The sequence below is a fragment of the Tetrao urogallus genome, assembly GCF_951394365.1.
Source record: "Tetrao urogallus genome assembly, chromosome: Z".
Taxonomy (NCBI): Eukaryota; Metazoa; Chordata; class Aves; order Galliformes; family Phasianidae; genus Tetrao; species Tetrao urogallus.
This window is the reverse complement of record NC_136816.1, coordinates 34,656,880-34,801,058: the sequence shown is the minus strand read 5'-3', so window position 1 is coordinate 34,801,058 and position 144,179 is coordinate 34,656,880. Positions and strand designations below refer to the sequence as shown.

Below are 144,179 nucleotides of genomic sequence, written 5' to 3'. Positions count from 1 at the left end.
GCACCACATGAAACAAAGCTGTGTAGAAATCTGGGGCTGTTCTTCAGCGCCACCCTAATAATTACTCACAAACACATCTTGATTCAAAATACTGCAATTCAAAGTTAAACATTTCAAAGAGACAAATCTATACTGAAGCTTGGTTCTAATAAAACTGACAGTCATGTAACACTTCTGGATAGGAAAATATTCTACAGTCATTTTAATATTAGCTGCAAATGAAATAAAAACTACTCTTGAAAATACATACTCAAGGCAATACATGAGGAAGTGACAGAATAAGCATAACTTGTCTGTATTAACTCTTGAAGCTCAGCATCCTGCACCAATGGACAGAAGAAATCTTGTATTCCAATTGCTTCAATTAGCATTCTAATTTAACACTGCCAAAACACTAGCACTCAGTGTTTCTGAGAGCAGACTTAAAAACACTCTCTCATTTTCACAGGCTCACAGCATGGTTGAAGTTGGAAAGAACCCCCGGAGATCATTTTGTCCAACCTCCCTGCTCAAGCTTGGCTACCTACATATGGCTGCCTACAAACATGTTCTTCTGAATATGATGACTTTTGAATATTTCCAAGAACAGAAACTCCACAACTCTCAAGGAAAGCATATTCCAGTGTCTGAGAACATCCACAGCAAGATGAGTTATTTTTATGCTTAAATATAATTTCTCTCTGTTTCAGTCTTTGTTCATTGTATCCTGTCCTGTCACTAACATATACAGCCTGGCTCTGTTTTCCTTACAGGCTCCCTTCAGGTATTTGGGCACCTTAACAACAAGATCCACCCCCTAAGCACTCTCTAGGGGTCCCAGCTCATTCAGCCTTTCCTCCTAATGGGAAACACTCCAGTCCCTTAATCATAGTAGGGGTCTTTTGTTAGTCTCTCTCCAAATTATTTGTCTTCTCTAAAGGAGGGCCCAGACCTGGAAACAAATTCAAGCTGCGGGCTTCCCATCCCAGTGTTGAGTAGAGAGAAAGGGTAACGCTGAAGCTGCTGGCAATGTTCCTCCTCAGGCAGACAAAGATACCATTATTCATCCTTGCAGAAAAGGCACATGGCTGGTTCATGTCTAGCTTGTGTAGATCTATCAGGACTCCCAGGTGCTCTGTTGCTGAGATGCTCTCCAACTTAGTGGCCCTCAGCATACACTGGCGCATGAGGTTGTCTCTCCCCAGGTACAGGACACTGCAGTTCCCTTTGCTGAGCTTTGCCTCTACCCATTTCTCTGCCCTATCAGGCCACTTCTCTCAGTTCTGACTCAGAGAACTTGTTGAAGGTACACTCTGCCCCATTATCCAGACCATGAATGAAGATGCTGAACAGGATGGGATCCACTACTGAACTCTGCAGTACAAAGCTAACTAATGGCCTTCAACTAGACTTTATACTATTCTGGTCATCACTCTAGGCACCACCTTTCAGCCATTCTTCAGTCTAACTCATGGTCTGCTCATCCATCTCATACTTCATCAGCTTATCTATGAGGATTTTATGTGAGCCTGCGTCAAAAACCGTACTGAAGTTCAGGCAGACAGTATCCACTGTTCTTCCCTCGTCTATCCGGCCAATCATTTCAGCATGAAAGGTTATCAGATTGGTCAAGCACACCTTTGCATTCAGTTCCGGTGCCCCCAACACAAGGGATACATTGAGCTAAGGGCCATGAAGATGACCAGAGGGCTGAAGCACCTCCCCTACAGCTGAGTGAGTTGGGGCTCTTCAGCCTGGGGAAGGGAATGGACCTTATAGAGGCCTTCCAGTATCTGAAGTGGGCCTACAGGAAAGTTGAGACGGGACTTTTTATATTGGCAGGTTGCAACAGGATGAGGAGAAATGACTTTAAACAGGAAGAGGGTAGATTTAGACTAGATATTAGGAATAAATGTTTTACTGTGAGGGTGGTGAGACACTGGAAGAGGTTGCTCAGTGAGGCTGTGGCTGCATCCCTCTTAAGGTATTCAAGGCCAGGCTGGAGAAGCTTTGAGCAACCTGGTCTAGAAGGAGGTGTCCATACACATAGGCTACATAGGAATTAGATAGGCTTAAAGTCCCTTTCAACCCAAACCATTTTATCGTTCTGTGACTTTTTCCTCTTGCTGAAAATCCATGCTGACTTGTCCCAATGATTTTCCCGCCTTCCTGAATTCAAGCTTCATTTGTTTTCAGTATTCCACAATCTGATGAGGTGTTTAAATACAGAAACGGAACATCACCTCCCTACTTTTTCAGGGTACTACTGATACCCTCCCATATCTCCGCTGGTTTTACACAGTTTATAGACAAATTCCTCATTAGTATAGCGTCTAAAGTCATAGCATCTCAAGCATCTCCCTATTTTAGTTCTATAAAAGCAGCAATAAGTGCCATTTTTCCCCAACATTACTTTAGCTAAGTTGGAGCTACAGCCAAAGCCACCATAAAACCATTCTGTGCACAAAATATGCCAAGGGATAACATATCATACCATGTAAATCTTGCCTTTTTATAATCTAACTTAAATGCTTTTCCGATATCTGTAACTCCATTTTATTTAATTTCTAATCATATTTTCAAGACGTGTTTGAAATCACTTGTTTACTGTGTACTGCAAATTACATGCACAAATAGATAGTAAATGATGACATATATGGATATATGAAATAGTATGCATATTTTTAAGTCAGCCTAGAGCTTTAATGATTTGGTAACCTAATAAGCTTACTGCTGAACAGGTACAATCCTTTTTTTTGTTGTTGTTATTACCCAAACATTATTTCACATGTTTTAAATTCTTCAAATGTTCTACATATGTATATCAAAGGGGAAAAAAAAAATAGAAGAAAAAATTCCAACTCCTAAGGTGACATTCAACTTATACAGATCAAGTCTGACTAAATAAATTTTTAATACTGTAACCAGCCATACAAAAAAATGCTGTCAGGAAGAGATAGTTGAGACTTATTGTTTTACTGAATAACTACTTGATTACTTTTAAATTTACACCAGCAACAAATGTAACAAGTAATATAGCTGTGTATTACTGCTTTCTTCAGAAGTTTGAAGCAGTTGAATTAACAAGGTAGTGTAACAGCAACGTGAGTATATTGGAAAACTATCATGTCACAGATCATCATTCTTTTCGATGTGTGGAAGAACATTTTTGAGAGAATCGTCACTTCATTTGAGAAACTAATCTTTTCCTGAAAAATTCAAAATATAGTAAGTGTGTATTACCTTGTCACTTTACAGCTTGACTCAATCAGCTCACTTTCAATATCCAGCAGACCAGAAGGCAGATTGTATTCCAAAGGTGAAGCCATTCTTTTTAAACGCAGTAAGCCAACACAGAACTTGGCTCCCATTTCCTCCAGTTCTCTTGTCCCTATTTGCAACCCCTAATTTAAAAATAAGATTTAAAAATAGGTACCTGATGATGGACGCACACATACAGCAAAATTACTATTTACAATACGTTTAAGAACTGCAGTATGAACACTTAGCAAGAAACAGATAGAACAAAGGATAACAAATTGAATCTCCTAAGGGAGAACAGCCATTTCTGGACACCTCCATATTTCTTCAGAGCCTCCTGCTTAACATTTCTAGCACATCAATATTCATAGAACTCTACCCAGCACTAAGAGGAGAGATCAGAGATCATGTCCAAGTTTAAAAGTCTACATTATTTATAAAACCTGGGACAGAATTTTAAAAAAAAGTTTTCGAATACTACGACGTTAAATACAACATTCTTCAGAAAATCTCCAGAAAGTGGAATTCATGTATTATTCTCCAATATTACATAAGTGACAAAGTCTCCCATCATATTACATACATTTAATTTGGTGAGCAGTGCATTATGTAAGAAGAGTACCTCTAACATCAACTGCTTTATGAAAAAAGAATGATACTACAGAGTGGCCCTCAACAATTACAGAATTAGTCAGTACTGAACCATATATATGATAACAGATTAAATGTCACAATCTCACTCAGTCTTCCCTCTGCATCTTCTTTATCTCAGGAGAATTTTAAGAGTTTAGTTTTTATCTTCTAATCCTCTCCAGGAAAAGGGTAGTTAAAAAGATGCTTTGACAAAATAAGCACAAAAGCAGAAGAAACAGGAACCAGTGGCAAGCTAAGCTCTCCAGCATGAGAATGTATGAAAGACAAAGAACGGAGTATATTTTTTTTCCTAAAAGCTAGAACAGGCACACGCACACAAGCTTTGCACATTGCCACACTGACGCTATACCATAAAATGCAAGGTTAAAAAGAATTGTATTACTAATTGGTAGATTCTGAACATTCTTCATGTACTTTTGTTTTGAACAATTGCAAACTTTATAAATGGAAAAGCTGACAACTTTTATTGCAGCTTCTCTTTTTATCAGTAGTTTTCATACACAAAGTGTTTTTTACTAGCAAGAAAACTAAAGCAATACATTGTTCTATAGGTTGTCATCCTCCAGTCAAATGACACAGAAACCTGAAAGCAGTGAACAAGAGTTGGATACTGATTATTATTGTTAATAGTAATACTACTTACCTCTTTTATAAGGCTTTTGTGCTGTAGGTTTCAAAGCACTTTATTAATAAAGGAAGAATTATCCTCATTTTACTGATGGAGAAATGGAGGCAGAGAGGGTTGAAGCGATTTGCACAGTGTCTCACAGCATGTCACTGACCCCGCTGGGAACAGAAATCAGTTCTCCTCACTCCCAATGCAGTACCTTATCCACAGAGGCCAAATTTTTGTTTTTGTTTTGTATTTGTTTGCACATCAGTAACATTCGAAGACCCCAATCATAGCTGGGGCTCCACTACGCTAATCACAGGAAGACACAGTCCCTGCCCCAAAGAGATTAAAATAACATTAAGGACAAGAGGCAACAAGTAGGCAGAAGAGGAAGAAGGGTAACAGTAACCTCACTGTTACACAGATTACTAACGTGCACAAATTGATGTTCAGAAACTTTTCCAATCATTGTCTATCTGTTGCCAAAGAATGTACAGTTAGTTGGCAGGCTCCTTATAGACAGTAGTATAAGAGGAGTGACTCCAAGTCGAAGAAGGACAAGAACACAGTATGAAATAAAGTGCAAAAAGAATTGTTAGAAAGATAAATAGCGTGTGCGTGTTTCATGGCTGCTATTTTCAGCACAATAGAAACAGGATATAACTAAGAGACCCAAAATGGAATAGATGAGAGATACGCATCTGTGAAGCACTTGTAGAGCAATCTGAACTGCAGTAGAAGCCTAAGCCATAACAGTTGAGAAGTATCTTCCTGTAATATGTTTTTAAAAGATCAGAAACAGTCATACTAAGACTTGGAGAAGTCATATGGATAGTAGAACTTTATATTGTTCTTTTCATTCAGTAGAGACTACAAAGATCTGATCATTTTTGTGAATTCAATGTCTAGAGATGCAAGGATCATGGTAAATTAATTTTCTTCTCTGCATTGTAAAATTTCCAACTGGCAAAGCCTTCTCAGTGAAGCTATAAATTAAGTCATGCTACTAAACTTATTACTCGCCAAACATGAAAGGTGTGTTTTTCCTAATTCAATTAATGTTCAGCTTCCATGTTATCTGCATTACTGAAGAAATTTTCCTTCTATCTAGCATCTTAATTATCATCCACATGTCTCTGAGCACTGTCTCATCTCAACTTTTGGCTTCTGCATATTGAATCAGAGATGGACCAGGCAATATTTGTAGCAGTAATCCTCAATGTGTTACAACAACACATTAGCAGTTGAAGCAAGATTGCTTCCAGAAAAAAACTCTATCACAGATGATCCTGAATTCAGGTAAGAACTTCAGCTGAACAGCTTCTTTCCTTTCAAACTGAAAACAGCCTAGCATCATCAAGTAAAATGAAAAATATTAAAAACAATAATAATAAAAATAAAAACTGACATCCATCTTTGGCAGAGACTCATCATTTCTTTCCAAAAGAACATAACTTTTGAGTAATCTTTATGGCTTAATAAAATTCTGTGATAACAGTAAGCCAGAAGAAAAGTTCTTCAGACTTTTACACAATGCACAGTTTGTCAGATAGGAACTCTCACATCCTTCAGGGTGGCAAGAAGGTGGGAAGGGAATTTCTATAGTTTAACTCCTTTTGTGTTTTGGAAAAACACATTATGAAACATGTCAGCCAATTTATACCATGTATTCATTCACAGAAATGTTGGCCTCACTCTCTCCACAGGAAAAAAATCCCAGTCTCTTCATCCCTTTGAAGAAATGTTGCTTTTCCATTCTGTCTAGTAGCTTTGGCTTTTCAGATACATTTCCTCAATAAACCAGAGCAGTATTACAGTAATTAAAAAAAAAATGAAGCTGCTTCCTCTATGTTCAAAGGATGACTGAGATCTCACAAACGGTTTGATTCCAAGTGAACTAAGTGACAGAAGAGCAATTTGATCTCATCAACTTGTTTATCACAAGGGAGGAGGATCTTCCCATTTGAAGAAGTGATTTTTCCATGAAATATATTCATTTTTTCCTCCCTTATAGAAGAAGGGCTTTGCAGCATAAGCATCTTAAAAGTTTGTCCGTAAAGTATCTCAGTTCCTTATGAACTTTCTATTGCAATGCGGCACAGGCAATGAATGTTGATGCTTGTAAGAATATTCCAGAAGTTTCAAAGTAAGTTACTTGGATAGGTTTTTTAAAGCTCCATAATGTCATCACCTGATGAACAACTAAAATTATAAAGGAATATTCTGATAATAACGGGAATGCTTCTATTGTTAATTGCGAAAATTCACTCACTCATTCAGTAGTTACACACCTACTAAAATGCCAAAATATCTGTCTTCCTGATGTCTGGAAAGTATTGGAATATACATTAGTATTCCTTGTTAATCCATTTTTTGTTTTTTTTTCCCCCCTCTCTTGTCCTAGCTTTATGGTTTCTTTTCTTGTCAAGCACATTGTTTTTGACTTCTGGTCTTTTTTTCTTAATTGATAGTTCTTATCTCTATTTTGAAGCAGAGGAAATTGTGACTTTTTCTCTGAAAGTTCAGTTCAAAAACTTTTTTCAATCTGTAGCTAAATTCAACACAGTGGCAGAAACCAAAGACATGATATTAGGGCTCTTTATTTCTCTTTATTTGTTGCTTTTCTAGAAATGTTTTCCTTGTGAAGTTCTCTGCTAATGAGAAACAACCACCAGGCTCACCTATTGTTTCTCAAACATACAGCCCTATTAAGTTGTGTCCTTCAAAAGAATTAAAGACAAATTCCAATTTGAGAAGATAAACAAGTAGGATGAGTATTCCTGAAGACATATCTAGTAGCAGAAGTAAATCAATATGAAATTGTTTTACTTTATAAGCTTTTTTCTACAGCCATACAGAACAACTCTTTATGGAACCTTAATACTCGCTGAAGAACCATGAACTGCCATGGTAAATTCTATAATTGCTACATGTAAAGAAAATTCTTATTTTACTATTGGTATTTATCACCACCCAATCTTAATAATCTATTAGAAAGAAGTTATCTAATTTTTTTTTAATTACATGCATCCATATGTGCTATAAGCAATAATTAAGAGAAAGCTTGTTAAATCAGCAAATAAGCAAGCATACAATAATGTGTTTTTAGTGACAGAGACTGCTATGCAGCCAATTTAATTTCATTTTACATTAGAGTACACAGAGATCTTAGAGGAGTTTTAAAAATCTAAGGTGAACAAGCAAGCAGGCAGGTTACAGAAAAAGACACCAATGCAAATGGTAGAAATTATAAGCAAAAACAGTTTAACTTATATACTTTCTTACCTTATATTTGCCCTGGTCACATCCACATAATGTGCTTTCCATCGTGTAGCTCCTCTGTACTCCTATCTCTCTCCAGACAACAACTCGTGCTGTTGACTCCTTGGACTTTTCCACTACAAAGCTGCAGCTGCCCATACAGAACGCTGGGGCAGTTTGACTCAAGATTTTCGGGAGTACCTGCAGGAGAGTAATTTGAAAGTGATCTTGATTATTTTATTTCATTCGTGAAAGGGAGACAGGGGAAAACATTCAATCGCAAATTGCCATTAGAAAATTTGGCTGTAGTTAGACTTAACAGACAAATAATAATATTGCACCAGCTGGAATTTTAAAAAAATCATACCACAGAATCACAGAATGGCTTGTAGGGGAAGGGAGCTTAAAGATCATCTAGTTGCAACTCTCCTGCCATGGGCAAGGTTGCCACCCACTAGACCAGGCTGCGCAGGGCTCCATCCAATCTGGCCTCCAAGGATGGGGGGCATACACAACTTCTCTGGACAACCTGTTCCTGTGTCTCACCACACTCTGAGTAAACTATTTCCTCTGAATACCTAGTTTAAATCTCTCATCTGTCAGTTTAAAATCATTCTTCCTTCTCCTACCACTATCAAATTGTAAAAAGTTGGTTGCCCTCCTGTTTATAAGCTCTTTTTCTGTACTGGAAGGCTGCAATGCAACCGCTCCAGAGCCTTCTCTTCCCCAAGCTAAATGAGTCCATCTCTCTCAGCATATCTTCGTAAGAGAGATGCTTCTGGACCCTGATCATCTTCGTGGCCTTCTCTCTGATCTGATCCAACAGCTCCACATCTTGCCTGTACTGGGAGAGCCAGGCCTGGTCTCGGTACTCCAGTGCCTCACAAGGGCAGAGCAAAGGAGGACGATCACCTCCCTCAGTCAGCTGGCCACTACTCTTTTGATGCAGCATGGAAGACAATTGGCCTTTTGAGCTTCCAGCACACACTGCTTGCTTATGTTCAATTCTTCATCCACCAGAACATCCATGTCCTTCTCCACAAGGCTGCTCTCAATGATTCTTCTCCGAGTCTATACCTATTTAGGACTGGCCAGACTCATTGCACAGGGCCTTGCTGAGCCCTCATGAGGTTCACATGAACCTTTCTTACTAAGCCTGTGTAAGTCCCTTTGGATGGTTCTTCTGTTGTATCAACTGCACTGCTCAGAATCAGAGAATCAAAATTATATAACGGCTGGGGTTGGAAGGGACCTCAAGGATTCATCAAGCTCCAACCCCATTGCTGCATGCAGGGCCACCAACCTCCATATCTAATACTAGACCAGGCTGCCTGGGCCCCATCCAACTCAGCCTTGAACATCTGCAGGGATGGAGCATCCATAACCTCTCTGGGCACTCTGTTCCAGAACCTTACTACTCTCCTGGTAAAAAACTTAAGGTTGGTCAGATTGGTCTCATCTGCAAATGTGCTGAGAGTACTCTTGACCCCCCAGTGGCTACATAACTGATTAAGATGCTGAAGAGCACAGGGCCCAAGAAGAGCCCTGGAAGACATCACTCTTCACTGGTCTCCCCCTGGACATTGAGCAATTGACCACAACCCTATGGCTGTGACATTCAACCAATTCAGCTGAACAGTCCAACCTTCAGATCTGTACCTTTCCAATTTAGAAATAAGAAGGTGGTATGGGACCATGTCAAAGCCTTTGCATAAGTCCTGGTATACCTGACACCAGGTGCCCTTACTTTGGCTAGTGATGCCATCACTTCAACATAGAAGGCCATCAGATCAGTCAGGCATGATCTGCCCTTGGAGAAACCACACTGGCTGTCTCATATCAACTCTTCATTCTGTGCGTGCTTTAACATAGCTTTCAGGAATACCTGCTCCATGATACGCCCCAGCCACAGACGTGAGGCTCACTGGCCAATAGTTCCCTGGGTCTTTCTTTCTCCCTTTCTCAAAAACAGCAGTGATGTTTCCCTTTCTCCAGTCACCAGGTACTTCTCCTAATAGCCGTAACTTTTCAAATATGATGGAGAGTGGTTTGGCAACCTCACTGGACAGTTCCTTCTGGACCCTCACTGGACCCTGGGATGCAAGCCATCAGGCCCCATAGACATGCAGATGTTCAATCTCATGAGGCACTCTCTGACCTGATGTGATCTTACAGTGAGAGTATTTTGCACATCTGACCCTTACCTAGAGGTTTAGGGACACGAATGACATGAAAAGCTGAGCTGCCAGTGAAGACTGAGGCAAAGAACTCATTGAGCACTTCAGCCTTCTCCAGGCCTGCTGTAGACTTCTTTCCCTTCTCATTTATCAGAGAGGAACACTCTTTTTCGCCTGTCTCTTCTAACAAATGTACCTATAGAAATGCTTTCTGTTATTTTTCATATCCCTTATGAAGTTCAGTTCCACCTTGGTTTTCCTTATCACACCTCTTTATGCCGATATGGAATCCTAGTATTCTTCTCAGGCCACCCTTTTGTATGTACTTTCCCTTCTTTTCCCACAATTTGATCAGCAGCTCCTTGCTCAGTCATGCTATCTTCCTGCCTCCTCTGCTTGACTTCTTCTGCTGGAGGAGGCTCACTCATATGCTCTCAGGAAGTTGACTTTAAAAGCTCCTGTATCTCTAAGGACAGTTTCCCAGGGAATACTATCCACTAATTCCTTAAGCGGCCTGAAGTTTGACACGCCCATAATCCTAAAGATCACTACTTCAACAAGGGCATGTTTGCTATACCCCAGAACACCTCAAATCTTAACCTCTTTAATGATTCTTCTTTAATGAAAGACCTCTTTTAAATAAATTAATTAAACCTCTTTAATGAGTCTTCTGCACTGGTGAGCACCAAGTCCAGTAAGACTGGTTCATATCTCCAATACTTGGATCAGGAAGTTACTTCAACAAACTGCAGGGGTCTCCTGGATTTCATGCTTTATTGCTTTCCCAGAAGATATGTAGGTGGTTGAAATCCCCCATCAAGATGAGATCCTGCAAGCACAATGCTTCTTGCTGGAGCAAGAAGGCTCACACCCAATAGGTTAAAAATGACAATAGATTTGTCATTTCCTAAAGTTTAAATCCTATTGCTAAAATGAAGTATTTGTCACATCCACAAGAAAAGTGGATTCTTCAGGTGACCACCATCTTCTTCTAATTCACCCAGATGATTTTGCTCAAATTAAGCACACTAAATAAGCCATATAGTTCAGAAAGTAGAATTCAGTCTTCATACTGTTTCAACAATCCAATTTGTTGACCTAACAGACACCATTTTATTAACACATAAAATTCATCAATATTAAGTAATGCACTAAACACACTCTTTGCTTTGTGAACTTTGTGAATGTGAAGCAAAGTTCAAGAAAAACGTTCCCAAGACAAATAGAGAAAAATTGAAGAATCACACAGATTGGAATAGACCTTTAAGATCACCAAGTCCAAACATCAACCCGACCTAAGTCCCATTATCCTTAATGACACATTCAATGTCTCTTAAGTAAAAGTGATATCAACTCTACCACTTCCTTTGGCAGCCTGTTCCTATGTTTGACAACCATCTCCATTGAGAAGTTTTTCACTAGTATCCAGTGTAAACCTGCCTTGATGCTTGAGTGCACCAAGGTGCAACTTGAGACCATTTTCTTGGATTCTATCACTTGTCACCTAAGAAAAGACACTGACATCTACATAACTGCAAGCTCCTTTCAGGCAGGCTGCAGAATGATTAGATCTCCCCTCCCTCTTTTTCTTCAGACTGAAAACCACACTGCCCTCAGTCACTCATCATATGTCTTGTTTCTTAGCTCCTTCACAAGTTTTGTTGTTCTCTGAAGAGGTTCCAGCAATTCTATATTCTTCTTGTAGTAAGGAGCTCTAAACTGGACATGCCTTTAACACTTCATTCTTGAAAAAGAACCAGCCTTCCAGGACTCCTTTGCCATTCAGTACTACTCTGAAAGGGATTCTAGCAAACAAGTCTCAAATTAGGCCAAAATCTGTCATCTGGAAATCCAGTGTAGCATTTCTGTGAACCACTTTTTTAGTTGTACACATTTGCAGCTGCCACAAGGCGGCAATGGAGCTATGCAAAAGAAAATTATCATATAATTCCTTGACTCTTATTTTAGGAATTACTAAAAGCTTATACCATTCAAGAGATGCTACTTGTATGAGTTGATTATGTTTACGTGTTGTAACTGTATGCTTTCAACACAAATTTTGCCCCTTTCCTTATACAAAAATAAGGATTTCTGTATTTTACATATTTTCTTAATGCTGTAATATTATTTGCCATACTTAAATTATTCTTTTTTTTTTTTTTTAACTCTCTAATTATAAATACATGAAAGAATATTTTTTCATGCATTTGCTAGATGGTATTGAACAGAAAATGCACATAATGCTAATTAAAAATAAACAAACAAAATAAGTATTTTGCTAACAGTAAACCCTGTACTAGCATAAAAATGATATTTAAAGCTGTCAAAATATTTTGACACATATGGATGGACTAAAAAGAAATAACTCTAAATAAGTCTGATACTGTGAAGTCTGTGTAATCAGACTACAATTAGGAAATTATGTGAAAAGTATATTCCACATTCATGCCAAATGACAAATGTATGAGTGTCAGACTTACTCTGTAACCAGGGTCTTCCACTAGATCACAAGAGGCAGTGTTAACATTTGTGTGCCACATTGTCTCTTTGATGCTGCAGCCATACATGAACACATTCTTTTTACGAGAGTGACCGTGATAATCGCAGTAAACCTGCAATTAATCATACGTCAAAATAAAGACAAGGAACAAAAAATTTAAAAATCTTTATCCTTTTACTGCATTTGTATTTTCACTATTGAACATTTCAAAAAATTAGGAACAAAACTCCTTATATACCTTCATATTGTGAAGAAAAGGTTCCTAAGAAATATTTGACCTTCTAGCAACAAAAACAGATTCAGACTTAAAAGTTTCCAGAAGACTAATTCACTAAGTCAATTTTTAAAGTTTGATACAGCATACAAAATCCTATTAAAGTGCTTATTTAGCAAAACAGCTATATAGACAAAATTTGAAAGATTCTTGAGATTGCTTATGCAGACATACTCACCAGAGGTAAACGCTTTATAGCAGCCAGATATTGCAGTAAGCCTTTAGCATGGTAAATTGTGGGATGCAGATCTGGATTCGGATTTTGCCACTGTCTGTTTAAATCTTCTCCACTTAAAGAGCAACGGTGGCTATTAGGGGGTGGGGGATGAAAAACACAGGTTGTACTATGTTTGTATTACCTTGTTGCTTTTCAGTAAAACTCCCTTCTTACCTCAAGTTTTCCTTATCACTACAGACTTCCTTGTCACTACAGACTTGGTAAGAAACAATTTTCAGTTTTCTGACATTGCAATTAATAAAAAAGTTTGAGGTATTTTTGTTTTTTCCTTTCAAGTTGTGTTACAGAAAATCTAAAAATAAATCACTTCTTATACGAAGTGTATTGTAATCTTGCCTGCACATTGATGAAACCGAAGCCTTGTGATTCTACTAAATGCTAGTTCAAAGTAATTAATTTCAAATACATGGTACCTTTACAGCTCTGGTTCACTGGCTTCTGTCACAAAAATAATCTCAATCTGATAGATAAGACTTGTAACATGAAGTGATTAGGAAGCAAATTGCTACTAAGAGAACAAGAAGAAAACAAAAAAAAAAGCAGCAAACAAAGATCATCTCTGTACTCAGTGAACTTTCACCAATAACTTCTCAGATAGCAGATATTTATATTTCTACAATTATCTAAGGTATATTTGTCTTTACATTATGTCTGATGGGATAGATTCCTCTGCTGACTTTATGTTAGATCTTCAATTACAGTCTGAATTATTTAATTTCAAATGTTCAGTTATATTCATACTTTTTCCTATATAAGGGCAGGTTGTATTCAAATCTATAACCAGCTTGACCATGAGAGACAATTAAACTAATTTCAACTCACTGAAAGATAAATGACTGAGAATACTTTTTAAAATCTCTGAATTCATGAAACAACTGCACCTGCCTCTTAAGCCAAAAAACAGGAAACAAAAAATGAAAAGTGAGGTCTAGCAATCTTGTAATTTTCTTGTAATTAAATATTGCATGGCATAGGGATTAATTTAGATATTTAACTTTTAAATTACAGGTGCAAAGACTAAGTATTACAGGTTAAATATTTGTGAGTAAAAACTTATGCTTACTTCCCATTGATGACACCATCTGGATTGAGCATGGGAATAATTTTGAAAATGTAAGACTCTCGTAAACTTTGGGCACTTGGGTTATTACTCATAAGATATTCCAGTGTTCCTTTCATAACCCAGCTTGCATTTGTTTCTCCAGGATGTACACGAGCAGATAGGAAAATATAAGGACGATTCCCTAAAAGAAGCATGCAGAGAAGTTGCAAAACAAGATAATTAAGCACCCTGCTAACTGAAAACAGACAGTAGCCTGCTTCATTTATTACTATGTGAAATAGATTATTTAGAAGTTCTTTTTCAAAATATTCAAATAAATGGGGAACGCTTGCCAGAATTTTGCTATATGGACTGCTAATTGTTGAATTCTCACAATACGGTTTTAAATTCAATCCAAGACATGAGCATAATTAGCTCAACCTGGTGATTATGGCATGGTAAGTTTGATGTCCTTTTTTTTTTTTCTCCAGCAGAAAATAAAAGTTTGAGGAATGCTGAGCAAGTTCAAAAGTAGCTTAGATCTAACTATAGATTTGGCTCCAAAATGTATTTTCTTTTTGACAAGCAAATATTTTTAACTTTTGGAGAAAAAAAATAACTCAAAATTGACATACTCCTTTCCAAGGAGGGTTGACTGCAAAATGTTACACGCAGAAAACATTTATCAACTGATTCAATACTTGAAAGAAGACACTTATAAATATTCTTATTGGACTACCACAAGAATTTTTAAATATGAAACTAATGTTGGATATTAACCCCCTTTCATTTGGTACATAAATGTTAGGCTTTTTTTTTTTACTTTTTTGTTTTTTACATTTTTACAATTTTTACATCAAATTACTATTTTTACAATGCACAATAGTTAGTACCCTAATTTTTTTTCTACGTATTTTCTACATTATTTTCAGTTGCTGAGAAAGAAAAATCATACTTACTGAATTGACAGATATGTTCATAGTAACTCGATTCTGGCATGGCTGTAATAGTGACTACATGACATGTGTTGCCAGCCAGAGTCTCACAGAGAGCATCTTGTCGAAAATATATCTGTTGAGGGTTGTGCATAGATTCCAACTTCTGAAGATGCATCTTCATCAGAAATATAATGAAAAAGAACATCAAATCTTTTGCAATCATTTATGACAACCTATTCCATGTCCTGTTTAATCCTTTTTTTTTTTTTTTTTAAATCTTTGTAAACAATGTCAAAGTTTCCATTATAACTCCGAACATCAAATACCATTCTCTGCATATCTAACAAACTGAATACCTTTCTTTATGTAGCCTGTTTCTTCAACTGTTTTGAGGAAGAAGGCACAGAGTATAAGCCTTTCATTTTCTTCTAGATTATACTATAAGGGTATATGGAAGGTGAGCACATCTGCTTCATTTAAGTTACCTGATTGAAGATGTTTCCAGGGCAGAAGAAGATAACAAATAAAACTTGACCCAAAAATCAGGAACAAAAGAGATAAACAGGGGAGACAAGATATAACACAAACAATGTCAAAGATCAATTGCCTCCAGGCACTAACTGATCAGCCAGAAAACTACAGCAAAGCTTCAGCATGTGCTGGCTGGACTAGACACTGAGTTTCAGTAGCCAGTGTAGGCAGGGTGATCAGGCGGGCAGACACACACAGGCTAGTAGCTGGAAGGAACTGCAGTGATGATGGGGTGTGTGCATTCATGTGCTAGAAACCATCCAGCTGCACTAGCCTCCAAGCAGCAGGTCTACACAGTGGGCAAGAGGGACCAGAGTATTGCACAGACAGATGGCAGGTTTTGCTTGGTGCAAATGTATGTATGCTTGTGAATCTAGTGAAGGAGGATGTCTGCACTGCTAAAGCAATCTTTACCAGCTGAAGACAAAGAAAGGGAGTTGAGTGTCCACACTTGGGATTTAAGTAAGTTTTGGTAGAATGTTACATGCGAGTTACATGTTACATGCCAGTCTGTTCCACGCTCGTGGGTGGGTGGCTGTCTGTTTGTCTCTTTCAGAATTACACACTCAGCTTTGATATTACTGATTGAAAGTACAATCAGGTTATCTGCAGCCAAATCCATCAATCTGGGCTGGGTTCTGTATAGTTTTCTGGTCAATTACAATTTATTATTCTCAGGAAAACCTTTGAAAGTAATATAATTTTTTAATTTTTTTTTCCCAGCTACTGTTCCTTAGAATAACCCCCACTCCTTGCCAGTCTAAATACTAATATTTTATGAACATCCTCAATTTTAATCTCTCAGCATTTTGAACTTTACAGAAAGAAGTAAAAATTCACTAATGAATGCTCATATACCAGATTGTCCAAAAATAGAGATATTTATGTAATACATCACAATCTTCTCACCTTCAATGTTGAGTACGTATAGGGATAATGGTAAGCAAAGTAGCAGACATCATCTTTATGTTGAAAAGTCACTGTAAATGTAATTGTGTAATAAGATTTTCCTTTCTGACCCCCAGCAGCAATTGAACTTCTTGAAAAATGATTCCTAAGAGTACAATTAAGATAATAAACACACAAGAATACTATTCATTATCACTGATTATTTTTAACACACACACACACACAGAGGAATAAAATTTTAAGGGATTTTATTTCTCTTCTTTGTTTATCCAGGTTAAATCTACTACTTCCCACAATCTGGAAAGAAACTTCACGATAGCAGGAATACACATATACCATATTAGAAAGATATGAATACACAAACAAACAAAAAGAAGCAAGCACCTGTTAACCAAGAAAGGTTGCAAAATTAAATGCTGTATTTTCTCGTCCTATGTTTTTTAAGATTGTTCTAGAATGACTGCACCATGTAAAACAAAAGACAAAACACAAATATCACTTAGTCAATACTACTGGATATCACCATTAATGTTTGAGCGTGTATGTGTGCATTTCATAAACAGGTTCTCTAGAATAGTAGGCAATATCTGATGAAAGATGAATTACTTAAGCATTAGCTGTGTGCTAAAAAAAAAAAAAAAAAAACAAGATTCTATATATTTTGTTCACTTCTGTTATGCTCCGTAGTAACTGAGAAATAAAAATGTATTCAAAACCAAACTGCTAAAATATAATCATCTAAAGTCAGAAGCAATCATTTTTCTTCAAAATTTCTAGCTATACTAATCTTAAAAGTAGAAGTGTTGTTGTATGTTTGATGGGCATACTTACTTATAGTAACAAATATCTGCCCCAACACGAGTCCAAGAGGGTCGAGAATTTAGTGCCTCCTGAACAGAATACATAAGTGGCTGCATACCTTAAAGGAAAAATGCATCTCATTTTAATGCTTTACCTTCAACAAGATCTTATCAGAAACAGAGCACATCAGTATTTTTACATAAGTCTACAAACTAGCTATGCTCATTTATTAACAGACTATATTCATACAAATATTTAGATGCCTTTCCTTCTCAAGTGTGACTCTCTCTTCCTATCAATTGGACAACTCTGAGATGGTCTTCATCTACTTTCACTTCTTAAAATATACATCTTTTCAGGTGGTTTTAATACATTAGCTGTCATTCTCTACCTGTGCTGGTCAACAGGCCTCAGTGGTGTCATTCCCACAAGAATTTTACGACACACTGTAGCTGCAGCCACCAGAATTGTTTTGTTTTGGCTTCACTCACAACAAAAACTTATTTTAGAAATAATGGCTGGTGTTTTCAGACACCCTTTTTTTCTTTTTAATGGATATTTGTCAAAACATTCTCTAGTAGTGCTGTTTAAAAAATATGATCTGTAAAAAAACATGAATGTACCGATTCCCAGGAAGACTGAGGGGAGAGGAAGAATGGACCAGATGAGCTGGCTAGTCCAGATACTTTTCTACATGCTTCTTCTCAAAGAATGGGAAATATATCTTACCGTAGTTAAACTGACTGTTTGACTTCTCACAGTTGATGATGTTAAAACGGTAACCGATGCCTGTTTTCATTCCACTGACTTCAAAGTAAAACCACTGATGATAATGATTGCTATTTATATCTGAGTTCAGAATTAGATCATACTCGTTTCTAAAGATTAACAAAAAGAAATAAACCTTTTTTTAAAAAAAAAAAAAGCAAACAGAAAATGGAAGGTCCTGCACATAAAAAGAATAGCTGAAATATCTTACTTTCTAATCTGAATGACTTTGCGCAGGTTTCCAGACTCAAATTTGGAATTAAACTTCAAAACATCCACTTCTTCAGGTACTGAACAACTAAGGGTAAAAAAAAAAAAAAAAAAAAAAAGGCCAAAATAAATAAAACAGATTTGACTAAAACAAACTCGTAAAGTTGATTTTCAATCCATACTTGATAATTAAAAAGTTATTTTGAGTCTTTCCATAAAAACTGTTTTTCCATAAGTACTGTTTTCAGCAGGGTAAAAACTTACCTGGAATTGTCGAGGTCATACACAACTCTGTCTATAATATCATTTTGATGAATTAGTCTTTCAATGTCTTGACATATTTTTGTCCTAAAGTAAAAGGAGATTCTCATTCAAATTGTTGCATGCTGTTTCCAATTACAAAAGAGACATTACCTCAAAGAAAACTGAAAGAAATTAACATGAAGACAGTGAGACAGATTTCATAAGAGACCTGAGCCTCAATCCTGTTTATGTGCACAAGCTGTAGTGTTCTTAATTTTAAACACCTGCATTCACAGCTGACTGATTTTATGTATGCAAGACAACTGAGTTTTCATGCACACAACCCACTGAATTGTACTTCATGAAAAAAAAACGCACCACTTCATAATTTATAGTAGAAGCAGGAATTACTCAAATATTATTTATGTTAATGCTTTAATCTAGGACAGCACTTCATAATATTAGTAACTTACTTGAGTCCTATCATAACTAAAATTTAGTTTTACATAGTATGTCGTGCAGTGAGCGTGTTAATGCACTAGCTTTTCACCTCTGGAGATCTATGTTCATTTATCGACTAGGTAACAAATAAGAATGAATTTGGTGATGTCAATCAAATGTCAGGTGTATGTTTATCCAGATCATAAAACCATTGCACAACTGGCAGTATCTAGGTCCTGGTTTGGAAAAGTAAGAATGTTTTGCAGTTCAAGAATGAAATATAGTAGCAGAGCTGTGTGGGAAAGCTTGCACAGCACCTGCAATAAGAAGAAAAGGAGGCAGATTAACAATGAAGAATACAGAAACAGAGATGTAAAGTATGTTCAGGTTGGAAATTCTCCATTTAATTAAACTAAATATTGTTGAGGTAAGTTAAAAAGAACGATAAGTGGAGAACACTCACACTTCACTAAATTAAGAGTAACTGGAAAAGTAAGCAAGACACAAGTCCAATATACTGTCATAATAACAAAAATGCTGACTCACCAAGATCTATCACAGCAGGTTCAATTCAAGGCAGAATACAGTTTTCTGATCTTACACAAATCATTAGCTCTCAATATGCTTCAGTTTTAAAGAGTAAATAATGATTCTTACTATCAAAAGAGTTTTGCCAGAAAGAAATCCATTTATGAATAACAGACATTCAAATATCAGAAAAAAGGAAAAAATAGTATTTAAGATACATACAAAAATTCATAGGCACCAAGAAGTCAAAAGAAAAACTATTTTAAAATAGTTAAACGAAAAATTTTCTTAATATGTAGATCTTCATCTTGAGTCAGAAATCTCCTATCTTGTTCCCAGACAACTTAATCTAGCTTAAAGATAAGCAGTTAGAGATTTTTTCCTACATGAAATAGTACTTTCTATAGCAGTTTATATTATGTCATTAGAGTTTCAAGTTTCTCAGTCATTTCACCAGAAAGTTCGATTTTACAACATGCTTAAAAATCAGATAAATCATTTTAATTATATAGCCTAGTTTTATGGCTTATGGCCTCATAAATATGTAAAGTGATGATAAATCAATAAATGTAAATATGATAAATCTCACATAAATGGTTCAATTTACAGGTAAAAGCTGAAAGCTTTCAACCTAATAATGAAGCAAGTGGGAAGATCTGCTATCACATTTTGCAAAAATGCTCCTGTGACTTTATAGTAATGTACTCCTATGCATATGAGCCAGCTCTTCATACCATCTCTGCAAATTGTTCTTACTAGTCACATTCATCATAGTTGTGTTGACATGTTTATTCTGTCTTTCTGCAGATCTAACAAAAACTGTATCCTCAGCACTAAATTTTGCTCCATTGCAGACATTAAAAAAAAAAAAACATTTGAAAGTATTAATAGAATAATTTTCCCACTGCAGTTTGCTTAAAAAAAAAAAGTTTTTTGCCACAGGAAAGAGGAGAACTAAAGTATCCTTCAACTTTTAAATGGCCTATATTTGCTAAGACCTGAAGGGAAAACTCAGGTGTCTCTGTTCAAAAATACTAACCCTGAACACATCAACTGGTTAGTGTATAGTTATTTCAGTGCTTCCTCCAGCTCCTCCAGAAGGATGACAAAGAGAAGGAATTGCATTCACATACATTAGACTCCATACTTAACTTACAGACAACACAGAAAAACCTTCAAGAAAAAGAGGTAATACTGTCAATGCACCTTCATGTCTTGGTTTATTTTTAAAATACACACAATTCCTTGCTAAGTATGATATTATGTAGTTAAACACAAGCTAGAAAGCATGACATCTCTAGCGTTCACCTTCTGTTTTGAAATATTAAAATGTGGAATTTGAGTTTGGATTTTGTTGTTGTTGTTTTTTTTTTTTTTTTTTTAATTGTTTTTAAATACAGACTACAAGATCTGGATGAGAGGGTGAAAGGGGCACAGATAGGAAGATTACAAAGTAAACAGTATTTAGAAATTGTAACTACTGAATTAGAATTGTATATTAAAGATTCTGTTGTTGTTGACTTTGCACTGACTAATGTCTACTTAGCTTTCTTTTTTTTTCCCCCCACTGAAAGTAGTTTTAGATACAAAAGTGAAAATTGTACACATGCCTGTTAATCTTAGCCTAAAGATTATTTTTTCAAGGAAGACAATGACAACAAAAGAAGTACAGTAACTTACCTTTGCACTCCATAAGGCCTTTCCAAGATAGGCTCCTTAAAGGGGGGTGGAATATGGCCAAAATAATCGGGATAGGCCACTTCTGAATATTCAGGAATAGATTTTGTGGTTTTCACCATTTCTATATAAAGATCGCAGTCATGAACAGGAGATATATCAGAAACCTCAAGCTCCACTTGTTCCCCTGATGAACTAGATTTGGTATCCTCCTCCTCTGATTCCACTCCTGTGCAGCAGAATTTCCCAAGATGGACAGATGATCCTTCAAAAAGGCTATTTCCACAGGGTGAAACATGTTCACAAATTTTACTACAAGCAAGTGGGGTGAGGCTAGTTTTGTTTTCTTTTTTTATAACACACTCTGTAGCATAGTACTGATCATTTTCTGCAGTGTTTTGCAGACTGATCCTGTCCAAGCCTTTCACAATTTCTTGGCTCAGACTCTCGCATGATGGAAGCAGATTCCTTCGAACATTTTGCCGAAGTAAGCTACTGTCTTTGATACTATCTTTCTTTGGTAGTTCCAGAAAAGCTGGCCTTCTATTATATTCCTCTGTCAGTAATGGATTGCTCTCCTTCAAAGAAATTCCTATCACTGATGGATCTGTTTCAGCTGAGAACTCCTCTCCTGCTGTAGGAACCACAATAGGTCCACCCAGATTTGCATCAGGTACAAAAGGCTTTGGTTCCTTGGATACTAAATCACATTCCTTAAAATACAAATTTTAAAAATATGTTAAAAAAAATAGACAAGCAATTTATCAGAAAAAAAAAAGGTCAAGTGAATACCATTCACCAGATATTACAACTAGCTAACGCCAATAGGTGCACAGTACACTTCATCAAAAATATCTCATATCCTTCCTTCTTATTTTACTATCTGCTGTGTGCAATAATCAGACATTGTTTAAACATTTATATCAACCCGCTATCCCTTTCTCAGTCAGAATAAAGTAACACAGAACATTAAGCAAAATAATTCACTATATAGCCCCCCATGCAAAGTTCTAGAACTATAAATTGTCTCTCCCTTTCTCAACTAGAGTAGCTATCCACTAAAACAAACAAACAAACAAAAACAAATCAAAATGCATTCCAGTTCCTCACAGTAAAAAGTGCACTGAGAATCATGTACTTTACCTGAAAGTTTTCAGTAAGTTCTGGGAAAAATTGCTCATACATTTTCAGTTCTTCTAAGGGTCGTCCCAGTTCCTGTCTAGGTTTCAGTTTATTAATATCAGTTTCAATATCATCATTCTGAAAAATAAAGAGAACAAATTAATCTTGCTTCTAGGATTAATGAACGTCTAAAATATTAGTGTAATATTAGTAATATTACTAAAATTAGTAAAAAAAAGTGTTACTCAGGTTTTTCTTCTTTCATGGCCATGCTTTAAGAGTGGGATATCACTATTTTAAAATTAGTTGAGTTGTGCGTTTCATCATAAGACTTTAAAAGCAGCTTCATTTTAGTGGTAGGTCTAAACCTCTATTTTAGTAGAAACATCATACACAGAACAACCTTCTTGCTTTCACCCAAATGCATTATGCACAGATTACACTTTACATGAGATCTACACATAACCTGACAAAACCTGCAAAATGTGGAGATTTCATCCGACTTGCAGTGACAAATGTATAAATGGAGGAAAATACTCCCTGCAACATCTCATGAGTGCCGTGAATAGAAGTTCTCATTGCAGCCCATAGACAGATAATTCAACCAACTCCCAAATATACGTAACATAAAAATGTAGAATAAGACTGCTCTGAATAAGCATCCGTTCACATCCTTATTGGAACGGGGAGAAGAAAAAGCCCTTCCAAAAGCATAAAGCAGTGTGAGATTAAATCTCTATCTCTACAGCTGGCTGAACTTTAAAGTTACCTTACTGAAGCACTGACTTAGCCAATCTCATTCCAGAATAAGGGAAAAACTTAGAGCATGTCTTACAAATTGCACTGTGTAGGTAATTGTGAAGTGAGGGCTAGGAGATATTCAAGTAGAGAGCACAATGCTGCAGAAAGACTTGCAGTGTCTTGCACCTGCAAACAATGCTGCAGGGTTCACAGACACTTTTTGCAGTGTTCTGCTCCACTGTACTCAAGTCACATTAAGTGCGGAGGAAATATGGTTAAGAAAAAATCTTGAGGCAAATTGAGCAACAAAGGCTGGCACTCTCAAGGAGATTCTAAGTTTCAGCACATATTTTAATTTCAGAAATTGCCCCGAAAACCTTCCTCAACATTATTACAGTATGTAAATCTATGGCTGTATAAACAATTTAAAAAAATTTAAAAGTAATAATAACAACAAAATGCAATGCCTCCTTTATGCCCATTAGTTTTGTCTCATACCAACCTTAAAATTTTGGTCCTTGTCATCTTCAGTTTCAATTTCTGATTCTGTTTCAGTATCATCGTTGTCATCACTTTCATCTACCACATCATCCACTACAATATGAAAAGTTTTTGTAAGGCAGATTACACATTTAAACCAATAGATACACTTGAAAAAAAGGTGGTTTTTTTCCTTTCTAGTTACCAGTTGATTTTAAAAAGTCATCAGGTCCCATAAAGCCTTGCAAATATTAATAATTATCACCAGATTTATAAAACAAAACAAAAAAGAACCAACACCAACAAAATGTTTGTATGATAATTCTGCAGACTCCATTTAGGACATTTCATTCCAGTTTAAGTCAGAACAAAAATCTTTGGCTTAAAGCAAAACCAAAGCTTCCATCCCCAAAAACATAAAATAGAACATGACCTTACGAATTATTTTACAGTGCAGATGTATGGCATGACTTGAGCTCAGCACAAAACAAGACTCTGAAACCTTTTCCCAGTACTTATGAGCATGTCCAAAAAAATCTGAGGTTCTTAGCACCTTTCAGTCATGCCAGTTGGTACTAACCAGTGAAGTGTGGTACAAAGCGCTTCGTACACAATTTTTGACAAGCCCAGAAGAATCTAATATTAACTAAAGAGAAGTCAAAAACTTATCACTAGAAACCAGCAAGGAAAATACTGAAGGTGAGTGGTCACTGCACCTGTGTAACAAAGGCTGGGAATGAAACCTTACTCCCTAAAAATACAGCAAGACGTTACTTTCTAGGCATGTGAAATTACTGATCAACTTCTAACTTAGTTAGAAACTAAAATAACTTCTGTGGATTTTACAACAGTTCTAGATCTCTTGCTACTCTGAAAGCAAAACTCTAAACACTTGTAGCCTGAGTCATTCCTATACAAACCCTGAATAAATATTCATCTTCTTCCATGCTGTTATCACACTTTATTTTAGAAAATACTGTCAATAAGAAAACACTAAAAAAGCTAACTTCACCTTTTTATTTTGGAGCAACTTCCCCACAGCAACTTCATTATTTGCTTACTCCAATACTAAGCTGTTTTCCTGTATCTGAAAATGCACTAAACATTAACTATCCAAAAATAACAAGAGGTAAGCACAATAGGGTGAACGTATTTCTTTCAAGGCACCATGCAAACATTTTACAGATGAGTGATGCCTAGAAGACTGCAGCAGTCCAAGAAAGCAGTTCTACTTTTCTCATCATGTAAAAGAAGGGAGAAACACAATGATTTAAAATCAATACTTTGATTTAAAATCAAATACATGTTAATCTAAATTCTGTACATTCACTTTATCAGAATAAATAAGTTAGTAATACTGTATTACATTTCACATTGAAGAATATATATGATAAGTTAAAAAGAGAGTCTAGGTAAGTTCAGAGATGAATACACACAGTTGATGTTTGACACTTCAGAGCTTGATGAACATTTTAGATTTTGATCACACTTTATTTCCTATTTTTATGTATCTCCAGAAACATAACCACATATGCATAGACAAAACTGTCATCAGTTAAAGGTTAACATTAGAAATTGTTGCTCCACACTAAGAGCCAGAGAATCTTTGTTAGCAGAGAAGAATCTCACCAGAGCCTAGGTTTTAGCAGAGAAAAATCACAAATAAATTCAGTTGATTACACTTTGTAAACAGGAGTGTTAGACATTTTCAACGGAAAAACATTACAAAATTACCATACCATCAGGAGGCAAACTGTACATTTGAGCCACAGGACCACTGGAAGGAATAACTGGGAGTTGGAAGTGAAAAGCACTTTTAATAGTTGGTAAAGGAAGACGATTTTTAGGAAAACATTTTCTCATTATTAGGCTGGACGTGTTGACAAGTGGATCAAGAGTTCTTACTGCAAGGCACTCCTATTAAAAGAAAAATAATGAAGAAATGAGCATCTCACAAACCGGTAGTAAATTTCATTAGTTTTTAAAATCCACTCCTAACAGCTAAAATATTTTGCTAGAAATTAACTTAAAAATATCTATGTGCCTCTTTTCAAGGAGAATTTCTGTCAACCCAGATTCATCTTTTCAAAACGCAGACTTAAAAATGAAGACTCCTTTTTATAATAAATAAAATCAAGACTCCTCCCAGAAATAATCGTGTCTGAGTAACAGTAAATATAAATTTCATCCTGTATCTTTGACTTCTACTATAGGTAAAGAAAACTACCATTGCCTTCACAATCAGGAGTGAACATGAATATCAGAAAAAAACCCAATAAATTCAAAGTCAGAATATGTTTCTAATTCCTAAGAGACAAAAAGAACAAGAACAGCAAAGACAGAAAAGAGAAACTTACTTGTGAAGTGTTATAAAGAATTTTCATCCCATTTGCATCAATGAATGCTTTTCTTCCCAATTTGATGTTTGTTACACTCTTAATGCACTGTAAAACTCCTTTACGTATCAGCATATATCTGTGTCGACTATCATGACGGTGCCAATCAACGTAAATTGTTAAAAGCATGTGTACGTATCCTCTATCTACTGCTCTCCTGGCATTTGTTTCTTTATTAAAAAAAAAGAGGAAAGTAAATTAAAAACTCAGCAATTACTACAATATTGTTACATATTCAGCAATACTTTCCTATCTATTTTTAAGTGATTTTTTACACAAGGTACTGAACTACTTCATCGAAGGCATTACTTCAGCCACACTTGGCAGTGCATTATATCAGAGTAATAATCAAAATTCTAGCAAGTTTGTTTCCATATTTTCAAGACATTTCTTAGAAGCCTTATTTCCTCTGTGATTGTCAGTATTGCCAAACTTTTAACTAACTCATTCTAAGCCACAAATACATCAGCCACGGAAGAGAACTTTTTGTTTAACTACTTTTTATAGTCAGGAAGTATACATATCAAAGTGTATAACAGAATATATAATGTGCAAAACATTATTAATAAAGAAGTGATTAGGAAAATTTCCATATGTATTTCTACATTGTTAAAATGAATCCAGTATCCAGAATCTAGTATCTAGTTATTCTTGCTCCAAGATAGAAATAAAGTTGATGATTTTCAGACTGCTTTTTTTTTTTTAATTAAAATCCAAATTAGAATGTGAGTTTGGAAAAAAGTAATAGAAAAACTTTAACTAGAACATACAATATAATTAAGTATCATTTTAAAGAGCAAGCACAGGAAATACTACTCCAATGAAAACCAACTAAATGATCAACTCCAATACCCTATACTTCCTTCTTCAGAATAATATTGCAAGTAATTTCTACAGCTTATCAGAAGAACAATGTGGATTACACAGAAAGGTAATTGTAAGGCAACGTCAGATAGCAAATTTTAAAAAAACGTTTATCCAAACATAGTGTAAGCACAGCAGGTAAAACAAACTTCCCTGCTGTTTGTAATCCGTGTGGTACTGCAGCAATAATCACTCACAAAAACACCTGAACCCCAAATACGACACATGAATTGGGTAATCAGTTTGCCAGCTGCACTCTACACACCAGAAGTTCATAAATATTTCCTTTCCTGAATTTCCCCAAGAGGAACCCCCATATTAGTAAACACACAAATCTGTAACACCTAAGCATCACTCTGATCAAATTCAAGAGAATTCAGTACTGCATAATAAGCAGCACAGTCTTTTCCTCTTGTATGTCTGAAATAGTCTTCTGAAAATATAAGCCTGCTTCAGCTCTTACCAAACTCTACTAGAACAACTAAGAATGCTGTATCTTTTATGCAATAATGTTTTTAATCCCTTGTCAGTTATAACCTGGTACAAAATCAACAGCGATGGCATTTGTCAGTTATCCACTGCCATCAGCCAACACAGCCAGTGTCTGAGAACAGGTCACTGTTTTGTTACCCCTGGTAGCACTTCATGGACATCACCAACAGGCTTATCTTTAACATCCTGTTTATCAGAAAGGTACACAAAGAAACTCTATTTTTCCCTGGCATCCAATAGATATTTTCAAATATTTGTATGAAGAAGATCATATGAGACAAGCTATAGATCTCTTGTCTTAAGAGCTGAGGTGAATGAACACAAAAGGCTATTTCTCCATCTTGCATCCAGACCAATTCTGTAGAAGTTGTGCAACATTTCTGCTGCAAAACTGTAGAAACAGTAGCTAATATATATACACACCAAAGAAAAATTGTACCAGAGACTGGAGATAAAACTCTAACTTTATTTTTGAACATCATATCCATTACTTTGTTTTGGCCATAGACTTAGTACTAATTCTACTATTTTTTCTATATAAGCACACATCTATACGTTTATACACATACGTATATCCCAACTAGACAAACAGTTTCTTGTAGTCAAAAACTTACTTGATTTTAGCAATGCAGCAAGTGTGTCTAAAGCAACCCTGTCAACATAACAAGAACAGTCAAACAACAAACAGCTGGTGAACTTCATCTACAACATTGCAAAGCTATATTAAAAAAAAAAAAAAAGTACAGCTAACAGATTTCTTTAGCATCTACCTAAATGTTTTCCTGGTTGCATTATACCACAGACTTGGCCTTACAATTTTCATTTTATTAAAATATCTTTTTTATATCTGAAATCTGATGGTGAAATTTTAAAAAAATCAACACTATATAAGCGCTCATTCTGCAAGAAACAGTATTAAGTGGCAACGCAATCTTTATGAGCTATATTTAAATGGATATCTCTAACATCTATGTTTTTATATTAGCAGTAGAGTAAGTATTTTGTAAAATAAAAGACACTGCTTTAGAAAACCATCAGACAAAATGGGCAGTTTATGAATATAGGGGCCTACTGCTCATCAATCTGTACTACAGTAAAAGATCACACAAGGTTTTTTTGCACATTAACATCTTGTCTCAACTAACTCAAGATGTACAACTAGAAAACTTACTTATTTTTACCCTCTTTGTAAGGATAGACTTCACACATCTGAACTCAGGCTATAAACAAGGATATCAAGATTACTCACATCATGGAATAGTAAGTTCATGTGTTTAATTTTAGCTGGGGCTTAAAGGGGCAGTGCTTGTTTTTTAAAACATACTCCACTGACCACAAGTATTATCTGTTTTAGATAACATAACACAGTTAGAATATGAACAACAATAAGTTATTATTTTGTTAAGCAGAGAAAAAATTAGTTTTCCCACAGGTATGCATTTAGAACCTTTCCTAGTATGTAATGAAAAGGCTATTTTCAGTAAGATACACTTACTTGTTTTTATCCTAACCTCTCCATACCCACATTCCCTTGCGCACACCCAAAAAGAAAAAAAAAAAAAAAAAAAAAAAAAAACACCACAAAACCAAAAAACCCACCCACAAAAGAGGATAAGTTTAGAATAAAATACCTAAAATACCTAATGCCACCATTTCAAAGTACTCAAAGAATTTTATTTGTTTTTACATCCTATTTATCCTGGCAGATGATGGTGCTTATTAATTGCTTTAATGTAGTACACAAAATCCTGTTACACTAATGCAACCCTAACATCACAAAGAAGATTTGGGAGCCAATTCAACAGACAAAAATTGATGGGATTGTCCTGATCAGTTTGTTCTTATATCAGGATAGCAGGTAGCACATGTACAGCTTGCTTGCAGGAATACTGGAGGTAAAAAATAACATTTGTACTCTTTTACATGGATGGTAACCAGACAATAAAATATTCTGTGTTACTCTATTGGATAAAACAGTCAGCTTTGTAGCTCTCCTTCCCAAATTTTTTCAAATCAAAAATGTAAGTTGCAGCTGATATCTCTAATATTCCTGCTCATTAAAGAATTTGAAACATGTAAAGTTTGTTTCAAATACTATACAAAGAAACATTACTTACTTCATAAGGCTAGTGTTCTTTTTACTAAAAGGTCCAATGATCTTAAACATCAGTTCAACCACTCCGTTCTTTCCTAAGGACACTGCATTTACAGCTGGAAGAGTTAAAAAACAACAACAACAACAACAACAACATTTTAATACAACACAACACGAAAGGCAAAAGAAAATCAATATAGTCAAACTAACATCCAGGCAATTACATTCCGAAATACAGAATGCTCATCACAACTCGACACTACCATTCACACAATCACTGTACAGACCCAATCCTTATAAAACTTTCAAAATAAAAAAACAAAATAAACAAAATATATTACTGCTATACAGATAAAATCAAACATTATTCCTAGTGCATGCTTCTGATTCCTTTGTTACTAAGATAAATCATTGAAATGATTTTTTCTTTGTGGAAAAAAATATTTCCACATTTTATTGAGACACCACGGTATCTAAAATTTTGAGACTACTAGGATCTGTGATCTGATAATTTCTTTTAGCACCAGGTTAAACATGTTTACCCACCAGTATCTGAAAGTCAAGCATTTGCTGTAAAAGACAAAAATGCCAACCAGCATTGCCCCACTTAATCTTTCCTGAACTAAATGTTCTGCATGCAGATTTTCAGAAAATGAAAAATAATAATAATAGAGTGAGAAAGGCACTAATTAAGAGAATAGTACTGAGATTGTTGTTCAAGGAACGCACACTGCATAGCCTATACAAGCACAGGAATTAAATTGCCAAATAAGCTCAGTAAGACACAGTCCTAGCAAAATAAGATGACCGCAACTAAGCAGAGAGAAAACATAATAAATGCTGCATTTGTGAAATTCAGTACTTGAAGCAACTTGCAAAGTCATCATCATTAGCAGCACTACTACAATACTGTCAAGTTAATTAAAATTAGCACTCCATTCTAGCAGCAAGCAAAAAGAAACCTTATGTAATGCTACCCAGCAAACTGAAATAAACTACTACTTTTCCCTCTTGTAAAGAGTGAGAAATACAGAAAGATAGATATGATCTTAGCAGAATCTGAAACAGAGACTCCCGTGTTCAGGCTAAAGTAAGTTTTTACCTAAGCTACATGATTAGTTCTATTAACTTTTCCCATTTAAAAGTATTTCACCTCATTACCTTACAGCTCAAAGGAAACAAAGCTTCCACACAAAGTATTGGGTCTTTACAAATTCTACATGCTAATCTTGTGAGTGCATCAAGTCAACTCTCTCTGAGGAATGTGATTATGTTTTCACCTTCAGACATGCATTTAAAAGGCTAAACGGCCATTTCAGCGAAACAGAAAAATTTTCAGCACATTTGAGGAGGGGCAGAGTAAGAACCACCCTATTTTCACCACTTCCTACTATCCACACAGACAATCTATTAGGCTTTTACGGAATAGTATTAGTTCAACTGAAGGACAGATACACAGAAAATAAGGGAAAGCTTAAATAGAAGTAAATTCCTAATTTAACTTAGCAGCCATGAGTTAAAGTAAAAATACAGTGAAAAGCAAAAACTCATGACACGTATAGAAGTGTTTTTGCATGTACAATGTGAGCATTCCTGGTTCAGATAATAAAGTGTCAGCATTTATGCCATCAAGTTGCATATAATTCATTACATGAGTTAAACTCACTGTACACTGAACAAAAAAACAAAGATATGCAAGAAGAATACATATGCTTCATAGATTTGACTAGACCTTGAAGCAAGCTGAGAATATAAAAATCAAATTCTTGGGTAACATAGTGACTAACAATTTAACAAGTATTCAGATGCTATATTTTAACCATGTCTGTGTAAAAAAAAAAAAAAAAAAAAAAAAAAAGGAATCACAAGGGAAAGAGTGATCTGCAGTACTTACAGTTAGTTGAATAAACTCTTAATACTTGAAGACATGGCAATATTAGCCTATGGTTCTGCAAATTCTGCTTCACTAAATTCAATGTTATGTTCAGGGCACCATTAATTCTCACTTTCATGCCAATCTTTTTGTCTGACATAAAATAAAAAAAAATCAGATCAATCAAATCAGTTTTGAAATTATCATTAAAATATGAAAGTTAAACGAACTGTCAATTCTTTCAAGAGACAACTTAACTCTGCATGTCTATTTTTATAAATTTTTCCTCCCCTCTAATCTAGTCCTCCTTTTTTTCTCCTCAACCACCTCTGAGTACAGGATGCTTTGACAGTAAAAAAGGGGAAAAAAATTATTATGTTTCCACTACAAAACTGCAAAGTTACTTAAATGTGTTCATTATTACCTTTTGGACCAACTTTTGCAAGAAGGGTATGAAGAAGCACCATTAATTCTTCGTTTGGTGGAGATTCTTTGCTTGCATTCAAAAGCAGCTGCAACAAGATCTGTGTCCCTCCTTTGGTGACCAAGATACTTGCTCTCCGACCACCACCTGGTAATCAAAACTCATTTGAGGCTGTCACAGCCAAAGAATAGTTAAATATCTAAACTATAATTATCAGAAAGAAAGACTTGCAATAGCAATGCCTGTAGCAATATTTTCTTCAAAGGTGACTGCATAAGTGTAAAAGCATGCTTATCTTGGACTTATAGCAATAGAAATTACTTATGGATGAAAGAGTATTTGAAAAGTCACTTCATTCTTTATGTTTTTTTGATTGTCCCAAAGCACAGAATGCATATAGTCTTAGCAAACTTCAGGGGGAAATAAATAAACTAATAAACAATTCTGCAGAAGAATGTGAGAGTATAATCACTGTTTGTTAATAAACACTTACCAACTGAGACTAATTCAATGAGGATATTCAATATATTTAGAATAGTTTGAGGATCTCTTGTATTCTGCAACAGAAATTAGACATATTTCTTTGCTTGATTTAGAAATCTAGTATTGTCTTAGATATCTGAAGCTCAAAAAAATTTCTCACAAAAAAAATCAAACAGAACATCAAATGTTACTGCCCTTATAACCATCCTACCTTATTTTAACCATAAAACCCACTAATATCTATTTCTTAATATGACACATTAACAGAAATATTTGAGAAAAAACGGGGAGAGAAATAATGAAGTATTAAGTACAATGCTTCAAGACCCTACCTAATCATTATAATTCTTTGAAAAAATCAAGTATTAGAGATAAAGAAGAATAACTACATATTTAATAATACCAAACCTAATTACAATACGAAAACCTGAAACGTCCAAGTAAACAAAGAGATTAAAAGGTTTTACCTCTAGGGTTGACAGGATAACTTCTATTGCACTGGAACCCTTAGAAGTCATCTCCTTCTTGGTTTTTTCTGTCAGTGAGAAAGAGGCAGTTTTTGTTTCAGTGTGTTAGCTACTGGAGTGATTCGTATTATATTATTAGACATTGTTGTCTTCAGATAGAACATAAAATTTAAGACATTCTGAAAAGTGAAGATAGCCTGAAAAGGACCAGCAATAAACAATATTTGAAAGACAGAGTAAGAAGCAGAGCAAAAGCAGCTGCAACTCAATACGAGTTCAATTCAGAGAATCATTTATGATGGGTGCTCTGAAAGTAATGCCTCCTATCCATTATGCCCACGACATCACAAGTGGATGCTGATGGTATGGCAGTGGAGCAGAACCTTCCCACCAATATTCTGTTACATTTTGTTGCTGTGTGACAGATGGAAGCAGAGGGGCAGTCTGACAAAATGGTGCCTGACACAGAAGTGTGTATGAAGCAAAGGTGTGTCACTGAATTCCTCCACGTGGAAAAAATAACGCTGACTGATACTTGCTGAGTATGGAGACCAAACAGTGGATGTGAGTACAGTGGGTGGTGTGTTCCAGCAGTAGTGACAGCAGAACATCTCCACCAATAGCACATTTTTGTGAGTGTGGCATGCAGGCTCTTGCTCATCAATGGTAAAAATGCTGAAAAATAGTATTTTGTAGCTGAGAATTTCCTCTTCACACAGTATTATTGTGCTCTTTATATCTGTTGTCATTTCCATGGAAGTAAATAGGATGCAACTTCAGTATATTAGTCTACTGTGGTAACACGTCACCTCCCAGCAATATTAAAACTAAAAATGAATCATTTTAAAAGTAAATAACTTATTCTTCATATGAAGATATTCTTCCAAGTATCAGTTTTGATCCTCTCACTATAAGAAAGATACTGAGACCCTGGAGCACGCCCACAGAAGAGCAACAAAGCTGTGAAGGATCTGGAGACCAAGTCTTGTGGGGAACAGCTGAGGAAACTGGCATTGTTCAGTCTAGAGATGAAGATGCACAGAGGAAACCTTACTGCCCTCTACAATTACGTCCTTCAATGAAAGGAGGAGGAGAGGATATGGGGGTCCATCATAACCAGTAGCAGAACTAAAGGTAATGACTTTAAGTTACAGCAGGAGAAGTTCGGGTTGGATATTCGGAAAAATTTCTTCCCAGAAGGAGTGGTGAGGTGTTGAAACAGACTGCTCAGAGATATTGTGGAGTCACCATTTCTGGAGATGTCAAGGAAACATGTAGATGTGGCACTTAGTAACATGATTAGTAGGTACACTGGTGATATGTAGACAGCTTAACCAGATGATCTCTAATTCTAAAAAAAGATAATCTCTTTTTCCAACTTTAATGATTCTGTGATTTATTAAAAGAAGAACACTTTCTTTTATATCAGTTTACTTGGAGCAGCTAAATATTTTACCATGTATCACATACATAAGTATCACATTAAGTGTCCTTACACTTAAACTTATTACTTAAATAACTGCGCTTATATATATTGTACTTTATGTACAATATAAATTACAAATAATATGCTGTACTGACAATACAAATTGTATTCAGTGTAGCCAGTACTATACCAGATAACATTAAGCATGGTCTTAGAAAAATCCATTACAGAAACAGATAGATAATAAAGCTCAGCAAGTAGAAGCAAAAATTAAAAGTCCAGCAAGTAAGAAACAGAAGGAGGAAGGCTCAAAGGGAAAACTATTAGAAAGAAAAAACTCAATTGTTTACCCTGACTCTGGACCAAATGAAGGATCTTTGCAGTAACATATCTGGCATTATCTGCTTCTCCCAATACAGAGTCCAAATTGATCTTCTCCAGCTGTGACAGCAAAGACATAGTCCGAGAACTGGTAGAAACACTAAAAGAAAGATTTTTTATCTTCATTTATATATTAACAGTAAGCATGTTATCAAATACTAGATCAGAAAATAAATAAAAACCAAATACCCACAACAACAACAGAAAAACCCAAACACTAAAAGCAGAAGTCCCAGAAGTCCCATGTGAAGAGTACACAGCACATCTACTTTCCTCCTGTAGTTTATACTGATTGGAAAACAGGTGTACTTCTTCACACAAGGGCTGCTCCAAAAGTGTCCTAACTGTTATACTGCTCCATGACCTACAAGTAGGTGCTGGTGGTACGGCAACAGCCTTTGAACATTCCCACCAATATAATGTTACACTTTGCTGCCATGCAACCAATGGCAACAGAGAGGCAGTCTGAAACAGAAGTGTGTATGAAGCAAAGGTGGGTAATACACATAGAAAAAACATGGTTCAAAACCCATTGATGCTCATCAGTGTTTACTGAACATCTGTGGAGACCAACTAGTGGGTGTGAGCATAATGAAGAGGTGAGTGGAGTGCATTAGCAGTGACAGAAGCAAAATAGACAGCTCCTGGCAGTTTCTATGACTAGTTTTCTTACAGGCTGGTCTTTCTGAAATGAAAAAAAAGATTATCATTCATAAGTAAGCCAGCGTTCATTAGCTAAAGACTTCCATTTTAAGTTTAAAAAAAAAATACAAAAAAAAAGCTTCAGGAAGTCCCCAGATGTATGATCAGAGTGTGGGTTTGTTTCGAACACAAGGAGTGTTTTGGCCTGTTTTGACATAGAATGTTTAATAACACTACTTGCCTTGCAAATGTACTTCACATCAATTATTTATAAAGACAGGTAGATTACACAGAAAGAAAGAATGTAAACATTTATAGTGCCAAAATAAAGTTTGTCTAGAAAACATTTTATCTCCTCTTCAGTTTCAGGCTATAACAATTATTTAGAATAGTTTTCAGATTCATATTTCTATAAGAAAGTGATTTTTAGACAAACTTTTAACATTTGAATTATAGTCATACTATTAAATAGAGGAGATTACTTTGAAGGAGAAACAAAAGTAACTCTACACATTTGTATAATTAAAATTCTGCAATAGTCAACAATAGATCATGTTACACACACACACACAGTCCTGACTGCTTGCAGTGGAAGTATATAAGATTGACTTTATAAATACAGTCAGTAGTATCTCTTATAATAATGTGGAATTATTACTTCTTCATTTGTATTTTCTATGTGTAAAAAGGCTTCATAAGCTATCACTGTTAAAAAAAAATAGTTCACATACAGACAAAAATGTTAAAATCAAGGTTTTTTTTTTAAAAAAAAAAAAAAAAAAAAAAAAAAGACAGCTAACAGCAAAGGTCATGCATCTGTGAAAGCAAACCAGTAATAGCTGCTGAAGAAAATGTTTCCAAAACTATTACTTTCCCACACTGACATCTAAATAAGCAGCACAATTTAAAAAACCCTTCAGATTATAGATGATACTTATAATCTTTTAACATCAGTAGTAAGGAGCAGCAAAACTAATTACAAAGCTTAAATCAACATCATTTGGTAGACTTCAATTTAAGAGTATTTTTTGATCTAAAATAAATGTCTTCCTCAAATATCACATAATGTGTATGATTAAAGCATAATCACTTCCAGTTCTTTCTCACCACCCAATATCAGGTTGAATAGTAGCAATAAAGCAACAATTATATGCCTAAGCTTTGTTCTGCTTCTTTTTACTCCTCTGTTTATTCACTGAACTCAAAACACTTCAAAATTAACCCAAATCCTGTCAATCTAATATACAGAGAGACTTTGAAAGGACATTAACTTCACCAGCTCCAAAATGAAACAAGAAAGCACCCAGCTAACTCACAAAGAAGCTATGGCTGGTGGGCAGGGGAGGGAGGGTGTGTAAGTAACTGCTGCTTTGTTATACCATTAGTCTAACAATGAAACACCTCCAGTTGCCAAGTAGGAAACTACTATGGATAGCAACAAAATGAAAGAAGAAACAGAAGTTGTTCAAAATATAAAATTAATTTAAAGAAATAACCACTTCAAAGCAAATCTGATTTTTTACTTCTATTCTAGCCAAGAATCAGCACTGGTACATGGAAGTAATATACCACTTAGAGACAGTTAATACCTAACATAATACCTTTAAACTTAGCAAAAGCTTTGAGGGGGCTAAGAAGGGTATATAATCCTCACTGTAGGCTACTATAACAATTTAATTCCAACAATTCAGAGGTATAATCTTCTCCTGGAGCTAGAACTTCTAGTAAGAGCAACCAGTGCTAACAGTTAGGTTGAAAATTGTTTTAGGCTATTCATTTTGCAAGAAGTCCTTGAGCAGAAATATAGCCAAATAGATTATACATCTTCATAACACCCAGTTAAGCATTCTTGAAAATGATAGCAGTACTAGAGTCTGCACTCAAATATGAATCAAATTCCTCTTCTAAGACTGAGTTTTTCCTCCTTAAAGTAGGAATTAGACTTCTATTAAATTCTACACTAATATACCTAGTGGTACATAATACTGTAATAGCTTTCAACGCCTGTACTGTAAATTGGAAGGGTTGTAGGACACAACTTATGATAGCCAGCCTGACCGACTACTCCTGTACACAGCATCACTGTGAGAACAAAATGCAGTCCTAATCTACTGTGGAAGCCTTTCAGGTACCTGAAATGTAAATACATATATCTTGTCAAATAAGCAACCCGGTATCTCTCTAGATAGATAGATAGATAGATAGATAGATAGATAGATAGATATAGAAGAGAGTTCTTCAAAATAAAGGAATTCAGTGTTCTTAATCCAACAGCTAGGTAAAACAAAGAAGTAATCAGAGTGGCACAATAGTAACTGTGTACTGTCGAACTAGATTTCACTTTAAGCTGCTGACATTCCAGAATCTCACAAGAACATCCTTAACATTGCAGCCAGCCTTTTGTAAGAGACTAGTTTTCCCACAGTGTAAAGAACCATTCTGTTTAAAAGAGACTTTTTCTTTTTACCTCACCCATTGTAAAACTTTCTTGTAAGAACACTCCATAGTCACTGAGGCTTACATAGCTTCCACTATTTGCAGTCATAAAGTCATAGCTACAGAACACCAGAATAAGCTTTGTGAGGTCACTGACACTATTCTCAAGAATATAAGCAAAATAGTTTGCTCTTCCTGATAGATATACAATCAACCTGTCCTTAACGGCCTGCAAAAACAGTGACAGAATAACAAAGACAACTGTACTGTAATGCTTTGCAAACTTTAAAGTTTTGATCACTGCAGTTGAACCTTAATATTTCTGTCCTTCCTCACTACAAATACGAATACCTACTGTTCTTTATCTGTCCCAATAATATTCCTCTCGAAATATAGTATCTTGCACAAATATTTCCATCAAATAGTTAAAAACCATTTTCTGCATTTCACAAAAGTACCTTGAAGTCATTTGGTCTCCTGCAATGTTTTGCAGATCTTTTGAGATACAAGTTGTCTGCAATTTTAAGAAGTACTCCTCTCTTTCACTTCATTAGCTGAACCTCATAGTATTTTCATTCAGTTATGACCAGTAGAAAAAAAAAAGCATATCCAGAAAAACTCTGCACCTTTTTTTTTTGTGATAGTGAATGACTGCTACCACTTCAGTCACAGCTGTATTCTAGGATACTTAAATGGAGAAGCAGCCTTATCTTCTTGATGGCAGTATCATACACAGAGATGTCTAAAACTTCATTAAAATAATATGTACATACTATTTAATGCCTCTGCCTCTGTCCTGCTCATAGGAACTATTCCCCACATGAAACACGAGATAAATTCTCAAGACATCTCAAAACACATTTGCCTGTTGAAAGCATCACCTGTTTTGTTAACTCTTCCAGAAACCTATGCAAAGACCAGAAGCGACTGATCTACAGTTTCTTCTCCCTCACTTTCACAGACACAAGAACTACATTTGCTATTTCCATCCTTCTGCACGTAGCCTAAAACCTATGAGCTGTTAAGCCAACAAATAACTTCTGGGAAAGATCTAGGCAACCTTTCTTTAAGCATCTTGAAATGAAGCTTAGCAGACGTTTTTGATTGTATGTACTGCAAGTGGTCTGTACAATGGAAGCAGTTACCCATACAGCAAAGAGTGGACTGCAGAGGCCAATACATGAAAAACAACTTCCTCAACAAGAAAACACCTTTTCTAAGTAAGTCCTTTCATTGCAGTGACGTTCATTCCAGCCCCACCAACCTCCATAATGTTTAAGCATTCCTACTGTGATTATGAAAAAGTACTAGATGCACAACTCGCCATTACCCACTGTGTAGCACTTTTACCAAACTATGTGCAAACACCTAAGTGTCTGCTCAAGATGAGAAAGATAACTAACATCTGTCACAGCTGTAATCAAACATCAGTTATCTCAGAATAGTTTTAGGCTACTCATCTTTAAGAAGTCCTCCAAAATAACAGTCAAATGGAGGAAGTCAGTTTCCTGACTGTATTTACTTTCTCTGAAATCACTGTTTGCTGCTAGCCAATACATTTACATATCAGGAAATGTTTTCTTTCTCTACAGCAAAGCCTTGTGCATTCCAGCATGCTATGTGCAGTAAATCCAGTGTGCCTGCAAAAAGTTGATTTAAAGTAAGGTAGAATTCTCCCTCCCCTCCTCCTCCCCAAACCCCCTTCTTTTTTTAATCTAATCAAACCATTTCCAAAACTGACTTTCCTTTCAACCATCCCCAGTTACCACTGTCTTCAGAAAGATGATATTCTAGATTGGTTCACTGTTATCTCTGGAAACAATCAATCACTTTTGTGTGTGTATGACTTAAGGAAAAATTATTTTCAGTTACAGGGAATGAAAGAAAAATAATAATAAAAAAAAACTTAAGTGGCCATTCTGCAAAAATATAATTTTCTTTAAATACTTTATGTACTACAGTCAGTAATGTTTCCAATAATATCCATGGCTAAGAGATTGACTCTGCATATGATAATGTCTAAGAAACTGATACATCCTAAGCAATAAACATGTTTCTTTACTGTTTTTTTGGTTACAACTTTTGCACAAACAAGAATAATCAGTCTTTAACATCAAGATGATGTTACTACAAGAAACAAAACATAAGACTAATCCAAATGTTTTCACTTAAATTTTTATATAACCCTCTTACAAATTTTAAATCCACCCCAAGATATAAGATTTATCCAGAGCACAGCAAGTACTTCTCACAAATTCGTTCACTCATTTAGAAAAGAACTGGAATTTCAGAGGACTATGATTGAAGCCAAAATAGCCTATTTTGTTGCACTAAGAATTTTTCTAAAACACCAGATCAGATGGTTTGATGAAACAAAATGGTTCAACCTGTGCTAGCTCAAGAAAAGAATAAAACTGTAAGTCCTTTAGCAGTTTCTTGATGTTGTGTAACTGTGACATGGTCTTCCACAGTTAATCACATAGCTTTTTAAAATGTTAAGATGAGCTATCAGAAAAGTAACAAACTCTTCTGTAACTTCATTTGCTCGTGCTGTTGGATTGTAGAATTGTTGTATAACAACATTTTGTGACTTCCTGTGCAGTATTATAAAGTTATCCTTTAATTCCTTCAGTAAAAATGTTTTGTATGTTTCACCAGTACCTGCATGAAATTATGAAATTAATTGCTATTTCTTTCAATGAAATAAAATGCATATTAACATACATATGGATATATCTGAGAATAACTGCTGGAGCATTTTAAGTGTGAAAAATTATGTGTTAAAAGTGAAGTTACGTTATGCTAATCAATGTAAACTTCCTCAGAAGGAACAGTGCTCTGGGTGTGATCCCACCAGGGCAGAGTCGAGGGAGAGCAGAATATCAACTCACTCTCATAAGGGATAAACAATATTTTATTTAACATAAAGATTGCTTCTTTACAAACCTCAAATGTCTTGATTCTGAGAGGTCACTAAACTCACCTTTTTTCTGATGATGCTTTTACTTTGTTCATATCGGAAATCTTATTCTTCAAATCACCATCTCCAATAACCTGGAAGATATTAAACAATCACAAATTATTGATATCTATTACTATTTATTGTTCATATGTTATTAATATATTGAACGTCTCTGCATTAGGAATGCTAGATTATTCACACTGATCATGTTCTCCACACAGACACGAGCTCTTTCTCTCTTCAATCTATTTAACATCACTTTTAAAATATTGTAATGTAAGTATGAGCTGTAGTTCCACATTATGATTTAGTCCTACCAAGCTCTGAGTTTGATTATAATAAAACAGAAATTAATGTCAACAGATTTAACAGGCCGTATTTTCATTCCCATAACTGTAAATCATCAAACAAAGCTTCTGCTGAAGCTAATACATGCACTTTTAAAAACTTTCTGGATAATGTGGGATATCACAAAGTACTTATTTCTGACAACTATTCTGCACATCTACGGTAACAAGGAATAGCACCACAGCAAGAAGCACAGAGTGTCTCGTGTTCTTATTTAAGCAAGACCTGAATACATTTCTTGGACAGAAACCATACCGTGCTAAGGACTCAATTTTCCTATCCTTTTAAGGACATAGTGTCCTCAGGGTACACTGCTTCCTCAAACAGTGCCTCTGAGCAATTAAGGTTGCAGTCTACAGGACCATTAACTGAACCTCAGTACTTCCATTTGAGGTCTAATATGAATAATAAATACTCCACTGTGACAACAACAACAAACCCAGAAACGTAACATCAAAATCACAATGGTGTACTCAAAAGGGCACAGGTTAGTTTTAAGACAGGTGACAGGATAAAAAGGGGCAAAAAAAAAAAAAAAAAGATATTCAAAGATAGAGGTGGTGAGACGATATTGCACTTATTCTCTTGGGAAATGACAGCAAGAAATATGCACAGCCCGTAGACAAATTTGTAAGACTTTGTTCAGCTATATAATAACCAATTTTTGATTACTGCCAAATTCCAGTGCTTAATTCCAGATGCTAAAAGTCTAAAGCAGGTGAAGTATGAGGGAAGTTTGTTTCAAAGCTTACCTGAACACAGAATCTTCTTAAAACCCAGTAAGCAATTGCTCAGCTTTTCAAATATTCCAGCTTCACTCAAGTGAACAGCTGTCATAGATTAGTTCAAGTGACCTTCAGGTGCACGCTATCTTGGCTTCCTTTAAAGAAAATGAATAGTTAAAGGAGAATAGCTGTGTTCACCACAAAGCAGACAGTATGACAAAAAATACAGTTGGGACTATTCAATCCAGACTGCAGGTCTTACTTCAGGGGTAATATATTAGATTATTGAATTCAAGTAGCCAAGCGCTGTTTAGTTTGCAATGCTGACCTGCTGTCATACGGATGATTAACAGCCTGACAGTGCCAATACTGTCTATATATTATACTGTGCAGAAATACCTTACAAGTGGAGCCAGCAACACAGTTGAACTATGCTGAACAGCAAGGTCTTAATTTCTTGACTCTAAATTCAACATAGAATACTGAACTTTAGTTAGTGCTAAGATACAAACAGTCTGGGTCAAGCAGGTAAAAAAAATAAAAATGAACACCTAAACACAAACACACACACACACACACACACAGAGCAAAAAGGATCAGGGACAAAAGAACAAACACACTACATAGCAGCAATTCAGAGGGTTGAGTAAAGTAACTAATTATCTCTCTAACATTCTACTAGATGATGCAAGAAGTCACACACTGATATTAAAACTTTAAATGCTATGCTTAATTTGAAGAAAGGATTCCTAGGAAGGTAAAGACAACAAATAAATGGGACATAGCTAATGCAACTTGTTTGCCAGTGATAGCATAGAAAAGAGTAAACTACCAGCAGTCACTGCACACTAGGAAGAACAACCAAAAGAAAATAAATAAATAAAAGGAGTAAACCAGAAGGGAGTAGAGGGTGATGAGTACTTAAATTTCAAGTTGGATTCTGTGGAATCTCCCACGGTCATTTCATACAGCCTGTGGAACAGTATCAAATGGCAAATTCCTTATAGTAAATTTCTTCAGGCAGCTAAAGTTCAAAATCAGAAGCTGTACTTACGTAACAATGCAATGCTAAGACACATCTAACTTCTTGTAGTCCATTTCATTACTTTCACCTTACCCATTCCCCCCCTAAAAGTAACAACATGCCTGATGTGACATGTATTTGCTTTCCTCTCAAAGTGAATTCTTTGTCATTGAGCCACCAACTCAGCTTCACTAATCTTTCCAGTCCTATGAAAGGTATGGGAGAATCCTAATCAAAAGGGCAGAAGATACACCCAGTACCTCTCATAAGCTTCAGGATGTGCTGAAATGCAAGCACAACACAGAACCTGCATTCCTGCTTGTTAGACAAACCGCCACAAAGCTATTACATAACAGCTTTCCTCATTTTATAAAATTATTTTCTTCTGTTCAGAATAACAGCTAACAGCCACCACTTTATTCACACCTCGCATCCAGGGCTGTTGAAAGGCAGTGCCTTGTAGACTACTGAGACATGTAACACAATCTACTTCAATGCTAAGTTGATTTCTACATTAGATGAACACCAAGATGCTCAGCATCTCCAAGACAGTAATAGCTCTGGTCAGACATTGAGACAGGATTCACAGGAAATATTATTGACATCAGTTAGGTAGCAACTGTGCGGAGAGGGAAAGGACAATTAGTAATTCTGGCACAGTGCTCTTAATATCGTGTATTAATTCCATTCCACTAGTACAAGTGACATGACCTCAGAATTTCTGGGAGAAAACACAGAACAATGATGAAACAGTCACTGAATCCAGGTGTTACTATCCACGTTTATGAAAAACCTCAAACCCACTTCTTGCGTGAATAAAGAAATTTACAGATTTAAGCTTTTCTTTGTTGACTGCCAGGTTTGACAATTCCCTTTTTTCTATGATCTCCCAAGACCACACAGCAAGTGCTCATGTTACTTGTTATCCAAAGCCTTCAAAAGGGACATCAGCTTCTTCCTTGGTCTCACTCAGCCACATCTGTTGAGCAGAAAAAAAATGTTTCTGATACTTTTGTGAATCTAAATGCACCAGTTTTGGGGAAGTGGCACCTAAAATACTATCTGTTTCAAAAGAAAAAAAAAAAGCAAACAAATGAGAACTCTCCTCACTAAAATCAGGTAATTTCCCTTGGTTTGTCTTACATACTTCTTCATTTTCACACAAATATCAGGAATCATAGAATGGTTTGGTTGGAAGAGACCTTTAAGATCATCTAGTTCCAACCCCCTGGTTGGGAGGCAGGGAAACCTCTCTCTAGACCAGGTTGCTCAAAACCCCATCCAGCCTGGCCTTGAATGCTTCCAGGTAGGGAATACCATAGTGCACTAGAAACCACCAAGAAACCACCAAAATCATCAACTTTACCATTCACCTTCACAGAATCACAGAACTGTGGGGACTGGAAAGTACCTCTGAAGATCACAAAGTCCAACCTCCACTATAGCAGATTCTCTAGTAGGCATCCAGATGGGTTTTGGATATCTACAGAGAAGGAGACTCCACAGCCTCTCTGCGCAGCCTGCTCCAGCACTCAGTCACTCTCACAGTGAAGAAGTGAAGTGAACAAGTCCCTCCCTGGAATTTCCTGTTTCTACTCATTGCCCTTTCTACTTTTGCTTGCATCAAGAGCCTGCCCTCATCAATTTTACTCCTGCACTTGAGAAGTTCATAAACAGCGATAAGAACCCCGCTCAGCCTTCTCACCTACAGACTGAACAGTCCCAGGTCTCTCAGCCTTTCCTCATACAGGAGCTGCTCCAGGCCCCTCATCATCTTTGTCACTTTTCACTGGAATTTGTCTAGGAGATCCATGTCTTTTTTGAACTGGGGAGTTGGAGTATTTAGGGCTGAACAGTAGGCCTTGAACCAAAGCAGACCTACAGATGAACCTCACAACCAAATGCTATACCAAACATGCAATGCAATATTTATCTTTTTTTGCTGTTTTAACATTAATATATATATAGATGCCAATCAATAAACATCTCTTGTAACACCAGCAACACTAACCAGAGCGGACTTTTCTTTATTTACAGGCAAGTTTACGAGGGAGTAAAACCTTGTGAACAGTGAGATCAGACAACTGACCTTGTTGAGAAGAATGTGGCTAAAGCCCAAACAGATAGTTACTCCCCTGGTTCATCCTTGAGCAGTGGAATCCAACAGGAAGATAATACAAAATATTCCCGCACTTGAAATTATGCAAGCTTGTTTATCCAGCAATATAAAAACTGGACCCCATTTTAGTGAGTTCAGAGACCTCATCTACAAGTGGACACACTGTATAGGATGTTCTAATTGCTGAAAAAGGCCCTCCAAATCCTCTCTGCAACCAGAGTTCCCTGGCAATTGCAGATTTGGATGATGGCAAAGTATTTGAGCAATTGATGATGTATCTTTCTTAATCACTATAGTTTATCTTGCAGAGTAATAACTAGGTTCATTAGCTTATTCTTTTATATTCTTTTTGTATCCTTTCACCTTGTTTTGTTTTATTCTTGCTGTACTATTTCACTTATTATTTTATTTTTTTAATGTAAGTAAAGATAAACTTATTTAATTTGATGCCTGTGTTCTTTATGCTGATCCCAACCACTGGCAGAAGAGGAGCCCAGAACTGGACCCAGCAGTCCAGACTTGGCCTCACCAGGACAGAGTAGATGGGGAGACCTCAACCTGTTGGCCATGTTCTTTCTATTGCACCTCAGGATACCACTGGCCTTGTTGGCCATAAGGGCACACTGCTGGCTTATGGCCAACATGCTGTCTACCAGGATTGCTAGGTTCCTCTTCGCAGAGTTCCTTTGCAGTAGGTCAACCCCTAACCTGTACTGATGCATACAGTTATTGGTGTATAGGTGCAAGACTGTACACTTGCTCTTGTTGAATCTCCTTACATTCCTCTCTTCCCAGCTTTCCAGCCTGTGCAGGTCTCACCATCAGCCTCCTCCAACCATCAGCAAACATGCTGAGCATGCACGCTACCCTTTCACTCAGGTCACTGATGAAAATGTTGAACAAGATCAGACTCAGCACTGACCCCTGGGGAACACTGCTAGCTACAAGTCTCCAACTAGACTCTGCCAGTCAGTTAGTTCTCATCATCTGCCTAAAAATGAAAGTGGAAATTAAAAATTAAAAAGTAAATCTTAATACTTCATATGCTCGGTCACAAAGGTATTCTTGCATCTTCTTTAAGATTCTGATACTTAAATCAACACGTATCAGGATAAAACTTTCTAAGCACTCTGGAAAGTCATTTTAAAATAAAATTGAAGATATCAAATTAAACCCAAAGCAGTAACATACATGCCTCACCTGTATAAGAACTTACAGTCAAATGCATTAATTATTTTCTTCCCTCTCTTATTTCCCATTAATTGCTAGTGGGCATTTAAAAGCCCATTAGACCAAATTCAAGCCTTACACTAACTTTCTTATAAAGCAAAAATGCATGATCACAGTTGTATAGTCTACACAACAACACTGACAAAAATGTATGCATCTAATATGTGAAAGACACAACAAAGAATACAGAACAAAAGTACTGACAATAAGTCAGTACTGAGCATTTTTACTACCATTTTCTTAACATCATATATGAAAAATTCTCATGTATTTCACCTCACATCTGAAGCTCAAGATGTTTAATTTATGCAATAGCAGTCCTACTTTAATATTTCAGATATCTTCCCCCCATTCTTTGCCACTGAAACTTGAAGTTTTTGATACATATATACCTGCCAGTATACACATGCTAGTGGAGACCAAAGTGAGTAGCACTGGTCAGCTGGAGCAAAACAACTGCCACAAAAACAGAGGTGCTGAGAAGTGGCACATGTAAAACATGCCAGATGAAGCCAATGCCTGAGTCCCGCCGAGGTTGAAAAAGCCCTGAAACTTTTATGCTAGAGTCCTGTTATTAAAACTCTCTTTTAGAGATAATCTGCTTGGCTACTGACGTTGGAAGACATTTTGAGTTTATATAAGCTAAATTCATATACATAATTGAGCAAAATATTTTAACATAGGAATGCTGTTCATGGAAGAATAAATGTAATTAAAAACATTAAAATATCTTATAATTTTCTTAAAGTTAAGAAAAAGAGTCCTTAAAAAAGCCAAATACTTCTGAAATTAATCCTAGTTAATACTATGACTTTCCTGCAAAGTACTCTGAAATTACATTCTCAAGACAGTTCACTAGATCTCTTTATCAAATCAACGGGAAAATCAAAAATGAAAATAAATATGCACAGCCTACTGATATCCTTCAGTTTGCTCTTCTTATAGGATATTTAGATTTCTCCATTTCTTTTTGCCAGAAACTCTTTTTCTTAACAAATTTACTTTACATTTTAAGGCCTGTACTTCATTGAGCCTTCTCAGTATTTCAGAAATGCATTTTATCACAATAGATGAGTTTTAACTATCAGATTACAAATCATATGAGGAGATAAAACCACAATTTCAATATATAAATCTGGATCATTAAGTCTGTAAAATCTTTAGAAACATTTACCTCTACATACATTTCCATGCCTTGGTTTGCATTTAAAAATAGGTGCATCCTATCTTTAAGATAAGCACAAGAAGTGCAGAGCAAACAAAATATTTCTTTGCTATTTACCACATAGTAGAAGCAAGCAGCTGAGCAAAATAATTGTAATTTTTACAATCAAAAAGACAAATCTAATATGTGAAAGACACAACAAAGAATACAAACTTCAGAGGATAAAACAGTATAAAATAACAGAAAATAAAAATAGACGAAAAAACAGACATGAAATAAGAAACAATGTAATGATTTAGAACTTCGTAAATGCAAGGCAGCAAAAAGTTGTGAAGTCAGAGCTCTACTAAAACCTGTTCATGGCTCAGATGATTGACTGTATTCTTCAGTGTGCTTCCAAAGGACAGTCCTATCACTCACATAAGGGCATGTGACCCCCCCCTTCCCTATACTTCCCCCACCCAGCAGAGCTTAAAACAGAAGCAAATAGGCCTTTGATAGGACAGCATTTCACATACCACAAAGTCTGAAGGTGTTTATGGATCAAAATACTCCTTCCTTTCCAAGACCCTGAAAAAATCTGTTTGAACACAACTTCAAAGAAAAATCAGTTACTGCCTTTTTCTTGTACCCACTGTTATAAATATTTATATTAGAAAACAAAGTCAGCTGATTAGTTTACCTACTGCTGCATTATAACAAAGTGCTGACTTTCCAATGTGACTAGATAAACTGCAATATATACTCAGACATTTAGAACAACACACACTAAGCTCCATAAGAGACTGAAGCAGCAAAGCTCTGTGCAGCAGCCTGTCGACTATGTCATGCAGCCTATTACCACCAGCTATAAAAACCAAGTCTGATATATTCTGTCTAAAAAGCTGTAAATATCTAAGTCATCTCCCTTTAAAAAAAAAATCAATGATCAAAACCAACACACAGAGTCACTCAACAGAAAAAAAGCAAATTAAGAAAACTGCACTTAGTTTCTTGCATAGAAAGACACTCCTAGAAAGTTACCAGCACCCGATATCCATACTCCTCAAGACATGAGGAACTTGTCATCGTCATGCTTAGAGTATCACATTCAAAGCTTGCTTGATTTAAGATGATAGAAATATTGCGAAAGTCAGCTGCTTATCACACAGATAACATAACCTCTTCATCAGGCAAAAGGTGAGTGGTACAGGGCCAGGAGGGGAGCTTGGAGCAGTAAAAATAGCCAGGAGGAGAAGGACTATCATTAGTCTATCATTATATTAGACTACAGACTATATATCTAATATATAGATTATATTAGACTATCATTATCATTAGTAGAAACAAAGCACTTCCCTCCACCGAGTCCTGAACAACAAGTGGAAACACCAGCAATTTTCCTGATTTCTTGGCCACGTCTCGACAGCTCACTGCTATACCTCTGAGGTGCCTGCGAACATCAAACTCAGTGTCTGGTTTTCTAGATCACACTGTCAAAGCAGCTCAGGTAGGTCTACAAAGACATCAGGCACCCACACTTGTTATTTCACCAGCTGAGCAATGAGAAACCCCAATGGAGGAGAAAAAAATTAAAAAAGCAAACAATGGCTCCACATTGGAGACTTAAAAACTGAAACATATTTCCAGCTCTTAAAAGATAAAGATGATTCTGCTAATTAGTAACCAGAAATAAAATCATGTCACAATCCATAAAATCTCTCAGCAACCATTCACATTCTCAAAAATCTGATTTGTACACTTGGCCTGTTAACTGTAGGTGAAAGTTATAACAGTAATGCCTCTCCCCTCCAGTACACACAACACTGGACAACACTTCTCTAAAATGATAGGACTTTTTTAAACATTCAGCAAAACTCTCACATGTGTCTCCCAATGTATTAAGCTTTTGGGATAACACCTTCAGAACTCATCTCCAGAGCTATTGCAAAAGAAAGGAAGCACCCTTGTCCACAACTTTCAGCCTCTTTGTGTAGAGCTGTTACAAAACTATCCACATATCATGTTGAACTGTCCCTGTATCTAGGACACACACTGAACAGCTCATAATCTCCTTGATGCTTAGCACTGGATATCAGACATAAAGCTGAGCATAGTGGCAGGGCTTGAAAACAGGCCCAGAGACACGCTGCCATTACAAATCCCTCCTAAGCACTATCAAAAGCAGCTGCCTTGCTCGGCACTCACACACTCATTCCAAACTTCCTCTCTAAGTTCCTTAAGGAGTTTAAATGCTTCAGTTACTGCAGTCATTACTCCAGAGCATAAGTTGAATAGCACTCAGCTCCTTCAAACATTAGCAATCCATATCACGGGGGCAACCTCTTAAGAGCAAGGGGCTCACAGATAGTGGAAATATGAGAAAATTTTCAACTTACACATGTCAAGAGGAAAAGAGCAGATGGCTGCCAGACACCTTCAGCAGAAATACAACCATGCCCAGAACCTGCCTCCCATCATGAGCCATCATAAGACATGCTGCTGACAAGTTGTTGGGCAAGTGCAAGCTGAACATCTTCTCTAGGCTGAAATCCAAACACAGGGTGAAACAGCAAGCTGTTCTACCAGCCCAGAGGGCTTCAAACCTCCCTGAGGCCTCCCTGGTCTAGCTGGAGCCTCTTACACTTAATTTTGGATAGGGGTAAACTAACTGCAACAAAAATCAGCCAAATGCTTCTACAAGACAACAGTGTATTTTTGTTTGTACACAAACCAGACCACCTAGAAGACAAATTTAAGTACCTCAAATCGGACAACTTCAGCACGAGCACTGCCCCCTGTGGTTGGGTGCCGCTTCACACAAACACCCACACTTAGTACTCCTTATTCTGCCATCCTCGCGTTGCTTTTTGGAAGAATAAAAACAAAGCTCAAAAAAAAAAAAAAAAAAAAAAAAAAAAAAAAAAAAAAAGTTCTTAAGCTGACATAAAAATAAACTCACAACAATGAGCTAAGACACTAGAAATGAAGCGTTTTATGTGACAAAATGCCCTTGATGTTACACAGCAAGGTCTCCAGAAAAGGAGACTGCCTTGCTGCTCCATCACAGACCCAAACAGCAATAAGAGAAGCCAGCGCAGAGCGCACTTGCTCACAGCAGATGCTGAGGCGCTGCCTCCTGCTGCACCCTCAGGGCCTGCCGACGGACAGAACAGTGTCTGCGGTGTCACCGTGCGGCAGTGACACGCAGCGCTGCGCTGCCAGCCTCAGCAGCAGGCGGCCCTCCATGCAGCATAGCGCAGCTCGCACGCCGCCGATCTATTGGAGTACTGCTGCTGGGAAACACTCCTAGCTGGTAGCTGACTTCCTCGAAACGGACGCATAGACACACAAAGCCTGCGCTAAGACAAGCCTATCTAAAAGTTTCAGAGTGTTTTTACCTCGCAAGGGTACGCAGAACCTCACCTCTGCCCCACGGCACGATGCCGAGCTTACAGCTGGCGGTGACAGGTTTACTCACATGTCTGAAACAACAGCCGGCACTAAGGAAAAACACCACTTCCCCACCGCAACGCGCTACTCGCTGCTTAGCTTCTCTCCGAAGCGCTCGCAACGACACCTGCAGCATACAGCTATGCCAAATTCCCACGAGCGGTAATGAGAAGCAAAGCAGCGCACGAAGGAAGAAGCAGCCGCGGCCCCGTGCCGTGCCCACGCCGACTCGCGCAACACTGACAGGCCGGGCCCCGCTGCACCAGCGCCCCGGGCAGGCCAGCGGAGCTGCGCGCAGGGAGACGAGCACGGCGCCTACCGCGGGGTCAGGCGGTTTCCGCAGGCGGATGCAGGCAGCGCGCATCGCTGGATTCCAGGCAGGCCCCGCAACCACGTTCCGCCTCCGCCGCGGCCTCGGCCCCGACCCCTCCCCGCAGCGCGCTGCCCCGCCCGGCCCCGCCCTGCCCCCACTGTCCGTCCCGGGACTTCACCTTGGCCGTGGCGGGCCGCGGGCGAGGCGGCAGAGCGTGTCCCTTATCCCGCGGCGCTGAGGCCGGGGCCGCGCCCCGCCGGTCTCATCCGCGCGGCGGCAGGAACCTGCCGGCACACAGCGCGACACGGAGCCGCCCGCCGCGCCCCGGCCCTGCGCAGGCGCCCCGCGCCCCGGCGGGGGGGACCGGTGCCGGCCTGCGTGGAAGGGCTCCCTCCGCCTGTCACGGCGAGATCTTCCCCACCTGCTGTGCTGCTGCCGCGGGCTCTCCCTGCAGGCTCCGGAACACTGCGGTCGCAGCCGGCTGGTGGGAGAGGGAGCGACCGCCTCAGGCGGCTGCACGAACCGGGAGTCGTGTAAGAATCATATGGCTGCAGATCAGTGCGACGAGTCGCGTGAATTAGCCTCGCCCGTGGCGGTCCTGTAGTGTCACACAGTCCTCCGTCACACGAGCCGTCTCTGCCCCGGCCCGCGGGCACTGTCATACCCCATTTTTCGTGGGAGGTAAGAGCTCGCAGATGGAAGTGGAACAGAGATCCCTGCTACCCAGCGTGCTGAGGAAGCACCAAAGAAAACTCCGACTGGGGATTTGTAAAAGCCCAAACCAAAGAAACAGACCGAACCATTAGATTTTATAGCAAATTAATCTCAGGTCTGAGTCACTCGGCTCACTGATGACTTCTAGATGTCAGCAACATAGCTCCTTGATACACTTCCATCCATAACAGCCAACAAAAACATTTCATGAAGTACCTCCATTTCATGGAGAAAGGAAATGTGCAAGAATAATGATGATTTAGAGTACTCACAAAAGAGAAGCAGCCTTTTAGTTAAGGCTGATAAATCAAAATCCATTCCAAATCTCTCATATACTAGTAATCATAGGTAATGGTTTCGTCAAGGGCATAATCCCTAATAGAAATACGCAACGCCTGTTTCCCAATAACATTGTGTAACTACAGAGTTGCCTATCCTGCTTCTCATACAGCACAATGTAGATTCTAAATTGTACATGCTTTTATGCATCTTGCTTTTCAAAATGCATATGCCTTATCCATCTGGCTAAAGTAGCTGCAACCACTGCCTTATAAGCCATGGTTTATTCTAACCCCAAGGACTGGACTAAAGATTTTCAATATTTTTTCACTAACAAACAGCTATGCATTTTGGGTGACAGTTGTCACCTCTTCCTTGGGGCTAAAGAAGAGCAGTTTACAATTACTGCTTGTTAATGTTTTAGTTTTGGTATGGTGTTATGGGATTAGGTAAATTGTGCTTCCCATCCATGCAGCAATCCACATGTGATCTGTGTAGAGAACATATATGTCTTTACCTTGTGAATGTGGAACAAAACTGCTTTAATGACACGTCAATGGAAACTTGATAGTCGGGACTAAGGGGCCACTTCTGCACACTTGTGATAGAGTACAAGTAGATACCAGCCCTCCTATGTGGTTCTGGTGAAATACAGTGTTAATTTCAGCCAGTTTCTGCCCATCTGATCAGGGAAGTTAGCTTCTATTTTGGTGGAGTTAATTTAAGTTTAAGGTGATATAACAGATTCTTAATTTCATCATCATATCACTTAAGCATAAACATTGATTACACATTCTGAATTCCCCTTCCCACCATATTAAAATAAATGGATAGGAGTGGTAACCAGTTATCCTTGACTTTACTTACATGATGTTTATCCAGCAAATACTTAAACATTAATCACACTTCCTAGACCTTGTGAACAATCAGAAAATACACAGGTTTGAATGGAGCTTTGTCCCTCCCCTACCTAACACATTATTCAGTCACCCCTCTTGAGTAAGTAGAACCCAGAGAATCAGAATGCAGTAATTTAACAGCATATTGGCACTAGGCAGGAACAGTCTTAATTGTTCCAAAACAGCAGTCATAGCTGACAGCTGTTAAGGGAGAATACTTTAAAACAGAAAACGATGCAGCTGAAAGTTTTCTGTGAAGTTCTATTCATAGAATGATTTTAGCTCTCTAAAGCAATGTCAGGCATTAGAAGATGTAGAATAAACTCAAGTATGACTCAATCAAAGACAGAAATAGTATCAGGCAGGCACTGGCAAGTAAAAAGCAAATAAGAAGAATATAAATAAAAATCTCTCTCTTTTTTTTTTTATCTGATCAAAGAGGCAGACAAGTTAATTTGTTCAGAAAATAATATTATTAAATACCTCCATGTGTGTCCTGGCACACGACAAAAACAAATCAGCTAAAAACATGAGAATCCTCTGCCAGAGAAAGAACACAAAACATTAAATCAAATTTTCTGATTGTTCTGTAACTCATGTTTTTTCTAGCAGAACATCTGCTTGTGGGAGTTGAAGGTCATTAATGAACTTAGATTTATTATTTTTTTCTTTTGCAGATAAATTGAGTCCACATTTAGGACTTATTTCTAGAGAGGACAAGTTTGCCTTTAGAACAAATGCACAAAACATAGTAACAGACCAATATTGTTCTTAACTGTGTAAGAATTTTCAGCAGTTCTGATGGAATTTAGTTACATGAGACTGCAAGAATTTGTCCTAATTCTGTTTTCAAACACATTCCAGTGAAAAGTGAATGGTTTGAATCCTTTGTAAAGATATACTTGAAAAATCACAGAACACAATTCTAAACATTTATCAGATACTATAAAAACAATATAACAGTTATTTATTTCATTTCACAGAATTTTCAACTTTCCAGATGAAATCTTTACTGTAAACAAATAAGTTTTTACTTAGCCAGAGGAAAACATAAATCTGTGGTGTTTTGCAAATAAGATGATGACAAACAGTATTACTGCCATTAAGCAAAAGCTGGACAAACCCAGGCACTCTCTTTCAAAAATAACAGCTACAGCAATACTGTCTTGCAGTGCAGAACTGGTTCCACGCAAGACTAAGCCTCTAATTTTGCTATTTAAACAAAATTTTGTCCCAAGTACATACTTTTCAATAGAACAATCCAAGCACTTAAAAAAGAAAAAAAGTAACAAATATGTCTCAATCTAAACTCAATGTGGAAAAGCAAGTCCCTAAGAGAGTCTATGTCTAGCAACATAAATTTAAAAAAAAAAGAAAGAAAAAAAAAAAAAGAGTAGCTTGTATGTTTACACAAATCGTAGTGCATTCATTTACTATTTTTGGCAAGCTAATAAAAGCAGTGACTCCAGCAACACTTTCTGAAGGTTATGCAAAGGCAAAAGACGCAAAGAAAGGCTGCCACCCCCAGCTGCACACTTACTACCTCCATTATCTCAACATCTACTAATACATACACAGTACCAAGTCTTACAGAATCAGCATTCGTAACTGAAATAATAGCAGGTCATTTTTTAAGTTAATAGCTATCCCCTATGGAAGCAAGAAGAACAAGGAGGATAAGAAAAAGTTCTTCAAGTTACTCTTAATGATAACAATATGTAAGCACTGTTTGATTCTACCCCCTCTCATCCTCAGTATCCCTATCACCTAGTTACTCCCTCCTTTACTAGTAAATCTTTATCTGTACTAGTTCAGTCTGCCTTGCCTGAATCTATGCCCCTGTATACTGAATAAATCCAGTCAGTTCCAGATGATAAACAGCTACCAGCCCTCCTTAGCTGTGAAAAATAATCACTCCCTTATTTGAGAGTCAACTCTTATCTCTGAATACACACTGGAGAATTTGTTTTTGTCCCTTTATCTCTTAGATATGTAATTCCTCTCTGAACATTAGAATACTCGGTACTTTTGTTCTGTTTTCTTCTGAACATAGCTTCTGTTCTTTTTCACATTTGAGAATATCTTTTGTGCTCTGCTATGTATGTGTTTCAACACACACAAAAGCAATTCAGTTCAACCTCACATCTGTGTCTCATTGAGATATTCTTGCTTTTATAACACTACAAAAGAAATCACCCATCAATATTCTTTGCACAGACTAATTCTGAAAGTATAGATTTGTAGCCTGGTGGATATTTTCATCTCAGTCTTCAGGGGATGGGTGTTTTGGTGTGGTGTGGTGGTTTAACCTTGTAGGCAGCTCAGCACTACACAGTTGTTCCCTTATCTCCAGTCCCACAGCATGACGGGTGAGAGAATCAGAAAAATGTAGAGCTTGTGGGCTGAGATAAAGATGGTTTAGTAGGACAAAGAGTAAGGGAAATGATAATAAATATATGCATATATACAAAAGAAGTGATACACAGCCAGGTTACTGATGCCAGCCAGGCCCCGAGCAGCAGGAGCCCTCCCAGCTAAGTCCCCCAGTTTTATTGTTCAGCATGATGCCATTCAGGTACAGGACATCCCTTTAGTCAGTTTGGGTCAGCTGTTCCAGTTCTGTCCCATCCCAGCTGTTTCTGCACACCCTCTGGCAAGGGCAGCATGAGGAGATGAAAAGTCCTTGACTTAGCCTAACCACAGCTCAATAACAACTAAAGCACCAGAGCAACACTGTTTTTTCTCATAAATCCAAAACACAGCACCATACCAGCCAGAAGACACCAGCTAAAAACAGGACAGTAGGAAAAAATGTCAAAAGCACATGCTTGTACTGAGACTTGTACTAAGTCAGACACTTATGTATCTACTGATAAGCAAATCATAATTATACATACAAGATATTAAAAACAACAACAGAAGAAAACAAAACAAAGAAAAAAGAGAAGTGACTCTCCTGTGTTACAGTCAAACAATTTTCAGGTGTTTTTTTTGTTGTTGTTGTTGTTGTTTGTTTGTTTGTTAGAGGGGGAAGAATTTATGCATATCATTTAGTTCAACTGATTTCTGCACTTAGGGCAGTATTTTACTATCCTTTCATATCCTGTTTGTTAGCATATATATTTTTAGCAATGTGAGTACACTAGAATTTGATAGCTGACAAGTATTACAAATTCGCAAACTGGGGGCAGTTGGTTTTGTTGTTGTTTTTAAACAGCCACTAATCAGGAAGAGCCTGTGGTAAATTCCTTCATATACAAGCATATTAAAGAAAAGTAAGTAAGAAGTAAAATAGACTGCAGCCCAGCTGAAGCTCAACTTCTTTCTATTCATGAAAGTATCTGTATGCTTTCACACATCTCCTTTCCCCCCCCCTCCCTGCATGAATTATTTCCGTTGGCAAGACACAAAGAAATTCCAGGTTCTTGAAAAATTTCAGCTGTTCTTTGAGCAAAGCAAAATGTAAGGAATAACCTTGAATAAAGATGATGAGATACTTTCTTTGGAAAATGCTAACTGAAAATAGCTTTGCAGCAGGTAATCTCTTGCTATGATGGACTTAAGATGATACTTGAAGGGAGAGTACACTGTCAACTCTCAAAAATGATAAACAAATGTATATTTTAAATACACACATGATTCCTAGAGCAAACAAAGGAAACTTATCTATTAAACGTTTCCATTTATTTAGCATGTTTTAGTAGCAACCTCCAGAGTATGAGAATGTGTTACAAATAGAGAAGATTTAGAGGTAAGTTACGTTTGCCTATTTAACTCGATTGACTTCTGGGATATAGTACTTCCAAGGCTGCAGAAGCCCTCTCTGCAAATCAAAATTTCTGTTAGAAGATATTTTTTTTTTTTTTTTAATGCTGAATAGTACAAAACAAGTCTGCTCATATCTCCTTGTCAGTATCCTTAAAAAATTCATGTTTTAATATGAGTTGCTATAGTGTAAAAATAGCCTCTGTATTACAAACTCATACAAAATACAGCAATAATCATAGAATCATAGAATCATAGAATCACTAAGGTTGGAAAAGACCTAGAAGATCACCCAGTCCAACCGTTCACCTATTCCCAATAGCTCCTACTAAACCATGTCCCTCAACGCAACATCCAGTCTTTCCTTGAACACCCCCAGGGTCGGTGATTCCACCACCTCCCTGGGCAGTCCATTCCAGTGCCTGACCACCCTTTCTGAAAAGTAATACTTCCTCATGTCCAGCCTGAATTTCCCCTGGCGTAGCTTGAAACCATTCCCCCTGGTCCTATCACTAATGACACAAGAGAAGAGGCCGACCCCCAGCTCACTACAACCTCCCTTCAGGAAGTTATAGAGAGCAATAAGGTCTCCCCTGAGCCTCCTCTTCTCCAGGCTGAACATTCCCAGCTCCTTCAGCCTCTCCTCATATGGCCTGTGCTCCAGACCCCTCACCAGCTTCGTTGCCCTTCTTTGAACACGCTCCAGGGCCTCAATATCTTTCTTGCAGTGAGGGGCCCAAAACTGGACACAGTACTCGAGGTGCGGCCTGACGAGTGCTGAATATAGGGGAACAATCACCTCTCTGCTCCTGCTTGCAACACTGTTTCTGATGCAAGCCAGGATGCCATTGGCCTTCTTGGCCACCTGGGCACACTGTCGGCTCATGTTCAGCCGAGCATCAATCAATACCCCCAGGTCCATTTCCTCTACGCAGTCCTCCAGCCACACCACCCCAAGCCTGTAGCGTCGCCTGGGGTTGTTGTGGCCGAAGTGCAGGACCCGGCATTTGGCCTTGTTGAAACTCATCCCATTGGCTCCAGCCCAGCTCTCCAGCCTGTCCAGATCCCTCTGTAGGGCGTCGCTACCCCCAGGCAGATCCACGCTTCCAGCCAATTTGGTGTCATCTGCGAATTTACTGAGGGTGCACTCGATGCCCTCATCGAGGTCATCTATAAAGATATTGAAGAGGACAGGCCCCAGCACCGACCCCTGCGGAACACCACTCACGACCGGTCGCCAGCTGGATTTGACTCCATTCACCACCACTCTCTGCGCCCGGCCCTCCAGCCAGCTCCTTACCCAGCCAAGAGTGTACCCATCCAAGCCTCTGACTGCCAGCTTCTGCAGGAGAATGCTGTGGGAGACAGTGTCAAAGGCTTTGCTGAAGTCTAGGTAGACCACATCAACAGCCTTTCCTTCATCCACCAGATGGGTCACTAGATCATAGAAGGAGATCAGGTTGGTCAAACAGGACCTGCCCTTCATGAACCCATGCTGGCTAGGCCTGATCCCCCGGTCACCCTGCACATGCCGCATGATCTCCCTCAAGACGATCTGCTCCATAACCTTCCCTGGCACCGAGGTCAGGCTGACAGGCCTGTAGTTCCCCGGATCCTCCTTACGACCTTTCTTATAAATGGGAGTCACATTGGCAAGCCTCCAGTCATCTGGGACCTCACCAGTCAACAAGGAGCGCTGACAGATGATGGAAAGCGGCTCGGCTATCACCTCCGCCAGTTCCCTCAGCACTCTTGGGTGGATCTCATCTGGCCCCATCGACTTGTGACAGTCCAGCTGGAGCAGTAGGTCTCTGACTGTTTCTTTCAGAATCGCAGGGGGGTTAGTGTGCTCCCCAGCCGAGATTACCAGGTCAGAGAGAGGGGTATCCTGAGGATAACTGGTCTGACTTTTAAAGACAGACGTAAAGAAGGCATTCAGAACCTCCGCCTTTTCCTTATCCTCAGTGGTCACATTCCCAGCCTCGTCCAGCAAAGAGTGGATATTCTCCTTTGTCCTCCTCTTACTGTTAATGTATTTATAAAAGAGTTTCTTATTCCTTTTCACACCAGCAGCTAGGTTAAATTCAAGCTGGGCTTTTGCCTTTCTGATTTCACCTCTACACATCCTAACAACTTCCTTGTATTCATTTTGAGTGGCCTGTCCCTCTTTCCACAGGCGGTAGATTCTCTTTTTCTCCCGGAGCCTCAGGAATAGCTCCCTATTCATCCACGCCGGTCTTCTTCCCCGCCGGCTCATTTTGCAGCTCAGGGGGACTGCCTGCTCCTGCGCCCTTAAGACTTCCTTTTTGAAGAGCAACCAGCTCTCTTGGACCCCTTTGCTTGCTAGGACTGAATGCCAGGGGACTCCCCCTATTAGTCCCCTGAACAATTCAAAGTCCGCCCTCCTGAAGTCCAAGGTAGCAGTATTACTATTCCCCCTCCAGGCTCCACCGTGAATCACGAAGTCTATCATTTCATGATCACTCTGTCCAAGACAGCCTCCAACCTCCACATCTCCCACCAAACCTTCCCTGTTTGTGAACAGCAGGTCTAGTGGGGCAGTTCCTCTCGTGGGCTCTCCGACCAGCTGTATCAGGAAGTTGTCCTCTACGCATTCCAGAAACCTCCTAGACTGCTTCCTCTGTGCTGTGCTGTACTCCCAGCATACGTCAGGGAAGTTAAAGTCCCCCATGAGGACAAGGGCAGGCGACTGTGCAGCTCGTGCCAGCTGCTTATAGAATACCTCGTCTGTTTCTTCATCTTGATTTGGGGGTCTATAACAGACGCCCACCAGGGTGCCTGTCTTGTCAGCCCTTCCTCTGATCTTTACCCATAGGGATTCAACATTATCGTCCCCAGTCATAATCTCAGTAGCGTAAAAGCATTCCCTAACATAGAGAGCTACACCTCCACCCCGCCTTCCTTGCCTATCTTTCCTGAAGAGTTTATAGCCATCCATTGCAGCACTCCAATCGTGGGAGCAATCCCACCACGTTTCCGTTATGGCTACTAGGTCATAGTTTGCCTGCTGCACAATGGCTTCCAACTCTTCTTGTTTGTTGCCCATGCTGCGTGCATTAGTGTAGACGCACCTCAGCTGAGCCCCTCGCCTCTCACCTAATCCCACTACCACTTCCCCAGGCTGCTCTCTAGCAGGCCTGGCTTTATCCCCCTCCCCCTTCCTATCTAGTTTAAAGCCCTCTCTACAAGTCCCGCCAGCTCCTGGGCAAGTATCCGTCTCCCTTTTGGAGACAAGCAATTCCCATCAGTAGACCTCAGGCCAGATGCCGAGTAGACCACCCCATGATCAAAGAATCCAAAATTTTTACGCTTGCACCAGCCTCTCAGCCATGCATTTATAAGATGGCTTTTCCTGGCCATCTCAGCGTTCATCCCTGTCACCAAGGGAATGCTGGCAAACACTGCTTGTATGCCCGCTCCATCAACTAACTTCCCCAGTCTCCTAAAATCATTTTTTATAATCCTCAGGCTTCTAACAGGGATCTCATCACTGCCGGCCTGAACTATCAATAGAGGATAATAATCAGAGGGGCGGATAAGGCTGGGGAGTTTTCTAGAAATATCCCTGACCCGGGCCGCAGGAAGGCAGCATACCTCCCTACGGGTAGGGTCAGGACGACATATTGGACCCTCTGTTCCTCTCAGAAGAGAGTCACCTACAACTACCACTCTCCTTTCTTTCTTGGAGGAGGCAGTCTTTAAACGCGGAGCTGACCGCCTCACCTTAGGCAAGCTTGGCGGCAGTGCCCCCACATTATCATCAGTCACCTCTCCCTCTGGCTTCAGGGTTTCATACCTATTACAGAGAGGGATCAGGGGAACCGAGGTAGGTCGAGAATAATTTCAGAATTAATATCATTTTGGAAAGAAAAAAAGAGCAGGCAGTCAACTGACTACACTCCAAGTCAGTGCACAGTTAGCTGAAGTTTCCTTAAACAAAGCAGCCTATGTACATCTAGTATAGAGTGATGTCTTCTTATTGTATCATAGGAACAAATGTGCTCCATAATTAATGCTTAAGCAAGTTCCTCATAATCCTTACATTTAATCAAGTCCCACTCTGCCAAGAAAAAAGAACACCTGTTCTGGATATAGTTACTACATGCAGGTTGCCTTTCCCTCTCACCCTCCCCCAACTCTATTTTGCTTGATGTTGACTATCTTGTGGATCTTAACATCTAAACAGGAAAATATTTTTGTATTAAACACCAAAGCATTTTAAGTATTAGTAACTAGTAAAGTAAGTGCATGGAAACTAAAAATAAATAAAAAGGTTTTATATCTTTGGATGTCCCATGCAAGTACCACAAAGATCAGTCAGCTCTGCTCTACCAATGAACTTCACTGTACCATACTGTACCATAGGAAAATAACATGCTTTGATTATGCTCATAGAAAGCACCTCAGCTTACTGATTACCGCAGTGAACACAAAGTAATTTTTTAAACTCTTATGGACATTTCACGCAAACAACCAACCTTCTCATCTTTCACTCCTGGTAATTTTCTTGCCAAGAGAAGCAGTTAAAGTCAGTTACAATACATCCACTGGTCTACTGAGAACTGGAATGAGGTCACCACAGACACATCACAAAAGCCAGGTCATAATTCTTACTGTTCAGCCTGTACAGAAACATAGACAAGCATGTGCTAATGGAAGTGTAGATAACAAACTTCAAAAGTAATACTCTTTTGGAAATTAATTTACATTAAGTACTGCAGGTTTTAAAATTAATTTAATATCTATATAATAATCATGTCTGCAACAATAATCTGAGAAGCTCTTTTATCTTGAAGTGTATACATAGAATTCCCCAGAAATTCAGCACTCTTTCTACAGAGTTCTGGCTCAGGCACCATATTCCTTGCTTCAGGAAAGTAGATGTAACTAGTTTTCATTTACAGATGCTTAGCTCCGATCAGGTTCAGCACCAAAGATCTGTTCTTTGCAATCACAGCATCATTGATACAGGGCATCTACCACACAGAGCAGGGCATCCTCTCAGAACATAGGACTGCAGTGTGGAACGATCCCCCAAAACATCTCTGAAGCCACTGAATCCGAAAGGATAGCTCTTTCTGATGCAGCAAGTGCTATCAGCGGTCTGACAGTTGGCACAGATTCTTCTCCTCTTGCCTCGCTCCATGTACAGTTGCTCTGTGCGTGGGGTGTGTTAAATAGGAAGAATGAATTGCAAAGTTAGCTTTTCCATTTTAAATGGAAAATGAAAACTTTTTCATATACACTGGAGCAGAAGCCTCTAGGCTTAAGTAAGCTCTTTTTGTTTATCAGAGCACGGTAAGAGCTGAGTTCTATAACTGTGACGTTTGCTTTAGGCACAGGAAATATTCAGTCTTTGCAATTAAAGATCAAATTCTCAGTAAACGGCTCTGAAGCCGTGGGTCCCCCAGAAACGTCAGCTCGTTTCCCCCAGAGGACGAGATAACTAACACTGCCCGCAAGACGAGTAACGTAACGCCTGATGACAGCAAAACCGCGGAGACAGAACCGATGCCCCGCCGGCAGGGCTCTCGCTCTGCCTTCCTCTTCCCAGCAGGGCCACACGGCCTCACCCACAGCACCCCGGAACGACCACTGCCCGCCTGCGCTCGGCTAGCCCCGGCCCGCCGCCCCTCACCGAGAGCAGGCGGCAACGCCGGCCCAGTGGCCCTTCTCGCGATGCGCCCCCGCCGCCGGTAGCGAGGGCGCGCGCATGCGCCGTGGAAGGGAGAAGGGAGGGGCGCGCGCATGCGTTCCGTCATCCAGGCCGGGATTCGGGGCTGGAGGCGGCGAGCAGGTACGTTGGCTGGGGTAGCGGGAGGCACCGTGCGGGGCCGCGGTCGCACTCCTCGCTCCTCGCCGAGGTGAGGGCGGCACGATCGCCTCCCGCCGCACTCCGCCGCGATGAGCCCTGCCGAGGCACGGGTCCTGCAGCCGGCGGGGGCGGCGAAGGCAGCGCAGGCAGCGCTCGGCGTGCGCGGTGCGGGGAGGCCCGTCCGGCTGCGGGGCCGGGTGCCCCGAGGACTCTGAGAGGTCCGGCGTTAGCGGCCTTAACGCCATCTCAGTCTCTCTTTCGGTGTCTGCAGGTCTCTTCTCGTCCCGACCCGCGCAGCACGGCGGTTTGCGGCCTCCCGCGAGGTACTGAACCGAGGGGGCCGGCGGGGCCCGTCCCGAACGCTGTTGGGAAGCCGTGCGGTCGCCGCCGCTGTTTGTTAGTCGCCGGCACGCGGGAGATCTGCTGTCTTCGGAGGCCTTTGTCGGGAAGCTTCTGCTTCCGTCGGGCGGCGCGGGGCTCCCTGACGGCTGTGCCGACATCCTTCCCACAACAGGGGACAGGTACCGTGTGGGGAGGCGGCGTGCGCGTAGCGCTCTTCGGGGTGCCTCTGCGTGGGAGCACGGCACCAGCTTGGAGCAGTTGGTCACTGCTGTTCCAAGATTACGTTTTAGTCTGCTGTTGCTTAACGCTCTGGCGGTGGTCTTGGTATCGGAAATGCCCACAAATATGTTCCGAGGCATAGCAACGCTTTTTGTGTTGCAGCAGGAGGACATTCGTGTTCCTAGCAGTGTAAAACGCTAGAAGGTAAAACTGTGTTGCCTGCATCCTCTCTAAGGAAGGTTCTTCTCATGTGTCTTATTTTCAGTACAAACTTTGTTATGGCCATGCACTGACAAAGTTCTGGTGTTCTTAGCTTTTGAAGGTTCGTAGCCTGTAAACAAGTAGTAGGGAAACTGAATACCTTTCAAGCTGATTATACGTAATAGTAGCCATTTAAATGAAATTTGGTTAGTCTCCCTGTCTTATTGCGGAATAAAAAATCTTCCTTGAACAACTTTCTGTGATTTCTGCCTAACGTGTAGTGTGTTTGATACAGTTTTAAAGGAGCACTATCATGGTTATGAAAGCTTCGGTAGAAGATGATGATTCGGGATGGGAGCTTGGTATACCTGACAAGATGGAAAAGAGTAATGCAGACTGGGTAGATATAACCCAGGATTTTGAAGAAGCTTGTAGAGGTGAGTTGTAGTGGTCATGTTCTGTGAAAAATTTGAATCCTTGGAGGACTGAGTATAGTTTTTTTGTTTCAGTAAATAGTTTGACCCACATTCAAGCTCCAGAGACTGCAATGATTTTGTGTTTTCCTGTGTTTAACACTCTGCAAGGCTGGAAATATGAGAAGAATCTTGTCTTACTTCTAGGTTGCATAAATATAGATTTTTGTTGTGCTCTTTGTTGCCCTATGTGTTTTTGTATGTTTTCTGTTGTTTGTTTGTTTGTTTTACTAAGAGTTCTTTCTGTGTCCTACTGAGTGGAAAGCTCATTTATCTGTGCGGAATTAATGCTGTTTTCTCTGTAAATTTTGAATCTACAGGATATGATTATATGTTTATTTAATTGGTCAGTATATCATTTTTTGTCTTTGAACTAAGGCTCAACTTCAGAAGGGATGTAGTACATTCGAGTCACATGGAGACAATTGCATTGATTTAAACAAAGCCTTTATTGCTATTAGCTATTAGTTTGCTGCAATGGCAAATTTATATATTTTTTAATTTTATTTATTTTATGATGGTCTTATGAAAAATAAAAGTAAAACTGTAGCTTATTAGACACAATAATTTAGACAATCATTGACATAATTTTCTTATACCACTAAATAGTTCCCTCTTATTAATAATGTATGGTTTGTATGCCAGTCAAGTGCATCTGAAGGATTTGCTAAAAAATAATGAAGACAACCAAGCCTTTCAGTTAACACCTACTCTGGAAAATCAGACATCTGCCTAAAGGAGCCTGGAAAACTTGTCCTGTGTTTCACACTATTCAGATTTTTAAAGTTTGGTGATTCGGGTGCTGGTGTCAGAGAGGAGGATTAGGTATGATTATGAAGAAGGATTTTTAGTCTGATGGTTGTAAAAGTGCTAAATAGAAGCAAGTAAAGGTAGAGTAGAAGGGCCTGGTTTGCTTCTCACACTTTATTCTCTTTTAGACTATACAGTTTTAAAATAATACAGTTATGCTGGAAAAGTTGCATTAAAGTTATGATTGTTATTATTTATTGTGCTGTTCCTTCATAGAACTGAAGTTGGGAGAACTGCTTCATGACAAACTGTAAGTATGCCTTTTGAGTAGTTCTGTTTTTTTAAATATTAATGCTTAATAATGAGCAAGACATGCAGTGTCAGCTAAGTTATTTAAATTTTTACTTTAGTTAAAGTAGTTGAAATACTTGCAGTATTATTAATCCTCATGAGCATGTACGTGATGTGTTTCTATGAAGGCTGATCATTTCTCTTTTTGCCAGTATAGTCATAGAATGCCTTAGGTTGGAAGGGACCTCAAGAATTGTCAAGTTTCATCCCCCCTGCCTCAGTCAGAGTTACCAGCCACTTGATCAAGTACTAAATCAGGTTTCCTAGAGCCTCATCCAACCTGGTTTTGAATACCGCCAGGGACGGACAATCCACAGCCTCTCTGGACAGCCTGTTCCAGCACCTCACCATTCTCTCAGTAAAAAAATTTCCTGATATCTTATCAAAATCTTCCCTCATTTAGTTTTAAACCATTCCCCCTTGACCTGTCACTTGTCCTCATGTAAAAGGTTGATTTCCCTCCTGGTTATATACTCCCTTTAAATATTGGAAGGCCATAATGATGTCTCCCTTCAACTTTCTCTGTTCCAGGCTGAACAAGCTTAGTTCCTCCAGCCTGTCTTCATAGGAGAAGTTCTCCAGCCCCTTGATTATCTTTGTGGCCCTGCTCTGGACCCTCCCCAAAAGCCCCATTTTTCCTATGTTGGGGGTCCTAGACTTGGAGGTCTCATGATGACAGAATAGAAGGGACAGTTGCCTCTCCTGCCTTGCTTGCCACCCCCTCTTCTGATGGAATCTAGGATACCACTGGTCTTATGAGCTGCAAGCACACACTGCCGGCTCATGTTAAGTTTTCTATCAGCCAAGACCTCTTAAGTCCTTCTTATTAGAGCTGCTTTTGTCACAGTTTATATACATACCTGGATTACCTCGACCCAAGTGCAAAACCTTGCACTTTGCTTCCTTGAACCTCATTAGGTTCACAAGGGCCCACCTTTCAAGTTTATCATGGCATTTGGATGGCATCCCTTCCTTTTGGTATATCAACCACACCTCTCAGCTTGGTGTCATCAGCAACTTGCTGAGGATGCACTTAGTCCCATTGTCTGTATCATTGTTCAAGATGTTAAAAGAGTACCAGATCCTAGGTGTATCCCCGGGGACACCACCTATTACTGGCCTCGACCTGGACAGAGAGCTGTTGGCTACAGTCCTTGATTATGACCTTCCAACCAATTCCTTATTCACTGAGTGGTCCACTCTTCAAATCCATATCACTCCAATTTAGAGATGAGTTTGTGGTGGGCCTTGCAGAAGTCCAGTAGATGTTCCTTTTGTCCACTAGTGCCACCACTACATTATAGAAGGCAACCAGATTGGTCAGGCACAGGCCTTCCCTTGGTGAAACCAGGCTTGCTATCTCAGGTCACCCGCTTGTTTATCGTATGCCTTAACATGTCTTCTAGGAGGACCTGTTCCATGGTCTTCCCCATCACAGAGGTGAGGCTCACTGGCCTGTGGTTCCCTGAGTCGTCCTTTCTCCCTTTCTTGCAAATGAGAGTGATGTTTCCTTTTTTCTAGTCGCTGGGGACTTTTCCTGACAGCCATGACTTTTCAGATGTGATAATATTACATTTTCACTTAATAGATGCAATGCTAACGTTAGAAGTTATTGTCAGTAACGCTGAAACTAGTAAACCTGCTGAACTATTTTACATGGACGTTCTTTCATGCAAAAAGACCAGAAAATGTTTGAAGTTTATTAATTTACCTCAGATGCCATTAGCATGCTTAGGTAAGCATGCTATATGCTTTAGAGTAATTCTAAAATGCCATCCCAAAGTGGAAACTGGGAGCTCTACACATGAAGAAGAAAATATACTTCAGCAAAAAGTATGTGCTAGGATCTTGCTGGATTTTTTAAGGAACCAGTTGAGATTAAAATATTTTAAAGTTGTATTGTTTAAAGTGTATTATTAAGATATGTAGGTCTCTTCATTTAAAGAATGAAAAAAGTTCTTGCTGAAGAGCAATAATTCTGAAGACAGAAAGGAACATTCAATTTAATGGCTTAGAATTATGATTAGGGATGTCACCACAGTAGAATCAGAGCACAAGGCATGGTTTTATACATAAATGCCTTTCAAAATTAGAATGCACGATAACCCAACACACAATAAGCCGCCTTCTACACTTGCATAGGATTAGAAATGGGATATTTAGTTAGGAAGTGTTCTTCTGCTCAATAAACTAACAATTTCTTTTAAGCAATTTCTTTTAAGTGTGTCTTTTCTTATATAACTGTTAAACAGTCCTCAGATTCATGAAAACCATGCTCTCTCAAGATCAATCATAGTGTTTATGTAGCTTATTGACAGCAGTCAAGAAACAGTGTACTCAGTTTGTCATCATATGTTCTTCTAGACTGGTTTGTTAAGACTGATATAAAAATAATCAAATTTGGAACACATTTATTTTGGTCTCCTTAGTTTTGGTCTTTTTGAAGCAATGTCTGCCATTGAAATGATGGATCCCAAGATGGATGCTGGTATGATTGGAAACCAAGTTAATAGAAAAGTTCTGAACTTTGAGCAAGCTATTAAGGTTTGTGTTTCCTGTTTTTGCCTTCTCAGTGGCTGTAAAATAACTATATGAGTAGATTGCATTTTTTGTTCTTCATATTACTACTGTGATACTAACTCTTCCTGTGAAAATTACTGTAAAATTATTAAATATTAAGACCTCAAATAAAGACATTTTGGAAATAGTTTTGCAAGTCATCCCGCACATCTTTTGTCTTTTATATGAAAATAACTGAAAGGAAGCCAGCTTCTGTACTCTTTTTGTGATTGTTGGTTCAGTTCATTAACATGAACAGAAGCTGTCAAATTTAACAGTATTCACGGTGATGATTAACTTCTGATGCATGGTCAACATTTGTGAAAGTACGCTGAAAGACTGTTACTTGGGAAGAAGTAATGCACTTGTAGAGGATTATATATGTATTTTTTTAACCATGTGCTTTGAATGGGAGTGGTGTGAAAGGGAGAAAGCTGTGTGAAATTGCATGCATTAAATAAATAAAATTAAAGAAACGGGGTCTCTGCTTTCTTGATACTTCAACGCAGTAAAATTCTGTTCAAGTATCCACAATGTAAAAGTGGCTTTCAGAGAATCAGTCCTGCATAGTATTCCTTGTTCAGTCATTGTGACTTTGCATATTGTTTGTGTTTTTAAGTGTTGCCTGTTAACTGGCTTTAAGCTTTTACTGGATAGTTATAGATCAGAAGTTTTATTTTATTGCTTTCTTTGAAAAGCTCTGCGTTGAAGTTGAACACCATGGTGGAAAGTAAGCTTTTTGAGAATTCTTGAAACATTATGAAGCTGGTCAGTAAAGCATACAAATATTCAGAAGTCTTGACCAATTTGTAATTTCCTTTTCAGTTGTACAGTTAATAAGTTGCTTTTTGACATATTGTATTACATATTCTTAATTTTTGTTTCTTGTTTTTTTGTGTTTTTTTTTTTTTTTTAAGGATGGCACCATTAAGATAAAGGATCTCACTTCACCTGAGTTGATAGGAATAATGGATACTTGCTTTTGTTGTTTGGTAAGGATTTATCTGCTATTAGTGTTTAATGTTCTTGCTTTCAAAATATAATCCCTCAATCCAGATTGAAAAAAGGAAAAGGAGTAGAGCTTCATTTTATACATTTTATTCAGGAAAAAGTCATACTAAGATCACTGTGTGTTTGACATGGTGTAACATAATTCCTCTTCTCCTTCCCACTTCATAGACTGACTTTTTTTTTCTTTTTTTTCCTTTTATTTTAGAGAAGGGAACTGTCATCATTTTAGAAATCTTACCATACTGTATTTCATGATATTTCAAGATAGAAATTGTATTCTGCGTTACTGAAGGTTTCGCTTTAGTTTAAAAATGTGAAAGTAGTAGAGAGAGTGGATTGTGAAAAGAAGCTATGTAGAATATTGCTGAATTGTTTCATAGCTGATTTCATTTTTCATACTGGATTTTGTAAAGGAAACTTCTGTATTCGATCATCTCCCAACTTAATGTCATGCCTAAGCCACAGAGGTCAGAGCTGAACCTTTTATAAGTTTCCCCTGCACCAGAATTTAGCTGAAGGACTGTGGCTAAAGGTTGAAAAATCTTCTCCACCCCTTTCTGCTAGTTAGAAAGTTGTGATGATACAGACGTCCTTAATGACTCACTGAAGCTCAATAAGATGTAAAAAGAGTAGGGGTGTAAAAGCGAGGACTTGGCTGTCATGAGTAAAACATTTAATTTTCATTTTCATAGATAACATGGTTAGAGGGGCATTCTTTGGCGCAGACAGTATTCACTTGCCTTTACATTCATAATCCGGACTTCATAGAAGATCCTGCTATGAAGGCTTTTGCTCTGGGGATCCTAAAAATCTGTGATATTGCTAGAGAAAAAGTCAACAAAGCAGCCGTTTTTGAGGAGGTATGTTTCAGTATATGCTGTCATTAAGTATTCAATATCATTTGTAGGCTCTTTAACACAAGTGAAACACTTCTAGTTAAATTACTGTTTAATTGAAGGGTGCCATAGGAGAAGCAGTTCATGCTCCTGAAAGTGTTACACTGGATTTTTTTATTATGCAATGTTCTTTAAAGGATGTTAATGCTCTTTTCTATATTTTGCTTGAGTATTTGAGTATACCACATAAATATTACGTTCAGGAAACAATGCTAATCTTGTGGCTAACCATTTCAAATCAGATTTACATGTGGTTTTCTTTCTGTTTAAGTTTTGATTTTGTACTTTAGGTAGCCGTGTTTGTCTGTCTGAAATGTCCTTGTATCAATGGAATGAGAATTTCTTTTTCTGTGATGTTGGTCCTTTTGGTGCCCTTGTGTTGGAGAAATCTTTTGTTTTCTCTGAGCTTGGACAAGTCACTTTTTAAAAACTAGCCTTAAAATTGATTAAATAGTACTGTGCATCCATAGTTTTTGAAACTTATTGGTAGGATGATGCTTGGCAAGAGTTAGGAAAGTCATAGTAGTATTAAAGATTTATGCAGAATTTTAGCAGAAATATCACCCATAACGGGATGTAATCCACTGTGTCGAATAAAACCACTTATTTTATACCTGGTGTAGTTAAACAACAGCAACAAAAGCAAGCTTAAAACTGTAACTTTGTGTATTTCACTACTCACGCTTCTCTAATTTTCATATTTTAGGAAGATTTTCAGTCAATGACGTATGGATTTAAAATGGCCAACAGTGTGACAGACCTTAGAGTTACAGGTACAAGCTCTGCTTTCTGTGCGCCTTCCTATTAGTCTCTTTCTGTTTAAGCATGTCATTTATTTTCAACCAGATCTAATAAATTAGTAGGAATGTCTTATGTTTCCTACTAGTCCTAGTCCCAACCCTGATGATTGGGTAAAAATAGGGACTGGTTATTCCTTCTCTTGAAGAAATTACTTGGCTGTTTATTTTGTCCAATGCCTGAAAGAGAAGTGGTTTAGTAACTGGAGTACTGCATCCAGGTCTGGGGCCCCAAATCAGGAAAGATATGGAGTTTTTGGAGAGGGTCCAAAGGAGGCCCATGAAGATGATCAGAGGGCTGGAGCACATTGGCGAAGACAAGCTGGGGGAGCTGGGCTTGTTCTGCTTGAGGAAGGCTTCAGGAAGAAGTCATTATACGGCCTTTCAGTATTTAAAGGGAGATTATGGACAGGAGGTATATCAGCTTTTTACACAGGTAGATGGTAATAGGACAAGGGGGAGTGTATTTAAACTGAGGATGAGAAGGTTTAGATTAGGTAGCAGAGGGAAGTTTTTCCGAGAGCCTGCTGGAGCAGAGAGGCTGTGGATTCCTTATCTCTGGATGTGTTTGAGGCCAGGCTTGATAGTGCCCTGAGCAACCTGATCCAATACTTGATCTAGCTGTCAGTAGCCCTGCCCGTGGCTGGGGATGTGGAACTATATGATCTTTGAGGTCCTTCCAACTTAAGTCAGTCTATGATTCTGTGTGCCAAGCAAATGTATAACCATGGGATCGTCTAGAACTAGGACAGCTACAAGCCACTGGAAGGTACTCTTCATGCATTCTGCTTCTCTACTTTTCTACTTATTGTCATCTAAACAGATTGCTTCTGAGTAAAAAGCTCTGTAGTTCTAAAGCCATGGATGCAAACTTCATCACTTCATGCATACATATGTGCAATAGTCTTTCTATGCACTATTACTTATGTATGCTTCAGCCTTTCCATTAGCCTTCATTTCCTCATAAAACTTTTCTGATTTAAATGATGTAAGTGTACTTAAGAACACTTTTGCTTTTAGTTGAATTTTTTCTTTTCTAGGTATGCTCAAAGATGTAGAAGATGACATGCAAAGACGAGTGAAGGTATTTCTTTTACATTTGCTTTGCTGATTATACTTCAGGTGTGCTTAGCGTAGGTTTTAGAGAGGGAGCTGGATTATGAAGAATAAAATTGTGTCAGTAAATGCTGGTTGTGGGGTTTTGTTCTTTTTTTTTTCCATGTGTGTGTACGTGTGTGTGTTCGGAAAGATTGCTGTCGTGGATTGCATACAATGATGGTTCTTTGCCTTGTAGGTAAAGATGGTGAAGTCATAAGCTTTTTCTGAATTCATTAATAGTGATATAATTAGAAATAAGTGGGATGGTGATACGGAGCGTGACATTGGGCTGTGACACAGAAAGCACTGTTTAATTTCTGGCTTTTATTGCACATACTTTGCGATATTAAGAATCAATCTTCCTTTGTCAAAATGTTTTTAGAATTTCCATAATGAGAGTAAATGCACTGTTTCCAGAGTGTACTGAGGCAGATGTGTTTATTTAAGAAACAAGATTACTTAAGAAACATGCTAATGATATGAAATGATATGAAATGAAAAAGAAACATGATATGCTAAGAAGTTTTGAATTTAGAAATGTTTTTTTAGTGCTGTTTAACTCGGAAGGTGTTCTATAGAGGATAAAGTGCTTTTATCAGTAACTTTCCTTTGCAGTTTTTAATTAATTAGTTCAAATTCCTTAACCTTTTAGAGCACTCGAAGTCGACAAGGAGAAGAAAGAGATCCTGAAGTTGAACTTGAAGTAATTAATTGGTTTACTTTTTAACTTTCTGTTTAAAGGATTAGTACACTGTCACTTAAATGAGCAGTTCAGCTCATGGGGATTGTGTGTCACCATTGTTGCTACACCAGTTGTATATGAACTACTCTTTAAGAATGGTTCTTAGCATAGCCCCATCTGGTACCTTGTCTTTTAAGTGGTGAAAGAGTTCCAGATTGATCCTGGTGGCAGGATAGTGCTGCTGCAGTGCTGTCATTTTTCTGCTTGCCTCTCTAGAAAACATGATTAGCAAAAGTAGAAAGTCTTAACAATCTTGTGCCTTCTCAACTCATTTCCTTCCAACAGCTTTTACTCCTGTTGATAAACTCTCCATTAAGGGACAGTTTAGCAGCAGAAGGTAGAAGCAGTGTAGCTCCTTCCAGAAAGGATAGTAATTAATCTATTTGGTGTGGTTGATATAGAAGGGTGTGGCTGTCCACTTAAGCTGAAACTGAAATGGATTTGCATAGGAGCTATAGCCAGTGGCTATCCTTTAGCCAAAGTATCTTTGTATCTTTTTAAGACTAGAGGGTATAAGTCAATAAATCTACTTATTTTAAAATCTATTTATTTTAAAATCTATATTTAAAATCTATTTTTTTTATAAGTTTCAGGATTTAATGTATATTGCTTAGTAATTTGCAGTGTTTTTTAATTACAGCATCAACAATGTTTGGCTGTATTCAGCAGAGTAAAGTTTACGCGGGTACTACTGACTGTTCTAATAGCCTTTACAAAAAAAGAGGTATGTGCATTAGGATCCTTTCTCTAAGGCAGTACAAGTACTATGTAAATGTGAATTGATGTTCCTGCAGGGTTAAGTAAGCCATGAGGGAAGCTATTGCTCATTTTTCTTTCAGTTACTACAAAAAACACATGAAGGTGCAGTAGCTGATACTAGTATAGCCTTCCAGAAATCACTTGAAGAAATTGTATGAGACTTTGCAGAGTTACCTCATATCAGGCTGTATTTTGTTTATCTCTAGAAAATCATTAGCTTTTCCTTCCATATGGGTGTTGCATTTATATCTAAATTTCTTCAGTCTGAGAAGTGGAAAGTAACAACTTTCCATATAGTTGTTTTTTTAAAAAATACTGGATTTCCTAGCTGTTGAAAGGAAACTGCTTGTTTTAGTTAGAATTGCTTGTCACAAACCTTTCTGTTTGAATGACTTCACAGAAGAGTAGGTAACTGTATATTGCTTATTATTTCAGTTTTCATGAAGGTTTTTGTTTACTGGCATGGAGTTGTGCTCCTCCTAGTTATGCTGTTGGAGTGGTTGCATATTGGATGGTTTAAAAGTCCTTGATTAAGTTAAAATTTAAAGTTGTCAAATGCCAACATTATTGATAAGCACCAGTGGTGAAGAAAAGAAGTAGCTGAGAACAACTGCATTCTGAGCATCTCCATTTGTGGTGCAGAAATCAAATTATGGCATGGAAGTGAAGTGCGAGCAAATTCTGCTTGTATTAATTGCTATGAGTTGTTTACTTCCTAGCTTGCTTTGATTTGATTTTAGATCTGCTTAGCAGCTTATTCACGTAGTAGAACTTCAAGAGGACATTTTGCAGAACTGTGGATAGTGTTCAGCTTCTGTTAGCTCTTCAGGGATTTTTAAACTTTTTTTTCCAAAGGAATTTGATGTTAAGTATAAAACATCTGAAGCTTCCTCAGGGACCATTAGCCTAGTACTTTTAAAACAAAATTCTGTTTTTACAGAAAGTTGTTTTAAATGGTATTCTTTCTGCTCGCATTTTGTTTCATAGAATGTCAGAAAATTCAGCATGTCAACAGGTAATGGATGACTATTTCTAATGAAAATGTAAGATTTTCTAATATTATTTAGTAATTTCATTTTGCTTGAAAGCTTTTGTTCTGTCGATATTGTTAAGAGTTCTGCTTTTTTTTTTTAATGATAGGTGATATTTTTTTCATCTTTGGAATACTTCATTTGGCAGAAAAGTTTTGGTTTTTTCTTCTCCAGATCTGCAAAATCAAGAGTGGAAGACATGCATAGTGTGTTCTAGACTTTCAATTGTAATTATTCTTAAGGCTTACGTTACTTAAAAATAGTTCATAAAATGCAATATTATACATACAGACATGTAAAATATAAAGAAAACTTTTTTTGCACAAAAGTTTGTCTTTCAGAACTGTTATGTTCAAACATGAATTGTGATGTCATGCTTTTTTCTCCAAAACTAAGATGAATTCTGTAGTCAAAATATGTTAGTTTAAAATGTGATTAACTGTCCTGTGCTTTTTAGACAAGCGCAGTTGCAGAAGCTCAGAAATTGATGACTCAGGCAACTGACTTGCTGTCTGCCATCCATAATTCATTACATCATGGTATACAGGCACAGAATGATACCACTAAAGGAGGTAAGTTTTTTTTTTTTTTTTTTTTTCCCGTTCTTAAATATGTACCTTGATAAGGTTCAATATTTAAATATGTTTTAAAAAGTTTGTTTTGAGCTAGTACTCTTTATTATACAAACTATTAGAGCTTTGAGCGCTGCTTCTTCTGAAGTAAGCAATGTCACCTCAAAGCCAGAATTTATGTGAATACTGAATACTGTGCATCGCATTTCAAATCAATGCATATGCCATTTCAGAACAGGAAGCAGCACCTCATTGTCTGTACAGGTAACTGCTGAAGAGTTGAGGGTTTTCTAATAGTAATCATTATCTCAGTTGCATAGCTGGTGTCACCAGAAGTTAATGTCAGCTAAAAAATTCATTTAGACTAACTGAATCATTAATATCATACCTTTAAGCTTAAAGTGAGTTCTGAAAAGTCAGCTTATATGCAGCTTTTCTCTCTCTCCTCTCTTGTTAGATCACCCTATTATGATGGGCTTTGAACCTCTTGTTAATCAGAGGTTACTGCCTCCAACTTTCCCTCGGTATGCAAAAATAATTAAAAGGGAAGAAATGGTCAGTTATTTTTCCAAACTAATAGACCGAATAAAAACTGTATGTGAAGTGGTAAACTTAACTAATTTGCACTGTATATTGGTAAGTATGAATATTTCATATTTATAGCCAAATATAAAATCTTACAATTAGACTTACGAAAAAAATGATTCAGTGCATGCATTGCTGTTACACACTGCAGAAAAAAAGGATCTGTATGAATAAATCTTTTGGTATTTTCTGTGTATTTATCTGGTACTGCTGTGCACAGTTCAATATCTGCTAACACTCCTGGTACTTCATCTTATTTAATTAATGGATGAAGGCCTTTTTTCTTGTCAAACATCTCGTTTTTCCTAACACTTTAGATAGTAATTATGCATCACAGTAGCATTAACAGAGGAAAGTAGTTTCTTTGTAACTTCTTTTCTTTGTCTGAAAATCTGTGTCTGCCATAGCAGAACATTGTCCCTGCTACATTCTTTATCGTACATGGATTCTATAACACAGGAGCACAGATCTTTAAGCAAGTTATTCCTTGAATAGAAATAAAGCTAAGCAATTGTGTATATTCTTTCCTGAATAAGACATGCTGCCCTCAGTTGCTGTCTACATTGGTTATAAGCGATTTAAATGCTTCTCTGACATACACATTTTCTCTGACAAGGGAGCCGCAGATGAGTCTGGCATTGGTCAAAGACCATGCAAAAATGCTTTGTCTTCCTATCTTCCATTACATGAGTTATAGCAGTGTTTGCGTGAAACACCTGCAACTAGTCAGTTCCTGCAGTTTTATTACAAACCTGGTTCAATATTGGTGAGACATAAACAGCTTCACAGTATCCTGGTTTTTTTCTTTAATAGTACTATTTCAGTGTTGTACTGAGAAAAATAAATTTTAAACCTTCTGTTTTGTAAATGATAATTACAGAAGAAATAGATTTTAAGTTCATAAAAGGTTTTTTTATAGTTCTTGTTCCTTTTTCTTACAGTCAATATGAGCTATGCTATCTGCATGTGTGTGTGTGTGTTTTTCTGTGTGTATTTACACAGTTGTGTGTGTGTGTGTGCATACAACATGTGCATAAAAAATACAACCATGTATAAGAGTTGTCATATTAAACTGACTTGTATTTTGTTTTTTCCTTAATACAAATTAGGATTTTTTCTGTGAATTTAGTGAGCAATCACCATGTGTTCTTTCAAGATCTCTGTTACAGGTAATGTCCAGTCTTTGAGCAAAGTAATTAGCTTTCATGACAAATATGGATTCATCCTCTTGCTTTAAATATCTACATTATTTGCACGCCAGTTAGTATAATACAGGTTTTAGAAATTTTCTGTTGCTACTTAAGTATCAGATACATGTTCTGATCTCATTGTTTTAAAACATTTTTAAAATATTGTTTAGATGATGATAGTACCTACTGGTTAAAACACGGTGTTGACCTTTTTCCTGTGCCTTAATATTGGCCCTGTACAGGCATTTTCTGCTATTCTGCATTTGCTAACATTAGTCTGGGACTGATCATATATAAACTATCTCTGCTGCTGCAACAGCAACTGATGATTGGGATACAGTAGAGTTTTGGACTTTGTTTCATTTACCCTAAAAAAATCATTATGTATTCCATAACTCTGAGTAAAATACACTTCCTTATAGGAGGTTTTGATCTGCGTAGGGTGTCCCTGGATGTCAGAACTTCTTTCTCTTTGATCCCAATTAAGTCATGTGTAAAATTGATGGAGATTTACTGGCAAGTAAAACATTCTCATAACATACGTGTGTTCTGACTTTCTACTGCATGGGTGCCTGGCAGCACAGTTTCTCCAGTTGCTGGAGAGCCATGTAGAAAAGGGGCAAAGCACTTATGGGTGAAAGTGGAATGAGCAGCAAATGTGACCAGTGAAAGTAGTAGTATCTGGAGGGCAGAAAAAGTTCTGCATTGGTCCCGTTCTTTTCAGATTTAACTTTATTTGCCTCCAAGGGAACTGTGCAAAGTATTTTCTGTTAATCTTTGGAAACATCTGTGTGATGAATCATACTTGAAGAAAAAGAAATGAAATAATTTTACATGTCCCATCTTATACAACCACTAGAGCTGTATTTCATATGAATTCAATACAAATGAATGATCTCAGTATGCCTCTGTTTTTAAGATTGCCAACTAACCAGACTATCTGAATATTTAAAGCAATTTTGATACATTCAGGTATCTTAAGAGTTCTCTATATATTATTTCTAAAGCATTGCTTTTAACTTAACACATTTCTGAAAGTACATTTTCATTTTCAGACGACTTTTCTGGTAGATAATAAGAAGGTGTTTGGTACTCACCTCATGCAAGACATGGTAAAAGATGCTTTAAGATCTTTTGTGAGTCCTCCAGTACTTTCTCCAAAGTAAGTGTGTCTTGAATTGACTTGCATGTGTGTATGTATGATATGATGAAAAATATTTCTTCTTACAAAGGCAGATTCTTGAAGAATATATGCATTTTGTATTAATCTGTGCTTAATATGTGAAATTATTCGTACTTATGTTTCTTGTTGAATTTTGTGCTGCATAGAGTGGTGACATTTTAAATCCATCTGTGGATATTTCCCTTCTAGATGTTGTCTTTATAACAATCACCAGGCTAAGGACTACATTGATTCCTTTGTGACACATTGTGTTCGGGTAAGTGTTCATTCCAATTACACTGAATACACTCATATATGAGTACTTTCAAGATTAAACTTACATTTGAAAATGAAACCAGTTATTTTAGATAACTGATGGGAAGGCAGAATTGGAAAACTTGACCATCTTAAAATGGCAATGCTTAGAAAGTCAGAAAGCTGTTGTTGCTTTCTTTTTTGTTGTTGCCTGTATTGTATTCCAGATTTTTCAATAACACTTTCATTAACATTTGATTTTACAAGAAATCTTTACCAACTGCCTCTTCACAGGGTAGTTTCATACAGAAAGTGCGTAGTAAAAACTGAATTATTTTTACCTTCTCTCTGGTTAAAAAACAAAAGTGAAAAGATTCCTTGTATTGCAGTGACAGAGCAATGAAAATACCAGAAAGTATTGGAAGACCTATATCTTACTCTTACTCTTTTAAATCTCTTCTTGCAAGCAGTTGCTTGTGATTACGTTCCTCAAAGATGCTCACCTAAATCCTTGTTGACTCGCATACAGAGAAGTGGGCATTTGCATTTTGCTCCAGATTGCTTGCCTGTTAACTTGCAGGCTTCCTAGGGAGTCTGAAGGACCCTACCTTCTAATGATAGATGTGTAAAGTATGCCTAGTACTCCTCCACAAGGTTGTGTTGAAAAATTAAGACTGTGCTTTGTTTCTTTCAGCCGTTCTGTAGTCTCATTCAAATCCATGGACACAATAGAGCTCGTCAGAGAGATAAGCTGGGTCACATTCTGGAGGAGTTTGCCACCCTTCAGGATGAGGTAATGTCCTAGGTAGCAGTCCAGCAAACTTTTCTTTCATGGCATATTCCTGCCAGATTGGAGCATATGGTATTTGTTTATATGTAAAAGAAGCAATTCCTCTGTTCTCATGTCTTAAAAAGAACTTCAAAACAAGGATCTCTAAATTGAGACCAAGAAGCATATAGGATGAATCCAAATACTTCTTGTTGGATCTGTTGAATAAAAAGATACTGAGTTTTTGGGTTTTTGTTTGCTTGCGTATTTTATTTATTTATTTTAGATTAACTTCGTCATGTCAGTAAACTTTGTGGAAACATACTGTTATGTCTGTAATTCAGCAACAGTTGCACTCCTTGTACTCTTCTGTCCATTTTGTAACTGTTAGTCTGCAAGCTTGTAAGCAGAGACAGATGGACAAGGCAGAAGTCCACCGGTTTCTGAAATGCACTGAAGACTGCTTCTTGCTACAGATCCTCAGCATGCCTATAGGAACAACACAATGCTGAATTTACTGCTGGCAGACTGAGAAGGGATATTTAACACCTAAATACCAGTGGTGGCCTTAGATACAGCTATCATAACTTTGTGAAGTTTGGGGTTTGGTACAGTATACTGAAAGCAAGTAATAAAATAAAAAAACTTAATTTTAGAAGTTCCAACTTCAGGATGCTTAGCACCCAGCTATGGGGGATTCCTTGGTAGGCATCTGTGGAGGTCAAAGAAGCTTGTAAGTGCTGGGAATTATTCGATAACAGTCCTTCAGAATTACAACATTCCATCCCCTACAAAAGGAAGGGGAGGAGACAGAACAGGAGGCTGTCCTTCCTAAATAATGAGCTTCTCTGTGTGCTTAAAAGCCAAAAAGAAGCATACAATCTATGGAGAAGTGACCCGCTACGCATTAAGGACTACAGAAGTGTTGCTAGGGCGTGCAAAGTTGCCATCGGGGAAGCTAAGGATCAAGGCTGGAAATTGCCTTAAGTGACAGAAATGAGAAAGGTTTCTTTAGTTACATGAGCAAAGCAGAAGTGCACAGGGAAGACATATTCCCACTGACAAACAGACAGCAAAGCTGGTTGTTAATAATTATGACAAGGTAGAGGTTCTCATTACCTTCTTCACCTGTGACTTTGCCAGCGTAACTGGAGCATAGATTGCAAGGTAGCTGTAACAGTACAAGTCTTAACCTACAATCAGTGGAGGAAAGAAAGTGTCAAAAGCTGCAAGCTACACTGGGAGAAGTTTTGCCTTGATACAAGAAAGCAGTTTTTTTACAGTGATAACAATCATTACTGCAACAACCAGTAATGTGATAAAATTCCTATCTGTAGGTTTTCAAGGTACTTTTGCAAAGGATGCTGTATAGTCTCATGTAGGCCCCATTTTCCATTAAAGTTTAGACCTGATGATCTTTGGAGGTCCTTTCCCAATGAACTGTTTTGTGCTTCTCTGAGACATCTTTGCAAGACACTTCTGAAAATTCAGATTTATTGCTCTGTAAATAGAAAATGGCTTTCTTTTTGTTAAGTTTAAAAAACATGTGAAGTAAGTAGTAGCTATTTAGAATACGTACTCCAGCTTGTTTGGGATTTTTCTCCAGACTGGACAGTAAAAGACTACAGGAAAAGGCAAGTTTTCTGCTGGGAATGTTTCCTTAGATAGTCTGAGGTAATGAAATTAAGCATTTTCTATGACCCTCATGCTAAAGAAAACAATCATTTGGAGTTGAGGGAAATTTTATGTATTCTAGCATCTCTGAAGATGATTTGCTTGAGAGTTTACTGCAGTACTGCAGCAAAAAGTGCTGTTTCGAGACGCTTTTTTTTTTTTTTTTTTAAACTTTCTGATGTGTATAACGGGATGTTTCGTTCAAGACTACTAATAATATTCTAACTGTGAGAGATTTCACATCTTCTATACAATTACATTTTAACACTGAATAGGTCTTACCAATGTTCTAGTTTCTCTGGTAGGCCACAGTGTAAACATACTTGCATTCCAACCTTAGAAATATAGTATTTCATTGCAGCCAAGTTTAAAAAAAAAATAAAATAAAATGAAGTAGTGGTTGCAAATACAGAAGGACAAATAATAGTTTGCTGTATTTTCTGAGTTCCAGTGCTCACATGACTGTTAGTAATTTTAAAATCTGAAATTTTAATATGAAAAGAGATAGTGCTGGTTAACAAGCTTGCCTCCCTGAATTATTGTATTAAACATTTTTTCCATTCAGTATAATTTCCTTATGTGAAAAATGTTTCAGATTTTTACCAATTCTAGACCATTGACACAACAGTATCTGGAAAAATATTTCTGTTTTAAATTTGGAGCATAACTTTGTGCAGCACTTATATTCTGATTTCTTTATTTCTGGGAGAACTTCATTGCACTTGCAGTCTTATATTCTTCCTCTTGTCTATTACTGAATAGTTTACCTTTGTTTTTCTTTTTTGGTAGGCAGAAAAAGTAGATGCGGCACTTCATAGTATGTTGCTGAAGCAGGAACCACAAAGACAGCATTTGGCATGCTTGGGCACCTGGGTCTTATATCATAACCTCCGTATTATGATACAATATCTTCTGAGTGGGTTTGAGTTGGAACTTTACAGCATGCATGAATATTACTATATATATTGGTAAGAGAATGCTTTCTTTACAGGTCTTGGGGGAGGGATCCTATCACGGAGTTTTAAATGCAAACATTTAAAAAATGGATTTAAACTCTTCTTTTGGTCTTACGCTGGTTCAAAATGCTATTTAGTTTCCTGTTCATTAAATTACAAATGGACAAGAAAAATCTAGTGGTCTCTTTTCTAGTTTTACGTATTATTGTACTTCATTTTCACTGAGATAGTAATTGGCTCTCATTTAACTTTCAGAAACAGTGTCTTCTAATGAAAATGGGTGAAAAATACACTGATTAACAGAGAGAACAATGCAGGAGGAAGACAATTTTATATTTTCTGTCTTTGTCCTACCGAGATCATTTTGTTGACCACCTTAGTGTTTTTAAAAAATTTCAGTGTTTTAAGTTGTGGCTGTGGTACTATGTAAAAATAACATCGTATTCTTAAACATATTTGATGAGTTACGTGCCTTTACTGAAAACGATCACCCTGTATGAAGTCAAAGTACTTCTTTTTCCTCCACTGTACTTTATTCGCATGAAATTATTTTTCATAGTAGATGACTTGTTCAAATGAGAAAAGATTTTTAAATGGTTCAGTGTTTCAATACAGCAATAAAAAATTTAATGTTGATCCTATCTACTATGAAGTACTTCTGTGCTCTAGCAGAGGTTTTGAGGGGTTGAGTTGGTTGAGGGTTTTGTTTTTTTTCTAATGAAGTCACCATCAGACTTTTATGTAATCTATCACTATATTTTTTCTGAGCAGTTAGACAGGTTCACATTACTTGAACTTCAGTGCATTTCATTCTGTTTCTGCTTTGCTTTGTTGATGGTTTGATGGTTTTTCCACATTATGTGGGAAAAGTAATACTGCAGATAGGTAGCAGAAGTTTGCGACATGCTTTCAAGTACTACCTTAGCAGTAATACCCAGCTTTCTGTAACCTAGTGTGCATACCTGCCTTATTTTTTAATAAAATCACTTATAGTCTGAACTATCAAATGAACTGTTTTATCTCCACACATTAAGTGATGAAAAAAAGAGGAAACCTGTAAATTACACAGTAATTTTTCTCCTGAGTTATAAATTCTTACAGAGCATTATTTTTTTCTTCATATAATCTGGATCTATAATTTATGTTGTTTTTCTTTAATTCCTTTTGTTCTGAAATAAGATCTATTGGACTGTCTCCTGCTCCAGAGGAAATTTCTCTGAAAGAATTCTTTAAAATTTCTCTTCAAGAATGTCACATGTATATAGTGTGAACTTGGCACTTTTCTGTGATAACACATGAATTTTTAAAGCTTGAAACTTGGTAAAATAGAACACAGAATAATTTGTTGTTTTCAGCTGTGCACATTTTTTAATGGATTTAATTGCCCTAAAGTTTGTTCCTGTAAGTAAGTTCTTTGAGTAAACTAGTTAGCATTCAGTTAGAAAGCATGCATTATGTTTTATGCTGTCGTACTTTACAGGGGGCATACTGTGTTTTCCAGGTACCTATCAGAGTTCCTCTATGCTTGGTTGATGTCAACGCTGAGCCGTGCTGACAGCTCTCAAATGGCAGAAGAGAGAATAATGGAAGAACAACAGAAAGGCCGTAGTAGCAAGAAAACCAAGAAAAAGAAAAAAGGTATCTGAGATGTAAAGTGATTTGGTTTTTTTTTTCTCCTTTTCTTGTGACCGTGTCAAACTGAAATTAAAAATTGAATCAGAACTTATGTCAGTTGGAAGAATGTCCTGAAGTTTATGAAGGCTAAAAGTAAAACATTTTAACTGAAATAATCAATCTCTATGTAGGAGTTTTCCATTTATTATTTAAATAAGTTTTTCAAAAAATATCCAAATCTTATTTGTATTCATAGCTTCACCAGTTGTGTTATACCTTAGATGCTGCGAGATGTAGTTAACAGGTCCAGAGCAATTGTCTTTGAAAAATACTACCTTTCCAAAGGAATTATAGACTGCAGAGGTATGCTTTTTGTGACTAGATTCTGTAGCTAGATTCGAAGACCAAACTTTCAATATATTTCTTTATTTTCTCTTAGCCTTCAGAATGTTTCTTAATTTTTAGATGTTGAGTTATGTTATTTAAATTCAGTGGTAGCAATCTTGTGCAAAATTTTCTTTTAGAAACTTGGTCTTTCTCTGATGCTTCTATGTGAGAGATAATGAGAATTTCTCTTTCACTATAATAGCAGACTGACTCTCTAATCAGAGCAATAAGCATGCCTGCTAAAGAGGCAGCCAGACACACCCTAAGTAGTATTTAATATAGCTTTGCCATACCTAAGTGGCTAATAGATTGTAGTAAATTGGAGTTATCTTAGCATTAACTTTGTGATTGAACACCATGCAGACAATCTACTTCTTTGCTCTCTGTTTCTCTGTACGTATATCCTTGTCTTCTAGTCAAGGGGAACATTTGGATTTGAACAGCCTGAGATTATTTCAGCTGAATTTTCTTTGTTCTGGAAGTTCAGAAAATTTTACACTTTGTAGAAAGGTGCCAAATATAAGGCCAGTTGGCAATAGTTATACAGTGGAAGCTAAAGGGGAAGTTCAAAGAATATTATTTCAGTAAAAAGCATTTCTTCTTAAAAAAGCTTTAATCTTCTGCTGACTGTTGGAATCAGTTTATTGAAGGCACCATAACATTCATGTGATTGTAATTAAGTGTGTCTTATGATATTTTGTGTAATAGGTGCCAAGTGAACAGGAAAAAAGTGTTCCTGTTCTTCATGCTCCAGTTGTCTTTCATTATTTACAATGCAGAAGGTGTAGTCTCTTTCACTGAATAGATCAATCCGAGCCAGCTAGCTTATATCTTTAACTTCAGCACAGTGTGATGCTGAAACCATTAGACTGAAGTCAGTGCAGAACACTACCCTAATGCTCAGAGCACACGGAAAGGAAAACTAATTCCTGGTCTTAAAATGAGTACTGAGTGAGTCCATGAGTAATTCTCACCTTCTTATGAGAGTGAGCAGTGAGATGCAAGAGAACGGTATAGGTTTTGATTTCTGCTATGTAGGTGAGTTATGGCTGTGTTTTAGTGTTCGATTTTGAATTACATTTTTGAATACCAACAGTTGGCACTCAGCATGTTTACACATTTCAGTACTTAGGCTTATCTGTATTTATTAGGAAGAAACAGATGCTGGTGATTATCATCATAAGTGAAATTTCTTCCGTTATTTTCTTGGAAGTACAGTTACATACGTTTGCTAATTGCATGGAAGCTCACAGTACTTCAGGAAGGGTGAGAAAATTTAATTGAAGAAGTGAGAAATGTGTTAGAAACAACTTTCCTGGAATATGTGCAATTCAACAAGCAGTATATTGTAATAAGCCAGTTTAATGAAAATGAGTAATTTACAGAAGCATTTTAGCTTATCATATAATACAACAAAACATGTCATGTTTGGGCAGTGCTCCTGGAAATAATCTGAAGTAAGTTCTCTTGCTTATATGGAATTTAAAAGATCTTTATCTAAAATTTGCAGTTCGCCCTCTGAGCAGAGAGATCACTATGAGCCAAGCGTACCAAAATATGTGTGCTGGGATGTACAAGGTAATTTTTACATTTTTTTACTGATCAGTGGCTTCTTTTCTTTTTTAGTGAGACTTAAGTATACGTTGCATGTCCTCTTTGTTTTTAGTGGCACTGAAAATGAATTTCAAGTTTTTAATGTGATATAGTAAATTCTCTCCTTGTTTTGCCCCTATCCAATCAGTGCAGAATTATAGCTTTCATTTTGCTTGTGCAAAAGACGACACAAAGCTAACACTTCTCACACTTCTCACTGTACTCTATCTTGTCCTTTTTAGACAATGATTGCATTTGACATGGATGGCAAAGTAAGAAAACCAAAGTTTGAATTGGATAGTGAACAAGTGCGGTATGAGCACAGGTTTGCTCCATTCAACAGTGTTATAACACCACCCCCAGTGCACTACCTGCAGTTTAAAGTGAGTGATTTTAAAATGCTTTTGTAAATAATCATTTATTTAGGTAGTGTTGTTATAAAAAGAGCTCTTAATGTCTCAGAGTTTGTATTAAGGCATACCTGGGCATCTTCAGATAGTGAAAGGGGGTTGAGACTAGAGGGTCATAGAATGGCTCTGTGATCTTCAAGGTTACTTCCGACTCAAAACGTTCTATGATTCTGTAAGTCAAAATTGCAGGAAGTTCTAGCTTTAGTTGTATGCAAAGAAAATTGTTTTAAATTGTTACGAAGACACTTAGATGCTTGAAAATTGGTCTGCTCTCACAGTTTGAAATGCTTGTGTTGATTTGCATGAAAATGAAGTCTACTGAAAGCTCGTTGACAGACTTATTGTGGTAGTTTGTCTAGCAGAACATTTTTATTACTGGAATAATTAGGAAAAGGAAACAAGGATAAAACTAGATTTCAATTTTAAATAATGGAAGTGGCAGTTGGAAGTGATATGTGAATGTCTGTCTTGTCCAGTCTTATTCTGAAGTAGCGTTATAGATCAGATAGTGTTATAGATCTGTGTCCAGTCAAGTCCAGAAAAAATTCAGTGATACACATTCCTCTTTGGAAAACATGATCCTGTTACATTTTTTTTTTTGTTCCAGTTAGTCTGTGGATAACCTGATTCTGGGCTGCACTATCTGCACTTTCTTCTCATTTACAGTCTAAATCTCCCAAGCTGCAATTAATGGTCTTTCCCCCTATTAGCCTGGTATTAAAGAGAACCCTTATGGCTTGTATTCAACTTAATGTTCACTGTAACAGTGCGCTTCCTCCAGTTTGTTGACCAGACTGTAGTGATATGTGGGGTTATTCTGCTTCAGATACAGGAACTTTGAAATTTCACATTGAACTTTCAGATACCTGTTGGCCAATCTTTAAGCTTTTACAGGTCTGTCTGGTACTGCAACTGTAATATATAGTATGCCAGCCACACTCCTTAATTTAGCATCATGAATAGCTGTTGTGGAAGTGAAGACATGGCTTCTTCCCTGTCACTGAAGCTTCAAAATTGTATAGAATGAAGAGTTAAGTAGTGTGAGTCTTAAACGTTCTTTCAGTAAATAGTGTTACAACCACTTGGCTTTGTATTTTTTGTTCCTTTTTTTTTCCTCCTATAATTTTATTCCCTGCTGCATAGGATTAACTAATCAAATGAATGGCAAGTTATTGAGAACAGGTATCATTTTATAGCAATGTTTTATAGCAGTGTACAATGACAATTAAACAATGTATTGATGCTTAAGATTTGCCTTTTAAAATAAATGTTTTTCACTTTAACTGCTTTTTCTTAAAATTTATCAATCTCAATCAGGGTAATAAAAATAAAACTTACTGGCAACTGATCTTAATGTGTATTTGTATATTTCTTTTATATGTCAGGAAATGTCTGATTTAAATAAGTACAGCCCCCCTCCTCAATCAGCAGATCTCTACATGGCAGCTAGCAAACACTTCCAGCAAGCTAAAATGATTCTTGAGAATATTCCTAATCCAGACCATGAGGTAAGACTAAAATACTGGAAAAATTAGTAGCTTTAATGATAGAATATGCTTGTTTCAAGCTGAGTTTGCTTGAGATCCAGGGTACCTTACATGCACTCTTCCAAAATTTGAGTAAAGCTGACCAGCCTTTTATTAAGGGCTGGTCAGAGGAGGGTGGTGGCGTTTTACACTGTGTTTTACACAGCAGTTCATTTCATCACATTTGATAGATGGAATCTGGATTGTGCTCACCCTTCCAAGGCTCTCTCTGCTGAGCATCTTAAATGACAGACAGCAACATAGTTCTTGCTTGTATGATACCTGCTGATGTCACTTGAAAAACGTATCAGTTTTACCAGGAAGTTAACATCCACACATTCCTAGCTTACCAGTAGCCTGATAATTTTCCCTGAGAGATGGGAAAAATTAGTTTGGCTGGAAAGTAGATTTCAATCTGGCATTTGTTTCCATTTGTTTTTTCAGTACTAGTTTGTAAACACTTCTCTTCATGTTCAGTGTATAGGGTAGATACCTAGAGTCTGTCTAAACATTTTTTTTTTTTTGGACAGGTGCCTCAGAATTTGTCATATTTTTAACAGTCTTTGTACTTAAGGATGGAAGACAGTGGTCTTATGGTCTGTTGAACAATAAAATGTCCCCTTTATTAAATATCATTAATCCACTTAATGTAATTCTGAGTAAATTCAGAACTCTTTGATCTCTGGTGAAATATATTGTTAAGAGGACTGTAGTATTGTTACAATATGCAAGTGTGTGTATTATCCTTGGAATGTTTTTGAAGTCATATGCTTTCAACTGAAAACTACTTGCTGTTCTCTGAATAGGTCAGTCGAATTCTGAAAGTTGCTAAACCCAATATTGTGGTCATGAAGCTTCTGGCAGGAGGTCACAAAAAAGACTCTAAGGTAAGAAAATACCAGGTTAAATTAATGTGAAATATGTTAGTCTATGCAACAATACCACAGCTGAATTAGCAGATTTAAGCCACAGTTACTCTGACTGTCAAAAGAACTGGGAAGTAACAATTCATTTTCTCTTGGAAACAAGTATGTTATAATTATTTAAGTAAAGAAAACTCTTATCTTTTAAATGTCTTTGAAACAAAATTGGAAGGTATGTGTGGGATAACATGTACAAAATTAGTCTTCAAGAACAGGAAGGAGTAATTGATAGTGTGCCAGCAACTTGTGTGAACACAGCAAGGAGAGTGGCTGGCTTTCAGGATCAGTGGATCAGAGGGGGGAGAGAGGGCCTTCAGACTTTCCTGCTGAAGGGTAGGCACAGAAAAGATGATGCTAAGAAATGCACTTCACAACTTTGTACCTCCTACCACTGGAGAAATTACTGAAAGATCCAGAACCAGGTTGGAGCATTTTTCAGATAGATAGAAAAGAGCTGGGATTATTTTTTCTATCTCCTTCTGCTGCTTGAGTGTAATATTTTAAATGCCTCCCTTCTAGGTTCCTCCAGAATTTGACTTTTCTCCTCATAAGTATTTTCCAGTTGTGAAGCTTGTTTGAAAGACGAGACTTTGTTAGGATACCTGAAGCATAATCAGGTACCAGCAGTAGGATGGAATATCTAGTATTGTACCAGCTGAGTGGGATTTCTGGGATAAAAGTGCTGATTTATGGAATATCTCTAGCCTGCCTTTAAAAGAACTGAATGACAACTGCTGTTTTAAAGTGGTGTTTTCTAATGTTACACAGGTGAAGCTGATTTTAATCAACTGTATTGTTGACAAATGTTGTACCTTCTTTGATTTAAATAAAGATTTAATCATAAATTACTTCTACAAATGAACCCTGACAGAAAATGGTGTTTAAATACTTAACCCTCATTGCTGAATAAAAATAATGCTCTACAGCAGTATGTCTGATAACAGACACAGCTGAGCTGCTGCAGTTAGAAACAGCTTCCATACTTCTGCATGAATGCATTACATTTTGCAAGTAGAACGGCTGAATTCTTTTCTTGCCAAGTCCATTCAATTGAAAAAACCTTTATAGAAATTAAAAGCAGATGAAAAGTAGAAAAGTAGAAAAAAAAGTAGAAAAGGTAGAAAAAGTAGCTTTTCCATTTAGCTCAGTGATTTTGTTTTAGATTTATAAGTTATCATGGAGCAATTTTGCCTCAAATGGGTGAAGTGCCCTTGAAGATACCCACATGAGTTGAGATGAAAACTATTTGCTAAGACAGAAAAGGAAGGAGAAAAAATAATAGTAATGATAATTACATATAAAATGAGATTACTTTGGAAATGAGTCCTGTTGTCTGACTCAATTCTTTCTGGGGGGTCATGTCCCTACAAGACATACTTTCCAAGACCCAGGATAGATGTTTCCAGACAGCCATTGGTTGCTTCCACCACTATAAGCTAACTTCCTTGAGTTTTATCTTAGCCATTGTCCTCCATACCAAAGAGGCTTTATCTGTTTGGCTCCCTTAAGGGCAGGGCATGTCTTGCATTCATGGATAACTGTCTGTGGTCAACTCTACCCCTTGATCCCAAGCCCATCTGCATGTTGCATCTCTTCCTTCATGGCCTGATGTATTCCACATGACATCCTGGTCACCAAATTGGAGGAAAAAATGTATTTGATGGAAGGACCACTTGTTGGGTAAGGAATTAGCTGGATGGTCACGCTCACAGAGTTGTGGTCGGTGGCTCAGAGTCCAAGTGGAGACAGGTAGCAAGTGGTGCTCCTCAGGGATGGGTATTGGGACTGTTGGGGCTGGTGCAGTTTAACATCTTTGTAGGTGACGTGGACAGTGGGACAGAGTGCACCCACAGCAAGTTTGCAGATGACACCAAGCTGAGTGGTGCAGTTGACACACCAGAGGGAAGCTATCCAGAGTGACCTGGGCAGGTGTGAGAGGTGGGCCCATGCCAGCCTCATGAAGTTCAACAAGGCCAAATGCAAGGTCTGGCACCTAGGTCAGGGTAGTCTCAAGGACAGATACAGGTTGGGCTGAGAATGGCTTGAGAGCAGTCTTGAGGAGAAGGATTTGTGGATATCAGTTCATGAAAGATTCGATGAGCCGGTAAAGTGTGCTTACAGCCCAGAAAGCCAACTGTATCCTGAGCTGAATCAAGAGAAGTGTGACCAGCAGATTGAGGGAGGTGACTCTACCTTTCTACTCTGCTGTCGTGAGACCCCCACCTGGAGTACTGCATCCAATTCTGAAGCCCCCAAAACAAGGAGGACATGGAATTGTTGGAGTGGGCCCAGAGAAGGGCCGTGAAGAGGGCTATGTCCTCTGCTATGAGGACAGGCTGAGTGAGAGAACTGGGGCTGTTTGGCCTGGAGGAGAGAAGACTCCAAGGAGACCTTATAGCAGCCTTCCAGAACCTGAAGGGGGCCTATTAGAAAACTAGGAAGGGACTTCTTATAGAGGCATGTAGCATGGCTTTAAACTGGAAGAGGATAGACTTTGACTATAAGTCAGAAGAAATTCCTGAGGGTGGTGAGACACTGGAACAGGTTGCCCAGTGAGTTTGTGGATGCTCCCCCGAAAGCATTCAAGGCCAGGTTGGATGGGACTTTGAGGAATCTGGCCTAGTGGGAGGTGTCCCTGTCTATAGCAGGTTGGAACTAGGTGATCTTAAAAGGTCCCTTCCAACCCAAACCATTCTATGATTCTATGATTATTATTATAGTACTATTGTAGAAATAATTCACCCATACGTTGCCAAACCAGATCTACCTGAGCTGCTTCAAAGGAACGGAAACCCCAGATCATGTAGTTGCAAAGATGTCCAACTGAGGTACTGTAGGCCACTAAAAATTCATCTGCCTTTTGCTGCCTTGTTGTAAGGAATTATAGAAATCCTTCCAGTCTTCAAAATGTTTAACTGCATACCAGTGGCTCAGGGAAAGCTTTCTGAATTTCTCCAAAAGATGCAGCAAATAAGAGAGACACCAGGTAACTTCTACAACATTCACAGAACTCAAAAAACTTGAACGATCATCTTTTCCATTTCCATTAACATTACAAGTATATCAACAATACAGAATAAGGTTACAGACATTAGAGAAGACTGTTTTTATTTTAAAATGCGTACTTAAATGGACCAGACTTTGTTTTTAAAAAACAATGGGGACAAGTGTTAATTTAAGCCCAGAAAAATTAGACAAGCAGCTTCCCCACCCTCATGCATGTAAAAAATTTGGTGATAAACATTTTGTTAATCACAGTTTCAAGTGAATCTTGTTTTGTTCAACTACATCAAGTCCTTTAAAGTTCCATATAGTAGACACAACAGTCCCTTGTCTATTAAAAATTTATGATCCCAGGTACATTCTTGTAGCACTTGAAGCCACTGAGAGTAGGGCATTATTCCGCTATGTCTATGAACATTGCTTTTACACAGGTTTTCAGCCTTCCACTGTAAGAGGTACAGCAATTGTGCTTTGTATAAAGGAGGTCGTGTTTACTGGAAGCCACCTAGCTGGCTACTAAGAAGCCTACTCAGTTTTAGTCACTGTACAGAAATGCTGCCAGCTATTTCCTTACCCTGAGAGTGGTTGGACTCTGCCACAGTGTTCCTAGACAGGTTGATGCCCTGTATCTGTCAGTGTTCAAGAGACATTTGGGTATGCCCTCATGCTTTAACTTTTTGTTAGCCCTAAAGTGGTCAGGCAGTTGGATTATTCTAATTCTAAAAGAATTCTCTGGCAATATATTAATTACATTAAAGAACTGTGGGTTTTATTCAGGATTTTAGCAGTTGCAAGTTAAAGTACTTCGTTCAACTTGAATACAGCATTTCACTGTACATTTCATAGTGTTAAAATGTACAGTTCTGCAATCAGAAATTCCTGATTAACTTAGTCTCAGCTAAACAACAGTTTACAGATTAAGTCCTAAGATCATGCTCACTTTACTCTGAATACATGTAAACATTCTGATGCCAAAGCATACCATGTTTTACAAAAGATAAAGAATCAGCAATACAGAAATATCCCCAAGTTTTCCAACATCTGTCATTTAGAAGAAATGCTCATATATCCTCTACTGCTTAAAAATATTTGCTTTCACTGTTATTACTGACTGCAATAGTCAGCACATAAAATCTGACTTACATGGTGATAATAGGCAGTAACCCGTAACTCAGTAACAGAGGGTAGTTCTTCTCTCAATTCATGTCACACTTGGCAAGTCTGTCAGTGAACCATTTGTGGACTTAGGAGGACCAGGCACCATTTGATGGCTCCTGCTTCTTTTGCTGAATGACAAACAAACAACAAACAAACAAACAAACAAAAAAACCAGCCCTCTATTTGCACATTTAGGCATTTTAAGCTACAGGAGTAGTTAACTAACACATTAAAGAATGATAATCTATAACTTATGATATGAAGTACATTAAGAGGAAGCCATGATAAATGTCCGTATTCTTAAATGAAACTGTTGGTTAGGAAGTCATTTGTGTCTCACTTCTCCCATACTATCAATGTGGCTGTTGGTTCATATTCATGGAGACTGCTCCAAACATGGGGGCTGGTCTTAAAAGCAGACACAAATGCAATCTTCAAAACAGTTGGTTACAAGCAACAAAGGTGACAGTTGAAGTCAAAAGGTGTGTCAGGGGCAGCCATGGGTATTCTAGGCATAACTTACTTTGGCAGTTCAGAGTGAACTAGTTCAACAAGCTGCAGAAAATCCGAAGATTACAGAATACCCACAACACGATAATGGTGTGTGACGCAGCACTTCAGATCAACTACTGTTTCAACTGTGGGTGATAAAATGCACAACCTGGTCCACCTCCTTCAAAAGTCCAGCAGAGAAGACATTTTTTGACAGCTGAATCTGCTGTTCCATAAGGCAGGCATTTCCTTTCTACTCTTCAGTGAAATACACTGTTCCAGCAGAGGGATGGCAGAAGCAGCACACCCCTGCTGAAGACTTGTCACATCACAAGTTCAGGAGTCAGTCTGACTGATGTCTGCATAAGCTAGTGGCACTTCTAATCTTGTGAAGAGACGTCCAGTAAGGCTTTCAGGATACACTCCTGCTAATCTCTTAAGAATATTCTATTACTAGAATCTATTTTTAATGCAAAACTTAGGAATAAAACCAAGACAGCTATTCATTCCTGGTACAGATTATGTAAGCTAGAAGTTTCATTTATGAAATAAAGGAGATTATATAATGCCATGTCATATCTGAGAACTACAATCATCCTCTCTAAGTCCACCCACACTGCAGTAAAATGGTGTCAGAACTGGCATGAGGGCAGACTGCAGCATAGGACATTTTTCATGCTTCCCGTGTTTTGCCAAAGTAAGTTAGCTCCTCACTCTGAAAACTAGGGTGAGGATTTCTCTACTGCACTGGTCAGGAGAAAATTCCATCTTTGCCAGAGGACTCTTTCCAACCTACTACCAATCCATGCATAATGTTATTGTAGCATGACTGCACAAGTCAGTTGACTTCAAAGTTACTACAGTGCTTGTTAGCTGGTTTTTACTTTATAATCAGGAGGAAGAAAAGTCTCATTGCAGAGGTCACACTGCCTTAAAACAAGCCTTGAGATATATAATTTTTTCACCCTGAAACAGTACTAAGACTTCACAACAAACTACTTCATTTGAGCCTTTATCAAAGCCTCAAAAAGATAATCAAACATTCTTAAATCACTGCTCTGGTCATTACTGTGTTTATAGGAAGAGTTGATTAAGATGCATCATGAATTTCCCTTGTTCACAGCCTCTGATGTGTTCCAGTTTGGTCAAGTGGTTCTTCATATTTTTTCTTGAGAACTTTGAACTAAGGAAGAAAGAAAAAGGTACAGAAATCTCTTTAAAATTCAGGAGTGATAGGTCTTCATCCAGAAAATTTTGAAGGGACTGTTAGTGCTGAACAGTAAGGCTGCACATACTCCCCCTCTCCACCATTTACTAAAAAGTAGCTTCAGGAATGCTATGTAACAACACATCATACTAAACAGTAGGAAAACTGGGGAACAAAGAGGAATTACCTATCTGAATCTGCTAAAGTATAAAATTCAAAGTAATCATCACAGTACTTTGCAGCATATAGTGCTTCCAGTAAAATATTCTTTATTTATTTACCAGTTTCAATGCCTGCAAGTGCTGCTTGCTTGTCTGTTTCTGATTCAGCTTCATTCTCATCTAAATTGTAGTCAACATCTTTGTCCTCATTCAATGCTTCACGTGCTTGTTGTTCTGGAAAAACATTACAGTTAATTTGTTTTACACGGCACAAAATAAGTAATGCAAAAAAAATCTACGATATAATTTATTTTGCTGGTGAATGAATTTCTGTTTAGGGAGTGAGTTTTAATGTTTTTATAGAAAAACATTAGAATAGAAAACCTTTGCTGTCAACATTGTATTAAAAGCTAGATAACAATCTTTGGGAATTGGAAGTGTAACAAAGTCCAGCCAGCATGCAAGTGGACAAAAGAAAAGCATTAAGCAGTTTCAGAATACATTAAGTGACAGTCTTAGAAGAGTAAAACTTGAAGATTACACTGAAAACCTGACTATGGTGTTGCTTTTAAATGCATTAACACTTCCTCTGAAAGGTATCTCAGATAGCCCCTCCTTGTTTTGGCTTGTCCAGCAATGAATAAAGCTCTGAAGATGGCATGAAATGAATATATGAATATACTAACTTGGCCTTAAAAGTGGTTTTCTATAAATGGTTTTCTTCACTCTGACACTGTCCTGCCCCACATGGCTCCATCTTGAGCAAATTTCACTACCTTAAAATTTCTTAGTATAGATTGTTCAGAAGAAAATTACTTCTGACTGCAAGAACCCTACCTTTACTTTTTCAGTTAGTCAGAGAAACCATAATGACCAGTTAAGAGAAGAGTCTCTGGTTCTCAAGAAGAAGAAAACACCAAACTTTAACAGCATCTGATGAGAAGAAGGCTTGAAAAATTTTAGCATTATTTTGTACATGTTTAGAACATCAAAAATACTTTTCAGTAATAGGCCTAACTGTCTCAAGCTTTTAAAAGAAGCTTTAAATGAAAAACAGAGAATGCTCACAGAACGTAGAAGTCCACTTCTGCTTCCCTACAACCAAAGGAATCCACCTCATAAGGTATATTATTTTTGCAGAACAATCAAGCATAGAGAATATTGTGCTGTTCCTGCATTCAGAGAACACTGACCTTCCACAGGCTGCACTGCAGGGCTTTCTCTTGCACCAGTTGTTGGATGATTTCACTATCTGCTTTTTCTATACCTCAGTTAAAATGAAACATTTGGCTTGTATAGTCACATCTCCTTGGAGAACTGCCTGCTCTGGTAAATATCTCTTTGGTGCAGTTGGAAAAGTATTACTTTGGCAATGCAGATGAGACAGGTTACTTATCCTTGCCAAATTATCTACTCTACTAATATCATATAATAATGCATTATATAAATGCATTCATTGGATTAGAGAACATAAACAGTACTACTTCTTGTTTGCTGTCCATGCTACTGATTCTACTTTGCATTACTACACAAGGAGGGGTGACACATTTCCCCATTCAGAAGAGCTGGTAGTGAGGTAATTGGGATAATCTGGTGGAAGATGGAAGACAAGCTGGAATGAGTATGGGAAAAGCAAGAAACTGATCCTTCATAGTGCTGCAAGCTTCTACTGCATAAGAAAATTCTACTTTGTTCCATGGAAAAGTTGCTAATGACCACAGTGTTAGGAGCACCTAAGATGGAGTTCCTCAAGTTGCTTGGCTCAGACTCTGGTCAGATTTAGACATCACATCAATACTCAGCATGGTGCAGACAGGGTCACACATGGTAGAACCAAAAAACTGGCACCTTTGCCAATGACTTTCAATCTGCAGTTTTGCTGAGTCACAGTAATGAACTTCAGATATCTGAAGTCTCAAGCAAAGTTTTATTCATCCCAACATAGTTTATAGCTACCCATTTCAAAATGACAATCTACACAATATTCTACCCATCGATGCTTTGTACGCACAGTATGTTGCATCCTTTCCAAACATGTCATATTACTAAGCCCCAGTACTGAAAGGTTTCTGAGAGTGCAGTCCCCAGACACCTTGTGCAGACAATGGAGAGAAGGACAGAACAGCTAGAACAGTGACACACAGGAATCCAGACTGGCAGCTCCTCATTGCACAAATAGAAGCCTCTGTCATTACCCACTGGACTGTGAAGGGCTGCTGAGGATTGATCTTTAGCCTCTCACACCAACACTTACGAAGCCTTGCATTAAGTCTAGCCAACTTCCACCACTATTTCAGAAATTCCGCATCTTTATTCCCTTTCTTGCAGTCTGCAAGGTGTTACTAACCAGCCTGTCCAGGAGGCGAGTCACCCTGCTTAACATCATAATTGAGGAGCTGCTCCCTCTCCACCTCCTCCTCAGCAATCTGTTGTGCAGCTAGCTGTGGTGCCTCTTGCTCAGCTACGTTTTTTCCATCTTCAGCTGGATTCAGTTCTTTCTCTGACTTAGGGGACATCTCCTTACGGCCTGTGTCAGCCATATCCAAACCCTGTGGATGTTTCAGTTCAACAGAGAGCTTCTCCTCTTCTGCTTTGGAGTCCTCTTTTCTGATGGCAGCAAGGCCGTTTGCTCTTTCTGTGAATTATATTGATGATTCCAAATTAAAAAAAAAAAAAAGAAAAAAGAAAAAATATTTCAGTGGCAGCATAAGTTGAAAACCTTGAATAGACATTGCTTCATTTTTCACATTCCATTCTTATTTTTCTTTCAATCACATCAGATTCAAGAAGAAAGATAGAAGACAGTCCAGTCCATATTTTTCAAGTATGAAAGCTGAAGTATAAAACCTGCAAAGTCCAGCATCCACCATCACCAGATTCACTTTGCTACCTACTTAAATGTTTGTATGTGGAGTTAAAAAATAATAATAATGTTAGGCAGGTGAAACAGAGCAGTGCTCTATTAAAACTTCCAGTGTGCTATGTAAGCATCAGATTTCTGAGCATCATGCTTTGTTATTAACAATATAACAGATCAGGTGTTCAAAGGTAGCTCAGGACACAGTGGATACAGGGGCAGACTTTCAAGTAAATGAAGCCTGTTCTCACTTTTAGGTGTGGAGAGAATGCAGAGGTGGGCTGCTGCTTTCAGCAGGCATTACCATATCATATATCTGCACTTCTAGCTTAAAAATGCCAGGATAAAACTCACCCGAATAAATAAACTTAACAGAGTAGTTGCTTGGAATTGCTAGTTCTCTAAAATTACTCCCAAGCCTGTTATTAAAGATAAAACAAAAGAGTAATTTAATAGAAAGTTGGATTTCTCACATGCACAGTACTTTGTGAGACTAGTACACTGGGACATCCATTCAAGTCAATACTTGTGAGAGCTGAATGCCAAAAACAACCATGGCTTACCTAATCTGATCTCTGATTACCCACTTTGCTCACTGAGACACAGCAAGCGCAGGAACGTGTTTGCCTAATGCTAAACTTTCAGGTATTTGATAGGGAGGGGCAGTGGGCTAGATGTACCAAACTTACTAAACAAGTAAATTCAAAACATACTTAAAAACTTTTGCATGCAAAAGCAAAATATTTTCTCAACAGTAAACAAGTGATTACAAGCATTTTTATTTTGCTTTAGAAGCAACACATCAATTTCAAAATAGCTGAACCAGCAGAAATGGTAATAAAAAAACACTTTGACAAATTACTGCAGCTAAAGGACAGTTTATTACAATTCAGTCCACTGCTGACATTTTTTTCCTTCTTGGGTACAAAAATATTTTTAGTGTTCATTTAAGTTGCAAACTTTCTTACTCAAGTTGCTAAGATACCAATGATTTTATCTCACCATTAGGCTGCAGAACATCTGTCCTTTTTACTGTAGGCACTGCTTTTGGCACATCTTCATTGGCTCTCTGCTGTTCCAAATCAGTCTGCTTGAACTCAGGTTGTTTTGGAACTGACAGCTGACCATCAGCCTGTAAAGTGAATGCACACAGACATACATTGCTCTGAACATTCAGTCCTGGATTTGGAAGGTGAAATTTAGTCAGACTTCAGTGGAGGAAAAGAAATCTAAATGCACTCAAATAATTGAACTGAAATTTTTAGTGGTGATGGAAGTACCATTAAATCCTGAGGCAGCAATGCTTCTACATAACAGCACACAACATTACAAGAATCTAACACCCTTCCTTCTGTCTAATTCCAGCTGAGAATACTGTTCTTGGTTAGTGTTTCCTGTTATTCAGCAAGGGTCACAGAATCATAGCACCACACATTTCTCTACTGTACCCCTGCTACCACACCGGGGACAGCAGAGCAATAAAAACAGATGGCATTAACTGCTGCTAGTGCAGGAACAGGTAAACCGAGTTTGGGCATAATCAGCCAATCACTGCTGTCCAGAACTGGAATAAATGTTGAATGTAGGTTTTAGAGAAGGAAAAAAAACCAAAATATCAACAACTAGACAACATTATTAGGAAGACCAAACTTAAGGATGTACTGAATATTGGTACTTGACTGGTCTTGGACTCTGACCTGTCAGATCTGATTAAAGATTAATGGCTAAGATGTCACAGAATCATAGAAACATTATCCACCAACCTGAAGATCTTTCAACTAAACAATTACAATTCTCTATGCGGTCTTACTCATATTAACATTTAATAGCTATCTTAATTCAGTTCACATAAAAACTGAACATGAGATGCCTGGAGCCCATGTTGCCCTATACCAGCATAAATAATAATAATAATAATAAAAAAAAAAAAAACAAAAAACAAAAAAAAAAAAACTACAATGTCTGGTTTTGACAGACAAATGACTACAAAGTGCCCAGCTTGATTAATGCTTAGAGCATGTATCCAGGTTGCAGGAGGACGAGAATCTGGATGTAAGCTGTAGCTGAGCCAGCACCTGCAGCCCAGAAGGCCAACAGTATCTTGGACTGTAACAAAAGAAAAGTGACCAGCAGGGACAGAGAGGGGATTGTCTTCCTCTGCTTCGCCCTTGTGAGGCCTCACTTGCACTACTGTGTTCAGGCCTGGGGCTTCCAGCACACGAAATACGTGGAGCTGTAGGAAAGGGTCCAGAGGAGGGCCAGTAAGATGATCAGAGGGCTGGAGCACCTTTGTACGAAGAAAGGTTGAGGGAACTGGCCTTGTTTAGCTCAAAGAAGAGAAGGCTCCAGGGAGACTTCTCTACAGCCTTCCAGTACTTGAGGGGAGCTTACAAGCAGGAGGGAGCCGACATTTTAAACAGTCCCATAGTGGGAGGACAAGGGATAATGGCTTTAAACTAAAAGAGGGGAGATTAAGCTGAGATGTTAGACAGAAGCTCCATACTCAGAGAGCAGTGAGGCCCTGGCACAGGTTTCCTAGAGAAGCTGTGAAAGCCCCATCCCTAGAGGCATTCAGGGCCAGTTGGACAGGATCCTGGAAAGCTTGATCTGGTGGGGAGCAGCCCTGATCTGGTGAGTGTTTATGGCAGAGGGAATTGGAACTGGGTGATCTTTAAGGCCATTTTGTGATTCTATGATGATTCTTTTCAAAGATGCAGAGAGAAAAGTGTACAGACCTACAGAGAGAGACTTTTTAAATAGCTGGCACTACACAAATCAGTAATGAAAAACTGAAATGAAAAAATGAAAAAAATGAATGAAAAAAAACTTTATGGTGTAGAAAGTCACACCATCCACAAAAATCTTCCTTTTCCAGCTGTTGGTAAACTGTAACTGCTTATTGTCCTAAGCAGGTCAATAAATTACTAGGTTGCCAAATCTGCATGTGATCATTTGGTAAAACGTCTGCAGAAATAAGTGATTGAATAACCAAGAAACTAAAGTTGAAAAGGGTGTGTAGGTCACCAATTACTTGGCTATTTTGAAATTGCTTAAGCTCAGTTAAAGCCAGGGAGAGCTAAAGACCTTGGGTCAACACCTCTGAGTCTAACATCAACAATAAACAATTTAACACCTCAGATTGAGAAGTAATTACTACCACAGAAAATTTAGTAAAGTTATTGCAATAAGGGTATTCAGAAGAAGTCTGTCTTTCTTCAGTCATTAAAACATAAAGGTACTATATTTAAATATTCCTCTTGGTTTTTTTAGACATAACTGTCTCCGCAGTACAAATCTCTAGAGTCTGAAGATGAGACTACTTTCCAGTTTATGCTGGGGCACACATACTTCTGTAAAAATATCAAGCCTGAAATTAATAGCAACAATTCAGCTCTTAATTAGACATGCAATAAGCCTTAAGCTGTATTATCTTACATATTCAACTCAGTAACTTTTAATGATGACATCAAATAAAAGCGTGTGTATGCTACAAGTTGAAGTGGTTGGTCTTCTGTCTGAAAAGATAACTGAAACTTGTTAAAGATAAATTAATAGACACATTTTATATTCCCAACCTAGGAGTATAAGTATACATCAGTACTCAAAAGACAAAACTATAAGCGTAGCTGTGTATTTATTAACTAACCAACAACCTACCTCCTTTCTCCAATTTATTTTAATACTGAACTTTCTATTACATAAGTATGTGCATTTCAGAAACTCAGCACAAAAAAAAGAAATCACACTAGCTGAGCCACTGTGATCTGTAAAAATGGGAATCATTCCAGCTAAAAACATACACAGTGACTCAGTAACTCAGCCTTTGCATATGCAAAAGTTGCAATCGTTGGCAAACAAATAACTGAAAAAATTACAACTTGACATAAGAAATACTGCCATAGACATTAGGGAACGCAAGGTAACTATTTTGCCTGAAGCACTATCAGCAGCTCTTGGAGCTGGGGCCAACCCATCTGTAGATAACAAGAACGACATGTAACCTGTAGCCTTTGAGAAAATGCTGACTTCAGACATGAGACTTGTTGGAGAAGAATGCAAGACTTCCTAGCTTCTGGAATTGGTAAGTAGACCTCATCTGGTATGAGTAATGTTAATGAGAATCTGATGCAAGACAATATCAGAAATTCACTTGCCCATCTCTTTAGTATGCTCTTCCCCATATGAAGTTTATCAATGGTTTGTATTTTCCATCATTCAATCAAGCAAGACACATCTGCTCTATAAAGTCTTCCTGCCTGTGTCCAAACGATGAGCTTGTTATTTTTTTGTTTATCTGACACTTCACAAAAATTACTCAAACAAGAACTATCCCTGTAGAAGAAAGGGAAAAGAAGAATAGCATTCACTGTTTCTAATGCTTCATTCTTCTAGCAGCACTCATATAACAGAAGGCAGGAACTACCAAAACTGTTTCGCCTTTGCAATGAAAGCTGGCCATTCAAATAGTCTCTAATGCAATCACATGTTAAAGTTTCTGTCACAAGGCTTGTGGTCTTGAAGAAAGAGGCACCTTAAATTAAATTATTTTAAGTATAATATATTACTTGCCTCTTTATATGGGGGTTTTGCTGCCTGTTTCCATGGCCATCTGTGGCAAGCTTAACTACTCAAGTCCTATCCCAGATCTAATCCTACTTTACTAAAGAAGTATCAATAATTTACATGCCAAGACAACACAATTGTATGAAATTTATTTTTCTCAGCATTCCTTCCACCCTCCACAGCTTAGGAAGAAAGAGTGGGTGGCCACACAGCCACCGCTGCTGGCACGGGGCCGACCCATGTGGCAAGCCCATGCTATTCCACTATACTGTTTGTGTTACACACAGCAACACTTCCTGCAGCTCCCTGATCCCGAGAAAAAAAACAAAACTCTCACTCCTGCTGTACAAGACTGAAATCTGTATTCCTCTGGAAACTCACGGTACTGTGATAAACAGCTGAACCCCAAAGTCCCAGGTAAAGAGCTGTGGGCTACAGGATTGTTCTTCAGGCTTTCTGCTATTCTGAAGTGATTGATAGTAAATTTATCCTCATCTTTAAACATACAACTTCAACACACAAAGCGATTAAGTCCTTTAACAAAGTCAAAAGGAGCTGTGGGCCAAAGCTCAGCAGCACAAATATTCTTGAAATGGCTTCTCACCACTTTCACTCTCTCATTATCAGCTCTCCAATTCTGCCTGTCTCAGAGGACAGTAATAAGGAGAACAATAAAGACCTCTCCAGGATCTATGCCTTGTTCTCTCCCCAGATTCACTCAATTTCACATAAATCAGAAGCATTCAAACAATGCAAATGAAAGTACTGAAAAGTTTAACGAGACAAAATAATGTTAGCTGGAGATATCAAAAAGGAGGAGGAGAACCTCTTAAGAATCACAGGGAAAAAGACTTATGATAAACTACTCCTATCATACCTGAGTGCTTCTTTTTGAATCTTCTAAGAAGTCCTTATTTTTTTTGACCTGTGGTACATTACGGTCTTTTTTTGATATCTCATTTATCTTTTCTTCACATTGTTCTTTTAATTCCTTCATCTGGTTGATGCACTGTGACCTGGAAAGAACATGAACAAGTGAGAAGTTGCAAACTTCCACCCATGTTCACAACTGTCTCCTAAAATTTCATTTTGTAAAATAATTTTCTTTGTTCCTTTGCTCCTCCCTACTTTATTATCTTCTTAGTTTTATTACCTTACACTCCTCTACTCCCTTCTGAGACCTAGTGACTAGCAAATCAGATGAGGCAGCTGTGTGGGACACAGTGTGATGTAGGGAAAGAAAAGCGTACGCAGAGAACAGAAAGACCTTGAGTAGTCCTGATACCAGCACGCTCACACAGCTTTCTGCTGCCTGTTGAACTGAAAACGTGAGACTCACTCAAAAAATAATTCTGCTGTGATGAAACCTGAGGAAAACGTATGTTTTCTGTACCTCCTATATTAAATTTTGTTCTTAGGCGTTACGCACGCACAATTTTATCACTGTCTTCTACAGCACAACAGCCAAACTGACTAAAAATGTGCAGTTTGTGTACTTGAAAAAAAGCAAATTTCAATTATACAGTAATTCTTTCTTTGATTTTTTTTGCTAGGCAAAGTGTATTTAATATCCAAGGTGCCATACTCTCATCCATACAATTCCAAGTCCAAGGAAGTACCACACGTTTAGCATCCCTTTCTACCATAAATGAACTTTTAAGTGCTATAAAGCAAACCTCATGAAGATTGTGTAGCTCCTCAACTGAGAGCTGCTTTTCCGGATTACCAAGGAGAGACAGCAGAATACGGTGCATCTGCTTTAAAGACTAATGGAAGGCAGATGAGTTGACTGCTTAATCCCTGTTCAGTCCTGTTGGCATCCACGCTGACCCTGGCAAACCCATCCAAGAAGTATGATTTCATCACCATAACTTTATCTCTTCACTCTGCTTGCTGTTCCCTCCTGCAGCTGATCCCTCCAGATCTAATCTTCTTCAGATAAATGAGATGTACTTGAAAATATTTCATGGACAATAAGCCTGAGTTTTCAGATGTCAGATTTACTACAACAATTTTGTATCACTTTTCTACACACATTTATCAATCAATAATTCAAAGATTACTACTCATGTGGAGCACAACTGTACAGCACATACATGCACTTACGAATTCACTTACTCTTGATGACCTTAGCCATCAAGGAAGATACCTTCTTATCTAGCTAGCAAAGAAGATGAACAAATGTCCAAGAGTCCCAATTATGTTATGACTCATCTGTGTCAAAGATGTAGTGTACTTTGAGGGGTAAAATACTTTGGTTGGCATGTAAGTGTAATTCAGCCTAATAAAAGGTTGGTACAAACTTATATCTTCAAATTCCTTTTATGTTAAAAGTCCTTAATTATTAGAATTCTGATTCATCTCTTTTAAAAGAGTAACACCTTAAAAAAAAATAACCGTATAATCAACTGACAATCAGTAAGTATCCCAAATGCAGTAATACAGATCCTTAATTCTTAAGAAGTTGGAATAGAAGGGAAGAAAAAAAAGGGAATTCTGAATTTTCAAGTTTGGCTTGCAAAATACAGGTTCTTTGATTGCCATGTTGAGCTTTTAATCAAAACTCCTACTATATCTAACCAAAATTTGAATGTTGGAAAAAATACATATTACATTTGTATGCCTGATGGAAATCCTAGGAGTATACACAGACGTGTGTTGGTTTTCTATACTTAAGCACAAAAGGGGAGAAGCTGAGGGACAAGAACATTACTAAGCAGAAAGAACCTATGAGAAATTCAAATAGCAGAAACATGTTTAGGGTATACGTGTAGGGTACAGATACTGATAGGTACTTTTGTTCATCAATCTGTGCCTTACAATTCAGTGAAAAATTTCAACCAAAAAAAAAAAAAAAAAAAAAAAAAGGATAAGTATGAAACACACTGCAGAACCATAACTCTAACAGAAGCTTCCTGTTTGGCCTCCAACAACTCCATGAGGCATAGCCTCTCAAAAGTATTTCTATATCTTAGTTTTCAAACTTCTTCATTGCTTAGCCTGTTCATGATCCAGTTTCTCCCACTTCTGAAATGAGAATATAGCTACCCTTCTCCTCCTGCACTGGAAGGAAGATCCAGAAGCGTAGAAGAAGTCTATGGATATTGAGATGCTGTTCATTGCAAGGCGTATGCCCTTCTCCAAGATTAACTCTGAGCAATCTTAGATGTATGCGGTGTCACTTCCACCTTAAAATGGTATATCTATTGATAGTGCTACAGCTGTCACAAGAATTCTTAGGGTTATAACCAAATCACTTACAACTCCGGAAGCACTGTTCAGATAGAACTTACAGGTCATATGAGAATTTTCTCTGAAGGTTCGTCTGGTTTTTCTGAAATCTGTAAACATCCAGCTGCAGCTTTCCATACTCTGTCTGTAACTCTTTCAAGTGTTCTGATCATAATAAAATTAAAATATATATTAAAATGTACACATATATTTAGCTAGATATTACAACACATATATCAGATAGCAAACCTTGCTATAAGCACACTAGCTCTATCCATTTCTCACGTTCATTACATTTTGCATGCAGATGCACTGGCAATTTCTACATTGACAAATGAAAGATGCACAGGATTCAGTAAGACCAAATATTCTCTTGGCTGAATGGAATAACAAAAGCTGCATAATGTAGATTTTGATCTCCTTTTCTTTACAAGGAATATTCTAGCTTGTTTATAAAATCTTTGTCTACTAGGTTTCAGCCCCAGAAGCCATCAGGTATAGGAGAGAGAGAGAGATTTATCAGAACATGGTATGAAATAGCATTCATATCGATTAGCTACCAGAAGATGTGTTTACAATTCTTTCCTGAGTAACACAGAGTTTACTGTTACATTCTTCAGGAATCTATGATTTGGAATTCTCTGCATTTTTTTAATATCTGAAGCATCATTATCATGCTTCATCATTATAAATGCCTCCTGACAGAAAGCTTTCTATGAAGACATCAGAAGAACTGACAATATATTTGCTTGTTTATAGAACTTAAGATTTCTTCCTCAGAATACTGGGGCATACATTGTTAAGAACACTTCTGGAACTCCAACATGAATTGAAATGAATTAGACTACGTTTTTTTGTTTAATACAAGTTTGCTAATTATCTTGATGCTAAAATACATGACCAAAACACCTCAGGGAGGAATGCAAGCATATGTGATAAAAAGTGCAATTAAAAGCATTTTAACAATACATTAATAAGCTAGTTTTATTTTGCATTGTTTTTATATCATTAGCAGATAAGGATCAGGAGTCTATAGCAAGAACTATACAGACAAATCCCTCTGGTACTGAGGCATATGCAGACTGACAGTTCACTGAACCAGAACTGTGTAAATGCAGAACTGAAATTACAGCAGCTCCTGCACATTCCCCACAGCTTGGAGAAAGGCAGCATTTTCAGAAGACACTGGAATAGCTCAAGTCTTAAAAACAGCATATTAAAAAAGAAAAAAAAAGAAAGGAAAAAAAAAGAAAAAGAGCAATTCAGGGAGGTATTATGTTCTACCTTGTAGACTCTGGATCAATCGTTCATTTGTTGTGATGTTATTCATCAGCACTGCCTGTAAGGAGCAAAACAGAAAACAATGTTTTAACTGCAAAGGCCCTGGGTTACCATTACTGTTATAAATAACACCAATCGAACCACTAGTAATAGGATTTTTAACTTGATAAGTGCTGGGTTACAGATGAAAACAAAAACTTCATTCACTGTTCTAGAGACTTCTTATTAAAACCAACGAAGAGTTGTTTTAATTCAGATTTCTGAGTGTACAAAGATATCACTACCTTTAAACAAAAGCAGGAGGAATGTAAAGAGCCCGCTACTAAAACTGCTTGCTGCTTTATCCTGGTTTAATCTCATGGTAATAGTTATAGTCAGATTCATTGTATTTACCCCTTGAAGAAAAACACCTATTTTTTTGGAGACTAACACTAATAAGTACCAGTTGATTAAAAGGGAAGTGTTCAATTAATCCAAGCATACACGGAGCAGAGGGGTAAATTTGTCTTTTGTCAACCTTTTAAAAAGTTCCAATCCAAAGAAGTGGTCGTTCATGTCTTAACAAAGAGGCAGTCTTTTTCAGCTCAACAAAAGAAATATTCCTACAGCATTCCATACAAGCCATCAGTCCATGAACACTGTTGTGAAATATCAAGAGGAAAGGTCTTGATCCTTCATTGAAAAAAAACAAAGAGAAACAACGTGGAAAGCAACACACTTAGGATCAATCAACTCCTCTCCTTCTCAGTTCTCAAAGGACAGGGTAAAAAAGGTTCTGGATCTGTTTTCACTGCTTAATTGCAGAAAGGAGGTTTATGTTTCAATGGAAATGTAAAGTGCTGCTATTGCCTGCTCAGCCTAATGAGACTGCTCCATGATCATCATCATCAAGATTTCCCTTGCTAGGGTTAGTCAACCATGGCTATTACCAGAAACTCAACGGAATAGAAGAACAAGTACTGTAGTTTGCTACAGCCATTCTACATTCACACATATTTACGTTTGTTTGTTTGTTTACTGTTCTTTAGTGAATGCCCCCAGCACTAGAACCATTTATTTCCTTTTGACTGTGAAGCACACAAGTGCTGGGTGTTCAGCACCTTAGGCATGGAAAATTCTCCTTAAAATATAAAGGATAAAAAATTATAGATCTTAATCTTTTGGACCATGTAAACAAAATTGAATGAAACTTCCAATTGGCAGTGCCACATCTATCCCTCTGAATTTGAGGGTAAGAACCCAGGAAGGAATCACAAAAAGTCCAGCCACCTGTTTAACGTGAGCAGGATATTGTGCTCAGTAATTTACAGGGCAATGTTCCAAATGCCAGCTCCCTACCTAACTGTATCAATAGCTTCAGGCTTTTAATTCTTCCTCCTGCCAGGCAAACATTAACTAATCTTTGCCTCATATCTGGGAATTAGGCGGGTATTATTTTATCATATTTTTCAAACTGCAAGGAAGCAGTCAGCAAACACACACTGAAATTCAGACCTAAGAGGAAATTTACATTTTAAATCCCATTCAGCAACAACAATACCTATAATCCCTGACAGTGATTATTCAGTTTTGGTGAATTCAGTATCTCACCATATCAAAACAATCTGTGAGAGCACGGGAGTAACTCTGTAAATAGAGCCAGATTGTTGTGCTTGCAATACACCTTGCACAGAAATCCTTGTCACTAAGAGGCAGGAACAGTCAGCCTCCTGATTGGGGTCACTGTTACGGACAGCAGATCTTAAGAAACCAAACCAAAAGCCACACAGCTATCAGCAGTGATAAAAAAAGACCTTGCTCCACCTGGACAGAAAATATTTTAATGAAAACTGCCAGAGATACATATCATATACCAAAGAATATCTACGTAAGTCGTATTCCACTTTAGAAGCACAAACGTTAAAAGCATAGGTTTAAAAAGAACACAAACAGAAATACCTGCATGGTGGCATTGAGATAAATCATCCCAAAGCACACGTATTTTGAACACATATCCTGAGCTACATACGTGCACTAAAACACATACTTAGACCAGTGTCTTACACAACAGTCTCCTTAATCACTCTCTTGGGGGGGCTACTAGCCCAGCTCCTTCAGCATGGCTGTCTATGGCTTTTGATACCACCATAAAACCAGCCAGACCCAGCACACTGATGTATCTGTTTTCCAACACTAACTAAGAATAGCGTATCTACTTACCAGAGACTGCGACAGAAAAAGAAATAGCACAGCAAAGCAGCTGACATGAATAAACATTTGTTTCAGAGCTAAAAGCAGCGCAAAGGGGTTTGGCACTCATGAGGCACAGCTCTCAAGAGGAGAAAAAAGCAAGCAGCAGTATCACTAATCGAAGCTCTGAGACAGAAGCAGATTTCAGCTGCCCAGCCTCCCAAACAAAGTGCTGGGAACACAGCAAGCTGGAGGGTGAGGCTTGCACATGCAGAAACTCATAAAACCAGTACTTGTAGTAGGCAGGGAGAAGATGGGCAGCTATATCATGACCAATGCAAACTGATCTGCGTCCCTGTGGCAGACAAAAGGAGCAGTTTATCAAGCACACTTCCAAGCCAGTAGCCCAAACGAGGGCTTGTTCATGTCTTAATGATACATAAAAATGTCTTTCTCTGTTTCTGCAAAGACACATTCTCTACCACCACATTCTTGGCACTAAATATCTCCAATTCTTGTGTCTTTCTAGTCTCCTTTTTCATCACTTTGGAATAATTTTTGAAAAAGTGGGAACTATTTCAACCAGCCACAAAGAGCCTTTTTCATTCCAAGGCATCAGATTTGTGGCTAAGCACATATCAGTATGTAAGGAAAAAAGAAAAAGATTTCATAAAAATGATTCCTTATGAAAATATTTCTCTTTTAGGCTGGTCCCTGTGCAAAATGCTCATAAATACTTCAGTAGAAGCACCTCAGTTGAAGAAACCTGAAAAAAATCTTGAGCTTGAATGGAGCAGATATTCTTCATTTAAAAATTTCCTACTGAAATTAGTTCCATCAAGAAATTAGATTTTTTTCTTCCTTACATTCTCAGCAGGAAAAGCAGCTGAAAATCTGAAGAAGAAATGATGTTTGCAGCTGTGGGGCAGCAGCAGGCAGATTGGAGACAACACTCCTTTTGAAGCTACAGGACTTCTGTAAACACTGCTATGTTTAATTAGAACCCCAACACCTGGTAGTATAAACTAGTATTCAGAGCTGTTGGGTGCAACACTGCTTTAAAACAAGCACACATACGCAGCTCCTTATTTCCACTACAGGCTTTTTTCTCTCTCCCTCTGGCCACTGCCACTCCTTCTGAGCAGAGCCTACACTCCGCATGCCAGCAGGTGTTTTGTCTCAAAGGCTGAGCTGGGAGATGAGATCCTTCTTGGGGGAGCGATGAGAACAGCTGTGAACAGCGTTAAAGGACATCAAGCAACAGTGCCAGGCACTTCTCTTTCAGCAAACAAAAAAGCAAGATGTGCACTTGGGAAGAATTACAGAAATCCAAACTGCAAAAGCACGTTCTAAGAATTAAACATGAAACAGATTACAAGCATTGTTTTGCTGCTCCACTCTTCAAAAAACTATTGTGGGTGTGCACAACCCAGAAGCCACGAGTTCTGAATAACAACCATGAAGGATATTGTTCTGATTTGGAAATTGCTTATGGATTAGAAACAGCCCCTCTGCACTCCTGACTTTTTGTCTGCTGTTACTGAGAGTTCTTGTAAGGCCTCTCAATCTCTTCAGTCTACTTCTGTATGGACTTCCAGAAGCCACTGGCTAAATCCTCAATAATTCAAACAGATTTTTTAAAAGCAGCCTGCTGACAGAAGTGTTTTATACATACTCAGACATAAGAGAAACATGATTTCTTCTCCGAAGGAGTAGTGAAGCATTGGAATAGCCTGTCCAGGGAGGTGGTGGAGTCACCATCCCTGAAGCATCCAAGAACCGAGTGGATGTGGCACTGGAGGGCATGGTTAGTGGGCATGGTAGTGATGGGTTGGTGGTTGGACTAGATGGTCTCAAAGGTCTTTTCCAACCTGAATGATTCTACAGTTCTACAATTCTGAGAGCAATTAGCCAGGATTTCATTGCCTCAATGGATGGTGAGACCATGGGATATTTCACACTCTGAGAATCTTCTTCCTTCTGTACCCTTGTTCCTAAAGTAGAACAGAGGCAACTGAACTAGAAAAGAAGGCAGATGTAACTAGTGATAGTCACATTGTCTCTGAGAATTACTTTAACCTGGAATGTATATTACTGGTATATTAGTTTAGTACAAAACTAAATTAGTGGCATAATTATCATATGATCAGTATTATGACCATATCCTTATCCATATTATAATCAGAGTAATAAGATGCAGTGATCAGAGATAAAGTAAAATTAAGATGGGTCTCAAATCTAATTTAAGAGTTACTTTCGCTAAGTACTACTCTTCTATATCCAGAGGCTCTATAACTTTACCCCAGAAAAGAGGAAGCTTTCTGACACAAACCAATCACTTCCACAAATCAGCTAACAGCCTTTTCATTTTTCTTATTTAAGGACAACAATGAAAATTAAGCAAAATCCTGCTTGTCATGTAAAGATCTGTTTAGTTACATTTAGACAGTTGTGTTAACTTGGAAAGAGCTGAGACACTCAGGGTTTAGATTTGCACTCATTCCTCATGGACTGGGTAAACATTCCCTGCTAATCTCCAGAAAGGAAAAATTCAGCTAAAGAAATGAATTTTGTATAAGCAGAAACGTTGCATTCACTATCTGCCTCCCAGGTATCCCAGATTCCACTGAAATCCACTGAGCCAAAAACCAAGAATATGTGTTTGTGTATGCATACACATTCATGTACATACATGTGAACTCAGAACACAGACATTAGCACATAGATACTTAAATACAAACACTAAAAAAGCTCAGAAACAGCTTTTTGCTGTATTCACATCCCACTGTCATACAATCTCTGACCCTGGAGAGCATGTTCAGATTAAGGTCCTTAGTGAGGAAAACTACGCTCTCCTCCTCCACCACCACGGCTGTATCAGGAGCACTTGTAATTTAGAGTAAAAGATGCCATGCCAACTTGCTTATGGCACAATTTTTACAAATAGAGTTTTCCAGTAAAACAGCTCTCCCTACTCATAAATTGCAGATCTGGGCAGCAAACAACTGTGTGGGATGTCTGTTCACATGTCACACACAACAAGAGCAAGTGCACAGACTCGCATGCTCGTTCCAGTCTTCAGCCTCCCGAGACTTGTTCTTCTCCAGTCACATGGAACAGAAGAGGAAATTAGTCCATTGCACCACTTATACCTGTTTCCTACAGCATCAGCTCCTGGGTTTCCAACAGCAAACTTCATTGACTATTCCATTACTGACCACCTGCATTTTAGGATGATGGAAGAGAATGCACTTAAGAGGTTAAGATCAGCTATGCTTGTCCCAGCCCCACCTTGTCCAACATCCTGTCTTTCAACAGCAGCTGCCAAAGGAACATAAACGCACCATAAGGCACAGTGTTTTCCAGCAGCAACAATTTCTGGCCCAGGAACATTTGGAGCCAGAAAAAAATCTTATGGGGCAGAGGGCAGGTGCTTCTCCAGTCTGCCCTATTGATTGTAACCATCACTGACGCCAAGTAATCAGGTAATGCAGGTGCCATATGTTTGCAGCCTGAGGAGCAGCTCCTCCATCCACCCACTGCTGTTTTCTAAGCCATTCTGCAACTTTTACCTGACCATTCAGCCCTGCTATAACAATATTATGTCACATGGCTTCACAATTGCTTTGATAAGTGAGTGTACAGACACTTCCAGTTCTAGGTGTGAATACACTAATTAGTCTTTCTCATCTCTGTAATGACCCTTTCATGCAGAAGTTCTAAGAGACACCAAAGGCAAGATTTTTTCATAAGTTTCTCTAAACCTTCCCCAAAATAACATATTCATCCTATGTCACATAACAAGATTGATTTTTTTTAATATTTCCTATGACTTTATAGGAAAAAATGCAAGACTTGATAAACAATAATTCCTCTAAACTCAAAGGAAAAAAAGCAACTCTACCACAAGAAAAAATGATTGTGTGGTGGCAGTTGCAACTGACTAGTACCATGGTAATTCAAAGGAAAAAGTGCACACTGCTCTTGGCAAAAGAAAGCACTTTTCCATCCATGGAGCTTTCTTAGGACTCTTGGTTGAGTTCTTCTCACTAGCTCTTCATATTTGCCCATCATGCTATCAATGGAATTTTCAGTATGTTGGTAGACATACAGAAATTCTTTTACCTTGGTAAAGGAAATTCTACTAGTGAAAAAGAATCAGAAAATGCATTTGCCTTTTGAATTTTTTTTTTTCCCCCTCATAAATGTTCTCTGCTAATTGCAGGACGCATGTGGAATGCAAAAACATGAAGGAAGGAGGCCAAGGACAACAGTTCTGTATCTCAATAGGAAAATGAAGATGATGGAAAATGTGGGCCCACTGCTGAATGAGGAAGATGGAGAGTCTGGGAAAAGGAAGACTTCCCTTTGGTTGAGAAGGATCTGGTCAGAGATTGTCTAGACAAACTCAATACGCACAAACCCATGGGTCCCCATGGGATACAGCCATGAGTGCTGAGTCAGCAGGTAGAAGTAATTGCCAAGCCACTCTCAATCATCTTCAAAAGGATGTGGAAAACAGGAGAGGTGCCTGACTACTGGAGGAAAGCCAATGTCACTCCAATCTTCAAAAAGGGCAAGGAGGAGGAACTGGGAAACTACAGGCCAGTCCACCTCACATCTGTCACTAGGAAAGTGATGGAACAACTTATTCTGGATGTCATCTCCAAGCAATTAGAAGAGAAGGAGTTTATCAAGAGTAGACAGTGTGGGTTCTCCACGGGGAAATCACTGATCTGGTGGCCTTCTATTCACAATTGGCTGGGTAGGTGAGAAGAGAGCAGTGGATGCTGTGTACCTTGAGCAAAAATCAAGGCTTTTGACACTGACTCCCGTAACAGCCTCATAGGTAAGCTCAGGAAGTGTGGGACAGGTGAGTAGACAGTGAGGTAGACTGAGAATTGATCAAGTGGAAAAGCTTAGAGGGTTGTGATCAGTGGCACGAAGTCCTGTTGGTGTCCTGTCCTGTCTGAAGCTAGCAGTGTTCTCCAGGGGTCAGTGCTGGGTCCGGTCTTTTTCAAGATCTTCATCAGTGACATGGATGAAGGGAGAGAATGCACCTTAAACAAGTCTGCTGATGATACAAAGTCGGGACAGGTGGTTGACACATCAGAGAGAGAATGCACCTTAAACAAGTCTGCTGATGATACAAAGTTGACACATCAGATGGCTGTGTTGCCATTCATGAGACCTGGCTGGACAGACTGGAAAGCTGGGCAGAGAGGAGCCGTGTGAGGTTCAACAGGAGCAAGTACAGTGTCCTACACCTGGGGAGGAACAACTGCACACATCAGTACAGTTTAGGGGATGACCTACTGGAAGGAGCTCTGCAGAGAAGGCCTGGGTGTCTTGGTAAACAACAGGTTGACTATGAGCCAAGAGTGTGCTCTTGTGACCAAGAAGGCCATGGTATCCTGGGATGCATAAAGAATACTGTAGCCAGCAGGTCGAGGGAGGTGATCCTTTCCCCTTATTCGTCCCTAGTGAGGCCACATCTAGAGTACTAAGTCCAGTTCTAGGCTCCCCAGTTCAAGAAAGACAGGGATCTCCTAGAGTCCAGAGATGGGCCACAAAGATGATGAGGGGCCTGGAGCATCTCCCTTATGAGAAGAGCGTGAGAGACCTCAGGATGTTCAGCCTGGAGAAGACAGAGGGGGGATCCTATAATGGAATCAAGTGGATGGGGCCAGGCTCTTATAAACAGTGCTCAGTGACAGAACAAGTGGCAGTGAGGACAAAGAAGTATATAAGAAATTGCCTACAAACATGATGAAAAACTTCTTTACTAGAAGGGTGACAGCACTGGAATAGGGTGCCCAGAGAAGTTGCAGAGCCTCCTTCTCTAGAGATATTCAAAACTTATCTAGACACTTTCCTGTGTAATGTACTGTACGGAGCCTCCTTTAGCATGTTCCAAGGACTTGGTGATCTACAGGGGTCCCTTTCAACCCCTACAATTCTGTGATTCTGTGACCTGATGAGGTACTACCCAAGGCACTGAGGAACTGGCTGACTTAACTGGCAAGTCACTCTCCGTCTTACTGGAGAAATCAGGGCAGTCAGGTAAAGTTCCCCGTGACTGGGGACTGCCCAGAGAGGGGGTAGATGTCCCTTCCTTGGAGCCATTCAAGGTCAGGCTGCATCAGGCTCTGAGCAACCTGATCTAGCTGTCAATGTCCCTGTTCATTGCAGGAGAGCTGGAACAAATGTTCTTTAAAGGTGCCTTCCAACACAAACAATTCTATGATTCTCTTCACTTGAATGTAATCTGAATATCCCAGGGTATCTTTTTAACACCTATACACATTAAAATATAAGCAACGAAACTATAACTTGCTTACTTTTTTTTTTTTAATCAAACGTCTCTCACTTTACTGAGTTTTGGAGGCAGAAGATTTGGAGGCCACAAAATTTACAACGCATTTAGAAATAAACATCAATCATTTATAACTACTTGGGAAAGGAATACAATCATATCTATCAGTGCAGCTTCTTCTCTTCCTGAAGTTTTAAAATATCAGCGTACAGGAAAGAAAGCCAGAGGTCAAACCAAGGTAGCTCTAACAATAGGAGGCAAAGGTATTCAGAAGTGCTATCACTACTAGCTTCTAATATTTCACAATTAAAACCTCATGCAGTGCAGTAAGAAAAATGCAGATTTCAGCTTACTTCTGTTTCTTTCTTTCCCTCCCCCTAACATATTTATATTAAAGTTTTTCTCCATTACAAACACCTGAGCAAATCTTTTACCGCTTTGAGGGCTATAAGCTACATTCAGTGATAATTTAGACATCAAATATTTTGTCACACAAACACTAACTCTAACCCTCATTAGCTGGAGCAACCTTACTCTGTTGCAAAGTATAATGGTTAACCACAATCTCATGGAATAGTGTAGCTAGATGAGTTCCTACCTTCTCTTCCCAATGTGCTCTGTTGGCATTTTCCATCTGGAAGCTATGCAAGGACTGTATTTTATCAATTTGCTCTCGCTGCTTCTGCAGCTCTCCCTGGAATTCATTCTTCTTGAGTTCCACGGCACCTCTCTCTGCTGCTGCCCTGCGGACCTTGCCTTCCAGCTCCATGATCCGACTCTGAGGAAGCAATAGCAAAAGGCAAAGAGAAACAAAATAGTAACAAAACAAAAGAGCTACAAAATAGTAATTATTCCATGGGACTTGAACACCTTCTTAGGAACAATTTCTAAGAAATACAAATTCAAATTTTTAGAAACTGTATCTGAACAAGCTAGCTTTCCTTGCCTCTAGTGGGAAATGGGCATGTTACTCATCCAGCATATACTGAAAGGGGTCAATCTTTCTTTATACTGAGCAACAGAAGTCACTGAAATGGCAATATGGAAAAATAATTTAGGAAGATGAGCAAATTACAAAGACTCGTTCAGATTTAAAATCGACTTCAAGTTCAACGTACTCTGAGAAAAAAAACTGAAGTAGAAGAAAGCAGCTGAATGTCTACATATGTTTGAGGTACCATACTCAGGTCTTTGGGTCCCCTTGAACTCCCTACTTCCCTGTAGTATTTGTGAAAATCCCTAAAGCAAGCCAAAGCAAGCTCATCACATCTAGCACAAGCATCCTATTTACTGTGAATTACCTTTGCCAACTGTAGATGTGCATGACCACATGTAGAGCAATAGTAACGTTACCTGTAGATCCAAACTGCGAGAGCTTGCAATCCAGTAATTGAAACCCAAAACAATGATGCATGCCAGGAGTGAGGCCACGAGAAGAGGTGGAGACTTCATTTCTCAGCAGCTGTTCCCAAGCTCTATCATGTCAAAAACAGCAAAAAAGCAAAACCAAAGGAATGGAAACTGCAAATTAAATTATGTGTGTTATATTGCATCCCCCACTTAGATTACTGTATGAACACAATCAGACCTTCACTGCAGTAACGCAGCAGCTCTCAGCTGGACTCCACTAGGCAAGGAGGGCAGGTATTTCCACCTGGAAAAAGAAAAAAGCCATATCATAATGTTAGCTGTTACAGAAAGCCCCACATCAACTTTGCAAGAAAATCTCGAATATTCCTAACAATGCAATGAAAACCAAAAACAAATAGAATAGACCAGCCATCCTGCTATCATACATTCCATACAGCAAGCTAATTAACGGCACTGGTTTGGAGGTAAGAGGACAGATTCCTTGTCATACCACTTAGTAATGAACATTAGTAATTTACATCTTGCTTACAACTGGGGATGTGAACCTAATGCATTGGTTCAAGGCTAGTTAGTTAATAGGTAAGTAAGCACATGAATACCTTAAGGGTAACCTAAATAAATAAATACGCAAACACTGTTAATTTCAATGGGAAATTATATGAAGTGCTATTTCTTTTGATCTTCAGCTTTCCACTGCTCTTGACCAAATATAAATAACGTGCCTTAATCTGTGAGGTTTAGCAACTGAGCAACATCGAAGATGTCAGCTGCCACTGAGCCTTGTTTCACTCTGTGAAGCAACCCATTTTAACAAAATGTGAGGGCAAAGAGCAACTGCAGTTCTATTTACAATAGGCCATAAACATCCTATGAGTTTTATGAGTTGATAAAATCCGGTCTTAATGAGCGCAACAGCACTTAGCTCAAGGAATCATCCAACTCCACCAGAAACTCTGGGCACAGTTGGCAATATAGACTGCTCTCTTGCAAACTGAGATCCACTGGTTTTGGTTTTTTTTCCTTTTGGCACTACTGCAGACAAAAACCAGCAAAAATAGTAATGAAATCAAACAGCAAACACCAGTGAAGTGCAAGACACTAACTCAAGGTGAAATGGGTTCATTTACTACTAACACGTTGTGCATTCTCTCAAGGTGCACACTCTTAAATACAACAACTTAGTTTTCCCTGTGGATGCAATTCACAGGTTGTAATGTATTTATAAGTGAACAAATGGGAGCAACCCTCAGAGGGTTTTGCACGGGGACATGCTGTGATCACAGGGAAGATGATGATTCCAGCTGCTAGGAAGAAACAGAGATGCTGGTATTATTCTATGCCCAAGGCTTAAGTCCTTCAACAGCACACATTCATTTCATGCACATGTGCACCCAGAATAAAGCCCACTTTGGAACAATCCTTCCAGACTTAGTGTCAAACACAACCCCTTGTCACTCTTCCTCAGTAGCATGGCCTCACCACCTCCATCGCACACATACAGACACATAGATGTTTCCAGCACAAAGGTACAGATTATGGAAATGCATGTGCTGCTGTGCAGATTGCCTTCCTGCTGTGCTAAACAAACAGGAATACCTGAGATTTAAGAGCAGATTCCCTGCAAATATAAAACCGTAGAACTCCAGAGACAAAATCAAAATGAAATATCAGATTTAGTGGCTGGTAGGGGGTTGGAGCTAGATGATCTTTAAGGTCCCTTCTAACCCAAGCCATTCTGTTGAGTCTGTGATTCTATGAAACAGAGACAACCATGCCAGCAAAGGACAAGATGATTTATTTACTCGTGCTTACCAAAATAAAAATTCCATTTCAAAAACTGTTTAACAAAATCTGTTAATCTGAAGTCATTTGTATCCTGTTCTTCACTGGTACTAGCTGGTGTACTTCGAAAACATGGAAAAGTTACTAAATGTAAATTGCAAGATTACAGCGCATCATTTCAAGTGCTGCTTTCCATGCTGTTTTCCTCCTGGAAGTAAGAAGTACACAGAATCATAACAGTGGGAAAAGACCTCTGGCATTAGTTCAATAGTCAACCTATCACCACCATGCCACTGAGTATGTACCTCAGTGCTCATTCACATGGTTCTCAAATATATCCAGAGACAGTGACTCCAGCCTGTTCCAAGGGCTCACCACTCTTTCTGAGAATAATTTTTTTCGTAAATATCCAACCTGAACCTCTGCTGAAAAGCATCTACCCAACATCCAACCAACAGAAAGCTTCCATTTCATCAGCTTCAGAGACTTGCTGGAAAGTTAACTACTGGGTTTGCTGGTTAGCTCAGAAAGTCATGGATGTAAAGCAGCTGCACAAACACACGTGACTGTCTTGCCTGGAGCACAGCACCACAGGACTGTGGATACCCCAATGTCATGCTGCCTGAGCTGTCCCTGTTAGAAATAAGTGGGTGAGCAAGCACTGATTTCACTAAAGTACTCCTCACTTGACTTCCACAAATTTTCCCCTCTAAAATATCCAGTGTGGCTTGCTCTTAGCTGATTTACGTTAATTGGGAATATGTCTTACAGTCAATAGAAAGAGAGGAAGGAGAAGGAATGAAGGGACAGGTCACACAGGAGCACCTTCCATCCACCCAATCTGATCCAGTACACAACCTGTCAATGCTTTATGGGCTGGTTTGGCCCGGTTCCAAGACCAGCGGGGCGGAGGGATCTGCAGATCCACGCCTCTGGAAAAGGGAAATAGGGGACCCCAAAATAATTGAAAACAACGGCAATAATCTGAGGTGGAACAAATGATTTACTAAATGTAGTATCAGCAAAGTACAATGAGAGAGAGAGAGTGTGTCTGAATGGTAGATAGACCTCACCACAATGCTGAGGTGAGAAGTGCAGTCCAGTTGAGTGAATGAAGAAAAAGAGACGGCAAAGCGCAGACAGCAATGCGCAGATGGCGAAGCAGGCGAAGAAGAAGGAATCAGGTGACCTTGCACAGAGTTGTATCTCCTCGCTGACCGCACAGCCTCCTGGGGAAATGTAGTTCTTCTCCGTCGGACAAACATTCGGAACTCAAGAATCAGAAGTCAAACCCCCCAATGCATTACATGATGTTATGGTGTGGAATACTGATAACCAAAAATCATAAAACCATGACACAACCCCAGCTGCAATAGTGGCATTTCCTCCCACTGCAGCTTAAAAAGAGAAACTGTATAGCTTTCTCCTGGGGAGACACGCATCCTGAAGGAAAGATGCAAATCAGCTTAGGGAATACATTGATATGGAAATGTATTTGTGCATGCTGTCCTCCAGGAAATATCTAGCTTGGCACAGCTATTAAGTCAAAAAGAAAATATGTTTCTGATTTTATGTGTAAGAATGTGATTTCACTGAAAATGAAGGAACCCATCTCTCATGCATGTTTACTACAGCTGTGGAATGAGATGCTCTGCCATCATGCGTCATGTTCTACATTTGGTAGGACACAGAACTCCTGACCCCTGAACATTCCAGCCCTCTGATGCCCACCCAGCAGTGCTCCATGAGGGAGGTGGTGGATGCTTGAGCCAGCTAACGCTTCCCGTTCCTTGTGCTGCTGTACTGCCAGATAGAGCAGATCCCCCCCCTGAGCAGCTAGGACCCAGAAGCCTCACTAAGGACTGCCAACAGAGACACAGCCTTCGGGATAGCCATAACAAGTCAGAGTAGGTAAGGCCACATGCCACCATCTCACCTGGAGAGCCATCTCCTGCCCACAGGGCCTCAGATATGAAGCCTTGAGAGGCCCTGAGTCACTGTTTGTCCAAATTATCACATTACACACTCCCCAGGAAGGGGCGCAGCTCTTGGCCAACAGGTTCTGCAACTGCATGCTCATCATTCTCAATAAACAACACTGCTCGAAGCCCAGTCTGGACCTTAGGACTTCCTTTCCCGATGTGTATGTAGACACAAATAACAGATCAGAACATGAACGGATGGAGAAGGCTCCTGCTAAGGGAGTGGCTGATGGCTACCACCACCTCACTGGCTATTTTTCAGATCAAGGTCCACTGTGCACTGCCTCTTAATTAATCCAAAGGAGAGTTCCCGAGCAGAGCTATGGTTTTTGACACCCCCACATGACTCTCAGGCAGCTGTGGAATCCAGAATACTTCCACATAAGAACAACATCAAGCAAAAAAAGTTACACATGAGAACAGTTCACTGTTAGCCAGATTGCTAATTTCTTTTTAAGGATATGGTTTGTCTTAGGCACGTTTCCATACAAAATGAAATATTTTGAAAGTATCAAAACTGAAAGGACCCCTGCTTGCCCTTAAAGATTAATAAAAGGAAAAGGAATAGAGTAAGCTTATGTGTACAGCACAGGAACCACAATATCACGTCACCCCTTCAACTGCTGTAAAACCACAAGTACAGTTTCACTGTAAAACACACAACCCCACACTGGAAAACAAAAAAACAAAAAAACAAAAAAAACAACAGAAAATAAACAAAGAAAAAAAAACACACATCAAACAGCCATTCATCAAGCACAGTGCGATTAAGATACGCTTGGACTGGGAGAGCGGGACTGACTGGCAGACTGAGCAGCAGCCCAAGCCGGCACAGGGGCGGGCAGTCCCTGCCGCAGGACGGCGCCTCCAAGCTCTGCCGCCGGGCTGCCGCCGGAACCCGTCACTGCCACCTCACTTCAATCACAACGTTATCCGTACCCCACTGCAGTACGCGGAGCTACCGAGGGGCCCCGGCCCATGCAAGACCCCCGGGACGCAGAGGCTGCGGGCAGGGAGCAAAGCGGGCCGCCACCCGCGGCCCCGTCCGGGGCAGACTCCCTCGCCTCCCCCCGGGTCGGAGGGGTCTGGCGGGGGGACCCGCGGGCACAGCCACCCCCAGCACCTGCCCTCTCCGCCGGCACGGCCCCGCGAAGCCCCGCTCCGGCCCGGCCCGGCCCCGCCTGCTGCCGGCAACCCAAGCTCACCTCACCGCGCTCTGCCGCCGGGCTGCCTCGGCCGGAGCAGGAAGGCGGCCGCTGCCGCGCCCCCCGCAGCCCCCGGCGCCTCCCGCGGGGAGGGCGGTGCTGGCGGCCGGGCGGGGGGCAGGAAGTGCGGAGCGGGGCGCGGAGGAAGTCTGGCGGGCAGCGGGGCAGCGCGGGCGGGGACTGACTTCACCCAGCGCCGCGGAGCGGGGCTGCGCCGGGCTGGGGGGCGGCTTCGGGCGAGCGCGCACTGTGGGTGGAGGACAGCGGCTCCCTGCTACCGGTCCGATCGTGACCGCAGGCGGTGGCGTGTCATATGCGGAAAGCCAAAAGCGGAAAGCCAAAATCGGAGCGAGGTGAGACCGGGCAGAGCTGTTCTAAACCCGTTTACGGGTGGTTTTTGCTACCAAAACGGTGAATGGTTGGAGAACGTGTCTATTCCATTGTTAGTCTTTCAGCTGAACGCTTTCCACCGTCTGGTTCTGAACATTGCTTTTGCCCGTTGGCTTCTCTGAGTGGAACATACACAGCTGAGCGAGAGCAGAGCACGGAGCTGCAGCAGCTGGTTCAAGGGCTGTGCGGGAGAACTTCTGCATCTCTTCGGCAAAAGTTACTATTTTGAGATAAATTCCCTTAATGGGCTGGGTGCAGTAATTTGATGCGTACAAATACAGTGATCGTAAGAAAGTGGTTCACTTATGTTAGAACAGAAAGATGGTAAAAATAAACACCAATAAAAGTACTTACTAGGAATCGTCGTGCAAGCAGAAAATAGAAAGGTTGCCTGCAGCTGGAAGTACTGTTTAATTTTCCCCATCTTGCTTACAGCCAGAAGTTCTACAGACATACTCAGTTACTTCCCTGCCTCAGGAGATTTTCAGCTCTTCCCACAGATTGCAAATACAAGGTCTCAGACACAGAAGTGGCTGTTGTATCACGAGCTTGCTGACAAAAAGAAGTTCTTCAACAAGAACGTTGCAGGTTCAGCAATGTCTGCAGTGTGGATCCAATGAGAATAAATTACTAGAGTTCAGTTGCTGCAGCATATGCAGTCTGCACAAAGTGGTCCTAAAGACATTGAAGGACAATGACGGTAGCAGAACTAGTTCAAAATACTTATCAGTACTCAACACCTGCTGGTGTTTTAGGAAGTATCAGTAGCTGATACTGACAGAGAGGAGATTATGAATAGCTCAGAGCTGCAGAGCAACGGCTCTTGTGTAAAAAAAATAGGTCATCATAATAAATCCTGTTCTATTTATTTATTCTGTCTACTGATGGTCATCTTTACTTTCTCTGTTAACTAACGTGTAGGCTGCAGTTACAACAAGTGTTGCATAAAGGATGGTTGAACATTCAACATTAGCAAACACGTATCATCTTTTAAATGAATAGGCATGCATTTTAACAGAAAACTGAGAAAAAGGGAAGTCTTGCCTTTAAGTTTTGTGATAAAACAAAGAATTCTTGAAAGAAAATCTCTCATTTTGGTCTGCAAGAAAAAATGGATGGGACATAGCAGCAGAGAGTTCAACATAGTTTCCCGATTGCAATATATGCACAATGCTTCTGTGGTCTTTCAGAACTGTATCCTGATTTCTTTGAAGCCAATAGCAGTGCATGTCAATGTTAAGCTGCAGAGGAGTTCAGTAACAGCAACACTGTTCTTTCTAACAGGGATGAGCTTGTTAGGCTTGTGAAGGTTGGGGGCAGCTTGGGATGTAGCAATCATGAGGTGGTGGAGTTCAAGATCTTGAGTGGAAGAAGTAAGTTAGCAAAAAGTAGGACTGCTGCCCTGGACTTTCAGAGAGTCAACTTCGACCTTTTCCTAGACCTACTTGGAGGTATCTCATGGGTTAAGAGTGCTAAAAGGTAAGGGGACTTGTGAGAGCTGGGCATCATTTAAACAGCACTTCTTCTAAACTCAAGATCAGTGCATCCGTAACAGTAGGAAATCAGGGAAGGGAGGCAAGAGATCTGTGTGGATGAGCAAGGAGCTCATGGATAAGATCAAAAGGAAGAAGAATGTCTATGAAATGTGGAAAAAGGGCCTGTCCTCTTGAGAAGAGTATAGGACTGCTGTCAGGGCCTTCAGGGAAGCAACAAGAAAGGCTAAAGCTCGCCTGGAGCTGAAGCTGACAAAGGAGATAAAGGATAATAAGAAGGTTTTGTTTTGTTTTGTTTTGTTTTTAAGTATGTTAATAGTAAAAGGAAGAGTAGGGATAATGTGAGTCCCCTGATGAGCAAGGGAAGTGTCCTCGTAATGGGGGATGCTGAGAAGGCAGAGATGCTGAACACCTTCTTTACTTCAGTCTTCACTTCAGAGACTCCCCCTTAGGGCTCCTGAACCCTGAAGGGAAAAGAGAGAATCTGGGAAATTGAGAGCTTCCTTCTGGTTGAGGAGGGGGAGCATCTTGGTGGGATCAATGTACACCAACCCATGGGCCCAATTGGGATGCATCTACGTGTGGTGAGGGACTTGGCAGGGGTGATTGCCCTCTCTCTATCTGCTCTCTATCGTCTTTGAGACGTCTTGGGGAATGGGAGAGGTAGGTGCCTGAAGATGAGGATAGCCAGTGTCACCCTGGTCTTCAAAAAGGGCAAGAAAGAGGATCAGGGAAACTACAGGCCAGTCCATCTTACCTCTGCCCTGGAAAAGTGGTGGAACAGCATGTTCTAGATGCCATCTCCAAGCAACTGGAAGAGAAAGTTATTAGGGGTAGTCAGCATGGGTTCACCAAGGGAAAATTGTGCTTGACCAACTTCAGAGCCTTCTAAGATGGCTAGGTGGGTAGGTGGGGGAGGGCAGTGGATGTTGTCTACCTTGACTTCAGCAAGGCTTTTGATACTGTCCCCAACAACATCCTAATGAAGCTGAGAAAGTGTGGGATAGATGAGTGGATGGTGAGGTGGGTTGAGAACAGGCTGACTGGCAGAGCACAGAGGGTTGTGATTGGTGGGGCAGAGTCTACTTGGAGACCTATGACTAGCGGTGTTCCTCAGGGGTTGGTGCTGGGTCCAGTCTAGTTCCATGTTTTTATTTATGACCTTGATGAGGGGATAATGTCCACCCTCAGTAAGTATGGTGATGATACAAAGCTGGAAGGAATGGCTGACACAGCAGAAGGCTGTGCTGCCATTCAGCAAGACCTGGACAGACTGAAGAGCTGGACAGCAAGAAAACAGATGAAGTTTAACAAAGCAAGTATAGAGACTTGCACCTGGGAAGGAATAACCACAAGTATCAGTACAGGTTGGTTTCTGCCTATTTGAGAGGAAGTACTTTTTAAGTCACACAGCTTTGCAGATACTCCTTGGAAAATGAGTATATTAATGCCCTCAACCCCAAGAGGTTCACTCACAAATTTGTCTACCTTTGTCTCTGACCTTTATTATGATAATTTGTACATACCTGCACATACACAGGTAATACATAACTACTATGAATACATTTCCCATGGACACTGTAGCATTCCTATTTGATCAGGAAGAGGAATGCAGAGCTATTGGAAAGGGTCAAGAGGAGGCTGACAAAGATGATCAGAGGGCTGGAGCACCTCTCCTATGATGAAAGGTTGAAAGAGTTGAGTTTAGCCTGGAGAAGACTGAGGGGAGAGCTCAGTGAATCTTCCAGTACTTGAAAGGAGCTTAGAAGCAGGAGGAAGACCAACTTTTATGCAAGTAGATAATAATAAGACAAGGGGGAATTACTTTAAACAGAAATAGGGGAAATTTCAGTAAGGCGTTATGAAGTAATTCTTCACTCAGAAAGCACAATGAGGCACTGGCACAGGCTGCCCAAAAAAACTGTGTATGCCTCGTCCTGGAAGCATGCAGTGCCAGGCTGAATAGTGCTGTGGGCAGCCTGAGCTGGTGGGAGAAACAGCACTGCCCATGACAGGGGTTTGGAACTGGATGATCATTGAGATGTTTTCCAATCCAAGTCATTTTATGATTCTGAAATTCACAACGATTCTGTGAATTTATCTCTCTCACAAATTGTTAGACATGAGCTGCATTTCTCAGGTCATTTCTCAAATACTTCCAGAAGTAGAAATGTAAAAAATATATTAAGAGTCATTGCAACATTAGTCAGTCAAGAAAGCAATAGTCTAGAGGGAGTTAACAGATTTTAAATACTCTGATTCTAATCGTATCCTTGCCATTAATTTCTGTGAAGCCCTTGGCACATCATTTAAAATCTTAGGTTTGAAAATAAGTCTCCAACTCATAGTCAAGGAAAAGATGTAGATGTGGTGCAGATATGTTATGGCATTCCCTTTCCTTCTGTATATAGTACAAGAGGCCCTTGGTATTTTTTAAATGAAATTAAAAATCTAATGCTTAGATGTCATTTTAACCATTTCTAATAGCACCATGTACCGAATGCGTATCCTATATTTTACAAACCCATGAACTGGCGTTATCTTGGGTGATATCTTACATCCTTGCTGCAACATAAGGATTGAAAAGGATTTGTTTTTCTTGCAGACAGTTTTTATAGAAAGCTTTTTATGGAAGTTTTTATCAGGTAGTAATTGAAAGTTGGTATTATTTCTCATTATGAAAACACAATATATTCATATAAAAATATATGCCACAATAACTAATGAAAAAAATTGTCTTACAATTATAAATGCAGAAGAACTGTAAGTGTAATACCAGTTTCAGGCCTAGAAGAAAAGCAAATCTTACAGCATTATTCACTTTCGACTCATTTTTTTGGTCACACACAGAGCATCATAACAACGAGCTTATTCAGCATGTCCAGGTCAAATGCAGCTTAAGCATAATTCTTCTCCTGCTCCTTTCCCCTCCAAAAAGGAAAATAAGACAACAAGACAAAACAACCACAATGAAAAAGAACTTAGGCAGAAAGGAGAAGAGTGCAAGGAAAATCTGTTGAAGTAGATCCTAAGCTTACAGTGGGATTCTGGAATTTAACTGAAACTGTTGAATTATGATGTCAGCTGGGCTCACTTTTCCTTCAGGTAAACCCTATCCCTCCATTGTCAAAAGAGTTTGATCTCTCATTTTAAAGTCTAAGATTTCGTCTTGCATCCTTTCTAGTCAAAACATCTTCAGTAGGGCCAGTGGGAAAAAGACCAAGAAAAAAACCAGTGCTTCACTGTGCTAGAGATGCAGATTTCATTTTTTGACATCAACACTCTTGTTGCTGTGCTCTACTCCCTTTCGAAATCAAACTGAGAAAGGAGGATTTAAAATCAGCAAAACAGTCTAGATCTGTGCATGTCTTACCTAAGATGTTTAATACTGTCTAATAGTAACTGAAGTAGATCTGACTTCTTCAGACTTCCTCGTGGCAGTCCTACATCCCAGTTTCTTTTCTGTTTCACCATCAAAGACCTTTTTGTTTTCTTTTTTTTTTTTTTTTTAAATACTATTTTAAATTTCCTTATATCACAGAGAAATAACAACTCTAAAGATTTAGGAGAGAAATAGACTTACTTGAACCATTTGCTTATTTACTCATATGCTTTTCTGCCAAATGGCAAGCTAAAACAATCCGTTTTTATCTTTTTAGTAAAAAGAAAAACAAATTAAAATAAAGAAATCAAAAACATCAGTCTGCTTCTTCCATTTCTGAAAACCTCCTGATAGAACAAGATCTTCAAAATCAGTCATGAGATCATCTTCTGGAGACACATTACCAAAATAATGTCTGGTCATCATCAACCAGCAGAGCCACAAAGTTTCAAATTATTGGAGAAAGGCATTAGCCGTATTTGGATAAGAGTAGGTTTAGTCATTTTTACCATACTATTACTCCCAATGACCCCAAACAACAAAAAAACTGAGTGTTATCCCCTGCCTCTTCTCTCCTCCTGTCAAGGAAGAACATCTAAAATCCAGGCTACATTTTTCAAAGGTGCAGTGATATTACAATATGAAACACCACTTTTAAAACACATTTGCCAAAAACAGATAGGAAATAGTGTAATCTTCTGCACAGTGTGCGAGTGTGCATGCATACATTTTTTCTAAGTTCTTACTGGCTGATGTGCACACTCAGGGTCTGTTTTTATGCAAAAAAACCCACCAACAACAACAATAACAAAAGGGCTTTCCAGTCAATGTATGCTCTTCTACATTTTGCAGGACGTACACTTAATGTTCCCTCTAGGAGGGGGCAGGGACACATGCCTCCAGACCAGTCTGCTCAAAGTCCCATCCAGCCTGGCCTTGAATGCTTCCAGGGAGGGGGCATCCACAGCCTCACTGGCCAACCTGTTCCAGTGTCTGACCACCCTCACAGTGAGGAATTTCTTCTGACTTTTAGTGTAAATCTACTCTCTTCCAGTTTAAAGCTATTTTCTCCTGTCCTTTCACTGCCTGCCCTAATAAAAAGTCACTCCACAACTTTCCTGTAGGCCCCCTTCAGGTACTGGAAGGCCTGTATAAGGTTTCCTCCAAATGTTCTCTTCTCCAGGCTGAAGATCCCCAGCCCTCTCAGCCTCAAAGGCAAAATGCTCCAGCCCTCTGTTCACCTTCTTGGCCCTCTGGACCCAGTTCAACAATTCCATGTCCTTCTTGTGCTGAGGGCTCCAGAACTGGACACTGTACTCCAGGTGGAGTATCATGAGAATAGCATAGAGGGGCAGAATCATCTCCCTCATCCTGCTGGTCACAATTCTGATGCAATTCAGGGTACGGTTCGCTTTCTGGGCTGCAAGTACACATTGCTGGTTCATGTTGATTCTTTCATCAACTGATACCCCCAAATCTTTCTCTTCAGGACTGCTCTCAAGCCATTCTCAGCCCAACCTGTATCTGTGCCTGAAAATATCCCAACCCAGGCGCAGAATCTTGTACTTGGTCTTGTTGAACTTCATGAGGCTGTCACAGGCTCACCTCTCAAGCCTGTCCAGGTTCCTCTGAGTGGCATCCCTTCCCTCTAGCATGTCAAGTGCACCGTTCAGCTTGGTGTTATCTCAAACTTGCTGTGGGTGCACTCAATCCCACTGTCCATATCACCTACGGAGATGTTAAATAAAGCCAGTCTCAACACCAATCCCTGAGGAGCACCACTCATCACCAGTCTTCATTTGGATGCAGAGCCACTGACCACAACTCTCAGTGTGACCATCCAGCCAATTCCTTATCCAGCAAATGTTCCATCTGCCAAATCCATTTTTTTCCAATTTGGGAACCAGGATGTAATGCGGGACAGTGTCAAATGCTTTGGACAGGTAGATGATGTCAGTTGCTCCTCTTGTATCCACTGATGCTGTAACTCCATCATAAAAGGCCACCAATTTGTCACGCATTATTTGGCTGTACTTGTGAAATGGAAAGTGGGAAACAGAACTATCTAGCAACTGAGGGCTCTGAATGCAGGACTATTAGCAAGATAAAAACAAGCAAACAAAAACAAACAAACAAACAAAAAACCCCCTATGTTCTACCAAAATCACAGAAGTTCAAATGACAAGTTTCACATGGTTAGTTGCTCATTTGAAGTCAATGCTTTGTTTTGTGGAACTAGTTCCTGTGAGACATCGGTGTCAAATTTGTAATCTCATGGCTCACAAGAGCAAGCTAATAGAGAATGACAGCCTTACAAGTGATTTAGTACAAAGACAAAGCAAAACATTTATTTCCGCTAGGGTTGATAGCTAATTGTCCACACTTGCGCTGATGCTGCTACCAAAATTAGCTCACTGGCTACTTAAGTCAAATCTCTTATTGCTATCAGCAGTTCAAAGATGGCATGTACAGAATGCCACTGAAACTAGGAGAATGAGGTGACTGCACTCCCATCACAGCAACAGAAGTAAGGAAGTGTCACCTTTGGAATGTGACACATTATTCTAGCTTCTGTGCTGTACAGACCTGGGTACCAGAGCAAAATCTGAAAATTCAGCCTAAGCACAGCCCTTATGATAGTCTGTTACATCTGCAAACCTGCAAGAATTGGTGCTGCACAACAGGAATAAATAGATAAATATATAAAAATCAATTGATTCTGCATCACTGTTATCTGAGGAGGTGAAACTGGTCAGCAAACAAGAATTGTAGTTTGTGGAGATAACCACCAGGTGGTATTAATCACATAGTGTGGGTATCTGCTGAATTTTCTCTTTGGGGGATTTCTTGAGGTTGTTAGCATTCACTCGTGTTTATACCTGTGAACAGGATGAACTATACAAAACCACATCAACTGTGAGCAATTGCTCAAATACTTCTACACCCAAAACACCAATGATAAACATTCTCCAGAGTCACTGTTCCTGTTAGCAGGACATTCCCTTTTTGTTCCTTCTAATGAACAGATGTTACAAAATTAGGATGTTTGCAAAAATAAACAGTATTTTTAGAAGTACTATTCAATCAGCTGGTTATTGTATTTTCAGATTTGATTTTCAATCTCAAGTCAAAAAGCCTATGCTGCTTAATAAATTCTTCGCTTGAGATGCAGTGCATGAAAATCAAGGTCTGGGTGAAGGCTGATAACAAGCTGTGTTCCCTAGGGACCAGTTCCCCAGGCATCAGTCTTGGGACCGGTGCTCTTGGACATCTTTATCAATGACATCAATGATGGAATTGAGTGCAGCCTCAGCAAGTTTGCTGACAACACCAAGCTGAGTGGTGCGGTTGACACAGTGGAAGGAAGGGATGGCATTCAGAGGGACAAAACAGACTGGAAAGGTGGGCCTGGGTGAATCTAAAGAGGTTAAACACAGCCAAGTGCAAGGTTTTGCACTTGGGACAGAGGAATCCCTGGCAAAACAGACTGGCAGGACAAATTTTTGGGAGTAGCCCTGCAGAAAAGGACCTCAGGGTCCTGATGGATGAAAAACTTAACATGAGCCAGCAGTGTGCTCTTGCAGCTCAGAAAGCAAATGGTATCCTTGGCTCCATCAGAAGAGGGGTGGCCAGCAGGGACAGGGAGGTGATTGTCCCTCCCTACTATACCCTCCTGAAGTCCCATCTGGAGTACTGCATCCAGGTCTGGGGCCCCCAATACAAAGAAGACAGAGAGCTGTTGGAGATAGTCCAGAGGAGAGCCACAAAGATGATCAGAGGACTGGAGCACCTCCCCTACGAAGACAGACTGAGGGAGCTGGGCTTGTTCAGCCTAGAGTGAACAAGGTGCGAGGTGACCTCACTGCAGCCTTCCAGTACCTAAAGAGAGCCTAGAAACAGGAGGGGAGCCAACTCTTTACAAGGGTAGGTAACAGCAGGACAAGGGGAAATGATTTTAAGTTGAAGGAAGAAAGCTTTAGGTTGGATATCCAGGGAAAATTCTTTAACAAGACAATGGTGAGGTGCTGGAACAGGCTGCCCAGAGAGGCTTTGGATGCCCTGTCCCTGGAGCTGTTCAAGGCTGGGTTGGATGGGGCCCTGGGCAGCCTGGTCTAGTATTAAATGTGGAGGTTGGTGGCCCTGCCTGCAGAAGGGGGGTTGGAGCCTGATGATCCAACCCAACCATTCTCTGATTCTATGATTCTATGAAAATATGGATAGTACACTGTCCGTGGTTTATGGGCTGGTTCTGTGACTAGTGGGGTGGAGAGACCTGCAGATCTGCGCCCCGGAAAAGGGAAGCAAGAAAAAAGGGAAAAAGGGTAGAGAGATCGGTCTAGAAAAAAAGCAAACAGCAGAAATGATCTGAAGAGAAACAAATTAATTTACTAAATAAGATAACAAAGGGCAAGATAATGTGCTATAACACAATATAATACGATATAATTAGAACTGGAGCTAATAAACCAAGTAAAATGAGAGAAAGAGTGTCTAAAAACTGAAGGCCTTACTCTAATGCTGAGGTGAGACACTCTGGGGAGCTCACACACTGTGGGGACCAAAAGGGAAAAGGGTAGGTCATGAGACCTTGCCAGGGGTTTTATCTCCTCTCTAAACACAAAATCCTCTAGGATATGTAGTCCTTCTTCTCTTCTGGGACAGGTACCCAGAACTGGAGCATTAACTCTTTAACTCCCAGTGCACTACATGATGTTATGATGTGAAATACCAATAACCAAAAATCGTAAAACCATGACATACACACTACAAGAATGTTTTGAGGGTGTTCATTCACTACTCTAGCTTAATATCTGCTGCTCACTATAGCAATGGTGAGATTGAGATCTCCAGACCGTTCTAGACAAACCTAAAAATCTGCCCTGTCGCACTGAAAAATAAATAGAATTGTAGAATCATTAGGATTGGAAAAAACATCAAAGATCATCTAGCTCAACAATCCACCTATCGCTAATATTGCCCTCTATATACAAATACACAGATCCTAATCTGGTTTTACAATTCTTGTGTTTCAACTGACTCTGATTTACACAGCTACAGAAAATGCATCAGTTGCCTACAATCCCCACAAGCATCAGAACATCATCTTCAGGAAACTGAGTGAGAGTATAAGAGTACAAGAACACCAAGTTTTCTGGGACCTTCCTCCACCATTTCTTTCTCAGTTACCACTGAGAAGAAATGTTGTTCAATATTATGTACTGTTTTTCCCCTAGATTAGATTATTTTAAGGGGACTGTTGATACACAGAGAAGCAGTGGTAGAAAGAATAACGCTTGCAATGCTAAAACTATCACTGAATTTGTTTAGGAAACAGCAGGCAAAAGGCTATTCAGAGCTGCAATCACGAGGATATGGTGCACGACAAAAGATCTGGTCCTGTTGCTTTATGTTGGAAGGAGCCATGCAGTAGAAGCCCTGCTATGGTCAGGGCTCTGCTATTTTGCCTGCTTTTGGCTTGCTAAGACTAACTCCTGGAATTCATTTGTATTCTTTTGCGCAGCCATGGACTACTTTAGTTCTGATGCTAATCCACACACAAGCACTTTTCATAAGCTGACTGCTCTTTAGCACATAAAAGCACATACAACCCAAAATAGTCTCAGAGCTCATCTGATCTGCATGTCAGCCCATGCACCAGCCTGAGCAGCAATTTGTGGCCACCTCTTGTAGAAAGCAGTTGGCTCTAATCCAACATTCATGGGCTTCTATAGACTAGAAGGCTCTAAAAATAATGCGGTTGAAATAATACACTGAAGACTAGAATGCAACAGCCCTTTGAAGAATAGCTGAGCACAAACTGTCTCAGTGCCTGGGAAGCAGGGGACTAATTGCACTGATTATTTTTCATATGCTGCCAACAGACTTGTGGCTGCCCCCAGAATCTTCTAGGATGTGGGAGAGAGAAAATATTCTCACTTATTTTGCGGTGGTGGCCCAGCAGTACTCCAATCTGTGTGCCATTCACCCCAAAGGTTTGTTAGCTAGGTCTGTTACATTTTCCTATACCTCCTGTGAGTGGCTGCCATTTCAGATGAGAAAGAGGATCCAAGACATCTCCAGGTCATTACATCTGAAGATTTCTCTTTCCCCTTTTCCCCAGTACAGAAGACAATTCAATGAGGCATTTGGAAGAAAATCTTCTTTTGTGAATCTCTGTGTATCTGCTGTGATTTGTGCAGTATCTCCAACTTTTGTTTCAAGATGTAGCACTTTTTTCAAGAACTGGCATTCATTCCTATACTTTGTAGCTCTCCCAGAAAACACAGACAGGGCCTTACATCTGCATTGCACAAGACTTATAACTGATAAGTATGATATTTTATATGTAACCCTATTTAAATATTTAAGGTTCTATGCCTGCCTTTTAGCTGCTGATGTCCAGTGTGTTCATGTGTAACATATAGTGCAACAGAAATCATAAGCTACCATGTCAACAGAAATAGAAGTACACTATGAAGCTACAGCTAGCAAGACAAGAATATTTACCTGTACGCTGGGAAAATAACAAAAACTGACATGACATCATAAAGGTTTTTGAAACACTGTGCTTTAAAGCACTCCCCTGTTCACTGTCACAGTTTGAGTCACTGCACATTTGAGAATAACCACTGAAAGCCACGCTGCAATTTCTGAGTAAGTGCGTGAATGTAGCACAGTGGCACTGTCAAGCTTCACCTAAACAATTGATGAAAATCTATGGAAACTTGCTACATGCCAGAACAAATTGCTACACACCGTAACTTCTTAGACATTTTAGCAAATCTGTACAAGGTGAGTTGCTATTTCACTGCATAACAGAAGGAAACTTCTGCTGCATCATGCCACCACTGCATGTTATTCATCTAATAGATGACAATAGGAGAGGTTTAAGATCAGCTTTAGAGATTTAACTTCTAATAATCTTGCTGCATAGCAGAATTCAATGATGCACATTAGACTGCAACTTTCCCTGTTCAGTGCAGTGGCAGAGTGAGATGAGCCAGTTTCAGCACCTCGAGTGGCATAGAGCACTTCAGAATTAAACATCCACTAACACAACTATCATTGATAGTTGGGGTCTCGCAGCTTCTAATAGGCATAACAAAATGAAGTGTAACAGCTCCTGCCTATTACTACCCAAAAGATGTAGAAGATGTTGAAAGCATTAACAAAGATATTTCCCCCACGTAGCTTTTGGTATTCAGTTTCAGTAGTGATGCTGGAATAATTTGTACCTAATTCCTCACTATAAAAAACATTACATCAAAAACGTTGATACAAAATGCAGTTAAGACTGCCTTCCTCCTCTCATTCCTTTTCCATCCAATAATTTTTCAAAAGCCATTTAAAGATACAACTTGTTTTAGCTCATTGAAGAATTTTAATCATCACAAATAAGGACAGCCTAAGTGGATCTTCTTTGCATTATGAAATGTTTGTTTAGTACAAACAGATCTGTTCTCCACAAGTTACAGACACTGAACCATTGTGACAGGAGTGAACCTGAAGCAGTGGCACTGTAATTGCTGTTTGCTTTTGCTTTAAAAGTTTTTGTTTTGATATCTGTGTGAGCTTTAATTTATGATACAAGCTCTGTTCCAGTACTGTGAAATGGTCTAAATCAAACTTCAGTTTTTGAGTGTGTTACTCAGGAGTAGAAATATAGTATGTGCTTATCATCTTCAGTCATTTTCTGAAGGTACGACGTGTCTCTAGTGTGACACCACCACCAGGCATGCAATGCAAGATTTTTCAGAAGCTGATATAGTCTTGATTTTGGGCAGCCTAGGCCTTCTTTTTAAACAAAATAGCAAATTTCTATTATCCTTCTTCACTTAATATACTTTTGCATGCACTTTTTCCGAAGTTGTGCCTTCTCCCAGCGGCATGTCTCTGGGGAATCAAGTTATGTGTCCTTTCAACCTGTAACTCAAAAGCAGGGACAGCTAATATCAGAAAATAGCCAGGAAACTCATTGTATAGTGATCTTTCGGACATCAGAAGAAATCAATTTCATGGTTTATATTCCTAGTCTTCCTATCGAAGCTTGTAAGTTTTCATTAACTTTGATAGGTTTCGGATCAGATATTTGAAAAAGAAAAACAAAGTAGTGCACTACCACCACCTGGCAGACAGCCTCTCTGTGAGGATACAACAAAAGCTGTGCAAAGTAGAAGCAAGCTGAGTATTTCAGTCAGCTCTTTCTCACAAGCCTTATGCAACTGGGAGAAATAATTTACAGCATTAGAGTAAGTCTGGAATACTTACCTAGCTCTAACACAGTGGGATTTCCATGAGAATGACTACGGCAGGGTCACTAAGGCAACTTCACCTGTTTCTTTAGGTAACTCTGTAAACACCATCTGGTGCAGCAGCAGGGTTTCCATGCTCAGCATCTCATCCATGAATAAATGGCTGTTTTCATTTTCTGTTAAAACACAATGTCAGCTGTAAATACAACGGTCACCTGTATCTCCAGGGTATAACTTGCTTGCAGAAGAGAAGACGGAAGAGCACGTTACGCAATGGAAAACTAAATTGTCACCTGAAATCCATGAAGAAATCTCTAACTCCATTGTGGTTTTACAAAGTGGCATTCGTTTATTCCTCACCATGCACACTGGGCAAACTGACAAGAAAGCATGCGCTCCCAGAATTCAGGTTCTACATTTATACAGCTAAGATACACATACGCAGCACTTTGGCAAATGTACTCACTCTTTTTCAAGGTCTCATAGACATGTACTAATGTCCCCTTGGGCATGCTCAATGGTATTTAGGGTGGTTGAGTGCCCACCTACTTCTTCCCCTTTTTTTCAACATCAGCTTCGTCACTGAGCCCTTTGACTCACTTCATTCACTTTTCCTCAGTTTGGAAGATTTCCATTGCTTAGGCCATAGTGAACCACTTTTTAAAACAATGTTTTAAAACATTTTCCTCTGGTTCATGTTTCCTCTGGTTCTGTGGAACCAGAGGAAAATGTCCTTGCATGTTTTGAGGCAAAAGAAAAAAGTATTCCATTGTGACTCCAGTACTTCTATGCAGCTAAATCATTAAGGCAAAGATAAAAGTATTCTATTATGTCCCCAGTGCAGAATTATTGAGGAAAAACAGGACTGTTCACCCACTAAAGTTGAAATGGGAAGTTGCAGAACTATCACTTATGGATTCCTTTTGCTAAACTATTACATTGGTTCTTAAAATAATATACTAATCCCTATTGCTAAGCAAACCAACCTTTATCAGAGTAGCTTGAGGAGAAGAGCTGACTGGGACAACTGGAAGACAGGAGTTTTTTGGAAAGGCTACACCACTGGACAAACTCATTAGCAGTGGCAACCAGGAAAGTAAAAGGTGTTGCTAACACTTGGAGACTTGTGGGTCTGGCAGAGCCATCTCATTCATAATCAGAATGGAATGAATTTGATCATAAATGTAAGGAGTCTGATGGATGGAAGGAGAGTGGAAGAGGGGGACAGAATACAATTAGGAAGCTGACCCCTGATGTAAAACAAACGGAAAGGAGGACTGCTCCCTGAGCATTTGCAAGCAAAGACTGATTGATGACTAACAAGAAGAGGCATCAACAGCAAAGGTGATTTAAAAAGTACCTAAGAATTTGTGTGATTTGAAGAAAAAGTAGAAGAGAGTAGAGAAGTGCCAAATTAAAAAAAAAAAAAAAAAATTAAAAAAAAAAGCAGAGAGAGAGAGAGGTATAAAATGCAGAGAAAGAAAGGATAGATAGATTTTAGTTCCTTACTCTGGGCAGGGCAGAGTAAGGTAATGCCTTACTCTGACGGCAAGGTAAATGGGCTAATTTACCTAGAATGTGCCTATTCCTGGGAACACCCTGACTGGGGTATCTTAGATAGCAGTTAGCTGAGACAGACTCCCTAGACTGAGAATTACAGTTTACAGGAAAATACATTATGTTTTTACATAAGCAGCTACTTATTATGCTCCGGAACAGGCAGAGAAATAAGTGAACTTTGTTTTCATGAAGACTGACATTTATATCCTGTACCACATTCATGGAGAAATGAAATCTTTGGGGAGAAAAGTCAGCTTATCATGTTGTGTTTGTACAGTGTGAGAATGTTATGCTTCAGGCTCAAATTCAAGCTACTGTTACAGACTAAAGAAACACTAAAAATAATGATAATTTTTTAATTGCCTAAGGCACTTGCAGTTTTATTCGCTTCCTATTTTGAGCTGCAGTTATTCCCTTTTGAATTCAAGACATAGAACAGGATATGCAGGATAAGCTGACAGAATTACTGAATCTTTAAAAATCAAAGGGAGGTTGTAGTGTGTCTTCACAGCCGTTCCATCTAGTATTGTAGAAATTCCGTAACTTGCTTGTCTCCAAAAATTTCGGCTGGACTTCTTCCTCTTCACCATGCCTTTATACAGTTTCCATTGCAGTTCCCTCAGGTTATGGAAGACGACGTATGGTGTTTCTGGCACTGGCAATAAGGTATGTATTATGTTAACATACATGTAATAGAACTTCTTCTCTAAAATAATTAGGAGTACACTGCAGCAAGGCATGAACACTGACATCTGCATGCTGTAATTTAAGCTGAGTTCCAGGACCCAAATGATCAACTGATCACTACCAATATTGTTTGGTTTTGTTGTTGTTTTTAAGAAGAACCAAACAAAATGAGTAAGTCTTGTCCTGCTTCCACTTATATGTATAGAGGGATTCTTAAAGATTACTAAGTCAAGAGGAAAATTATTTCACATATCATCATCACTGTTGGACACCCATGTTGCCAGTCACATTCACTAGGCCAAAAATGACTAGATGTCAGTACTTAGCAGCTGCATGCTCTCACAGATGTGAGTTGCTGACAGATTAGTGAAGACATGCTCGTACTAATGCTGCTGAGGTTGCACGTCTTGTTTGAGCTGAACAAAACAGTTAGTTTCATCCTTTTCCACATTAAAGCGTCTTTGGTGATCTAGGCATCAATTTTGTCACTGCTGGCCAGTGAGGAACATCTCAACAGATAAAACATAAGGACCAACTCAAACTAGTTTGAACACTTGTCTGCTTCTTGAGGGCTGTAAAGGGGTGGATGCTGTGACAGTCCTCAGCTCCAATCTGATGCACCTAGAAAAATTTTAACAGTGGAAATCATATTATCTCCTCCAAGTCATTTCTTAGAGACTTGAGGCTATTATCTGAGAATCCAGAAGATATAAAGATGGATTTAATTTCTCCTTAGTTATCCGGGAAGTACCATTAACTAGTGTTTTCCAGAGAGAAACACACACAAAGATAGGAAAAACTAGTACGAGGCTGTAAAGTACATTGAAGCTATGACAATGGAGAGAAGGGGTGGGATATGTGAACAGCGTCAACTTGGTTCACATTTTGTATTCTGCCACATGGGAGCAAAGTACTCTAGTGTGAGATTATCCAGGCAGAATGTTTACCATGTATGCAAGCCATGAGATGTAGGAAATCCATAAAAACCTTGTTATTATACTTCAAAGCAGATGTAAGGTTAAAAAAATATAAAAAGTAATTCAAGAGTTATCGAACCTGTTACTGAGCAAAATCCACTGCTTTGTTTAAGTGAGGAGAAAACAGTTTCCACAAACTCAACTTTCACAAAATCCATGTCAGAATTCCCACTGAATTCAATTCAACATCGGGAACAACTAAAAAGCCTGTAAGGACCAATTACTAATATTATCAAATGTGCCTGCATAAATAAATGTTTGGTGTAAATTAAGGTAGCAGACTGCCTTCTTTTGCTTTAGCAAACATTTTTTCCATGTCCCAGATATTCATGCTTCTATTATTTGGAAATTATTTCAGAGTATAATACCTGAATTTTCACATTCAGGAGCCTTATCTAGAAATTCAGTCTCAATTATTTTCCTCTTTCAATTTTTTTTTTCTTCCATGGTTCTTAGCTATTCCCATTTGAGCTATTCTGAGCCATATATAAGTACCAGTACAGTCTACGCACCTTCAGAAGCATGTAATTTGGAAACAGGAGTCTCTGATGCTGGCGTGCTCCTTTTCTCTTTCCTTAAATACTGTATTTTGCATAATATCTCTCCACTGAAACATTTGTCTTGGATCAAAGAAAGTGGCATAGAAAGGCAATTTTTGATCAAAAACACGTAAGGGAAAATACGTTTTTGCAGTGAGTCACTAGAATAGTATTTTTTGTGTCCTCCAGAAACAGATACTTTTGGCTTTGATTTAGACAGCTGTCTGACATCTTCAGATATGGAGCTGTCTGCACTTCTCATTCCTATTCTTAATGACTCAGCATTTTCCTTTGCAATACCTATTTGTGAACAACTACTACTAATAGATTTCTTACAAAGATAGCTGCATTTGCTACGTGCTGCAGCATCCCAGTCATTAGATCTTACTGCTGACTGTATGGTATGGAAGAGAGAAATGTGTGTTTGCTCCAGGAGTGAAAGGTAATTTTGCCGCTCATTTTTGATATTTGTGAAAGATAACAACAACTCTGACACCTGAAAAGAAAAAAGAAAAAAAGCAGGGAAACTTTCCACATTAATGAAAATACTCAGAACTATAAAAATAAGTTCTGTGGAGGACTAGGATGTCTTCTTTTATTAATACTACCATTGTTTATAGAATACAAGTTTTGATATGCGTCATAGTTTGGTAGCTGGTGATCTTCATACAATACAAAACATCCTTCCCACAAAAATCTTACAACATCAGCATACCATAAAAATTATTTATGGAATCATAGAATCATGTGAATTGAAAGGGACCTTTAAAGGCCATCTAGTCCAATTCCCCTGCATTGGACAGAGACACCTACTACTAGGTCAGGTTTCTCAGAGCCTGATCCAGCCTGGCTTTGAATGTCTCCAAGAACAGGGCATCCACCATGTCTCTGGGCAACCTGTCCCAGTGCCTTACCAGCTACGATGTAAAAAGCTACTTCCTTATGTCCATCTATACCTCCACTATCAGTTTGAAACCATTTCCCCTTGTCACAACATACTCTGCTCAAGAGTCTATTCCCTTTTTTCTCGTAACCCATATACTCAGTGACTATAGATGAAGATAAAATCAAGACGACTACGTGAGAACCAACAAATGGGATCCCAGTGCTTCACAATGATGACAGTACCCTTTGGACTGATTTGCATGAACATGCATAGAAGTTTCTTTTCTACTGTTTGGAATGGGCTGTAGAGGACAACGTGAAAAACCCTCTTATTTTTCACTTCATGCCTCGATAAATAAACCTGTCCAAAACTGATTTTGAAATGTAGTTTGATGGGAACAATGTGTTCAGCTACATAGGCTATGTGTATAAAACAGATCACTAAGAGTAAATAAATGAATCTAGTAAGTAAATGAGTCTAGGGAATCTGTAACCTTTTGCATGCCTCAGCTTATGTCCAGTACTTAAGGCCAATCAGTTTATTACATAGGAGGTTGCAAAGATGATGCATCAAATAATGAAAAAGATGTGCTGTTTTTTTGTTGTCATATACAAAATGGCCAGTGCATCCAACTACTATGCATTGAGTCATTCCGTTTTACTGAAAGCTCAAAGAGACTGATAATTTCTGCAGAAAAGTAAGTAGCATCACTCAGAATAAAAATTACTTGAGGTAAAATACCTATTGTTGGGATTGCAATGGCTTTCTGTTTTATTCAAATAGCACTCAAAATTTAAAGAAGAAAGCAAGAGAGCTGCTTCTATTAAGATAAACATGTATTAAAGAGCATATAATGTAAAGGACAAAGCAGATTAAGACACCTCGCTCTTACTGGTATTCTCATCAAATGCACTGATGCACACAGGACAAATGAGAAACAAATTCATCTTTTTGATTTACAGCATGAACAAATACCTCTTTCTTTTCAAGAATGGGAACAAATGACATAATTAAAACACTATTCATATGCTAAATACTGATCATGAAATGTTCAACTACTGTGGATTCTGGTACTACTTTTTTTTTTCTTTTTGCTACAAAAATTCAGCACAAGTGTACTTGCGATGCTTAAAAAAAAGTTTCCCTGTATTTTCCTGCAAAGCACCATTCCATTAAAGCCAAGCATGTCTTCTCATTCTGTCAGGTCCACTGCATATAGCAAAGAGCATTTCAGTGTAATAATATAAAAATAATAATTTGGTACCAGGTACCATAGAATACTTAGGGAATTCTTTGGGGGAAACAAAGAAAACATCAACAAGGGGAAAAAAACACAGCAAAACAACCCTGAGGATAAAGGAAGTGGGCAGAGAAAGCCTACAAATGGTCTTCATACTGTTACAGTTCTCACTTTCCAGCCCACAGAGGATGACTGCTTCTGATCCGTATCTTCTGGCAGCATGCCATCCTCAGTCTGATCCATTTGCCTTCACTACACTGAAAAAAGCAAAGCAATTTTAATTAGAAATTAAAAGATGCAAAAGTGAGGAAAACACTTCCAGGGAAATGCAAACACCCAAAATTAAGTCACTCCTTACTTCCCAGCGAACTGTGAAGTAACAATGGAGCTTCTGCATCACGCACAACGGTGCTCTGCCTGCAGGTCTAAAACCTCACATAGGGCAGCGTTTCTCACAGTTTTTGCAAGGTGATTCCCAGGCCAAGAAATTTCCATACCAAATCCGCCCAAAACACTATATATATTTTTTTTCCTTTGCTGGCTTCATTCTTTTTCCCTTGCTTTCCCTTTTCCTACCACACTCAAGACCCCCTCTCTCCTGCTGCCCGCGTCCTGGCCGCAGAGGCCCCCTCAGACGACCGCCTCCGGGCCGCCGCGGCCCGGTCGCGCACCGCACGTCAAACCGCCTCCATCCCGGCACTCGGAAAGGCGGGAGCGCGGCGCCGAGTGGAACAGCCGCCTGCCCCCCGGCTGCGTTCACCGCTGAGAGCACCCTCGTCAGGCTGCGTTACTTGTTTGTTAGAATCGATGGAGAGTCCACGGGGGCATAACCCGGCATAACCCTATGGATCTCCCAAAGTACCAGCGGACGCAGCCCCTCTTTTACCCCTGTACCCCAGTGCCAATGAGTCCTTCCCTCTCTACCCGCTGCCTGAGGTTCTCAGGGTTCACATTCTTCTCAGTTTACCTATCAGCCGTCCCACCCAGAAGGTGTCCTCTCACCCCTTCATTTCCTTTTTCTGTACACTGTAATCTGGGCTCAGTTTGTTGTTTTGCTCAACTAGAACCATCTCTGTATCTCATGAAATCAATCACTCTTTGTTCTGTCCAGCAAACCAGATTTACGCGCAGATGCTAAGCCAGCATCTCCAACCGTATACTTGCAAACTAAGTTTGCTTAACCAGATCCACATGACCCCCCTTCTGGGGAGTTAGGAGCACAGTGGTGAGTTGTAGATTTCCATTCCACAGCAGGTAGACCACACGGAAGTTTCTTCAGCTGGTGGAGCTTGTGGTGGTGGCTGAGCAGAAGCAAAGCCATCACCTCCACAGTTCCACAAAACTTCCTCGTGCAAAGCACAGCGCAGACAGCTTCCCACCAGATTGCTATTTTCTAGAAAAGGTTTTTCAATTTAATAATAAACCAAGAGTATTGTTTTCAGAAGTGCTACATGCAAAGCCTCTTTATTGAGTCATAGGGGTCTACTCATAGCGTAAGGCTGTTCTAGCCTTATTTTTTATTACAGCCAAGGCAGCACAAATTTCATTCAAAGAAAGGCACATGTGCACTTAATGTGAACAGTTTTCCTTGAAGTGATCAAAACCTGGAGTTCATGACAGGTGTTTTGAGACTTTATATACCGCTTCACAGTTCTGGACCATGCCCATAATGAGGATGGCAAAGACCTTATTGAATGTGCAACAGCCTCTGGATTTAAGGATTGCACAAACACTCTGGATTAATTGCAGAAAACAGAGGTTGTTCATGAACAGAACAGGGTAGAAGGCACCGTACCTCATAGCAGGCATTTCAGGCTCCCTATAGGATATGGGCAGATATCTCTGGCTATCACTTTACCTCTGCTTATTGCTGTATTGCGGTTTTCCAATATTTCAGCAAGGGAACATGGGTTCCTCCCTTGTACTGACAGGCAAAATGCAACTTGTTAACACAAACTCAGCCTCACTAGTTGATGTTCAGTCACTCGTTCACAAATTTGCTGTAGCAGTAGCAGCCTCAAACAGAGGATACAAATGTACTAGTAATTTCTAAAAGCACTTCAGCAAACTCTGCTACAGCTGGCCAATTTGGTTGAATTTCCTTTCATAGCTTGAATAGCAAAGGAAGAAATTCATTTCAAGGAAAAGAAGCACAATTTACATTCTCAACAAAGTTTCCAAACAGCAGTTTTGCACTGTCACTATTCACACCCAAGAACTGGATTTTCTATTAATTTATTTAGTGAGGGGGCATTATTCGTTAGATATTCATTAGAAAACAAATTCTGACAACATATTTCAACCAGCTCTAATTTGAAAAAGGGAGGATCACATTGCACAAATTTATTGTGAAAATGAAGGATGACAAGGAGGGACTATTTATCACTCCCTACTACCTGTGCTCTTCCTAAGATCCTACAACATTAAGTTTCTTAGCACCTGGACTTTTCTCCTTATTTTAATACTTGCCTGCATTTAAGCTTTTAATATGAAATAACTGCAGTGAAAAATAATGAGTATAATTAAACAGCAAAATTTAAACAGTTTTGCTTCTCCATACAACAATTTAGTATTGATTTAGAATATCATGATTAGGAATTAAAGGTCTCCATGGATGACTCACTATGAACAAATTAAAGATTAAAACACATGGTCAAAACAAGGATATATCTGGCTGGAAATCTCTGTGTAATGAATTCAGCTATTCAGGTTATTTCAATTTTTTTTGGAGGCTCTCCCATTTCATTAGCCAGGGGAACTTATTCTTGTCTAGATTTAGTTTCAGTAAGAAGGAACTTTTGATTAAAATCACGTGTAATAAAATCACTGTGCAATAGCTAAAATCCAGATAAATAAGGTGTGGAGGATGAGAGTACCGTTGTGAATGGAGACTTAACTATTACATGAGATTCTTCATCCTGTTGGATCACACAATCCCAGCATTTGGAGGTTAAAGCTGACAATCAGAATATATCTGCAGAAATTTGTAGTTAGATATAATGTTAATCAAGTACACTAGCACACTACTAGCAAGGAGACAAATGGAAAGAAAACCAATAGAAAAAGCTCGTTGGCATAACAAATGCTCTGCTCTTTGTTATTCTTTGCATCAGGAGGTCTTAAAGTGATTTGGCATTCTGCTTACCTGCACCCATCTGTATCCTTCAGAAACAGACAAGAAAAACAGAACAGAGCAGAAATAAGGGTGAACAACACAATCATTTCCATCAGTATCAGCAAAAAGTACTCTATGAAATACAAGAGGAAACAGAAGCAGGGAACCAGGCAGAGGCAATTCTCATTTTGAATGAACAGTAATTGCAGTAAACTTACTGCCCCCCTATGGCAGTAACTATTTGTTCCCATAAAACAGAGCTGTAAGTTTATTAAAAGAAGCAGGGGTTAGGACACTGTGGCTAGCATTCTTAGATTTGATCTAGTAACACAGATTCCACAGTTTGAGAAGCACTGCTACCAGAGAAGGTACACCCAGGTTAAATAAACAACCCACTGAAAGGGACAGTAAGAGATGATAGCAAAGACCTTGCTTCAATTCAGCAAATAAACTTTCCCTTAGTGAATCTTTAAGGAAAATGCCATCTTCTGCTGAAAACAACTACAATTAATGCCACTCAGACCTAAGTGCATATGGAGCTCTGCTAAGTCCTTGCATTTTAGCTCGCCTTCACAAAGCAGCATTCCTCACATATCTTAAAAGAACAAGAAAGGAAAAGAGAAGGCCAAAGTTCTCACTGTATGGCTTTACATTTTTATCTATAAACTGTGTGTTTACAGATAAAAAGCCAGTCATGCTGAAAAGTAATTTTTCAAGTAATCTTTTCAGAGCTCTTCTGGAACAAATACATAAATACACACTTTGCCACATGAGACAACTACAGATTCCTACAGAGAGACTGCAGAATTGTAGTAACATAAAAGAATTACCTGCTTAATGAAAAAAAAAAAATATATATATATATATTACATATATATATGCTAACTATATATATATATAGTGTTAGCAACAAGTGGAATAGTTCAGGAATTTTTCTGCTAGTAAAGAAGCCCGTTTAAATAAATGGGAAGAATAACAATTACAGTGATAAACAAACATAATCAGCCTGGCAGATAGGATTCCAGCACACACAGAACAATAATTATTTGACATTAGATTTTACAGTCCTACCACCTGTGTCTTACTTTTTTTAGTTCAAATTCATTTTGTGCTGTCACTCGTTGCCAAAATGATTTGTACACTGAACTGTTTAAGGTTTTCCTGAACAAGCTGTCCTCCTTCTTGAGACATCCAAAGAGAGTTACAAAAAGGAGTGGATCAGGAGTGACTTGGTGTGCAAAAATTTTTGTTTGTTTGTTTTAGGGTTTTGCTTTTTTTTTTTCCCCCCCAAGTTCTGTTTCTACAACAGAAAGACAGCTGCTGCATTTCCAGCCCCCTGACTGTAAAAAAGACTTGGTTCTTTCTCTCCAGCATTGTGAATATACAGTTGTATCAACAAATTCTGAGAAGGCGATGGAGACTGTTCATATTTCTTAGAATTATTAATTCAGGTAATTAATATTGTATCTATTTCATAATCCAGGCATACAAGTCTAATTCTCTGCCACGTCCTCTACCCCATATTCATTATTGTAAACAGAATCATATCAAGATAGAAATCTTTCACTTTACCAACAGGCAAATATTTATTATTGTAACTCAGAACTCTACATACAGTATTGCACAAAATTGTATCAACTGACAAAACCATGTGCCTACATAACAGTAAATAGCACATAAGCAGAAGCTTATTTTAACAGACTGTGCGTTATGTGTCAGTAAATTAACACGTTTTAAAAGATTATTTCATGAGAGTATGAAAAAGCAAATTTCCATTCGAGGCATATACACGAAACACATGAAGAAGATTAATGTGTGTGCACAGGTCCAAAAACATCCCCAAAACCAAATGCACAC

At 38.8% G+C, this 144,179-nt stretch overlaps 3 protein-coding genes across 3 annotated transcripts in view; 1 reads left to right on the top strand and 2 right to left on the bottom strand.

The window, feature by feature from the left end:
* Window positions 1–50,736, bottom strand: part of AGTPBP1 (ATP/GTP binding carboxypeptidase 1) — a gene marked incomplete at both ends in the record, with an annotated part of 56,763 nt that extends 6,027 nt beyond the window's left edge. The window contains 25 exons of the mRNA XM_079548180.1: window positions 3,223–3,383; window positions 7,793–7,969; window positions 12,426–12,557; window positions 12,898–13,027; window positions 14,021–14,201; window positions 14,959–15,112; window positions 16,378–16,522; window positions 17,209–17,296; window positions 17,908–18,056; window positions 18,158–18,244; window positions 18,421–18,504; window positions 21,049–21,758; window positions 22,189–22,305; window positions 23,411–23,502; window positions 25,128–25,305; window positions 25,746–25,954; window positions 27,755–27,792; window positions 29,258–29,351; window positions 31,130–31,261; window positions 31,533–31,679; window positions 32,026–32,089; window positions 32,483–32,550; window positions 34,259–34,389; window positions 40,351–40,421; window positions 50,611–50,736. Of these exons, the coding sequence (XP_079404306.1) occupies window positions 3,223–3,383; window positions 7,793–7,969; window positions 12,426–12,557; window positions 12,898–13,027; window positions 14,021–14,201; window positions 14,959–15,112; window positions 16,378–16,522; window positions 17,209–17,296; window positions 17,908–18,056; window positions 18,158–18,244; window positions 18,421–18,504; window positions 21,049–21,758; window positions 22,189–22,305; window positions 23,411–23,502; window positions 25,128–25,305; window positions 25,746–25,954; window positions 27,755–27,792; window positions 29,258–29,351; window positions 31,130–31,261; window positions 31,533–31,679; window positions 32,026–32,089; window positions 32,483–32,550; window positions 34,259–34,389; window positions 40,351–40,421; window positions 50,611–50,736 (3,665 nt within the window). The remainder of the gene's footprint in view (window positions 1–3,222; window positions 3,384–7,792; window positions 7,970–12,425; window positions 12,558–12,897; window positions 13,028–14,020; window positions 14,202–14,958; window positions 15,113–16,377; window positions 16,523–17,208; window positions 17,297–17,907; window positions 18,057–18,157; window positions 18,245–18,420; window positions 18,505–21,048; window positions 21,759–22,188; window positions 22,306–23,410; window positions 23,503–25,127; window positions 25,306–25,745; window positions 25,955–27,754; window positions 27,793–29,257; window positions 29,352–31,129; window positions 31,262–31,532; window positions 31,680–32,025; window positions 32,090–32,482; window positions 32,551–34,258; window positions 34,390–40,350; window positions 40,422–50,610) is intronic.
* A 12,517-nt stretch (window positions 50,737–63,253) lies between these two features.
* NAA35 (N-alpha-acetyltransferase 35, NatC auxiliary subunit) lies at window positions 63,254–87,602 on the top strand (the record flags this gene model as incomplete). The annotated part of the gene is made up of 22 exons (XM_079548486.1): window positions 63,254–63,377; window positions 64,440–64,473; window positions 66,944–67,058; window positions 67,991–68,065; window positions 68,777–68,944; window positions 69,687–69,753; window positions 70,818–70,861; window positions 71,528–71,578; window positions 72,258–72,341; window positions 73,865–73,979; window positions 74,437–74,615; window positions 75,674–75,733; window positions 76,810–76,916; window positions 77,127–77,193; window positions 77,866–77,964; window positions 80,404–80,582; window positions 82,072–82,208; window positions 84,082–84,149; window positions 84,407–84,547; window positions 85,960–86,082; window positions 86,907–86,987; window positions 87,543–87,602. 22 exons carry the CDS (start codon window positions 63,254–63,256, stop codon window positions 87,600–87,602), a joined length of 2,178 nt encoding a protein of 725 aa, XP_079404612.1.
* A 3,648-nt stretch (window positions 87,603–91,250) lies between these two features.
* Window positions 91,251–114,943, bottom strand: GOLM1 (golgi membrane protein 1; the record flags this gene model as incomplete). The annotated part of the gene is given in 10 exon segments (XM_079548256.1): window positions 91,251–91,312; window positions 93,165–93,278; window positions 95,392–95,679; window positions 96,904–97,033; window positions 101,342–101,480; window positions 103,758–103,860; window positions 104,980–105,034; window positions 114,060–114,239; window positions 114,815–114,916; window positions 114,920–114,943. Coding segments are annotated over 10 exon segments (1,197 nt in total).
* Between the last annotated feature and the right edge of the window lie 29,236 nt (window positions 114,944–144,179).